This window comes from Macaca fascicularis, chromosome 4, assembly GCF_037993035.2.
Source record: "Macaca fascicularis isolate 582-1 chromosome 4, T2T-MFA8v1.1".
In the NCBI taxonomy this organism is placed as follows: domain Eukaryota; kingdom Metazoa; phylum Chordata; class Mammalia; order Primates; family Cercopithecidae; genus Macaca; species Macaca fascicularis.
In genome coordinates, this window is record NC_088378.1 from 164,871,769 (window position 1) to 165,015,947 (window position 144,179).

Here is a 144,179-nt window from a genome sequence, read left to right on the forward strand (position 1 = left end):
TAAAAAAATAAAATGAAGCTTTTAAAACCTCAAATTTCTGTGAGTAAGAAACAGAGAGAGAAAATTACTCAAGTGTGCACAGGGGCCACATTTTATGAAAAAAAAAAAAAGAGGATTTCAGAAGATGGAGCCAAGAGCCACATTGAATCCTAAGGCCTAGTGTTCGACCTAGACATTAGGATTGAGCCCTAATCACAGAGCTGGCAGCACATGCTGGATTTCAGAATTGTGTGCCTATAACTGCTGTGTGCCCTTACCCTTTTTTTCTTTTTCTTTTCTTTTTTTTTTTTTACATTTTATAAAACAGTTCTGTTGATGTAACTGACATAGAAAAACTACAGTACTTAAATTGGACAATTTGGTAAGTGGCAACTGTGAAATCATCACCACAATCAAGATAATGAACATGTCTCCCTCATCGTGTGCTGTCAACACGTCTTTGTCACAAAGACATCCTTTCACATGGCAGCCATCATTTTTGTCTTGCTAGTAAGCCCAAGGAAGCCTCATCATCCTTTCCAAGTGATCCAGATCCACTATCTGTCCGACTGGATGAAGTCTCCTCACCATACCGCAGAACCTCACACCTGCCCACTCCCCTGCCAGAGAAGTACTTTCCTTGAGTCTAACACCGAGATAAGGTAACACCTCCCTCACATCTCTGCATCCAGGTGAAAGGTGAGTTTCAGCCCACAGATATTACAGTGTCTTCAAATCAGACAGCTGCTTTGGAAAGAATGTGGTTAGGACCTTACCTCCCTGGTGAGGAAGCTTAAAGCCACATAATGACTGACGTTCACTTTAGTTCTCTCTCTCTCTCTCTCTCTTTTTTTTTTTTTTTCTTGAGATGGAGTCTCGCTCTGTTGCCCAGGCTGGTGTGCAATGGTGTGATCTTGGCTCACTGCAACTGCCACCTCCCAGGTTCTAGCGATTCTCCTATCTGAGTCTCCCGAGTAGTTGGGACCATAGGCATGTGCCACCACACCCGGCTAATTTTTGTATTTTCAGTAGAAACCATGTTGGCCATGTTGGCTACGCTGGTTTTGAACTCCTGACCTCAGGTGATCCGCCCGCCTCAACCTCCCAAAGTGCTGGGATTACAGCCATGAACCACTGTGCCCAGCCAGTTCTCTCTTTCACCAGCGCATTACAAGGACATTTCCTGCCCTCAAAGAAATCTAATTCAAAAATTATCTACCCTCCACTCCCTTGGTTTTCATCCAACCTGACCCAGCCTTTAGTCTTTGGGGAGGTGGGATGGGGCAACGGGAGGAGCCCAATTTTAGTTACTTTCTGCTGTTGCTCTAGACAAGAGTTTCCCTGGAAATGGAGATTTTAGGATTCCAACTGAGGGCTAGAAAAAAAAGCAAGTTAGAAACGTTTCCTGAAGAAAACAAGATAAGATGGCTAAGGTTGGATTAAACATAAACCCTCTAAACTCAGACACTTCTTTTAAAGGGAGTCCCTTCACTCTTTTTGAACAGGAGTATCTCTAGTGGCCATTGCAAACCTATCCCACCACTGCATGTTGAGAAAGTGAGACCCAGATAATGTGTCCCTCTAGTTACAGGTCTTCAGATCAAAAGGAACAGTTCTCAAGGAGCTGCTTGAGAGGAACAATATTTGAAGAACCTCATCCTCACTTGGACCTGATTTAAGTGTTGGGAGTCTAGACCTTGAGACACAGCCTGAAGTCCAAATGGGATGAAGCTTTAGGGCAAATGTATTTTGAATGTGTGAGGGATATGCATTACTGTGGCCAGAAGATAGATGGTAGCGGACTGTATTTTTCAAAACTGGCTGCAACAATAGTTTTAGCCCCTTTGTGCCCTTCCAGAATCTTGCCACCACTCTTTCTTTTTTCTTTCTTTCTTTTTTTTTCTTTTCTTTTTTTGAGATGGAGTTTCACTCTTGTCGCCCAGGCTGGAGTGCAATGGTACGATCTCAGCTCAGTGCAACCTCTGCCTTCTGGGTTCAAGCAACTCTCCTGGTTGAGAGTAGCTGGGATTACAGGTGCCGGCCACCATGCCCAGCTAATTTTGTATTTTTAGTAGAGACAGGGTTTCACCATGTTAGTCAGGCTGGTCTCGAACTCCTCACCTCAAGTGATTCACCCACCTCGGCCTCCCAAAATGTTGGGATTACAGGCGTGAGTCACCGCACCTGGCTGCCACCACTCTTTCAAGAGGTAGAATCTATTTCCTTTCTTTTTATATTTGAACAGCCCCGGTGAACAGTGTGTGACAGAAATGACACTGTAAGACTTCCACTTCTGGGTAATTTTACAAATAAATTTTGCAAAATGTCATCAATCTGTATAAAACGGCAACTTTTTTTCTCATGCATAAAGCTTTCAGATTCCCCCAGTAATCCCCACCAGAAGAAAGAAAAAATCAAAACCCTACAACCATGATTGAAACGTGAAAAAGACAAAAATCAAACATTAGAAGTTCAGGCCTAGCACAGTGGCTCACACCTATAATCCCAGCACTTCGGCAGGCCAAGGCAGGAGGATCACTTGAGCCCAGGGGTTCAAGACCACCCTGGGCAACATAGCGAGAGCTCATATCCACACATAAAAATTAGTCAGACACGGTGGCATGCACCTGTAGTCCAAGCTACTTGGGAGGCCAGGTGGGAGGATTACTTGAGGCCAGAAGGTCAAGGCTGCAGGGAGCCATCATGGTGCCATTGCACTGTAGCGTGAGGAGCAGAGCAAGACCCTGTCTCAAAAAAAAAAAAAAAAAAAAAAAAGTAAACGTTCAAGTTAGCTTTGTATATCTACTATTTATCTGGCACTGTTGTAAGACCAGATATACACAGATAAATAACAGTCTCTATCCTCATGTAGTTCACTGACAGGCAAAGGTGACATGATATAAGCCATTAATATAACATAATATAAGATGTGCTGGAGGCTGGGCATGGTGGCTCATGCCTGTAATCCCATCACTTTGGGAGGCTGTGGCAGGTGGATCACCTGAGTTCAGGAGTTCAAGACCAGCCTGGCCAACATGGTGAAACCCCGTCTCTACTTAAAAGACACAAAAAATAACCGGGCATGGTAGTGCACACCTGTAATCCCAGCTATTCAGGAGGCTGAGGCAGGAGAATCACTTGAACCCAGGAGGCAGAGGTTGCAGTGAGCCAAGATCGTGCCATTGCACTCCAGCCTAGACAACAGAGTAAGACTCCATCCTAAAATAAAATATATAGATATATATGTGCTGGAAAAGATGGCTGCAAACAATACTTTAAACAAGAAATAGGAGAGTGAATAGTTCTATTGTGGAGAAGACAAAAAAGTAGTTAGAGAGTTTATACTGAGTTGAGTGTTGAAGAATAAATAAGATATTGCCAGGTAGACAAAAGACATTCAAATAAAACCTTTGACATAATTAGGACTAGGTTTAGCTATATATGTGGCAGGAAAAAAAAAAAAAAAAAAACCCACAAAACTAAATGGCATAAGCAAAACAAATTTTATTTCTTGATTACATAGAAAAAGCTTGTCCAACCGATGGCCCTCAGGATGCATTGGGACAGCATTAAATGTGGCTCAACACAAATTCATAAACTTTCTTAAAACTTATGAGATTTTTTTGGAATTCCTTTTTTTAGCGCATCAGCTATTGTTAGTGTTAGTGTACTTTACGTGTGGCCCAGGACAATCCTTGTTCCAATGTGACCCAGGGGAGCCAGAAGATTGACATGGAGGCATCTGGCACGTGATCAAGATTGGCATATTTCATCATATCACCCAGGCCCATCCAACCTTTAGTCTCTGGGGAACAGGGATGGGGTGAGGAGGGGAGCTAGGTTTCAGTTGCTTTCTGCCCTTCTTCTAGATGGGGCTTTTCCTAACAATAGAGATTTTCGGATTCTCACTGAAGACTAAAAAGAAAGCCATTTAGACACTTCTTGAAGAAAGCCAGATGTGGCAACACCATAGTCATGAGCGAGCCAGGCTTCTTCTCTTGTTTTTCTGCCACATTCATGTACGGCTTCCTCCTCATCATCCAAGATGGCTGTTGTGGCTCAAGCCATCACATCTGCTTTCCAGTCAGCAAAAGGAAGAAGGTCAGACAAGGGAGGGCTCATTCACATGACACTTTGGCCTAAATCCCACTAACCAGAACCGAGCCATATGCCTCACCTAGATGCATGGAGTTGGGAAATGTAGTCTTTCTTGTGCACAGTCATGAGTCCATGTATGAATCAGGGTTTCCATTACTAGGGAAGAAGAAGAGAATAGGGGAGGTAGCTGTGCTGGGAACTCAGTCTGATCTGGATCTTCCAGGAGCAGTGGTGATGAAGCTTTAGCATCTGGTCTTGAACATTACAGGGGCCAAGTAGGATTGCAGTAGTATTGCTAGAGTAAATTCAGTTTTCTGCAGATAACCATAGCCAGTACAATATTTTCCTGATAAAAGGGAAGTGCCTTTTCCCTTTTGGCCTCCTGGCCTAAAAAGGCACATGCAATGGAGGTACAGCAGCCATCTGTCAACCATGAGAACAAGAGCAACATGTTGGAATGGCAGAGGCTGAAAACAGAAAGAGCCTGGACTCTAAAGGCAAAAAAAAGCAACCATGGACTGCCATGGACTGCCATCAAGAGACTTATTATGTGAGAAACCCCTTTGATGAAGCCAATGTAGTTGAGTTTATGACATAATCAGCCATTAGTATCACAATCCTAATCCTAAGTGATAGACCAAGCTGTGTAATCCCACACCTGAACCCCGTAGATGGCTTGCAAGTTCATTTCCCTGCAGCCATTCATTCTGCCCCACCATCCTTTCTTCACATGACTACCAGTATGAAATTTAAAAGTGTACAGCAAATTACATCATGCCCCTGCTTAAAGCTTCTGAAGGCTCCCCAGTGTATTTGAAATAAAACCTAAAGACCCCATCATGGCCCCCGATGTCCTGGTCCTTATGCATCACTCTGACCTCATCCCCTATCTCTCCTCCTCTCTATTCACCAAGTTCTCTTCAACCCCTTTTCAATCAACACCTGTTGTGCTTCAGAATCTTGTACTTGCTATACCACAGAAACCTTCTTTCATGTCATTTAGATCTCACTTCAAGTGCCACCCTTTCCTGAACCCACCTCCTAACATAAATCTCTTTTATTTTCTCAACAGCACTTATCACTACTGAATCTTTTAAATTATTTACTGTTTGCTTATTTACTGCCTGTATCCAGAAGACAAAGTCATGCTGCGTGTGGAGAAACTCACCCTTTCAAGAATAAAACTAAATGGAAATATTAATTCATTCTATTTCAGAGACCCCAGAAGCAAGCCATGCATGGGTAGGGGTGATATCATGAATAGTAGAGGTTTTGAGTCATGTATTACTAAAAAATAAAGTCACTCCTTTCCCCTTAGTTTCTTCTCCCCAGATTGTACAGTTGATAGTTTACTTTAGCTGAGAACCTCATGAAGTCATTTCAAAGTTCGTTATTCATTTAGGGATTTACAGAGGTGGGTTGTAAAGAGATGTCTGCTCAGTAATGAGCCTTTCAAAAAAAAAAAAAAAAAATAGCTGCAGAACTGGGGAAGACAAATTTGAATGCATGGGGAGGATGTTTTTTAAAAAGGACCTACACTTCTTAGCATAAGAAGCAGACAATAACATTGGGGTGCTAACAGAGCAGTCAGGAAAATATTGCTCTTCTTTACGGCTTTAAATCAAGGCTCACAAATTCAAATGCCTAAGGGGCCAGGTAAGAAAGAGAAATGGGCCTGTGCAAGATGATAAAAAGTAACTAATTCACTGCCTTATTTCTGGGGAATACTAAGGAGAAAATGAGGTCTGAGTCGAACCAAAGAGAGATCACCCTTCTTCCAGAAGAAGCAGAACCCGCTCACCTCCAGACGCTTGGTTCTAAAGCAGGAATGAACGCTCAGTTACCAGGTTTTCCTATTCCTCAAGCAAAGCCAGAAATCTGGATTTTTATGTAAAATCTCTCGACTTTAATGGTTGCCAGCTATTCCAATTTCTTTTAACTATATAAGCCACCATCATACTGGATAAACAAAACATATCCACGTACTAGGTCCAATTTGCCGGCTACAGAGTTTGTGACCTTCAGTTTCAAGTGTACAGCTTAAACGCTCCTTAGGAAATGGGTAATTACATTTGTTTATCCTTAGGAAATGAGTAATTACATTTGTTTTAACAGTTATTCATTGAATAAAATGGGGAATAAAGGGAGATAGTGGCCCCGCTGGTGAGGGTGGGCTTGGAACATTCGTATCTCCTTGAACTACTCCATGTCATTGGCAAGACAAGGCCAAAATCGACTGCCATCCTGGAGACCTTCTTCCGGAGTGGTATCCTAAACTGAATAAGTCAGACCAGCCTTGGGGAAATGAACTGACTGGAAGAGAGAGATCAGTCTTAGGGTGCTTAAGAGGTGGTTTTCTGAAAGACCAATGGACAGCCACATCACGGAAGTTTAGCAAAAACAAGCACCTTTATGAAATTGTGCCAATCTGTGGACAGAAGAAATGAAATTGGGGTCTGTGAATGTCCATGTGGGGACCCCTAGGGACAGGTATAACTTCTGGATGGGGCCAGTTCTTGAGTGAAAGGGACAGTCAAATCTGGAAGGAAATTTTAGGCTTTTTCCTTTTGCTGTCATTTCCTGCAGTTGCCTCAACCCTTCAGTAAAGCTTGGTGGGTTTTTTTTTTTAATTGTATGGACATACTATGTTTATTCATTATCAGATGATAGACATTGAGTGGTGTTCACTTTTTGGCTACTGTGAATAATACTACTATTAACATTCATGGACATGTTTTTGTGTGGACATACGTCTTCTGTTTTTCTTGGGTATACGTGCAGGAGTAGAACTGCTGGGGCTTATGGTCTTATGTTTTACTTTTTGAAGAGATGCCAAGCAGTTTTCCACTGAAGCTGCCCCATTTCACATTCCCATCAACAGTACGTATGTGTTCCAATCTCTCCATATCCTCAACAATACTTATTCTGCCTTTCTAAAACAATCAAAGCCATCCTAGTTACTGTGAAGTACACCTGTGATTTTCATATTTCCCAAGCAACTAGTGATGTGGAGCATATTTTCACGTGCTTCTTGGCCATTATATATCTTTTTTTTTTTTTTTTGTGAGACAGAGTCTCACTCTGTCACCCAGACTGGAGTGCAGTGGTGCGATGTGGGCTCAGTGCAACCCCTGCCTCCTGGGTTGAAGCATTGTCGTGCCTCAGCCTCCTGAGTAGCTGGAATTACAGGTGTGTCACCAAGCCCAGTTAATTTTTTTTTTTTTTTCGTATGTGTAGTAGTGATGGGGTTTGACCATGGTGGCCAGGCTGGTCTCGAACTCCTGGCCTCAAGTGATCTGCCCACCTCAACCTCCCAAAGTGCTGAGATTACAGGTGTGAGCCACCGTGTCCAGCTTTGTATATCTTCTTTGGAGTGATGTCTGTTCAAATCCTTTGCCCACTTTTATGTTGGGTTATTGTCTTATTATTATTGAGTTGTAAGAGTTCTGGATTCTGTATTCTAGACCCTTTGCAGATAAATGATTTGCAAATAGAAAAAAAAGTAAAGCCTGGTGGTGTGGAAGGAAACAAAGGAAAAGAGCAGAAAAGGGGCGTGAAGCCTGCTCCATCTTCACCCTCCATGGTCACCATAGAGAAGGAGCAATATTTATCCAGGAGTTATATCTAGAACTTTTAGACATGAGCCAGCAGAGAAACAAGTAGTTGTCCCCGGCAAAGCTAGGAGTGGAGACTAAGAAGACCAGTGACCGAGAGGACAGCTCTGGGGGACAGGAGGAACAATCAAAATATCTTTCAATTTACACTAAGAAAATGGCCTGCAAGACGGAAAAGCTGACCCTTACATTGCCTCTAAAATAGAATTTGGGGGACTTCAGGCATCATCCAATCCAGAAGCTTCTAAATTTGTTTTTAGCAGTGGCACTGTTCTTTAAAAGAAATATTCTCATTGCTGAAATTGGGTGATCAGTAATAAGGGTTCATTATATTATTATCCCTACTTGTGTGTATATTAATTTTCCATAGTATTTTTAAAAGATTATGTTTATATTTAATATGTAAAACAGATTAATATATGTAGTTTAAAAACTGCAAAGTATTCTTCCAATATTCTGCATACTTGCAACGAATCATTTCCAAAGAATCTTGGCAGATGATCTCCAATTGCTTGAATACTTTCAATGACAAACAGTACACTAACTTTGAGGCAGTCATAGTTGGATGGCTCTGCCTGTGAGAAAATAATGTTTATATTGATCCAAAATATGCCCCTTATAACTTCGAGTGAGAATCAGACAATTCCTCCACCATGCAAGTATTTTTATCTTATTTTTATTTTATCTAGTGCCTTTTCAAAGAATGCCAAATAACTGGCAGAGTTTGGTATTCTGTATCACACTAACATATGCTACACAGTCTGCTTGAGAGATGCTAAGGGCTATGTTCCCATCCTCTGGGTTAAAAAGATATGAGCAAAATATTTAAGTAAAATTAAGATACCTACAGGCAAAATCTGACAAAGTGTTGCACATTGTGCTACATAATAGATTGAGATTTTTTTTTTAATATCACGGTTCTCTCCAGTTTCACCTGCCTGTCAGCTCTACATCATTTGTTATTAATTTAACACCAGAGAGCCTGGAAAAAGCTGCAAGCTAGTGAGCACACACAAATCAGGCACAGGGATGGCAAGTGCTCCTTGGAGATTCTTGTTCACAAACTTTAAGGGAATTTGAAAAATGCCCGCCAATTTGCAGGATGCGTGATATGAAATCAAACAAAGTAGAGAAACACAAGTTACAATTGCCTGATTTAACTACAGAAACTGACAGCAAGACACGAGCAGCTGGGTCATCTGTGGAATTCCACGCAGCACTGTGGGAACACATACCTCTCCTGACTCCCTTGGCATCTTCCTCCTTAATGACAAGGAATCTATTCCCAGCAACAGCTGATTCTGAGACACACACATCTATGTGCATCTCAGCAGGACGAATTGGAGAGGGAAATGCATCTGCTTTGCAGACTTATTTTTACAGCAGTACTCTTTCGCTAAGAATTACTTTGGGCTGGCTGAGAGCTGTGGCTCACGCCTGTAATCCCACACTTTGGGAGGCTGAGGTTAGGAGTGGCGGGGTGGATCACCTGAAGTCAGGAGTTTGAGACCAGCCTGGCCAACATGGTGAAACCTCGTCTCTACTAAAAATGAAAAAATTAGCCTGGTGTGGTGGCATGGCCCTGTAATTCCACCTACTCAGGAGGCTGAGGTGGAAGAATTGATTGAACCCAGGAGGCGGAGGCTGCAGTGAGCCAAGATTGCGACACTGCATTCCAGCCTGGGCAACAGAGCAAGACCCTGTCTCAGAAAAAAAAAGAAAAGAATTACTTTGGACCCTACAGTGAAAATTTATACAAAGCATATTTGTCCCCAGTTAGCCAAAGCCCAATTTCAGATGAGTAGTCTTCATCCCAATGTTCAAATGCCATTTTAATGTCAAAAAGCATCTGAAAGTAAAATTTTTCAATATGAAAAAGACCCTCATCTACTAAATTTCCTCATAAAAGTCCATCTACTTTCATCAGTACATGTATTTTATATATATATAAGTACATTTATATTAGACAAATGATGTTGACCATATATATCCACATTCACTGCAAACCAAGGATAAAACTTAAAAATTGGCACTGACCATAATGTGGCAGCAACTGACTAAATGCTCACCAAACCAGTTCCCTCTTCTTCCCATACCATCAGGTTTCCTGCAGGAAACAGAATCTGACTCTGATGCTCCAAGACACTCTAAAGAAAGTACTAGATACAGAAGCATGGAAAGCATTAAGAAAATCATTCTGGGAAGCTGAGGTGCCCATGGACTAGCAAGAATAGAAAGCCATGACCACTTCTAGGTTACCAACTGCTCTCAGATAACACAGCCTGTTTTCTGGTCATTCCACCAACAGAGAACGGACTTCTTCCCAATCAATAGATCAGATGTGGAGACTAATGACCCTCCTTCATGCACCAAGAGAGTAACAAAGAAAGTCTATTACTAACATACAGAGGACTTCTGGGGAAGGGCAGGTGCAAGCTGGATGAAGCTGAGGGGTTCAAACACACCACTGCATCAAGAGCTCAGGAGCTTGGGGATGGGGAGTTCCTTACATGAAGTCCCAGATGCATGATGGTGGGCAGGGCAAGGGTGGGTGGAGGCCTAAATGCTGTGAACAGTCAAACATTACAAACACAGTCAGACTCTACTGCACAGCCAAATGCAGTATGGGAGAAAGTCATAAATACTCCAAACTCGTGCTCTCCAATCTCTTAACTGTGCCTCCCACACTGAACCTATCTGGAAGCCAAAAGGTAGGAGACTCTGGGTAATTTCATCCACAGTGTCAGTCTTCTGTGTCAAAGAGCAGGGCAAAGGAGAATGGAGAATAAAACTGTGTGGCAGGTGCAGAATAACCAGCAGACACACAGATCAGATCACTTCACTCAGCCTCCCTTTAGCCAGGTGTGTCTTCCTGACTGAGTTTCAGCCAACGAGACGTGGACAGAAGTGATGTGCAACATTTTCAGACCTAGCCCATAATACTTAGTTAGTCCTCAATGGTCTCCCTCTTGCCTCATCTATAGTTCAAATGACAAGAGCTTAGGGCCCAGAAAGGGACTTTGAGGCCTTAGAGGATGATGGGATCACTAGACTGTAAGTTTGAGTTCCTAAATGACTGGCAATCAGAGACCCACATTGAACTGTGGCATGAGTGTTCTATGTGCTAAGCCCGTGAGACAGTGGAAGTACTTGTTATCAAGACAACTATAACTAATACACACATGAATGTTATGGAGAAAGAAAAAGTCTAAAATGAACTGAAGTTTACAAAAGATTCTAAGGTAACCCTTTAAAAGCCATTTGAAAAATTATTAGCGGAGAAATGCCATGAAAGAATAAGTTACCGACTTGGGACCAAAGTTATCAACCTTTGTTTTATAAGCTTTGCCCCTGTACTTCCTGGCAGTATTATGCAAGCTGTGCTCCATTATATGGTAAAAAGGAGAGGAAAATAGCTTTGGGGTAGGAAACCAACAGTCCCTGTCACAGATGGGAACACGTGGAGCCCTTCAACATCAGCGTGTGGATGGCTAGTCCTTGAGCCTGTATATTGCTTTGTTTCTTTTTCTTTTTTTTTTCTTCCTTTCTATTCTTTTTGTGTTTCTTTGGTTTTTTGTTGTTGTTTTTGTTTTTTAGGACAAAGTCTTGCTCTGTTGGCCAGGCTAGAGTGTAGTGGCTATTCACAATACAACCATAGCTCACTGCAGCCTTAATCTCCTGGGCTCCTGCCTGAGCCTCCCAAGTAGCTGGGACCACAGGTGCATGATACCATGCCCAGCTGCCTTTGCACCACTCTAAAGTCCATCTTCTTTTTTTTCTTTTTTCTTTTTTTTTTTTTTTTGAGACAGGGTATCACTCTGTCATCCAGGCTGGAGTGCAGTGGCATGATCTCAGCTCACTGCAACCTCTGCCTCACGGGTTCAAGTGATTCTCGTGCCTCAGTCTCCCAAGTAGCTGGGATTACAGGTGTGCGCCACCACACCCAGCTAATTTTTGTATTTTTAGTGGAGACAAGGTTTCACTATGTTGGCCAGGCTGACCTCAAACTCCTGACCTCAAGTGATCCACTTGCCTCAGGCTCCCAAAGTGCTAGGATTACAGGCGTGAGCCACCACACCCAGCCCCATTCTCTTTCAACACTCCTCTGCCCCTCTAATATTTCACCCCAATGATTACTATTCATTTAACCTTCATTTACTCATTCTAGAAATATTATTGAATGCCTACTCTGTCAGTTTCATCTCAAGTGACTTAGAGTCTATTTGGAAGAGTCCAAATGTGAATAAATAGGTGCGATGAAGTATGGCAAATTTCTTTGGAGGGAGCAAATGCAGGGTTTCAGCAGAACCGCAACACAGATGACCAGTGCTGCCTGGGTTGGGGGTGAGGGTAGGAAGGGATTAGGAAAGTCTTCAGAGAGAAGGTGACCCTGGGCACAGTCTGAAAGGAAGTAGTTCTCAGGACACATGTCCCTCCAATGGCCTGTGCTGCTCTTGATCAGAAAGAATTGGCCTGTCACCAGCATGCTGGCCCTAGGCTGACTCTTCACCTGAAGGGTGGCACCAAGGACATGCTCCACCCTTGAGCCTTCCTCCAGAGAGTGTGGGAAAGATGTTCTGCTGCTAGAAATCCTGTGACTCTCTGCCGTCATTGTCCCCAGGGCTGTGGTTGGAGCTGTGCTGACAGCTCCCCTCTCACACCTCCTCTGCAACAATCTCAGTGACACTGTGCAGCAGGTCCCCAGCATGGCTCTCAAGCCAAGATCCACCCAAGCTTTGATGAACTGGCATCCCCTGAGTAGAGCCTGGAGTTCTAAATTGAGTCGGCGCTGAGTTGGAGAATTAGGAGGCGACAGAGAGGATGTCAGGGCAGGCCTCATGATCTGGGGGATACTTTGCTCTTTTCTAAGATACTTTTCTATCTGTAATGCTCTGAAAATTCATTTTCTTACCTTTCTTGGAGCCTCAATTACCTCATCTATAAAATAGGGATAACAATGGTATCTGCTTCAAAGGCTGGTGTGATAATTCATGAGTTAATTCAAGTGCTTAGAACACAGACCAGCACACAGCAATGATCAATAAATGCTTGATAGCCAGATACCGAGAGGGAGGAGAATGAGGACGATGGTGATGATGATGGTGATAATGTGATAAATGGCCACTTCCTGAGCCCAAAGAAGGTGGTTTGGGGGATCAATGAATGAGTGTTTGGGAGACTAGTGAAAGAAAACGATTTTTCTTTCAGTACATTGGTTGCCCATTCCTGACTTGTAGTTTTGAGTCATTTTCATTTGCACTGGTCAACCCATCACATAAGGGTTTTTAAATTTTTGGTTTTTAATGTTTGCTTAAAGATGAGACTGTATAAGATCCTCACAGTTCGCATGTTAGTTGTTTTGACCCACTGACCTAGCTTTCAACATCATTTCATATGTTTGCATGATTCTTTATTTATTCAGCAAATGAATGTACCCAGTGCTCACCCTGTTCCAAGGCTGGTGCCCAGTGCGATGACTCAGTAACAGACACGACGCGGTCTGTGTTCTCAGTCAGCGTGCCAGCCGGGGCAGGCAGACACCAAGAAGGCAGCCTCAGCACACTGGGGTCTGTCTTGTGTCGGGAGCATTCCCAAGGCTGTTATGAGTGCTCAGATTCAGCCCTAAGAGAGGAAGAGGGGCATTCCTGCTGGAGTGAACCAGAGACAGAAAGGCCCAGAGACAAGAGAATAGTTTGGGCTCCCAGGAACTGTGAGGAGATGGCCAGGGCTGGCGGCAAAAAATGCCACGCAGGAAGTGTCTAGAAGTGAGCGTGAAAAAGGCAACAGAGATCAGGTTACAAAGGACCTTAGCTCCCAGATGAAGGAGTCTGGACTAAATTCTAAGTGCTGTGAAGAACCACAGGCATGTTTTCTGGAAGGAGTCACCAAATAGATTGGCGGCTAAGAAAGATCACCTGAGGCCAGGCGTGGTGGCTCACACCTGTAATCCCAGCACTTTGGGAGGCTGAGGTGGGTGGATCACGAGGTCAGGAGTTCGAGACCAACCTGGCCAACATGGTGAAACCCTGTCTCTACTAAAAAATACAAAAAATTAGCTGGGTGTGGTGGTGCGCGCCTATAATCCCAGCTACTCAGAAGTCGGAGGTAGGAGAATTGCTTGAACCTGGGAGGTGGAGGTTGCAGTGAGATGAGATCACACCATTGCACTCCAGCCTGGATGACATAACAAGACTCTGTCCCCCCTCCAAAAAAAAAGTTTTTTTAAAAAAAGAAAGAAAGAAAGATCACCTGAGCTGCAGAGTGGAGGACAGATGGGGCAGGGTACTAAATAGATATTGGGACCGCAAGTGGGAGACCACTGACAAATTTCAGATGGCTCGTGATGGTGGGTGTGCTAAGGCATGAGCAGTAGGGATGGGAGATGTGGCTGTAAAGGCAGCCATCAGGGGATCCACAGAAATCAGAGGAAGTCTGGGCCCAAACACAAATCCAGTGTACAGACTTCTAGCCAGTCTTTCCATGCTGGGGTGGCAGGATAAGGAGGATTTCTTTGTCATGGGGCTTGAGTCCATTCACTGTTGCCTGCATATAGGACATGAACGAGGAGAAGAGTCAAGGATGGCATGTAGACTTCTGATGTGAGCAACTGGTTGAACGTCAGTTCAAGAACGTCAGCAAGATCAAGACTAGTGCAGAAGGAGCAGCTTGGGGGAAAATAATAGTTCAGGTCAGACATGAGTCTGAGATGCCTAGGAGGCTTTAGAGTCCTCCAAAGAAACAGAACTAATAGGAGATACAAACAGCGAATGCAATACCTAAAGATATAGATACATAGAGATAGGTGTATATAAATAATATGACTGTAGACAAGAATTGGCTCACACAACTATGGAGGCTGAGAAGTCCAGTTATCTGCTACCTGGAAGTTAGAGACCCAGGAAAGATGGTGTGATATGGTTTGGCTGTGTCGCCACCCAGATCTCATCTTGAATTGTAACTCTCACAGTTCCCACGTGTTGTGGGAGGAACCTGGTTGGAGGTTATTGAATCATAGGGGTGTGTCTTTCCCATGCTGGTCTCGTGACAGTGAATAAGTCTCATGAGATCTGATGGTTTTAAAAATAGGAGTTTCCCTGCACAAGCTCTCTTCTTTTGTCTGCCACCACGTGAGATATGCCTTTCACTTTCCGCCATGATTGTGAGGGCTCCCCAGCCACGTAGAATTGTAAGTCCCATAAACCTCTTCCTCTTGTAAATTGCCCAGTCTCACGTATGTCTTTATCAGCAGCGTGAAAACAGACTAATCCATGGGGGTACCATTCAAAAGCCTGAGAGCTGGAGAGCGATGGTGCAGATTCCCATCTGAGTTTGAAGACCTGAGAACCAGGAGCACTATGGGCAAGAGAAGATCAGTGTTCCAGCTCAGCAGTCAGGTCAGGAGCAAATTCCACCTTCCTTCATTCTTTTGTTTCATCCAGGTCCTCACAGACCAGATGATGGCCACCCACACTGGTGAGGGTGGTCCTCTTCATTCAGTCCACCAACTCAAATGCTCATCATTTCTGGAAACACCCTCACAGACACACCCAGAAATGATGTATAACCAGATAGCCAGGCATCCTGAAGCCCAGTCAAGGTGACACACAAAATTAACCACCAAAAACAAAGGATGCCCAGATGCCTCTAAAAATTTTTAGAGGCATTGTTCAAGGATCCTTCTGATCCAGCATCTGCTTATCTGTCTAGCCTGAACAGTTACTCCAAAGAATCATGCTCTCTTCCACTTTGCAGCCTTTGCACATGCAATTCCCATTGCTCAGAACTCTCCCTCAGTTTTCCAACCCACCTCTCACCTGACCAACTCTTATTCATCCTTCAAGTCTCAACTTGAACACCACGACCTCCTGGAAGCAATCTTTTTTTTTTTTTTTTTTTTGAGACATTGTCTCACTCTGTCACTTGGGCTGGAGTGCAGTGGCACCACCTTGGCTCACTGCAACCTCCCAGTGAGGTTGAACCACCTCCCAGATTCAAGTAATTCTCTGCCTCAGCCTCCCAAGGAGCTGGGATTACAGGTGCCCACCACCACACCTGGCTAATTTTTGTATTTTTAGTAGAGACGGGGTTTCACCATCTTGGCCAGGCTGGTCTTGGACTCCTGACCTCATGATCCACCCACCTTGGCCTCCCAAAGTACTGGGATTACAGGCATGAGCCACCGCATCTGGCCGGGTGCCTTCTCTGCATTCTTTACCATGCCTTCCACTTCCTGATCGTTGCCTTATCACAAAATTTTTCTAGTGTCTTTCCTCTCAAGATACTCTAAGCTTGATAGGGATTGTTCATCAATGTGTCCCCAGTGCATTGTACAGTGCCTGGTGCATAGTAAGGGCTCAATAAACAAGTGTGACAAATGCAAGACATACATAGATATGAGAGGTATCTATAGAGAGAACAAAATGCATGTATGGCACCTGCATCACTTCACTTAGCACATATTTAATCTCATTCACACCTAAGTTTAAAACCCTACCATATTCTGAAACAGAAAGTTAAACTCTTCTAAAACTGAAAATTTGCAGATGATGGCATTGCTAAGAGCAATCTGATACAGTAACAGTTTCTGGCATATGCAGCTCATTTTAACAGATGCCTGTATGACATACAGAAAGCTGTCAGGCATGCTCCAAAAAGAAAAGCCATCCAGTTCATGTTCCACTTGCCAAATTAATTTCATTTGACATTTAATTTATATCCTGAGGTACTGTGGATTTAAAACTTGACTATGATAATAGCAGATTAGAGAATTGTTCTATTTGACAAAATCAATTCATCAAGTTACTTTTATTATGAGGAAGGCTGTCTTGATATAGATATCTCCAGATCAAATATGCAGACCATCTAAAAATACATTTATTGATTATTTCTAATAAAATATAAGCTTTCTCCTCTTTCTTATGTCTAATGTTAAGTGAAGTAAAGCTTGCACCTGCTCACCATAATAACAGAGAAAGGAGACATTAGAAAGTCAGAATGGTGTGGGTTTAAAAGCTAGAAAGCAGAGTTGAAATTCTCCATCAGCCATAGAGGGTTTCAACTCCAACCACATATTAGACTCAGCTGGGGATTAAAAAAATAATAATAATAGCACCCAGTCCCACCCCAGATAAAGTGACTCAGAATCTCCAGTATGACATGGAATTTTTTTTTAAATCCCCAGATGATTCTATTAGTTATGTGAATTTGGGCATGTAATTCAATATCCATAGTATATAAAATGGAATGTAGTAGACATTGGCCACAATCATGACGTGACAATCCACTTTAAAAGAAAACTAACAGTTTATTAGTTGGAATCAGACTTGAAAAAAAGATTTATACATTGCAATCGGTTGACAGTTCCTTTATAACGCTTTCAACTTATAGGTTCACCTCTCTCTGCCTTTTCTTTTTGCTTTGCAATTTACTTGTTGAAACAACTGGATCATTTGTCCCATAGTTCTCATGATCTAGAATTTGCTCATTGCATCTCCATGACATCATTTAACATGATCCTCTTTCCCACTATTATTTCTTGTAAACTGACTGACAGATCAAAAGGCTTGGTCAAATTCACATTCGATTGGCAAGACTGGGCAATGATCTACCCCTCTCTCAGAAGCACTTTATGTCTGTTTGTCTCTGTTTTTATTAGGTGAACAGTTATTGATAATTGTCACCTAGATTCATTATTATATCAGTAGCTGCAAAACAATGATGTTCTATTGTTCTGTTTTTATTAGTTAGAATTCTATAAAGACATTTTTCTCATCAGAGTTTAGTTTCCCTGAGAATAATCATGAAAAAAAATGTTGGTTTCTTTATGTGTTTTCTTTATAATTTTTCAAAATAATGAATTGGATCTCTAGTATCCTCCAAAGATGACCAATGAGGGTTTTTATTTTGTTCTTGTTTTTTTAGTATCATTATGAACTCATAGATTTAAACATATTCAACATGTTTCAATTCATTGCAATTATTCTTATTGACCCTCAAATTGTAATGACTATTATTGACCCTCAAGTGATCTGACCCTACCCTTTGACTCCCCTCATTACTCTTAGATACTTTCCTTTCTACCACAACAAGGTGGTCCAGACTGATCTCCTGCCCAGGTCTGGATTCAGCCAATCTCCAAAGAGCCCTCATTTATTTTTGTGGGAAATAGTATTTGAAACCAGAATCTGGGTGCTGGGGTGCTCATTGCCGTTCAATTGTCCTTGTTTCTAGGCCTTTTAAGTAAACAGAACTAGGTAGGAGATACTTTTCATTTTCCTTAAGATAAAAGCATCATAAGTTCATATTGATATTAGAATTCAAATTCAGGACCAGAAAGTTTTGATTTAATGTCACATACCTTACAACTGCTTCTGTTTTTGGCAACAACAAAAACCCAAGTTCCCAGCAACACCACATGATTGCGTCTTTGCTTTATTCCACAGTACATATGCAGCACCATACCAACACTGACACTGCCAAGATGCTAACCAAACCAACAAACAAAAAGAACCAAAAACAATTTGTCATGAATTTTGTCCTTAAAGCATATCTTACTAAGAGTATACAATTAAATGACTGTGCTATAAAGTCACTTAAAAGAGGTCCACACTGGGTGATGATGTCATCAATTTGATGTGCAATATGCTTTGTTCTGCTTTCAGTTTTTTACAGATTTCTTTTTTAATTTGATATTCTATAATTATGTAAAGGTCAAACCTTATTTTAATTATACCACCCATTGGCATTGGATAAATGTTAAATTTTTTTAAAAAAATGTTTTATTACAAGCAAGAAGTGTACCTAAACACTGAAAATAGATACGTGAATTATCTTAGAGGGCTGGTCTCTTAAAAAGTAGTAGAATAGTCATTCAATTATCTGAATATGGAAAGTAATACAGATAATTAGTGCATTAACAATCCACTTATACTGAAATTTATTTTGTATTTTGTTATGTTGATTTGGCAAAAGTTTCTTTTCCTTATGTTTACTTCTGCTGCCAGAGTAAACTTATTAAGTATTCTGGGATAGGGAAGGTGTAACACAGTAACAACATTCCCCACTACACTTTGATATTTCTGACTCAATGATGAATTACCTTGTAGGATTTTTCTATTTCTCTCAGACTAATACACACTTTGTTTATTCATTCTTCAATGTGGAAAATATTTAGTATTTTCACAAATCTTTTAGAAATATTCAATATATACTACTAATATACTACTAATTTTCTTTTTTCTTTTTCTTTTTTTTTTTTTTGAAGGTACAAGAATGTAGCAAGTTAGTGGCGCAAAGTTATGCACCTTGTTTATATACCAAAACTTCATAAATTACGTAACTAGCTTTCTGGTACTGCAAATAAAGATCATTAATTCCATTAACGGCTGATTTCCCTGAGCTGTAATTATTTGACCCCTATCTAACATAGGGGTCTGTGAATAATCTTTAAATGTATAATTCTACTGCTAGTGTTGAGCTGTAGATTAACAGTAGAAAAACCAGTTTTTCGAATTCACCACTACAACAAAATTAAAATCCTCATGAATTATGCTACACGTTAGAAACTCCTAATGGATTGTGAACTCTTTGCTATTCAATTTGATTGTTCAAATGTATAGATTTCTGAGCCAAACTAAGGTAAATTTCAGTTCCCATCATATATAAATTCTCTTAGACTAGCAAATGAGTTAACGAGTTACCGCTGGCAGCCATGTCAATAGATTGCTATTTAGAGATCCAGTCTACTGCAGCCACCGAGGGCCACTCTACCAGTAGCTCCCCAAACACTTCGAGTGGAAATTTGCCATCACTTCTCCACCTGTCTCACACCCCGCCCTCAGCCCCGCCCTCAGCCCCGCCCCCAGCCCCGCCCCTTCCACTGGCCCCACCTCCTGCGCTTTGGCCCGCGCTCGCCACGCCCCTTCCGTTCAGCCAATCGCCGCTGAAGTTTGCAGCAGTGGGACTTCCGTTTCCACCAATGCGGGAGGTTCTTGTTCTGCAGGTCTCGCCTCTTCCAGGAGCTAGGGCCGGAAGATGGCGGCGGCCGCAGAGTTGTCGCTGCTGGAGAAGTCCCTGGGACTGAGTAAGGGGAATAAATACAGTGCTCAGGGCGAGCGACAGGTGAGAAGGAGAGGCGGCGCAGAGGGGAAGAGGTGGACGGGAGCGGGGTCTGCCGAGCCCTGGCAGTACCCGGGCCGGCCACCCAATACCGGCGGAGTGAGGATGCTGCTACCCAGCTCCCCACGTGTCTGCGCCGCGAGCAGGCTGGCACCTCTGGGCCTCGGCCCCTGCCGCCCTACCTCCCGGAGGGAGGGGATAACTAGCTCAGGTCGGGCTCGGCCTGAACTTCACCTCCTGGGAAATCATCCCATTATGAGGAAACGAAACCAGTTGCAGGAGGGTCCTCACAGGGCTCTTAGACCAACCTGGAAGCCCCGCGTTTGTATTCAGTATTAACTGGCTTTTTTTTTTTTTTAACCGTAATCGCACCTTTCATTCAGTTATTACGCAGCGATTTCGTGATAGCTAACAGGGTGTCAGGTAGCACTGTGCTGGGCCGGGGGAATACAGTGCTGATTTAGGGGAACATGCTTCCTCCCCTCAGGAAGCTTGCTTTTTGGCCGGTGGGACAAACACTGCAACCATTTAAATTGAAAGAGTGCCACGTTGCACCATAAATGGCAAAGAGAACACCTAAGGAGTCTTGGCCCAATCTAGGCGATTCGGGGAAGGCGTTTCTAAAGCCTTGGGGTATCAATTTAAGTGTGCGACCCACAGAGAATGAGGTATGAGATTGCCTGGTGAGGCACTGTTAAAACGTTTGTGTTTTACAGTTGTTTGTCGTAGAGGGAATGTATTAGAGGAGGAGATTACATCACAAGGTATGAGATTGACTAGTGAGGTACTGTTAAAACGTTTGTGTTTTACAGTTGTTTGTCGTAGAGGGAATGTATTAGAGAAGGAAATTGGTTGTAGGAAGACTACTTCGGATATGTTTTTTTCGCTCCTTTGAGATCTTTTTCCAAATTATGTTTGTTTTTTGTCTTTAATTTTTTCTCTTCTTCATTTGGTCCATGTTGATCTTGTTTAGAAAGTAGTAGTATAGTTTTTATTTAAGTTAACCTGAAACCTAGAGAGTTAAGTGTTCAGCCCTGTGATTGGTGGCAGAGTAGGCATCGGAGCCAAAGTGACCTTCTTTTGGTGTTTCCTCTGCCCCAGTGATGATTCTGTCCCTTCAAGCCCCTACTCGCTAGTTTAGTGTATATATTACATAATACATATATAATATAAATACAATATATATGGCCGAGTGGACAAACATTGCAACCATTTAAATTGAAAGAGTGCCATATATACATACATACATATATATATATATATATATTTTTTTTTTTTTTTTTTTTTTTTGAGACAAAGTCTCGCCTGTTGCCCAGGCTGGAGTGCCATGGCATGATCTCCAATCACTGCAACTTCTGCCTCCCGGGTTCAAGCGATTCTTCTGCTTCAGCCTCCCAAGTGGCTGGGATTACAGGTGTGCGCCACCACGCTTGGCTAATTTTTGTATTTTTAGTAGAGATGGGGTTGCACCATGTTGTCCAGGCTGATCTTGAACTCCTGACCTCAGGTGATCCACCTGCCCTGGCCTCCTAAAGTGCTGGGATTACAGGCGTGAGCCACCGCGCCTAGTGTAGTTTATATTTTTTAGGGACCGTTGCCAAGATATGAGTATTATCTAGTATGAGAAACAATCATCAGCAAATAATTTAAAGCACAACATAATAAGCACTTTATGGACTGTCGCGGGTGAGCAGCAACTCTCTGGGGCGGGTGGTGCCAGGGTAAGAATTCACCAGGACAGCTGTAGGTAAAGAAAAGCAGATTTATTAGAGAAAGTATGAAAATATGTTGCGAGAGTGCAATGGGCAAGTTAGTAAGAGAGGAGCTAACTGCAAGGAAACAAAGGCTGGCTGGGGATTTTACGGAATAGTACTTCTGCTGTGTGCTGAAGAGGGGTTTGTGCAGTACTGATAACACTAAGGTTGCAGTGAGCTAACTTGAGTTTTCTATCAGTCAGAGGTCCGGTGATAGCTGGACACGGAAAGATTATTGAGTTATTTGTGCAGAAGGGCTGTGTCCTGGACCATGAAGAAAGGCAGACTTGTAGCTTATTGGCCTTCTCTTTTTGCTTTCCCTTGGTCCCCTCAACCTGATGACTTTTCAATAATTAGGACTCCACATGGAGGAAAACACTGTTGAGGAGTGTGAACAAGGAAGTTAATTCTGACTATAAAAATGGATTTATAAACTCATGGAAGAGCTGGCGTTTAAGGGATTACGCTTTGAAAGATGTGTAAAACCAATAAATTATGAAGGATTGGGAAGTTTAGGGCAATAAGTAAACCAGTATGTGGAATGATGCAACGCAAAGTAAACCCCAAATCAACAGTTTGAGGCTCAACTGTGAAGACTTTGGAGTTCAGAGTGTGGTTTTAAATTTTATTTTAATTAAAGCATTTTAGCAGTGAGCAGCTAGTGAAAATTTCTGTTTGCTTGTATGGGGAAAGTGCTGGCCATATGTGATAAGATTCAGCCATTTTTTGGGAAGACAGCTGACAGCAGTGAGCCAGCGATAAGGCATTCTCTGCAGCATTACCAATCATAGTTAAAAACTGAAAGCAGTTCAGAGATCCTTATCCAGGAGAATGATTCTCTAAATTATGGTACATCAGCACGTTGACATACAGTCACGTGTTATTTAAAGACAGGGATATGTTTCAAGAAATGCATTGTTAGGCAATTTCATCATTGTGTGAACATTATAGAGTGTTCTGGGTTTTGTTTTGTTTTGTTTTGTTTTGTTTTTTGAGGCAGAGTTTCACTCTTGTTGCCTGGGCTGTAGTGCAATGGCGCGATCTTGACTCACTGCAACCTCCGCCTCCCAGGTTCAAGCGATTCTCCTGCCTCAGCCTCCCGTGTAGCTGGGATTACAGGCATGCGCCACCACGCCCGGCTAATTTTTGTATTTTTAGTAGAGACGAGGTTTCTCCGTGTTGGTCAGGCTGGTCTCGTACTCCTGACCTCAGGTGATCTGCCCGCCTCAGCCTCCCAAAGTGGTGGGATTATAGGCGTGAGCCACCGCGCCGGGCTAGAGTATTCTTAAACCTAGATAGTATGTCGTACTTCACAAACAGTAGGTATGTGAAAAAGCCTATTGCTCCTTCAGGCTACAAACGCGTACTGCATGTGTTACTATGCTGAATAATGTAGGCAGTTGTAACACAATGGTAAGTATTTGTGCATCTCAATATATTGAAACATGGAAAAGGTACAGTAAAAATACTTGACTGTAATCTTAGGGGACTGCCATTGGATATGCCATGCAGAACATCATTATGCAGTACACGGCTATTGCATAATGCAGCCATTAAAAGTAATTACTTTGAGGACTATGGAACCTTAAAATGAATGTGAAAATAGTATATGTCTCATAATTGCAACTGCATAAGAATTGTGTACTTTAGGCTATGTAAAGGAAAGAAAATGGACGTTTGAGCCAATAGGACTTTATTCAAACACTGGCTCTGCTATTGCAAACCTAGCGACCTTGGTTTTTATTATCTGTAAAATGAGGATGAGATTACTTACCTTATCTTACAAGATGTAATGATTAGATGAGAAGGTAACTGGGAATTTTCTTAGAGCATGGTTGGGTTGTGGATAATTTATTTTTACAAATAATTGTCTTTAGAGTTAGTTCTGTCCCCTCCCGCCCAGCAATTGTGAGTCATTTGATTTCTCTTTTATCCCCTAATATACCATACATTCAGTACACACATCTTGGTGTTACCACAAAGTTAACACACTCAGGTAACCACCCAGTCAAGGAATAGAACATTACTGGCACCCCTCAGAGGGTTCCATATTGTTTTCTTTCAGTACATTTAATTTATTGGTGATCCTAGAGATTGTGGTTTCATTTGAGTTGAAGGCAGAAGTGAGAAGTCAAGGAGCTATGAATAGTGAATGGAAAGTGGAAAGAACTTTTACCACCTTTACTTTGAAGTTACGTCCTGACTTTGAATCTGTATCCTGTAGAGTACTAATCTCCTTGTAGACTTCATCAAGTCCTGTTGATGTAGGTGTATGAAAATGCCTTGCAAAGTGTAAATCATTACAGAGAACAAGATATAATTCGGCTGGATGCGGTGGCCCACGCCTGTAATCCCAGCACTTTGGGAGGCGGAGGTGGGTGGATCACGAGGTCGGGAGTTCGAGACCAGCCTGGCCAACATAGTGAAACCACGTCTCTACTAAAATTACAAAAAATTGCTGGGTGTGTTGGCACGTGCCTGTAGTCTCAGCTACTCGGGAGGCTGAGGTGGGAGAATCGCTTGAACCCAGGAGGCAGAGGTTGCAGTGAGCTGAGACCATGCCATTGCACTCCAGCCTGGGTGACAGAGTGAGATTCCGTCTCAAAAAAAAAAAAAAGATGCTATTTCACTGCAGAAAAAAGCAGCAGTCTTGCCAAAAAAAAAAACATTTCTTTTTTCATTTGCTTAAGTCATTGAGATTGTATAGTTATTATTTGTGTTTGGTCAGTCTTCCCATTAGGTAATACTTTCCATTTTCTTTTACATTTCTCATAATGCATTATGCTTATTTGTGTATCAAGAAAATTTAAATTAATTGTCAATTTCTTATACACAAGCAAACTTGTGTTGCTATTGTAATAGGGGAAACATGAAGTCAGGTTTATTTAAATATGATCACTTTGCTATATAGTAGGGTGCAGGTTAACTTGATTGAAATTAATACTGTATAATTAGAGTTTCCATTTTCTCTGTACATAGCTTAAAATTACTGTAGTAACATTATACTGATTTTTGCAATGTTAATAGCAGTTTCATCATCTAGCATCTGTTACCACATTGTAAATTATTTAACAGCTATTTTCCAGACTTCCATTTGTATGTAATTTAGTATCTTAGAGTAAAATCTGGGATTATTTCAGAAAACTGTTGAGGGATTTTGTGGTTACTTAGAAGTTGTAATCATGATGTGGTCTTTGTTTTTTAAATTCTGTGAACTTTTTTTTTCTTTTTAAGATTCCAGTTCTTCAGACAAACAATGGTCCAAGTCTAACAGGATTGACTACTATAGCAGCTCATCTCGTCAAGCAAGCCAACAAAGAATATTTGCTGGGGAGTACTGCAGAAGAAAAAGCAATCGTTCAGCAATGGTTAGAGTACAGGGTCACTCAGATAGATGGACACTCCAGTAAAAATGATATCCACACACTGCTGAAGGTATCATGACTTCTCTTATAGGCTGAAATGCATGAACTGTTAATCGGAAATCTCTTTCCCCTCAGATTAAAAAGCTGCAGCTGTTGGCTTTCTTCACCTCTTTCCTTCTGCCTCAGTAGTTTGCATCTGTTATTCCCTCTGCCTGGAACAGACTCTGTCCTCCCCCGGCCCCCCCCTCAGATCTCAGCTGAGGTAGCTGCCTTGGAAACTTTCTTGACTACTTCTCTCTCAGCTGGATGAGGTTCTTTGTTGTATATGCAGTCACAGCACCCTGTGCTTTTCCTTCAGAACCCTTGTCATGGTAATTACAGTATTATAATATGACTTTTCTTGTTTTTTTAATGTGATGCTCCACTCGACAATCCCGATTCTCTAAGAGGTAAAGTACTTTCTTAGAGGCAAGAGAGAATCAGAATCTTTTAGGGTTGTAGTTTGAAAAAACTCTCATCTGAGAAAGCTCACCTTTCCCTGTTTTGAGAATCACTGCTTTAAATTTTTATTTTCAAAGGCATCAAATAATAATCTACTGGATATAGCTTCAGAGTTACCAAGAATAAAAAAAATTCCAAAGTTATTTTTGTTAATTTATTTATATAAAAAGAAAGCAGATTTTAAAAGATTTTGTTGAAGCTTTAAATTTGAGAGAAACTTGAGAGATTATCCAGACAACAGCATATCGATGTAGAAATTCCTTCTGTTTCTTAATTTTATTGTGATTGTTTTATCATGGCAATAAAAGTTGTGAAAGAAAGGTCTTCCTTTATCACGTTGGGCAGAATGGCTCAAACTGTATTCTTGATAGATGCCATCAAGAGAACTGGTAGAAATTCAGTTTCAGAACTTGGCCCTCTGTATGTCTGTCGTGATCAACCATTTATTCTTAATACCATAGTGGTCATTCACAGGGACCCTTCTCTTGTGCCCCTACTATTGACAGTATTTCCAGGGGGAAGCAGTCATAGCCTCCCTCCAAGTGAATTTGAGATTTCAGGCAAATAAAAAGTGAACACAACCTTCTTTTATAGTTTCCCAAAGGAAAGGATAGTAATGAACTTGATTCTGAAAGATAGGAACAGAATTTCAATGAATTGGGTTTATAAGGTTCAAAAGTTACATTAATAGATGTGGTATTAGAAGCATAGAAGTAACTTCCAAAGTGTTATCTCTGAGACATGTAAATATTTAATTGGGAGCCTCTAATGTATGTGGAGCTGGGCAATTTGCATTGTTTTTGAAATGTATGTGGAGCTGGGCAATTTGCATTGTCTTCCTTGTTTGACCGCAGTCTGCTCATCTGCACCTACAACATAAGCACTTGCAATGCACCAGGATGCAGTTCTAAGGGCTGGTGGTGCATTAGACACAGTTTCTGCCCTTACAGAACTCAGACTGGCAGGTGAGACTGATTATGTATAGAGTGGATTGCAATGTGATTTTGGCCACATGCACAGATGAGGAAAGAGTTGTTTTGTTTTATTTGCTATTTTAAAACAGTGTTGTTTTTATTTTAAAAGCAGTAAATGTTACAGAATTTAAGAAGTAAAAATAAGCAAATGGAAGACATTTGAAACATCCATAGTCCCACCAGCAAGACAGAACTATTAATAATGCTTATGTTCGGCCATCAGATATTTATTAAACCCCTTTTGTGTTTTTTCTATGCTTTTTTTTCCTTGTATATGTACTTGTGTATGTATTTAAAAAAAAAAAAAAAACGGACACCTACTGGGCGTGGTAACCTGTTGGGTTTTTTTTGTTTTGTTTTGTTTTGTTTTGTTTTTGAGACAGGATCTCACTCTGTCACCCAGGCTGGAGTGCAGTGGTGCAATCTTGGCCCACTGCAGCCTCCTCCTCCTGGGTTCAAGTGATTCATGTGCCTCAGCCTCCCAAGTAAATGGGATTACAGGTACACTGGGATTACAGGCGCACACCACCATGCATGCCTTATTTTTTGTGTGTGTTTAGTAGAGAGAGGGTTTCTCTGTGTTGGCCAGGCTGGTCTTAACTCCTGAACTCAAATGATCCTCCCACCTCAGCCTCCCAAAGTGCTGGAATTACTGGTGTGAGCCACCTCACCTGGCCAGTATGTTTTTTTGTTCACTGACAATGTGTTGTCAACACCTTTTTACGTCAACAAGTATTTACTTATACTCTCCTTTTAATAACATGTTAGTGTTGCATCATATACAATGCAGGGCACTGACTCCCTGAGCAGTTGAAAATCCATGTATAATTTTGATTCCCCAAAAACTCAATTGCTAATATCCTACCATTAACTGCAAGCCTTACCTGTAACATAAAGCAAATTAATACATAGTTTGTATTTTATGTGTGTTATATACTGTATTCTTAAAGTAAGCTAGAGAAAAGAATATTATTAAGAAAATCATAAGGAGGAGAGAATACGTTTACTATTCATTAAGTGGAAGTGGATTGTCATATAGGTCTTTATCCTCATAGTCTTCACTTCACATCGAGTAGGCTGAGGAGGAGGAGGAAGAGCAAGAGTTTGTCTTATTCTCTTGGGTGGCAGAGGCAGAAGAAAATTTGTGTTTAAGTGGACCTGTGCAATTCCAACCTGCGTTGTTCAAGGGTTAACTGTAATTATACCACAATTTAAATTATGTATCCCTCGGTAGTTACTAGATTTGTAGCTAAATATTTGAGCACATTCCCATTGTTTCCTTAGCCTTTTTGTTTTTTTTTTTTTTTGAAACAGAGTCTTACTCTGTCACACAGGCTGCAACCTCTGCCTTCCGGGTTCAAGTGATTCTTCTGCCTCAGCCTCCCAAGTAGCTGGGATTACAGGTGTATGCTACCACACCCAGCTAATTTTTTTGTATTTTTAGTAGAGATGGGGTTTCACCATGTTGACCAGGCTGGTCTTGAATTCCTAACCTCAAGAGGTTTGCCCGCCTTGGCCTCCCGAAGTGTTGGGATTACAGGAGTGAGCCACCGCGCCTGGCCTCCTTAGGCTAAATTCCTACAAGATAAACTGCTAGGCTAAAAGCTATATATGTTTAAGCTATGTTGCTCATTTGTCCTCTGGAAAAGTACATCATTATAGTATCGTAGCGTAATAGAGTGGCCTCTTCCCCAAAACTAACATGGTATTACCTCTTTCTCCTTCACTACCCCAATTTAATTACCAAAACAAGAAAATGTAAAATTTATTTGTTTGAGGCCGTGCGCGTTGGCTCACGTCTGAAATCCCAGCACTTTGGGAGGCCGAGGCGGGCAGATCACTTGAGGTTAGGAGTTCGAGACCAGCCTGGCCAACATGGTGGAACCCTTTCTCTACTAAAAACAGAAAGATTAGCTGGGCGTGGTGGTGCACACCTGTAGTCCCAGCTACTCAGGAGACTGAGGCAGGAGAATCACTTGAACCTGGGAGGTGGAGGTTGCAGTGAGCCAAGGTCACCCCACTGTACTCCAGCCTGGGCAACAGAGCAAGGCTCTGTCTCAAACAAACAAACAAAAAATTATTTGCTTATTTTTTTTGAATACAATTAATAATGTGTCATTTTCATCTGCTTATTAGCTATTTTATTATTTTTAAAAATTTACATGTATCCTTTGCCTGTGTTTATACTGGGCTGTATAGGTTTTTATTATTTATTTTTAAAACTCTTACTTTTAGGATATTATGAAAGGGTTTAATTCTTATTTGTCAAAGTTCCATTTCAGTGCTAAAACCACAATGCTAAGTTTAAATGCCTCATAAATAAGGTAGTATATAATTTCAAAAAGCAGGCAGTGCAAAACACTAACGTGTTGAGTCTAGATGGAGGGTATATAGTTGTTTATTTTACTGCTTTTTCAACTTTTTTGCATTATTAGAAAGTTTGATAGACGGAAGGAAAAATAAAAATCAGGTGGAATTGTAGGGGAAGTATTTAAAAAGTTTGACAATAGCATCAGAAAGAATTGTAAAAAAAAAAAAAAAAAAAAGACACAAACGTCAGACATAATTAGTTCTCACCTGTGAATATTTTGAATGTGTGAAACTCTGTCTTTTGGTAGGAAAAATTTTAGTTATATCATGAACCCAGAAAATATTACCTAGTCATCGTTTATAAAAACTACATTTTTAAGAGTCTTGGCCGGGCGCGGTGGCTCACGCCTGTAATCCCAGCACTTTGGGAGGCTGAGGCGTGCTGATCACGAGGTCAGTTCAAGACCAGCCTGGCCAACATAGTGAAACCCCATCTCTACTAAAAATACAGAAAATTAGCTGGGCATGTTGTGTGCCTGTGGTCCCAGCTACTTAGGAGGCTGAGGCAGGAGAATTGCTTGAACCCTGGAGGCGGAGGTTGTGGTGAGCCAAGATCGTGCCACTGCACTCTAGTCTGGGCAACAGAGTGAGACTCTGTCTCAAAAAAAAAAAAAAAAGGTCTTTATCTCTAAAACATGGATATAGATTCTGTTTTTGGAGAAAATATACAAAACTGTTATTGTTTCAGGTCTTTCTTCTTGAAATTAAATGAAGATGTATTTATTTTATTTGAAATTTAATAAAGATATTTAATTTCTTATACTTTCTCAAAGTTGATTTCTCTGAAGATATTTGGAGAGAAATCATATCCATTCAACAGATTACCGTAAAATTTAAGTGGTAGTCCCTAATATACCAATACATTCTACCCTTTCCACCGGAATTTTATTTTGATTCTTCTATGCCTGTCTCATTTGTGTCTATATTCCTTTATGTTCTCATCTGTACCACCTTTAGGGTCCCATATTCATATACTGTTTTGAAAATGACTGTCTTTAAATGAAAATCATAAGAGAAATGTGTTTACTCTTCGTTAAGTGGAAGTGGATTATCATAAAGGTCTTCATCCGCATTCTCTTCATGTTGAGCGTGTATCATGTTCACTTTGTTTGCAAATTCAAAGAGATTAAATTAAATTCTGCAAACATTTTTTATTGACTGCTGAACCACTATATTCCAGACACTTTGGGATGTTGCTATGGTCTGAATGTTTGACTCCCCCTCCCCAAATTTATATGTTAAAATTCTAACCCCCAAAGTGATGGAGTTAGGAGGTGGGGTCTTTGGGGGTGATTAGGTCCTGGAGGCAGAGCGTTCATGAATGGAATTATTGCCCTAAAAAAAGGCCTGGGAGAGACCTCACCCCTTCCACCAAGTGAAAAGACGGCTACTGTGAACCAGGAAGCAAGCCCTTACCAGATACTGCATCTGCCATCACCACCTTCATCTTAGACTTCCAGCCTCCAGAACTGTGAGGAATAAATCTCTCTTGTTTACAAGCCACCCAGTCTATATATTCTATTACAGTTGCCCAAGTGGACTAAGACAGATGTGATTTGAGAATCGGAACAAAATGCCCTCTCTATAGTTTAAGGAATTCTTCTAGAATAAATGCTGTTGATCACTGGACAGTGTTTTATATCTAGTCTTTAGAGGAGCCTCAAAGAATATCTAACAATAGTTCATATAACTTATTTACAAAATCTTCCTCTGAAGGTTTTATGAATCTGTTGTTTCACTTAATTGACTGTAATTCAATGTAAATTCCTGTTCTGCTAAATTTAAGTGTTAATTTTAAGAGAAGCCAACAGTTTCCATCTCAGGAAATTGACGTATTCATGCTGGTCTGCCAGACAATACTTCTAACAAAAGTAAAAATAGATAAATTGGACTATGTCAAAATTAAACATTTCTGGACATAATCAAAGGAGACAACAGAGTGAAAAGGCAACCCACAGAGTAGGAGAAAGTATTTGTAAATCATATGTGTGATAAGGGGTTAATACTCAGAATATGTAAAGAACTCCTACAGCTCAGCAACAAAGAAACCCAATATCCTGATTTCAAAAGTGGCAAAGGACTTTAGTATACATTTAGCCAAAGAAAATATATCAATGGCCAGCAAGCATATGAAAAGATGCTAGAATCACTAATCGTTAGGGAAATGTAGATCACGTTTACAATGGGATATCATCTCACACCCATTAGGATGGCTACTACCAAAAAAAATCCCTCAGAGTAACATGTGTTGGTGAGAATATGAAGAAATGGTAACCCTTGTGCATTGTTGGTGGGAATGTAAAATGTACAAGTGCTATGAAAAGCAGAATAGCACTTCCTCAAGACATTAATAGAATTACCATATGGTCCAGCAATTGTACTTGTAGGTATATACCCAAAATAATTAAAAGCATGGTTTTGAAAATATGTTTGTACACTCCTGTTCACAGCAGCATTACAATAGCCAACGTGGAAACAACCATGTCTATTGACACAGGAATCGATAAAATGTGGTCTATACACACAGTGGACTATTATACAGCCCTAAAAAGTAAGGAAATTCTGACATGTGCTGCACGCTACATGGAGGAACTTTATATTCAGTGAAACAAGCCAGTTACAAAAGTACATATATTTTGTGATTGCTGTTATATGAGGTATCTAAAGTAGTCACATTCATAGAAACAAGGTAGAATGGTGGTTGCCAGTACCTAGAGGCAAGGGGAAATGGGTGAATTATTGTTTCATGGATATAGAGTTTCTTAGAATTCTCTAAAGAGATTGAAATTGTTGGGGAATTTTTTATATTGTAATGGAAAAAATAAGTGTAACTAATGAGCATGAGTAACAAAATGTTTCTAAAAACAAAAAGCTAGACTTTAAAATGATCATAGATGGCATTTTGAATATCATTTTCTAATGTTTTCTTGTTTCTTTAAGACTAGTAATGTTTAGCCTATTTTTTTAAAATAAGGTGACTGGCGTGTGATTTGTGATTTTGAATGAATATTAATGTCAAAGAGTAAATTTATTAAATGGCGATATTTTGTTTTCTAGTAGCCTAAATCTTTTAAGTTGTTATATGGTAATTAACTTTATTATTACTGTTTTTTACATTAATATTTATTTGTTTTTTTTTTTTCTAGGATCTTAATTCATATCTTGAAGATAAAGTCTACCTTACAGGGTATAACTTTACCTTAGCAGATATCCTATTGTACTATGGACTTCATCGCTTTATAGTGAGTATTTGAATAGTTACTAGCTTTTTTTCTGTAGTGTTCAGAATGATTTTTAAAACTTTGTCTTGAATTTAAATCAGATTTGCATTTTCAGCTTATCAAATAAAAATGAAAGGAATTACCGTATACAAAGTGCCTATGTAAAAACTCCTTTCACATATCCAGTTAACACAGTTGCTTCCTTTTCTTTGACCTTGATTTTCTTCCTATGCTTCTGCTCTTCTTCAGCAGTGACTTCTCCAGCCATGCTTTAGGTTTTGTTGTCATCCCCTGGACCCCATATTCCTACCATTCTACCTCTAGATCTTAACTTCAGTACCCCCATCTTCTGTGTAACCACTTGTGATGGTTAATACTGAGTGTCAACTTGATTGTATTGAAGATGCAAAGTATTAATCCTGGGTGTGTCTGTGAGGGTGTTGCCAAAGGAGATTAACACTTGAGTCAGTGGGCTGGGGAAGGCAGACCCAACCTTAATCTGGATGGGCACCATCTAATCAGCTGCCAGCGGACATAAAGCAGGCAGAAAAACATGAAAAGGTTAGACTGCTTTAGCCTTCCAGCTTACACCTTTCTCCCATGCTGGACGCTTTCTGCCCTCAAACATCAGACTCCCAAGTTCTTCAGTTTTGGAACTCAGACTGGCTCTCCTTGCTCCTCAGCCTGAAGATGGCCTGTTGTAGGACCTTGTGATTGTGTGAGTTAATACTTAATAAGCTCCTTTATTTATGTATTTATATATTCCATTAATTCTGTCCCTCTAGAGAACCCTGACTAATACACGGCTTATCTTAGCTCTTTTAATCTCTTAGTGTCTAATTTCTATCTGATGTAATTTGACTCCTGTTTTCCAAATCTGTATACTTTCTTCCCCACCCAACCTAGACCCCCTTTTGTGTAACTTCAGCTACATCCTCTTAATATCTTCAGCTCCTTTGCTTTACCTTACAGTCACCACCTTTTCCCTGTAAGTTCCCGGCTCTTGGCCAGTCCAAATAAATGTCTTCATTCTTACATCCAAGATCCAAGCTGAGCTCTACTGGAGAAATTACAACACTGTAGATTACTGCCACTAAAAATGTTTACTATCCAATTGCAGCTGGGCTCTCATACTGGATCAGCTTCTTTTTTTTTTTTTTTTTCTCCCAGGGATACTTCCAAACCTTTACTTCTTTCCTTAAGCCCCTTCCTTCTTCCTCCTTTATCTTTAGTCCTTATCACCAAGCCTTCCTCCATCATTTGACTAGAAAAATGGAGGCTGTTCATCTGAATCCCTTCATTTTCCAGCCTGCCTGATTGTGCATCCTTGTCTATCTTGTCTCCTTTTCCTGGTCTCAGCCTTGCCTTTTTCCTAGACCAATCCATTTGTATCAGTCCATTTTCATGCTGCTGATAAAGACATACCTGAGACTGGGTAATATAAACAGAAAAAAGGGTTTAATGGACTTACAGTTCCACGTGGCTGGGGAAGCCTCACAATCATGACAGAAGACAAGGAAGAGCAAGTCATGTCTTAAATGGATGGCAGCAGGCAGAGAGGGCTGGTGCAGGGGAACTCCCACTTATAAAACCATCAGATCTCATGAGATTTACTATCACAAGAACAGCACAGGGAAGACCTGCCCCATGACACAGTTACCTCCCACCAGGTTCCTCCTGTGACATGTGGAAGTTACATTTCAAAATGAGATTTGGGTGGGTACAGCCAAACCATATCACCATTCATGTGACTCTTACCTCAATCTCCTCTCCACCTCCTGCCCCCTTTCTGGATCTTTGCTCCAGATTGTATTTCCTTTCTTTTTATTTCAGTCTTGCCCACTACCTACATGGTCAGTCTCTTTATTTTAAATTTGTTCGTGAACAATGACATAATATTCGGTATGTTCTTGGCACTGTTCTTCATGCTGTATAAATGTTGACTCATTTAGTCCTAATAACAGCCATATAGGGTAGGCACTAATATTATCAGCCCCATTTTACAGATGAGATAACTGAGGCATAGAGAGGTCAAATGTTTTGAGATTGCCTAAGTAAGTGGTGAAACAAGGTCCAGAAACCAGACACTTTGGCCCCAGAGTGTGTGCTTTCTTATACCCATCTCTCTGCCTAAAAGCTTGGCTCTACTCCCCATCACCCTAACACCCATCTTCCCCTGTGGAAAAAAACAAACTCATGCATTTTTGTGCATTGTGCGCCTCATGCATCCAGTCAGTCAGATCCTGATGTCTAGCTCCTGAATGCCTCTCACATGTGTCTTTTCCTCTGATCCCGATGACATTGCCCAAGTTCCAGTATTTAGAATCTTTTGTTCATCTAAAGAGGATGGACTGTAAGACATGAGATTGGTGACCCCTGGAGCAGTCTTTCTCATGACTGTGTCTTTTTCTTTCTCAAAATAATTAACTCGGCTGGGCGCAGTAGCTCACCCCAGCTACTTTGGGAAGCCAAGGCGGGTGGATCACCTGAGGTCAGGAGTTTGAAACCAGCCTGGCCAACATGGCGAAACCCCATCTCTACTGAAAATACAAAAATTAGCCGGGCGTGGTGGCTCACGTCTGTCATCCCAGCACTTTGGGAGGCCAAGGCAAGTGGATCACCTGAGGTCAGGAGTTCGAGACCACCCAGGTCAACATGGTGAAACCCCGTCTCTACTAAAACTACAAAAATCAGCCAGGCATGGTGGCATGTGCCTGAAATCCCAGCTACTCCAGAGGCTGAGGCAGGAGAATCACTTGAATCCAGGAGGCAGAGGTTGCAGTGAGCAGAGATCGCACCACTGCACTCCAGCTTGGGCGACAAGAGTGAAATTCTGTCTCAATTCGTCTGACTCCTACCTCCCTTGCTATCCTCCTTCCTGTCATTCTCTCAGCCACAACATGTGCCCCAGAGCCTGCTGGATGCTGGGCTCTTTCTACCCAGCGTCCTTGCATTGCTCTTCTCTTTTGCTCCCTGGTCCCAGCCCTTCCTTTCCTCCCTACTTCATTTGCATTTTCCAAGTATCTCTCTGTTCCCGCTCATTCCTCGGCTGAATCCCTCTCAGGCCCCTAAACCATATTGAGGTGCTCCTTCCTGTGTGTGTGTTTGTACCTCATATACACCTTAGGTCTAGCTTGTTTCACTCTTACTGTAATTCTTTGAAAATCTCTCTCTCTAAATTATAAGCTGCTTGACTCAATGATTGTAGCGGCACATATTTGTAACACCATTGTCTGAGGTAATTCCTGGCACGTGTATGTAGTCGCCCCTGCATAAACACTGAATAAAATTTTAAACGTATTTCTCTATGCTTTTCAAGGAGTTTCCTATATACTTTCTCATTGTGCCTCATCACTAAGAAGGAAATAGGACCAGTGTTATTAGCCTCCTTTTACAGAGAAGGAAACTAATGCTTAGGAAACTTGAGGTTTAAAGGCGCAGCACTCAGTTTTTGGAAGGGCCAAACTAGGTCTTCTGACTGAAGTGTCTTAATGTGTGGGGAAGCTCTTTGTGTTATAAACTATGAAATACCGTAATAATTGAGGCCTGCGCAGGCCCCAACCTGTCCATGGTTTGGGGCTGCTATCTGCCTCATAAAGCAAAGTGGAGGGTTTGTCTTTTGGAAAAACAAAGTCGTTTTCTCCTCTGAAAAAGCCTCCTACATAGTTGGCTTTGCCATTTGCCAAGAATAAGAGGGCACAGATTGAGGCCTCATGAGTCTGGGTTTTCAGTTGAGGTTGAAGAGAGAAGACAGGGATTGTAACCAGAAAATTCAGAATGGAATGTAGTTCCCTCCAGAACTCCTGGGCTTCATGACAGTCGTAGAAGTGGATTCCTTTTGGTTTCCCCTCACCCCACAAACATACTGTAATAATGCATAATACAGTTATTAGTCCCCTACTCAAGCTATAATCCCTAGGTTTGAATTTACTTGACTTTCTTGTGAATTGTTCCTCAAAGATCCCTCAGTGATTATGTTAAATTCTACAACATTATTGTAATGGCTTAGAATGATCCTTCATTTAGTGTAAGACTATTATGAGTTTTAAATGATTTATTGAAAGCCCACTGTGCATGCCCACTGTTTTATACTTGGGAGGGAGACAACAGAAGTATAAAACTATTTTCAGGGGCATATTAATCTTATTGAAGAAATTAGACTGTTTTACATGAAAGCAATTAATGAAGTAGAGAAAATGGAATCCAGTGCTAATCTCTCTGGTCAGAATATTATGTTATTAATGAACGAGGCAGATGAGTAGAATATAGAATCATAAAATTGTCAGAAAAATATCTGAAGATTTGGATGGCCTTGGCTATCTAAGGGAATTTTCATTGTTTTGGAAAGCTTATGATAAGTTTGATTACACATGTTCTTTGTAAATAGGGTGACCACATGATTTCTCATCCAAAACACTTGACTGTGAAAGAAGGCCTGTTAATAATTACATTGGGACAACAGGAGTGAAGTAGAATGAATGTTCCCCATACTTACAAAGAATATGATTCAATTTACACAAAATAAGGGACGGGAGAGGTTATGTCTGATTTCTGTTCATCCCCTCTTGGCTTTTAGCACAGTGCCTTGCACAGCTAAATACGTATTGAGATTAGCAATATTAAGTCTGGGCATGATGGCTCATGCTTGTAATCCCAGTACTTTGGGAGGCTGAGGCAGGTAGATTGCTTGAGCCCAGGAGTTCATGACCAGCCTGGGCAACAGGGCAAAACCCATCTCTATTAAAAAAAAAAAAAAGAAAAAAATGAACCAGGCATGGTAGCTCTGCGCCTGTAGTCCCAGCTACTTGGGGGAATGAGGTAGGAGGATCATCTGAGCCCAGGGAGGTCGAGGCCACAGTGAGTCATGACTGCACCACTGCATTCCAGCCTGGGCAACAGAGAGACCCTGTCTTAAAAAAATAAATAAAACAATATTTAACAACTGGTACCCATTTATAGTTCCTATTTCAGATTTTTTATCTTTGTAGTGAAAGTGTAATATAATTTAAGTGATGTTAGTTAAATGTAGAGAAAGTTTATTGGAGTTGAAATACATTGATTACCAGCTTCTTTTTATTCCATTCTAGGTTCAATATATTTTAGTAGCTTTTGGAATTTAAAATGATGATGAGGCACAACTTACCTCATTTCAAAATGAAAAAGCCTCCAAGGTAAAGAGGATTTGCTGCTAAGGTATCTAAGCATCTCTCTCCTGGTGGCAGCCTACATACAGTCTTTGAACTTGGGGGAGTCTGTACTTGATTTTAGTAAGACTGTGCTGCTGTGAGCATGGCTACCCAACAGGGCTCCAAGAACAATTTCTATCTGAAAACCACAATAACAAACTTGTTGACTTTTTAAAAATATATATATTTAAATGTGACATATGTTTTGACATTTAACTTTTTAAGCTTTATATTAGGAAAAATGTCATCAGTCATCCTGTGTGATGACAGCCAGCAGGCTAGTGAATGTCTCTTCAGACCCACAAGATCTGGCTTGCTGTGGCATCGGGCTGTCATTAAGAAGGAGAGTATTTTTGTAATCCCAGCGCTTTGGGAGACCGAGGCGGGTGGATCATGAGGTCAGGAGATCGAGACCATCCTGTCTAACACGGTGAAACCCCGTCTCTACTAAAAAATACAAAAAATTAGCTGGGCACAGTGGCAGGCGCCTGTAGTCCCAGCTACTCAGGAGGCTGAGGCAGAAGAATGGCGTGAACCCGGGAGTCGGAGCTTGCAGTGAGCTGAGAATGTGCCACTGCCCTCCAGCCTGGGCAACAGAGCAGGACTCCGTCTCAAAAAAAAAAAAAAAAAGATGATACTGAAGTGCAACTCATAATCCAAGTGTGTAATTAAGTTTTCCTTTCCTCTAGTTTATGCAGGTTTTGCAGTAAGGAAAGGAAATACTCTGAAAAGGAGGGAACTTGTTTGGAATTCCTTTGCCAGCAGAATGAACAAGGTCATAATCCTATAGTGCAAAATATTCATAGCACTATCTGCAAAGTTATTTAATTACGAGTCTAAGTGCACTGGAGGGCACTTGGTTTTTAGGCAGGTTAGAAGTGTTTCATTCAGTACTGCATGTTAAAGTTGGGGTTACTTTAACAATATTTAGCACTCTCTATGTGTTAACATTTTCTATTTTGGAATGTATGTCCTCTTCATATATAGTGACTAGGATGTTATGATTAAAGATATCCTTATCTTTTTCAAAGTGAAATTGAATAGATTAATATGTAAATCACTGTTGACCATCCTTTTGGGTTCCTGTCATGAGTCAAAGTATCTCTCCCACTCTAGTCCAAGTGCAGGCAAAGTAATCAGAGAAATAAACACCTTCTCAAGGAACAGGCCTCACAGACTAAAACCTACACAATGGCAGAATCGCACTGTGGTGTTAAATGGCATTCCTGTTAAGTTGGGTACAAATACTTACAGATGTGGAATAAGTGATTTCTAGGTGTTAAGGTAGGGTAGGTGTGAGGTGCAGATTGGCCACCTGCTGATATTTACCAGGTCTTTGTGCTTTGTTTGCTTTGGCAGTATTACTTATTTTTGGCCTCATGCATTCCTTCATTTGTTTGTTCATGTTATTCAGTACGGAATATGTAATCAGCACAGTGTACAAAACAGCAGTCAAGGAACCTTCGAGTCATCAGATAATCCCACTGTATTTTGTTTCATTGTGAGCCCAATTTTAGTCATGGCTGAGTTATTCTGAGATCTGGTCTATCTTAACTCCATTTGAGGAATATTATGTTGCCTTTCCTTTGTTATACTGCCTGTTAGTGTGGCTGTTTATTATAACACCAGTGACTCACTGCTTTCTTAAAGTGATTTCACTAGTAGATAGTCATCCCTGTGAACAGACTGTTACTCAAGATTATTAAAATCTTTTGTAATATTATGTGCTTCTTGACTGTAAGATTGTTATCAACTGAAATACTTTTGTTCTGAAGTTTGGAGCACCATTGGAGGCATGTGGTTCTTTTATAAGGAAAGGAAAAATAAAAGAAATAACTGCAAAATAGTCCAGGAGGCCTGGCCCTAAAGAATGTCCCAAAGGCGGCAGCGTGGTGCCAGTTGGAAAGGTAACAAAGCAGCGTGTCACCCTGATCTGGAATGGGTCACTTAAAGTGTTTCTCACATGACTTCATGGAAAATTAGTGATTCAGAATATTATCTGCTTGGCTTTAAAGTTCAAAGTCATGATAGAGTGCCAATATAAATTAAAAGGAATTATTAGGCAGAAAGAGCCAAGCACCACTATAGACACACTGGCATGCAGACCGACATGAAGCAGGAAATGGTAACTAGAACAATTGCATTATTTCCTGTTGTAAGAAAGGAAAAAGAACTTTAGCTAGAAAGGGATGGTGGAAAACCAGTGTTGTAAGTAAAGTAGCCCAGGGGATCCCATCAGAAATGTTTTTAAAATCTGTAAATTTGGTGAGGGGAGAAATCTGTTCATTTCTTTGTTTACAGGAAGTTTATATAGGGAATATCTTCCAAAAAAGTAACAGAGTTAAGAAGTCAAGGTCATTCATAATTATCTCAGACTCAAAGGGACACGTTCCAAAGTTTAAACTGTAAAAAGAGGTGAAAGTGGTAACCATAACCTCATCCTTTTTGAAAAACTCTGAGTTTCCGGCAAATGTCTCCTGAGGGAAAATGAATAAATGTAGTCTCTAAAATAGATCATCTAAAATTATTGTAAAATGGATCATCTAGCTAAAAATTATTGGAATGGGGGCTGGGCACGGTGGCTCACGCCTGTAACCCAGGCACTTTGGGAGACCGAGGCTGGTGGATCACTTGAGGCCAGGAGTTCAAGACCAGCCTGGCCAACATGGCGAAACCACGTCTCTACTAAAAATACAAAAAATTAGCCGGGCATGGTGGTATGTGCCTGTAGTCCCAGCTACTCGGGAGGCTGAGGCAGGAGAATCACTTGAACCCAGGAAGTAGAGGTTGCAGTGAGCCCAGATCGCGCCATTGCACTCCAGCCTGGGCAACAGAGTAAGACTCCGTCTCAAAAAAAAAAAAAAAAAAAAACATTGGAATAAATTAGGAATCGTTAGAAGCTTTAGGAGCTCTTGGAATAAAAACTATTTTGTACTGTGGGTCTGTTGATAATCCTGACACTGGAGACTCCAAATGTAAAATGTTTAAGTTGGAGAATATTTGTTTTGCTGTGTTCTGTGTGTTATTATTGTTTTAAATAATAGGCCTGTGAGCAACATATACTAGTCCTCTGTGACAGCAAATGCTGTTCTGAAATACAAATATCACAGATAACATTGCCCTTTTTACCTAGTTTAAAATCTGTGTGAACAACTTGAATATAAACAAGCATTAGTACTCTGTTGTTTGGAAGTGCTTTACCAAATAGCTGAGTGGAGAATTACCTGAAATGAAAGAGCTATGAAAGGACTAGAATGATAAGAAAGAGGTCAGATTTGAATCATCATATATTTCAGCAGCTAACATGAAATCAAGTTGGAGTAAAACTTATTATTACATCTGTTTGCTTTAACTATCAGCAAAGAAATTTGTCGAAGTTGATTTTGAATTTTATTCATTCATTCATTCATTTTTCGTAAGAAAGCTCCCATTTCTTGTTAGATTTGCAGCTGTGTTTATTACTGGTTGAGCTTTTAATAAATCGTACATTTTCTTTTGAGGTCCTTGGTGAAGTTTACGTATAGTAAAGATTTAGAAAGAGAACAAAATGCTCTTTTACAAAATATTTTTCAAAATATTTTTGAAATATAGACTGATGCTCAGTTTAGTCCACAAATGATGAAGTGCTGCCTATGAAAACACACGTGACACGGAGATGCTCCTTTCAGTTTGAATCTACCAGTTCGCCTAATGTGATTCTTTACATGTGAAACCATGAATTTTCTTAATAAACATTAAACTTTTACATTAAAAAAGACATTCTTGGCCAGTTTTCTTGACTGATGTGTTCTTTATCTCTGTGCCATGGACTGACTGTTATAGATGAGACAGTTATAGTAACATCTTTCTAAGTAGACACAACCTACACACCTTAAACAGATGAATATGTTTTTATGATGTGCTAGAGCAGCTTGTGTGTGGGATTTCAGTATCACTAAAACCCGGAACTTACATTTTTATGAAACAGAAGCAGTGAAGATTCTCCCTGCTAACAACTTAAGTAAACTGAGCCAACAAATATGATTCCAAATGAACATTTAATGAGAAAATACTGCCTACTTTTTAATTGTATTGTTAATATCCTTTTGTATTTTGTAATAATGATTGCATGTAGAGTGATTTGTCCTTCACCTTTGGTGATCTGGTAACTTAGCAGAATGCTTGCCTGTAGAACAAGTATGTGCTAAATTCTGAAAAGCAAAGGACATCCATCTCACTAAAAATGTCTCCCAACAAGCAGGCAGCTGGTGGGTTTGTACCGCTTGCGGGGTGACTGAGTTCGTTCTTTCTGCAAACACTCCTGTCAGTGTTACGGAGACCTGCACTGTCTGTTTAGTAAATGTGACTTAGGAGAAGGAACTACACTACCCATTCATGGGGCATGGCTGCAAGTTACTGCCCTGCTGGTTTTCTCTTTACCTGATAACTCTCAATAATTCCAAATTTTACCTTAGAGAAAAGTCTCTGAGTCACCTACTTCGGAATTTGAGCCCAGTGAAATGATAAGCACCTGCAGTTTGTGTCACGTCTCCCTCTAACCAAATCTCTGAGCACTCTGGTAGCTTGATAGCAAGTTGGGTGAACTGCTACATTCACTAAAAGACTGAGTTCAGCTTTATTGCAAACAGAATTACGAAAGTCTGTTCTCATGCATTTACTCAGCCTCCTTCATCTGAGTCACACGCCACTAGCAATAGCCCCCCCTTATATTAAGCAATATTCACTTGAAATGGATCATTTCGGTTTTTTAGGTTTACTAAAAAATAGTAGAGAAGGAACTGTATCTTAATCTATCTTCCTTTCCAATGAAGTAAAAAACAAATTCTTTGACCTCCAAATCCTCAGTTAATGTAAATTTTGCATTTGTTGAAAACTTGATATTTCCCAGGAAGCACATCTGGTTTTGAACTGAACATAGCATTGAACATGAAGAACTTTTACAAGTCAGTGTTCATTGGGCTGAAACTTTTACTCCTATGTGAATATGTTGGCTTTTGAGAACTCTTGGGGGATTGATGTTGTTGTTTTTCAACTTCTATCTCCTACTTAAGTGGTATTAATAGTTGTGCTTATGTAACATCTGTGTTGTGTGTGTATGTTTTTAATCTCTACTTAGGTTGACCTGACAGTTCAAGAAAAGGAGAAATACCTTAATGTGTCTCGCTGGTTTTGTCACATTCAGCATTATCCAGGCATCAGGCAACATCTGTCTAGTGTTGTCTTCATCAAGAACAGACTCTATACTAATTCCCACTAGAAGCTGTCCATGCCATACAGAAGATGTATTAAAAATGTTTTAAATGGAAAATGTACTCTGGGCCACAGGACTAATGTAAATTAATATACAGTCAGTCATTATTTGTTGAAGTTGATAGAATTTTTGAAGTGTAAACTTGTGTCTGAATGTTTTATTTGTTCTTTAGTTGAAGTTTTGCAATTTTTATGTCAAAATTCAATTGCTCTTAAACAAGTTGAGATCAAGTTATCAATTAACCTTGTTTTTAATAGATGACATTTGTTTCAATAAAAGTTGCAAATCAGGGGCTTAATCTTTAAAAAAATTGGTGGTCCTTTTAATGGTTGACATATTTGGCTATTTATTAATCTCTCTTTCATATTCTAAAATTCGTTTTCCCCTTATGGATATTTATGGTAGTTTGTTAAGAACTGTGATAAATTGTGCCAAGGAAACAGGGAAGACAGATGGATTTGTTTTAAATATTTATGTGAGCTAGTAAATGTGGTTGAAAAAATATTTCTTGGTTGTTTCTTTCTTTCTGTAGTCAGTGTTCATTGGGGTGAAACTAACTACCGAACTGCCCTACGGGAAACTGGAGGAAGATACATTCTTCCAGGTCCTCTTGAGTTAATGATTCTTTTTTGTTGTTAGGCTTATTGTAATATGCAGTGGTCCAAAAGAGATGGGAAATTCTTCCTCCTGTAAGGAGGAAAATAAATATAAAAACAGAGATGGGAAAGTCTTACTGTCCCACTAATTTTGGATTTTTAATTACTAGATTTTTTCTAAACTGAAAGCCAACTCTCATGGAAAGAACTGCTGTTAAAGTGCTGTGTGAAGAACGGAGGCACTTCATTAAAAGATCTGTATATTTTATAACTCTTGCTGGTTGAATAAATAATAGTTATTGTAGAGCTAAAGACCTTATCTTTACAAATAATGAGAAAAATGGGGTCTTCGGGGGCTTTCCCGTTTAATGCTACTTAATGTTTTCATGTTGATGCTGAGTCTGACCAGTGGACCCATCAAAGTTCTAGCAGAAAGAGCAGATACTTGGGAAATATACAGCACTCAGGTTGAGTCCTGTTTTTATCACTTAGTAGCTGTATGACTGTAAACAAAGCAGTTAATCATGTTTTCTTAATCTCCAAAAATAAAAAGATAATGCTAAATTAGGAGGATTAATGTAGACAACATGAAGAAAAAAGCCTAATACGTAGCTCTTGGCCATCAGTAAGGTTAGTTTCCTTTCTCTTCTCCAGGCAAATCATGATTTTGTTGTTTATAACAAAACGAGGATTGTAACAGGCCCCCATTTTTGCCTCTCAAGTTACTGAGTCAGGAGGCTTAACAGGCCAGGTGTGTGAACACGGCACACCTCATTTTACTGCATCTTCAACACATTGAAGGTTTGTGGCAACCCTGCTTCGAGCGAGTCTGTTGGCACCATTTTTCCATCAGCTTGTGCTTGCTTCATGTCTCTGTGTCACATTTTGGTAATTCTCACATTATTTTGAATTTTTTTCATTACTGTATCTGTTACAGTGATCTGTGTCCCGTGACCTTTTTTACTATTGTTATTATTTTTGGGGTGCCACAAACCATGCCCATATAAGACTTCAGACTTAATAAATGTTGTGTGTGTTCTGACTGCTCCACTGACCAGCTGTTCCCCATTTCTTTCCTTTTCCTCGGGCTTCCCTCTTCCTCGAGACACAAGAGTATTCAAATTAGGCCACTTAGTAAACTTATAGTAGCCCCTAAGTGCTCAGGTGAAAGAAAGAGTTGCACGTCTCTCTCTCTAGAAATGATTAAGCTTCTTGAGGAATGCATGTCAAAACCAAAACAGGCTGAAAGCTAGGCCTCTTGGACCAAACAGCCAACTTGGGAGTGCAAAGGAAAAGTTTTAAGGAAATTGAAAGTGCTAGCTGGATGAGGTGGCTCATGCCTATAATCCCAGCACTTTGAGATGCAGAGGTGAACGGAATAAATAAAAATTTATTTCTTAATAAGAAATACATTTTGTAGGCCAGGCGTGGTGGCTCACACCTGTAATCCCAGCACTTTGGGAGGCCGAGGTGGGCAGATCACAACGTCAGGAGATCGAGACCATCCTGGCTAACACGGTGAAACCCTGTCTCTACTAAAAGTACAAAAAATTAGCCGGGCGTGGTGGGCTACTCGGGAGACTGAGGCAGGAGAATGGCATGAACCCAGGAGGCGGTGCTTGCAGTGAGCTGAGATTGAGCCACTGCCCTCCAGCCTGGGCGACAGCAAGACTCGTCTCAAAAAAAAAATGCATTTCTGTAAGGCTATATCTGCCATAGATAGTGATTCCTCTGATGGAGAGGGCAAAGTAAATTGAAAACCTTCTGGAAAGGATTCAGCATTCTAGATGCCATTAGGAACATTTGTGAGATTCACGGGAAGAAGTCAAAATATAACAACAGTTTGGAAGAAGTTGGTTTCAACTCTAAATGATGACTTAGGGGGTTCAAGACTTCGGTGGAGGAAGCAACTACAGATGTGGTGGAAATAACAAGACAACTAGCATTAGAAGTAGAGCCTGAAGATGGTACTGAATTGCCACAGTCTCTTGGTAAAACTTGAACACATGAGTTACTTTTTTTTTTTTTTTTTTTGAGACTGAGACTTGCTCTGTCACCCAGGCTGGAGTGCAGTGGTGCAATCTCGGCTCACTGCAAGCTCTGCCTCCCGGGTTCACGCCATTCTCCTGCCTCAGCCTCCCCAGTAGCTGGGACTATAGGCCCCCCCCACCACGCCCAGCTAATTATTTTTGTATTTTTAGTAGAGAGGGGGTTTCACTGCGTTAGCCAGGATGGTCTCAATCTGACCTTGTGATCTGCCGGCCTCGGCCTCCCAAAGTGCTGGGATTACAGGCGTGAGCCACCGCACCTAGTGAGGAGTTGCTTTTTACGGGTGAATACAGAAAGTGGTTTCTTGAGGTGGACTTTATTCCTAGTGATGATGCTGTGAACACTAGAGATGAGAACAAATGATTTATTCTATTACATAGGCTTAGTTGACAAAGCAGCTGCAGGGTTTGAGAGAACTGACTTCAATTTTGAAAGAAGTTCTACTTTGGTTGAAATGCCATCAAATAGCATTGCATGCTACAGAGAAATGTTTTTTGAAAGGAAGAGTCGATTAATGTGGTAAACTTTATTGTTGTCTTAAGAGATTGACACAGCCACCCCAACCTCCAGCAACCACCACCCTGATCAATGAGGAGCCATTTACATGGAGGCAAAACCCTCCACCAGCAAGAAGATTGACTTCCTAAAGGCCCAGGTGATCATTAATGCTGTTTTTAGCAACAAAATATTTTTTAGTTAAGGTGTATACATCGTGGTTTAGACATGATACTGTGGCACACTGAATACACTCCAGTATAGTATATACGTAACTTTTCTATGGACTAGGGAGCTGAAAAAGTTGTGCAACTCACTTTGTTGTCATACTCACTTTATTGTGGTGCTCTAGAAAGGAACCCACACTGTCTTTCACATCTTCCTGTATAACAGATCAAGACAGTTTTTACATGATGTATTTCACAATTCGTTGCCCTCAGGAGTATTTTTAGTTTTATGACATGATCTTTAAATTAAAAACTGTAAATTTGTATTCGTGTATGTTCGGAGACTACAGGGTTCACATTAATTGCGGGAGTTGTTATGTGTCTTACAGGAGCAGGCCCGGTCTGTGTACCTTTCGCGCTAACCACTGGGTCTGCTATAAGCACGCCACGTTATGGTTCACTGCTGCAAATTACACCTAGCCCCAACACTTCTGTCTTCTCCTCCCAGTCAGCAGGAGGATTGAAGCAGGACAGATAGAGGCAACAGGAAATAGGTCACCAAGCATTCTCATCCCAAGTATTTCACTCTTTTCCTTCATTTTAGGTCAGCACTGAGGAAAGGGCGGGAGGACAGAGAGGGAGACCACCTCTTTGTCAAGCGACCCCTCTTCCCACTTCTTCCTGTGTCTTAAATTCCTCTGAATCCCTCAGTCGGCTAGGCAATTCTTTATTGTGCAAAACATTGATGGAACAGGTATTACTTGGTACCACCAAGTCCCAGGACTTCTCGCAACTAACTTAGATCTTGGAGGATGAAGGGATGGTCGAAAGATGAAGACCTGGCTTCTGCAGCCAAGGGTTAGATCATCTTCTCAGCATCCAGATCAAAACAATTCATTTCCTTGTAGAATTTCTACTGTGCTTCTTGGGTCATTTCTGTCGGGCACTTGCCTGAAATGCCCTTGTCTTCTCACCTGATGACCTCTTCAGTATTCTACTTTGTCAATGTCCTCATGGAAGGCAAGTCTGTCCCGCCCTTAGCCCCTGATTCTGGCACTGGCATCATTGTACTGTTTTTGATTATCTGTTTCTTCTGCCAGGCTTGGTAATTTCTTGAGAGCAGAGACTATATTTTCCCTTGCTTATCCAGCCCTCAGAACAATCACTGGCACACCACAGTCGGTGCTCAATCTGTTAAAAGAATGTACTGTTCTTTTAAGTTCCTTTTGAGCTGACTGAGAAAAGTATAAGTGTAAATTACATGTATATGTTACCGGTACAGCTGTATATTGCAGAAAGCCCCAATAACATCAAGGTGGGTTGTTTTTCTCTCATGTAAAAGAAGTTAGGAAATAGTCCACCTTTGGTGTGAGCATCCAGCTCCAGTCTCTGCTGCTCCATGCTGAACGAGTGGTTTCCATTCTAAAGTTCAACGTATGGTCCAATATTAATGTCAGAGCTCCAGACATCAAATCTGATTAACACCCAAAGAAAGAGCAAGACGGGGACAGCAAAAGGCTTCTCTCCCAGCCTTCTCAATTCCCCTGGACGGCCTTTCCTGGAAGCCCTATTCAGCTGTATTGATTTACAATTTTGGCCACTCCAGCTGGGAGGAAGCCAGATGTGTAGTCGAAGGGCACCCAGAATAAAGCTCTGCTCTGTCAATGAGAAAAGAAGGAAAAGGGATACTACGTGGGCAACCAGCTACCTCTGTCACAGTGAGTAACGCTTAAATGGGAAAATGCCTTCTGAGTGCCAAATGATCAATTGTGTAAGATCTTTTGTTAATAAATTGCTGACATCACATGGATCATCAGTTTGCAAAGAATTGAGATATAATACAATTTCCACTGACCACATTGCACTGACAGTTTAATTTTCATGATTCAGAGCTAATTTTAGGATTCTGTAGTATGCAGAGTTATGAAGATCTGTTAATGCTTTTTAAAATATCTGTTAAAACTTTTAATAACGACAATAATAGCTAACATTTATTGAGCATTCAGTGAATATCAGGCACTATTCTAAGTGCTTTAAGTGAATTCACTCCTTTTTTGTCCCCTTTTGCCGATAAGGAAGCTGAGGCACACAGAGGTGGGGAACTAACCCAACATCATCCAACCAATAGTCAAGGGACTGAGATTCAGACACAAATGTCTGCTCAAACTTCACCGTAAACTGCTTTACAGGGGGTGCCATAAAATGCCGATTAACTTGTGGAATCAGTTTCTGCCGACCTAGAAAAAGCTGCCCTAAGTATTAGATAAAATAAACGGGTGCATAATTTTAAGAATAAATGAAATGGTTGCACCACTCTGGGAATATATGGAAAACCTCTAACTTGTACACTTTAAATGGTGAATGTTGTCATATGTGAATTACAGCATGAAAGAATTTGGGGGTGGGGAAGCAGTGGAGTCGAGCACACCAGCCTCACCATGTGTTAACTATGAGACCTCACTCGAGTTACTGCACATGGAATTTCTCATACGAAATGGGGGTAAAGATAACTGATCGCATTTAATTTGCAGTGAGAATGTATAAAAATTACCCAGCACTGTGCCTAATATGTAGAAAGTTATGAGTAAAGGACAAACTGCTATGGAAGATTGTAAAATCATAAAGCCAAATTATTAAGACTTTTCCCACCTGCCAATCATCCCTGAAGTACCAACCTGCTCAACATGTGAGCCTATCTGAGATAAAAATGGTGGCAGAGCATCTTGAGATTTTGATAAAACACGAACTGACATTACTTACCAGTCTAAAAAGTCTCTCACGCCTGTAATCCCAGCACTTTGGGAGGACGACGCAGGCAAATCGCGAGATCAGGTGTTCAAGACCAGCCTGGCCAACATGGTGAAACCCCATCTCTACTAAAAATACAAAAAATTAGCTGGGTGTAGTGGCAGGCACCTGTAATCCCAGCTACTTGGGAGGCTGAGGCAGGAGAATTACTTGAACGCAGGAGGCGGACGTTGCAGTGAGCCAAGATTGTGCCACTGCACTCCAGCCCTGGTGAAAGAGTGAGACTCCGTCTCAAAAAATAAAAGAATAAAAAAGTCTGATTCTTACATTTTTCAAGCTGTTGAAAAAAAAGGACCATGCTGTCTTTCTCATTTTGTTTCTAATAGACCAGTGAGCCAGGTGTGGTGGCTCACACCTGTAATCCCAGTGCTTTGGGAGGCTGAAGCAAGAGGATCACTTGAGCCCAGGATTTGAGATTACGGTGAGCTATGATTGTGCCACTGGATCCCAGCCTGGGCAACAGAGTGAGACCCTGTCTCTTAAAAACAAAGATTGATGAGACCTGTCTAAGATACAGTGCAGTTATCTTTGTGAATGATCTTCCTTCAGAAAAGTGAAAGCCCCTTTCCAAGGATTTTCTTTCTGTAATTCCGAGAAGCCTACAGCACTGACCAATGATAACCCAAATATTATTTAGGCCATACTGTGTAACAGACACTCTGCTAGGCCCTGCAGATAACACAGTCACATCCCTGCTCTCATAAAGTTTACAGTCCAATGGTCTGTGAATATATTCCTGAAACAGGGTGTATAGAGCACTCTTTGGGAGGCTGCCAGCCACTCAGCATTGTTTGAAAGTAAATAATTAGATATCATTTACTGAGTATTTAATATGTTCTGAGCTCTGTGTGGGAATTTTACAACAGTAATATGATCTCATGTTAATTTAGGAGCTAGAGAGGAGGCAGAGACTAACCCACATGCTAACCACCACCTTGGTTAGACCATGGCTGAAATGGGAACTGTATGATTTCGGGGTTGGAAGACCATCTGTTGCCAGGTTCACTGGATTTGATTCAACTGCCCTGATTAGATATATGTCCCTATTCCATGTGTAACTTTCAAGAACAGACCAAAAATTCCAAGTAGGGAAGAATCACTCTTCAGCCAAACATCCGTTAACTTTTTCATTAATTAGAATAAAAACGAGTTTTAAAACAAATAGAAATTCTAGAATGGGAACAATGTCAAACAACCACAGCCACGGTTATACCCAAGTATCCAAGAGATCTTGAAGTGTTTTGTGTAGTTTTGTGGTTGCGAGTCTCTTCCCAAGCGATGACTATCACAATATGGTAGAAAAGGTGACATAGCTCCAAGAATGACATAATCATCCATCCATGACCTGACTTCCCAGTTAAACACCCCATCTCCCACCCCCAGTTCAGCAATAAGATTATTCACTAAGGTTTTTAGCAGATATATAGGAATTCTCATGTTTACTCCCAGTTACACGTTGATCTTCCATTGACCCTACCCAATTATACCTGAACCCATGGTTAACCACAGTCAGTAATAAGCACATTAGATCTCCCACAGGGATGAAGAAGGCAGGAAAGGAGGAGTGGAATGAATGTGAACCATCACCCACTGCCAGTGCGTCATACCGTCAGTGCCCCCTTAACAATGTAATTCATGGCCAGACGCGGTGGTTCACACCAGTAATCCCAGCACTTTAGGAGGCCGAAGTGGGCGGATCACCTGAGGTCGGGAGTTCGCAACCAGCCTGATCAACATGAAGAAAGCTTGTCTCTACTAAACATACAAAATTAGCCGGATGTGGTGGTACATGTGTGTAATCCCAGCTATTCGGGAGGCTGAGGCAGGAGAATCGCTTGAACCAGGGAGGCAGAGGTTGCAGTGAGCGGAGATCAGATCGTGCCATTACACTCCTGCCTGGGCAACAAGAGCAAAACTCCGTCTCAAAAAAAAAAAAAGTCATTCATGAGAGACTCGCTGAAAGTCCGTCCAGAATAGCTTCAAGACATGTTGATAAAAATTTAAGCAGATATATTGTTAGGATGGAATAGAACTCCATTATAATCAGGTACATGCACATCACACCCAAAGATAAAATACACTATTTGACAAGTGGTCAAATTAGAATTATTGTGAACTATAGCTTTTTCATTTACATTTTTTTCTAACATTTGACTTAATTCCTTTTAAAAAAAAGTCAGATGTTACATGAACTTAAATATTAATCTAGCTTTGGCAGGGAGGTGGTAGTTTAATGGATTAGAGCATTTAGCTTTTTACCCCAGAGAGCAATATTTCTTCTTTCTCTCTATAATTAGATAATCTGCTACTACCCATTACCAGGGTAGTTTCAAATTCTCCATACACCTGAGCAGGCTGCTACATATCTGGCCATCTTAATTTTAGTCTTGATTTATTGAAGCTGAATTACATTCCTAACTCTTCCTGGAGCACTGGGCGAATTTTATTGCAAAAGCAATGGGGAGAAAGTTACCGTCATATATCTCTCTTGCTGGGCAGAGCTTTTAGATACACAAGGGGCTCCACATCCCACTGCTCTGTGGCTTGTATGCTGGATTTATAACACTGTGAAGCCCAGCTCTAGGGTTACATACAGGCATATCAGAGATGAGATGGAGAATTTGATTTTGCAATAATGATTACTTGTTGCTGGCGCCCACATTCCTGCAGGCTTTGCCTTTATTCCCAATACTGCTAGCCAATAAAACTAATTCCAACTGCTACCTAATCTAGCAAAACTCATCTTTCACTTAAGGAAGGGAGGCCAAAAGAAGGTAGGCAGGAAGGCAGGAGAATTTGAGATGCTGGCCATTTTTGCTGTTATCTCAAGGATTTCTGCTTCCATTATCATGATTCCTTTAGGAATGTTTTAATGTTTTAAACTTTTGTTTCTTTGGGGGTAATGAAAGCATTGCATCTTTTTCAGCCCAGTGAGTTAATTTGATGGCTCATTCGTACTGTCTCTTCCACTTCAAAGAGGCCAGGTCCCTAGGGCTAGCCAATAGTATTATGGCTCCTGCAGATTTGGCTTGCCATTCCTGCTGGGTGTCATCTGTCCTCGGAGTCTTGCAGTGGATAATTTTTGTTCTCCCCAATATCATCAGCTTGAGAAATTTGTGCCTGGCAGGCCTGTCTATCCAAGTTAAGCTTGAAATACAGTAGCCATATGACCAATTTGACAAGGCATACGTAGCTCTAAACAATAAGGCCGCAGGCTTGCTTTGAGCAAGATGAGAAACTTCCAGCCACCTGATTACAAATTCCAAAGCTGCTTTGGTGCAGTCTATGAACTAGTCTGTTCATGTAATGTAAGTTCTCCTTCTCCCCATCCCCATTTTTCCTGACCTTCTGCAACACACATACCTTGTCTTAAAAACCCTTAGAAGTTTTCAACTCTCAGACTGACCTCATGAGGTTTCCAGTTCCTGACCGCTTTCACCATTTGACTTGAGCACTGTCACTTCGATAAAAGAACTCTATCATTGACTCTCATTATCAGATGCTGAGGGAACAGGAAATAGACACTGCAATAAAGCACTGGTTCTCAGACCTTAGCATGCATGGGAATCACCTGGGGCTTCTCAAAGCACAGATTTCTGGGATCCAATTTGAGTTGCTGATTCAGGAGGATTCTAATACTGCTGCTGTGATGACCATACCATGCAAACCACTGCACTACACCTGTCCAAAGCTTAGGTGACAGGCATACACAGAGCTAGCTGCATGTACACAACAACTCATGCTTTTGTCTTTTTGCACAGCTGAGTCCAGTTTAATGAAGGTGTGCCCAGGGTAGTGGAGGGAATGCATTCTGTGTTCCAGTGGGTTGGCTCTGTCACCGGAGCAGTTACTTTCTAGTAGCTCTTGCAGTAAGCCCTGAACGTTCTCCGAATGGTGGAGCTACACCAGAAGCTTCTCTGGGGGAACTACTAGCAGCAGTTGGTACAGGAAGATTCAGTACTGGATTATAAAGTTGCTTCAGCCTAAAAGACCGCTAATGCTAATACAAAGCATGTTACCTCACAGTAAACTGGCTTTCATGCCCAGTGTGCCCTAAGCATTTCCAAAACTTTTTTTTTTTTTTTGAGACAGAGTCTTGCTCTGTTGCCCAGGCTGCGCTGCAGTGGTGCAATCTCAGCTCACTGCAACCTCTGCCTCCCAGGTTTGAGCGATTCTCCTGCCTCAGCCTCCCGAAGAGCTGGGATTACAGGTGTTTGCCACCACACACGGTGCTAATACTAAAGTTTTTTTGCATTTTTAGTAGAGAGGGGTTTCACCATGTTGGTCAGGCTGGTCTTGAACTCCTGACCTCAGGTGATCCACCCGCCGCAGCCTCCCAAACTGCTGGGATTACAGGTGTGAGCCACCGCACCCGGCCGCATTTCCAAAACTTTATGAGATTGCTACACAGTAATATTTAGTACCTCACCCAAAAAGACCACCTGCTCTTTTTTGTTGTTGTTGTTGTTGTTTTGAGACAGAGTTTTGCTCCTGTTGCCCAGGCTGGAGATTAATGGTGCAATCTCATCTCACCGCAACCTCCACCTCCTAGGTTCAAAAGATTCTCCTGCCTCAGCCTCCCGAGTAGTTGGGATTACAGGCATGTGCCACCATGCCCAGCTAATTTTGTATTTTTAGTAGAGACAGGGTTTCTCCATGTTGGTCAGACTGGTCTTGAACTCCCTACTTCAGGTGATCCGCCTGCCTCAGCCTCCCAAAGTGCTGGGATTACAGGCATGAGCCACCGCGAACAGCAAGACCACCTACTCTTTTCTCCTCCTTTGCCTTAATCAGTTTTTGCATTATTTTTTATTTTTTAACCCATTTCTAAATTAGGTTAGACAAATGAAGATAAGAAATAATGTCAATAGATGTTGCAGAGGAAATCTCGTGGAGTGGATTTGATAGAACACAAAATAAACTTAGGAGTCCCTCCATCTCCCACCCTGTGCCGATTATGGTTCCCCTGATGGGCTTATACTAAGGAATAAATTATAATTTTATTCATTGTATACATGTAATTACTCATTTATTTTTTAATTTTCACAAGATTCAATATGGGATTACAGCAAATAATTATCCCCAAAGTCAGAACTTTACTTCTACTAAATTGACAATATCTCCATGATTTAGATGTCTTGACTCTCAAAAAGTAGAGTAATTGGAAAAATCCCTTTATAATCGCATGGTTATATTTGTATATGATATCGATTCTCCAATCTTGTATAGAGGTTATGATGTGAGTACAGCTATTCTTAAAAATATAAAGGTACTTAATGTATGATTTCATTTCTATAATATTTTTGAGGTGAAAAAATTTTTAGAAATAGAGGACAGATGATAGGTTACCAGAAGTCAGGGTGGGGACAGGGAGACAGGTAACTGTGGTTATAAACAGGAACCTTAACGGGATCTTTACGGCACTGGAACTGGTCAGTATGTTGACTGTAATGATAGATGCATCAACCTACACATAATAAAATTGCATAAACTTAAACATATACACGCACAATGAAATCAAGGAAAATTGGTGAAATCTGAATCACATTGGTGGATTGTATCAATGTCAATATCCTGGTTGTAATATTAGCATTTGCAAAATGTTACCACTGGGGGAAACTAGGCAAAGTGTAAAAGGAAACTCTATTATTTCTTACAACTGCATGAGAATCTACAAATATTTCAACACAAATTTCATTAAAAAATCCAAGAAAAGTCTCGTCAATCCAGAGACAATAAGAGATAATACAAGACCTTCAGGGAGAGGATAAGAGTCCCAAAACTTGAGATTTCATGGTTTAAAGCCCAAGGACACACTCATAGCAGCTGAATGTGCCAGGTGAAATGGCACTGCCAGTGTTGCTTCTCAGTCTCCTAGCTGTCTGAGCTGCAGTGTAAAGATTTCTGTAAAAGCAGAGAGAGAACAGAGGCATATGCTGGACCTCACCATCGCAGAGAACAATACAACTCAATAGTGTATAATCAAATGGCTAGAACACATATTCACAGGCTACAAGCAACAGACTTGCAGAAAAGTAATTGTGTACTTATTCAGTGTTGGCGCCCCTGTAGGCTCCATGAGGAAGGGAAAAGGCTGCATCAGTCTTGTTCACCACTATATCTTAGTTCCTAGCACTGTGCTGGGCACATAGCAGCTGCTCAATAAAGTATTTGTTAAATGTTTTGAATGATAAAATGAAAAGCCCATGTGGCCTGTTAAAGTTAATATGGCTTCTCTCTTCCTTCTCTCCAAATCTCCCTTCCCCATTCTGTCTTCACCCACCACCTATACTTAAACACATACACAGAGTCAGTTGTTTCTGCCACATACAAGTCAGGCAGTCATTTAACCTCTCTGTGCCTCAGCCTCCTCATCTGTAAAATGAGGACAATAATAATAATGACTTCAAAGGCCAGCCATGAGGATTAAACGAATGCAAATTTGTAGACCACTTACAGTATTACCTGGCATGTAGCAAGTGCCATGTAAGTGTTTGTTAAACCGCAGTGCTATCCAAAGTTAGCACAGACTTCAGAGATCAAAGCATGTTCCTCCTCAAGACTCCCCTTCAGACACCTGCCACAAGCTCTGGGGTTCCCAGGCCACCTGCATTTCTGACCAGCTGTCTCTGTCATATGCCCAGGGCCCGAGCACTGTCTGCTAGGGTGCCTCAGTTCTCACCCATGCAGCTTCTCTCTACACATGATGTTTCATTGCTACTCACTTTACTCCCTCAGGTTTCACAGAATGACTCATAGAACTCAAGAAAGTGCTCTCCTTACTATTACAGTTTTATTATAAATGACACATATCAGGACCAGTCAAATGAAGAGATGCATAGGGCGAGATATGGGAGATTTCCCAAATAGAAGCTTACGTGTCCTCAGGAATGCTTCACCCTCCTGGCACTTTGATGAATGATTACCAACCAGTAAGCTCACCTGAGCTTCCATGTCCAGAGTACTCATTGGGGTTCCATCATGTAGGCATAGTTGATTAAATCATTGGCCACATGGCTGAACTCAGTCTCCAGCCCCCATCGGCTCCCCAGAGGTGGGCCTGTTTATGTGGCTCAAAGCCTAAGCCCTCATGGTTGGCCGGCCCTTCTGGCGTGGCCAACCTCCATTCTGAAATCATCTTGGGCCCTCCATGAGTCACCTCATTAGCATAAACTCAGGTGCATTCCCAGAGGCTCGGCATGAATAACAAAGACAATTCTATCACCTGGGAAATTCCAAGGATTGAGGGTACCTCCCAGGAACCAGAGTCAAAGTCCAGTCAAATTCTTTATTATACAGCATAAGTTTACTGACTTGAATAGGCAGAGGGAGCAAGAAAAGCATTCTAGGAAACAGTTTTCTGTCTAAAAAGAAAGGCAGGAATAGTCTGCCACACTCATGGCATAGTAGAGAAACAGCCCCCAACTGATTGACTTTGCTATACAGTAGTCCCTCCTTATCTGAGGTTTCACTTTCTGCGGTTTCATTACCTGCAGGACAGTACAATAAGATATTTTGAGAGAGAGAGACTACATTCACATAACTTTCATTAAATTGTTCTAATTGTTCATCTCTTACTGTGCCTAATTTATAAATTAAACTTTATCATATGTATATACAGGAAAAAACATAGTATATACATGGTTCAGTACTATATGAAGTTTCAGGAATCTACTGGGGGTCTTGGAATGTATTCTCAGCAGATATAGGTGGCAACTGCATTGGAATGCATCAGCCTTGAGCCAAATAACCAGGGCTCTGAGTTTAGCTCCAACGTTCAAGCACCTTCCTATTCCAGCAGCATCCGCCCTGATCCAGCATGGCGGCAAGAGCTTCTGCCAGTTAACACCCTGACTACACAGCAGACGCCTTTCCGGCACCGTCCGCTGAATAGATTAAATTTCTCCGGCGCCCTGTGATGACGCAAAAAAAACCCCGAGCGCGCCTTGAAAGAGGGCGGCCAGGTTTGCGCAAGCGCAGCGCGGCCGCGGGTGGGCGGAACTGGTCGGGATGAGTGGCGGAGGGACAGAGACCCCTGTGGGTTGTGAGGCCGCCCCGGGCGGTGGCAGCAAGAAGAGGGACTCCCTGGGGACTGCAGGCTCAGCGCACCTCATTATCAAGGGTACGGAGTGTCAGGGCTATAGTCCCTGGTGGTTCCTAGCACAGCCTCACCTCCCAGGCGGCGCCCTCTGACCCGGGCCGACCCCCGGCTCCCGGGCTGGCGCGCGTGCGTTTGTGCGGGTGGGGGCGTCGTGGTTGGTTCCCTTCTTTTTCCCCGCTCCAAATGCGTCCCACTGCAACCAACCAGCCCAACTCCTCGTGTTTCCCCGCTTTCCTCTGCCGCAGCCTGAACCATCAGGCCCGCCCCTGTCCATTCCGCAAGCTCAGGACCCCGGGGCGCAGAGCCTTTGGGCAGCCTCGTGACCGACGTATAGTGAAAAGGGCGTTGGACTTGGGAGGCGGGGGCAGTCGCTTAGGAGTTGAGTGACTTCGGGTCATTGGCTTTACCCACTCTCCTCCCCGATCTGTTCCTGGTCGTGCGAGGAGTAAGTGAGATACACTTGTGAAAGCGCCCTGTAGCACCGTAAAGAACCATTCACGTTCAGAAATGTCCGTGTGTCCTGTGTGCTTTGAGCTGGGAGAAGGTTACAACCTAGATTCTCACAGAACCTGCATTAGGTTAGACTCCTAAAGCTCACAACGCTGTTTCCTGCGGGAAAGTCTTTGACAGTTGAGTTGTAGTTCTTTATATGTACCAGATATATACGGTGCTTATATACAGTGCTTGTATTTGTATTTTTTCTGCTTGACCTGCTTAAGAAGATATGTCCTAATAAAATTCATTAAAATAGAGAATTGAAGTCTGCCCATCGTATGTCTGCAAAAATGAAAAATTTGGGGAACATTGCCAGTGAATGAACATGAATACCACATTTTCTTACTTTAATTTCTCAAGGAATTTTGAGATTTGCATTTTAAACTGCATAGCTGTAACTAAGAAGAATAATAAATTGAGTCACCAAAAGACTTAAATTCAGACCTTCTTAATGACTTTTTCAGACTTATGAAAAAGAGACTTACAGTGAACATTCACCATCCACCGTGATAAATAAATTACTAAAAGCCCCACTGTGTCTTGCTCTAATTGCACTCATTTCCCTCCCCCCTCTCAAGGTAGCCACCATTCAGAATTTGGTGTTTATTATTCTTGCGCATTTCTTTATAGTTTTGTGGCTTCTATCTCTATCCCAAAAGGAAATATTTTGAATATTTTTAAAGGTTTATGTAAGTGGCTTTAATCCTCCTGAAACTTGCTTTTTATTATTTTTATTATAAAATACGTATTATCTTTTTTAATATATTTATGTTGATAAGTGTAACTGATGTATTTATTTTTATTTGGTGATTCGTAGAATTCCATTATATGAGTATGGTTAAGGTGTTTCCCGTTTTTTCTTTTGATATTACACCTATGCTGTAATAAATATGTATAAATGGCCTTATTAATTTGTGCAAGAGTTTTCTAGGCTACATACCTAGGCATGAAAATGCTAGGTATACATGTCTTCAACTTTATTAGATACTGAAAGATTGTTCTCAAAAGCAGTTGCATCAGTGCACGCATCCACTGGCAGTGGATGAGATTTCCTCTTAGTCCGTAGTCTAAACTGGATTTTAACCTTCATCTCTTGGTGGGGAAGACAGAGAGTAAAACAAGCTAGAGATGATGCCATTTAGCATGGATTAGCCCTGAATTTCATTTTATCTTTACAGATCTTGGAGAAATTCATTCAAGGCTTTTGGATCACAGACCAGTTATTCAAGGTGAAACTCGTTATTTTGTAAAAGAATTTGAAGTGAGTATTTAAACTTATTTTATAAAAGTACTTCCCTAATTGTTAGTGTGTTATTATACAGAAGAGAAATTCCCCAGTTTTAAAATCTGATTTTAGTTCTTGTGTTCATAAAATATACGAAGTAAAAATGATGAAGAGGTAAAAATTGTTGTTTTTAATGGGATAAATTCCATACTAAACAGCAGGAGACATAAGTTCTGGTGCCTACTCTGGGGCATTTAATATCTGTCGATCTCAGGATTTTTAAATCTATAAAATGAGATACAGTGAAAAAAAAAGGGATTTTAGAGATTGATGGGTCTGAGTTTTCCAGACTCATTTTCTGTATTTTTTTTCCTCAATTGAGACATCACCAATCATTCAAGCAGTCAAATTAAAACTTGAGAATTATCCTTGGCTATTTCCTTTCTTATAGGTTCCACATTCAGTGACCACATCTTTTAGACATTACCTAGATGTTTACCTCATAAATGTCCATTCTTTCTGACAGGTTTGCCTGCTTTATCAACCAAGTCAAATTAGTTTTCACCCTGCTGCCAGGGGAATCTAACATTATTTCACTTTTTAAAACCTTTGATAATATTTCTGTCTTCAGGATAAAGTCCAAGCATTGTTCTGTGACCTGGCTCCTGCTTTTCTAGCTTAACCACCTGCCACTCTACCTTACATACTATGTTTCAGTGACAGTGATGCACGAACATGCCATCTTGTTTCATATTACTGTAGCTTTGTACATGTATAATTGGTTTATTGTGCTTTAAGTGGTAACTTCTCAAACTACCGTTGGGATGGTAAATGGTGTTACACAAACAATTTTGTAATTCTGTGTAAGTTTCAGTTTTTTTGAGACTGACCAATCAGGATGTGCAAACATGCCAAAAGGAGAGAACCTTTTAATAAACCCAGTTGGTACAGAGCACTCTACCTAGAGGGCCAGAGCTGTTGCATTAGATAACCATTTCTGGGTGCAAAAGATGCTGTGACTCAAAAACTGTGTAATACTTTACAGGATATGTGCATTTTAGAATATTGTCTGGTACCTAGGAATTAACTAGGTACATAACCAAGTTAATTATACACGTTAAGTAACATGTATGTTAACGTGTATAATTGGTTTAGTTAATATGTTAATTAATGTACATAATTGGTTCATTGTTCATTAAGCAGTAAGTTCCCACAATCTGATTATACCATATCGTCATCATTAAAAAAAATTAAGTCTTTTTTATCTTTTTGATATTTATTTATTTGTCATCATTATTTATTATTATTATGAATAAGAATAATGTGGGAGACACAGAAAATTATCCAGAGACTATTCCTTTACCGTGCTGCCTACAAATCTTGGCTGTTCTTAAAAATCCTAGATGATCTCTGACCTCTCCTTGTCTTTCCGACTTTATTGTATACAACTCTTCACTCCTTGTGTTTCAGCCACAATTCTTCCCTTCTTTTTCATTAACACATCACTATTGTTAAGCATCAGCAATTCCATCTTCCTAAGATGCTGCTACTTCTCATTTTTCGCAGGACTCATTATTTTTGGTTTAGATTGCAGGTTAAATATCACCTCCAGCCCTTTAGTCCAAGGCCATCATCAGTACACTCTATCATGTCACCCTAATTTACTTCTCTATATAGCACTGTATTCATTTTCTAAGTCTGTGTAATAAATTACTACAAATTTAACAGGTCAAAACAACTTATAGTAACAGCTGATTATATAAAGTCAAACAAAATGTGTCGAGCACTTATTTTATGTGAGGCATAATATCAGGAAGTAATGATTTACCAGTGAATAAGACAGACATAGTCCCACCCTTCGTTCTTACAGTGCTTTGAAGAATGGTCTTTATTTTTGAAGAATGATCTCTGAAGGGCTCAAGAACATTTTATCAGCTAAGTTTGAGTTGCTTTTTTTGAAAAGTGCTTGATCCAGTCTTTTCACACAGTGACCAACACAAGAGCAATTGGTCTTCCCTCCCTCATTGGTCTTCCTGAGGGTTTAGTGTAGCGTAGAACCTCAGGCTCAAATGCCTTTTCTGTCTGTTATGCTCTCCTCTCAGATTAGAGGGAAAAAGCTCAACGTGTTTCAGAGGCTTTAGGTTTGAATACACATCTGCATTATTTGTACTTCTTTTCTATCTTGGCCGAAACAATGATATCAGATAATGAGTAAATGTGGTCTTTGCCCAAAGCGGCATGGTTAGATAGAGAAGAGCGGCGAAGCAGAGCTGCTGGTACCTCCTGGAAGTTTCGTCTTTTCTGTGCCGTTTGAATATTGTTTACTTTAAGAAAAACTGGCTAGCACTTAAAGCTGAAGTTGTTTATATGTTTAAAAACCTTAAGGTATATGGCAACAATTAGCTTTTTCTTTATAAAATTTTATTTGTAAAAGAAGGGAGTAAGTGCCACATGGTGGCAGCATTACTTAAATTACTGAAGTACCGTTAGGCTATTTTAAGCTCTCTTTTTGTTTTCATTAGTATTTAAGGACAGTTGACTGTCTTTCTCCTAACTTTATAGAAACTCTTTTCCCCTTGATTCCAATGGACATTATGGACAGAGATTCATAAGGATCTCACCTTTCAGGTGAAATCCTTCCAGTGAGTATTCATGTCATAGTATCAGTGGGTAAAGGCATTGTCCTCTGTGCTACTGTCTTTCTAGCCTTGGAGGAACTGTTATGGCCTTTCTCATGTAGAAAAGAGCAGAGACTCATGGTAGTCAATAAGTATTTAGACATGCTTAGAGAGTATGTAATCCTGTATAAGTTCCTTGTTTAGTTTTTAGCAAACTTTATTCATGCAAGGCTTTATGGAATAGTTACTGAATACCTATGTATATTAGTACGGAATATGTTTAGTTGATAGTGACAGATATATGAAAAATAGTGGATTTAACAAGTGCTTAATTTTCTATCACAATATGCAGAGTTTAGAGTTAGCATAGGGCTGGAATGGTGGTCCTATGATGTCAGCTTTTTCTTCCAGTTTTACCTTCTATCCCCCTGGGATGTTGCCTTTGTCCTTATGCTTACAAGTTGGCTTTTTGTTTTGTTTTGTTTTAAGACAAGGTCACACTCTGTAACCCAGCCTGGAGTGCAGTGGCAGTATCATGGCCTACTGCAGCCTCAACCTCCTGGGTTCAAGCAGTCTTCTTACTTCAGCCTCCCAAGTAGCTGGGACCACAGTAACCTATCCTCTGAATGGAGCTGCATAGCTCACCTCTCTGTTCTCAGTTGTGTTTGTCTTTGAACTGAGAGACCATTTTCTTGTACATGTAAATTAGTCTGCCATAAGGAATGAAATAGTTTACCCTGCTCTCTCATGATTCTTCCAGATTACAACGCCATGGCCGGCCTTTTTTGTTTTGTTTTGTTTAATTTTCATAGAGACAGGGTCTCACTATGTTGCCCATGCTGGACTTGGACTCCTGGGCTCAATTGATCCTCCTACCCCAGTCTCCAAAAGTACTGGGATTATAAGCATGAGCCACCATGCTCAACCTACAAGGTGGCTTTTGGACCTCCACCCATTACATGTGCATTTCATGTAGCAAAAAGGAAGGCAGGTAGGAAATAGCTAGCAGTCTCTGTTATAGGCATGTTGCCACTCCAAATGAAATTTAGGTGTTGATAATGAGAGAGAAGAGAATGGAGGCAGAGATACCTGTCATACCAGACATGTAAAAAATAAATAGGAAACAATTCCTACCTCCATGAAGTTTACCATCTAGGAAGAAGAAAGGCATGTAAACAAAGAATTGTCGTGGTGTAATTATTATAATAAAATAAGCACAAAAGACTTGAGAGCTCAGAAGAGGAAACAAGTGGAGAAACAACTTCTAAGAGAGCTCAGGGAAATTTTCATAGAGCAGGTGCTGTTTGGACTGAAAGAAAAATAGGGGTTAGGAAAAGTAAAGGAAATGTTGGTTAAAATTAGAGGCAAAAAGAAAAGTATTTAACAGTGCAATAAGTACAGGAGTTGAGAGGGATTGTTTTAATTAATTCCAATGTGGGTTAAATTGATCAAGAGAAAATTCCTCCAAAGGCAGCACAAGAATTTCACTTGACCTCCTGATTTCTTGTTTTTAGTTAGATTACTAGAGACACTGTCAGGTTAAAACATCATTTTATCAGAGTGTCTGTTCCATATAACATGTGATAAGTATATGTATACACTGTATGGTTTAAAATCTTGTGACTGAAAGAAAAATTTAAATTATATCAGTCTCTCATTTTCTCTCTGATGCTGTCAGATTACATCAGAAACCAAGCTTTATGAGTGCTGAGCTTTGCTCTGAGAATTTTCATGCCAGAAACAATATACATATATAGATAAACAAATGTTAGTTTATATTCTTCCTTGTGTGATAAGTGTGAACAGTACCCCTCAGTTAAAAATATCAGCATAAAAACAAACGCATACCAGATGGTGAGTTTAAGGGAAGAGACTTTCTAATGTCTTTTTTGTGTAATAGTGTCATGAGTTTTTTTTTTTTTTTTTTTGAGATGGAGTTTCATTCATGTTGCCCGGGCTGGAGTACGATGGTGTGATTTCAACTCACTGTAACCTGTGCCTCCCGGATTCAAGCAATTCTCCTGCCTTAGCCTCCCAAGTAGCTGGAATTACAGGCATATGCCACCACATCCAGCTAATTTTGTATATTTTTTAGTAGAGAACAGGGTTTCACCATGTTGGCCAGGCTGGTCTTGAACTCTTGACCTCAGGTGATCCAACTGCCTTGGCCTCCCAAAGTACTGGGACTACAGGTGTGAGCCACCATGCCAGGCCTTTTTTTGTCTTTTAAATTAATTATTAATAGGCTGTTAGAGAGGTATGGCTACTAATTCACTTACTGTAAGTACCAGTTTGCCTGCTACAATAAATAACCCTTTATATAAGTGGTTCTCTTAGTAGGTCACGGACTCCTTTAAGAATTTTTTTCCCCAGAAAAATGTATAGAGAACATATGTCTTCAATTTGACTACAATTTCAGGAGCACCCTGGAACCCCAAAGCCCATTTATAGGCCCCGGAGTAATCTGTCCTGTGAATGGAACTGCATAGCTCCCCTCTCTGTTCTTGGTTTTGTTTGTCTTTGAATTGAGAGATCATTTTCTTGTACATGTAAATTAGTCTGCCATAAGCAATGAAGTCGTTTCCCCTACTCTCTTGATTTTTCCGTATTACAGTGCCATCTGGAGAAGGTGGCAGTGGTGGTGGCATAGTTTTATGTTTTTTTTTTTTCTCCTTGAATATATCTAAAAACAGAGCAATTAGCATAGCAAAACCAATCTACATCTGTAATAAAACCAGGCGACAGGGTACCCATGATATCAGTGGCCAAGTCACCAACAGCTAAAAGGCTTCTGTGGTATGAGAACTGCCAGAGGGAGTGGAAAGAATGCAGAGGGACTTGTGAGAGCGTTGAGTGCTAGACAACCTCAAAATTCCCACCAGATAGATTTGGGAAGCCTGATGGGTGTTTTAGTCTGTCATGTGATGCTAGAACAGAATACCTGAAACTGAGTAATTTATAATGAGGAGAAATGTATTTTCCTCACAGTTCTGGAGGCTGGGAAGTTATCAAAGGGGCTTCATCTGGTGAGTGCCTTCTGACTATGTCATCCTATGGTGGGAGGCAGAAGGTAAGAAAAGTTGAGAGAGAAAGAGAAGGGGTCTGAACTTTGTCTACTTATAAAGGAACCCATTCTTTTGATAATGACCTTAACCCATTCATGAGGGCACAGCCCTCATGAACTAATCACCCCTCATTAGGCCCAAACCCCACCTCCCAACACTGTGGCATTGGGTGTTATATTTCCAGCACATAGTTGTGGGGGATACGTTCAAACTGTAGCAGTGGGCCATTTGGAGAACAGCAGCAGAAACTGGGAGGGGACTTCACAGGCTCCAGCTTAGGAGTAGGTGCTAGCGGGCTGTTGGAAAGCCTGACGGTGCTGAAGCAGTCAGGGGCTTTGGAACTTCCAAACCAAAACACCGTTTCCCAATCATGTTTTACACTGTAGAAAAGCTGTAGGAAACTGAATACTTTGTGAAACAAAAAAAGGAGTTCTACAACTCTGAAGTTAAAAAGGCTGTTGTGACCACCCCTCCCTTCTAAAAATAGTGGAAAACTAATTTCACTTACAGTTGAGCAAGAGTCAAATCCCACACAATTTATTAGAGGCTAAAGAACAGAATAATATTCCTCAAGGAAATAAGAAAGATTTGACCACACAAAAAATAAAACTATAACCTAGTATTTTATTTTATATACTTTTTGAGACAGTCTTACTCGTCTCCCAGGCTGGAATGCAGTGGTGCGATCTCAGCTCACTACAATCTTCACCTTCCGGGTTCCAGTGATTCTCCTGCTTCAGTCTCCCGAGTAGCTGGGATTACAGGCACCCGCCACCACACCTGGCTAATTTTTGTATTTTTTAATAGAGACACGGTTTTACCATGTTGGCCAGGCTGGTCTCAAACTCGTGACCTCAGGTGATCCACCCGCCTCGGCTTCCCAAAGTGCTGGGATTACAAGCGTGAGCCACCCAGCCAAACCTAGTATTTTAAGATGAGCTCTGGGAGCATAAGAAAATTGTAGAAGCAAGGAAAGAACAATATACCTCATAAAAGGAAAAACTCAGAAATGGTCAGGTAAAATAATTAGCAAACATAAAAGGTAAGGTGAAAGAATTCAGGAAAAAGAAATTTAAAAACATGTCATAAATGAAAACTAAACTAAAAGGAACACGAGTGAATAAACAACTGAAGAGTCCTTAAGTGAAGTTGAAAATTGAAATGAAAAATTGAAATATGTGTGGTAATGAGCCACTAGAAAAGAAGACCAAAGCAATATAATAGAGCAAATATAAAATATAAATATAAAAACTAGGAGTCAAAAAAACTTTCTTGAAGTACAATACTACTAAAATTATATTGAAGGGCACACTACATTCAGGGAAAATTAACCCAGAACAGACAACACTAAGATAGTTAAGAATAAATCTATTAGACTTTATAGAAAAAAGTCCTTTGGGCATCCAGACAAAATGGCTAAGTCCTTTATAAGGGCAAGAAAACGCAGTTGTTAACAGATGTATCTGTCTCATGCCAGAAGACAACGGAATAACAGCCAGGGGTTTTATATCCAGCCAAACTGACCCCCAGGTACAGGAACCACACACTATTAGGTCACGCAAGGACTCTGGGATGATTGTTCCAATGAGCCTTTCCTAAGGAATCTGTTATACAACAGAATGAATTTCAGCTAACCAAAATGATTAGAGAGACTTCTACCTAACAACAGTGGGTAAGCGTTCAATATATATTTACTTTCAGAATTAAGACTAAACCATAGTTAAAGGCAGACAGTGTAATATCCAGTGGCTCTGTGTTCTGACAGTGAAGATGTAGTGTAACTATCAGAAAATAGAAGGAAATGGTGAGCGTCTATGAAAAGTAGGATTTCCTTACCGATTGCCTTGTAAATATTAACTGGAAGTAAAAGGATGCTGTTTCAAATTGGATCCCAAAAAGGAGGGAAAAACTGGGAAAAGAGAAGATTAACACCTAATATTAATATTGCTAATAAGTACGGAACCAATAAACAGTCACCAAAAAAGTGAAGGTGTTATATACAAAGTTATATAAAGTATAGGTTGGGTGTCCCTAACCAAAAATTCCAAAATCCAAAATGTTCCAATAAGCATTTTCTTTGAGCATCATGTTAGCATTCAAAAAGTTTTGAATTTTGGAGGATTTCAGATTTTGGATTTTCGAGTTAGGGATCTTTGATCTGTGTTAATATAAACATAACCATGAGAACAAGAACACCAACTTTTCTAAATAACAAAAAGATGCACCAAAAAGAGAAAACAAAGATCACATAGAGAAAGATATTATATGTATATTATGTATGTGTGTATGAATTTGACTCATGAAATAAGAAAAGTCTGTATCACGTTTCTGTTTAAGAAAGGTAATTTAAAAGTATGTACAATATTATTGGTATATTTCAGAAATATTGTGGGTTTGGTTACAAGCCTCTGCAATGAAGTGAATATTGTAATAAAGCAAGTTAAACAAATTACTTGGGTAACCAATTAATAGAAAAGTATGTTTATACTGTAGTCTTTTAAGTTTACAGTAGCATTATGTCTAAAAAACAATGTACATACCTTAATTTAAAAATACTTTCTTGTTAAGGCTGCTAATAATCTGAGCTTTCAGCAAGTCATAATCTTTTTGCTAATGGAGAATCTTGTTTCGACGTTAATGGCTGCTGACTGATCAGGGTGGTGGTTGCTGAAGGTTGGGGTGACTGTGGCAATTTCTTAAAAGAACAATCAAGTTCCCACATGAACTGACTCTTCCTTCTACAAAGATTTCTCTGTAGCATAAAATGCTGCTTGGTAGTGTTTTACCCACAGTCGAAGTTTTTTCCAAATTTCAGTCTTCTCAAACCCTGCTGCTGCTGTATTAACTAAGTCTATATAATATTCTAAAACTTTTGTTGTCATCTCAATAGTGTTCACAGCATTTTCAACATGTCTTTCTAAGTGTCATCATTTCTAGCTTTTGATTAAAGTGAGAGTTGTGTGACTCTTCTTTACTTGAACTTGTAGAGGCCATTGTAGGGTTATTAATTGGCCTGATGTCACCAGGAGTAGATTCCATCTCAAGAAACTGCATTCTTTGCTTATCCATAAGAAGCATCTCCTCATCTGTTCAAGTTTTATTATGAGATGCAGCAATTCAGTCACATCTTCAGGCTCCACTTCTTTTTTTTTTTTTTGAGATGGAGTCTCGCTGTGTTGCCCAGGCTGGAGTGCAGTGGCGCAATCTCGGCTTACTGCAAGCTCCGCCTCCTGGGCTCACACCATTGTCCTGCCTCAGCCTCCTGAGTAGCTGGGACTACAGGCGCCTGCCACCACGCCCGGCTAATTTTTTTGTAGTTTTTTAGTAGAGACGGGGTTTTACCGTGTTAGCCAGGGTGATCTCGATCTCCTGACCTCGTGATCTGCCAGCCTCAGCCTCCCAAAGGGCTGGGATTACAGGCGTGATCCACCGCGCCCGGCCTTCAGGCTCCACTTCTTATTCTGGTTGTTTTGCTTTTTCCACCCCATCTGTGACAGCTTCCTCAGCTGAAGCCTAGAACTCCTCAAAATCACCCATGATGGTTGGAATCAACTTCTTCCAAACTCCTGTTAATGTTGATACTTTGACCTCTTCCCATGAATCATTAATGTTCTTAATGGCATCTAGAATGGTGACTCCTTTCCAGAAGATCTTCAATTTACTTTGCCCAGATCCATCAGTGAAATCACTGTCTCTGGCAGCTATTAAGAAATTTATTTCTTAAGTAATAAGTCTTGAAAGGCAAGGTGATTTCTTAATCCACGGGCTGTAGAATGGATGTTGTATCAGCAGACATGAAAACAACACTCATCTTCTTGTGTATCTGCATCCGACCTCCAGGGTAACCAGGTGTATTGTCATTGAGCAGTACTATTTTGAGAGGAGTCTTTTTTTCTGAGCAGTAGGTTTCAATAGTGGGCTTCAGTAAACCATACTGTAAACAGATGTGCTGTCATCCAGGCTTTGTTCTTCCTTTTATAAAGCACAGGCAGAGTAGATTTAGCATAATTCTTTAGGACCCTAGGATTTTTGGAATGGTACATGAGCACTGGCTTCAACTTTAAGTCACCAGCTGCATTAACCCCTAACAAGAGAGTTAGCTTGTCCTTTGAAGCTCTGAAGCCAGGCATTGACTTCTCTCTAGCTATGAAAGTCCTAGATGGCGTTTTCTGCTAGTAGCAGGCTGTTTCATATACATTGAAAGTCTGTTGTTTAGTGCAGCCACCTTCACCAATGATCGTAGCTAGATCCTGCAGTCTACATTAGCACTTGCTGCTTCACATTGCACTTGTATGTTATGGAGATGGTGTCTTTCCTCAAATCTCATGAACCAACCTCTGCTGGCTTGGTTTCAAACCTTCCTTCTGCAGCTTCCTCATCTCTCTCAACCTTCATAGAATTGAACAGAGTTAGGGCCTTCCTCTGGATTAGGCTTTGGCTTAAGAGAATGTTGTGGCTGGTTTCGTCTTCTATCCAGACCACTCAAACTTTCTCCCTATTAGCAATAAGGCTGTTTCACTTTCTTTCTTGTGTGTTCACTGGAATAACCTTTTTTTTTTTTTTTTTGAGATGGAGTCTCACTCTGTCACCAGGCTGGAGTTCAGTGGTGCAGTCTCGGCTCACTGCAACCTCCACCTCCCGGGTTCAAGCGATTCCCTTGCCTCAGCCTCCTGAGTAGCTGGGACTACAGGAGTGCGCTACCACACTCAGGTGATTTTTGTATTTTTAGTAGAGATGGGTCTCACCATGTTGGCCAAGACGGTCTCGATCTCTTGACCTCGTAATCTGCCCATCTTGGCCTCCCAATGGAGTAATATTTTAAATTTCCTTCAATAGTCTTTCTTTTCCACTGGGCACAGTTGCTCATGCCTGTAATCCCAGCACTTTGGGAAGCCGAGGCAGGCGGATCACCTGAAGTCAGGAGTTCAAGACCAGCCTGGCCAACATGGCGAAACCCCGTCTCTACTAAAAATACAAAAAAATTAGCCAGGCATGGTGGTGCTTGCCTGTAGTCTCAGCTACTTGGGAGGCTGAGGTGGGAGAATCGCTTGAACCTTGGCGGCAGAGGTTGCAGTGAGCCGAGATCATGCCATTACACTCCAGCCTGGGTGACAGAGAGAGACTCTGTCTCTAAAAAAAAAAAATTGTTTCTTTTCCCTTCTCATCTTGGCTAAATATGTGGTGCGAAAGGCCTCGCGTTCATCCTGCCTTGGCTTTCAACATGCCTTCTTCACTAAGTGTAATCATTTCTAGCTTTGGATTAAAGTCAGAGATGTATGACTCTTTATTTATTTGAACACTTAGAGGCCATTGTGGAGTTATTAATTGGCCTAATTTCAATGTGTCATGGGGAATACGGAGGCCCAAGGAGAGGGAAAGAGATGGGGGAATGGCTGGTCAGTGGAGCAGTGAGAACAGACCCAACATTTATAGATTAAGTTCGTGGTCTTATATGATTGTGGTTTGTGGCACCCCAAAACTATGACAACAGTAACATCAAAGATCACTGATCACAGATCTCCCTAACAGGTGTAATAGTAATGAAAACTTGTGAATTTTATGAGAATTACCCAAATGTGACTCAGGGACACAAAGTGAGCTCGTGCTGATGGAAATATGGCACCAATAGGCTTGCTTGAAACAGGATTGTCACAAACCTTCAATTTTTAAAAAACATAGTATCTGCAAAGCGTAGTAAAGTGAGGTATGCTTGTGTACACTTAGAAGTATATACATTGGCCGGACACAGTGGCTCACACCTGTAATCCCAGCACTTTGGGAGGCTGAGGTGGATGGATTGCTTGAGCTCAGGGGTTTGAGACCGGCCCTGGGCAACATGATGAAACCCCGTCTCTACAGAAAATACAAGAATTGGCCAGGCATAGTCGCTTGTACCTGTTCTTTCAGCTACTTGGGTTCTGAGGCGGGAGGATCGTTTGAGCCCAGGAAACGGAGGTTGCAGTGAGCCAGGATCACACCACTTTACTCCAGCCTGGGCAACAGAGTGAAACCCTATCTCCAAAAAAAAAAAAAAAAAAAAAAAAAAAAAAAGGTATATACGTAATTATATACACATTGACACGTATGCATTTGTATATGCATGTATATACTTAAAACAGTGGTTGAATAAGTTAATAATTACCTAAAGGGAAAGCTGTGGAGGAGATAGGGTGCAAAGGATAGGAGGATAGTAGAAGCTAGACTTCTTTGAATGTATTTTGTTTTACAGATGTAGTTTTGGAGCCATATAAATATTTTACATAATTTAAGGTAAACTTTAAATTTAAAGAGCAATTCCTAAAAAGTCAAGTAAAATTTAAAGAAACAAGTCTGTGTTTTTGGATGGCGACATTGCTACTTAGAGAGAAATTGTTCCACATTCTTTCTTTCCTTTCTTTCTTGCTTTTTTTCAAGACGAAGCCTTGCTCGTCCCTCAGGCTGGAGTTCAGTGTCGCGATCTCAGCTCACTGCAACCTCCGCCTCCCGAGTTCAAGAGATTCTCCTGCCTCAGCCTCCCAGTTAGCTGGGATTACAGGCGCCTGCCATGCCCGGCTAATTTTTGTATTTTCAGTAGAGATGGGGTTTCACCATGTTGGCCAGGCTGGTCTCGAACTCCTGACCTCAGGTGATCCGCCCACCTCGGCCTCCCAAAGTGCTGGAATTACAGGCATGAGCCACTGCGCCCGGCCTCTTTCCTTTCTTTCTTAATTTCCTTTCTTTTATTTCTTTTGAGGTGGAGTCTCGTTCGCCCAGGCTGGAGTGAAGTGGTGTGGTCTCGGCTCACTGCAACTTCTGCCACCCTGGGTTCAAGCGATTCTCCTGTCTTAGCCTCCCGAGTAGCTGGTATTACAGGTGCGCACCACCATGCCCAGCTAATTTTTGTATTTTTAGCAGAGATGGGGTTTCACCATATTAGCCAGGCTGGTCTTGAACTCCTGACCTCAGGTGATCTGCCCACCTCGGCCTCCCAAAGTGCTGGGATTGCAGGCGTGAGCCACTGTGCCCAGCCAACTCTTCCATGTAATTTCAAGGCACAATGATTTGACTTTACATCCTAGTGAAATACATCTTCAAAACAAAAAATTTAAAAAAAAATCTTAAATTTCTTTTTTTAGTAATCATTTTGTTGATGCTAGTATTGGTATTACGACTTGATTGAATCAGTGATAAAACAAATAATTATGTTGGTGTTTTGATAACTGGAAAGAGATAAGACAGAAGAGGGTAATTAGAAATTCTATGGTCTTGAATTTGAGTTTGACTATCAATATAAACTCAAGATATATCTATTCTTTTTAAAAATACATATTTCCTAGCCTTGTCCACTGAAAAGTTAGAAATAGTGACCAACCCAATAGCAGTGAGCAGCCTTAGTTTTCAGTCTCCGAATTCCTTTTCTCCATCCCAGTGGGAGTTAGACACCTGCTCATTCCAAGTCCAGAGCAGGAGATGGAGAGGATGAACCTGGAGCATCAGATCATGCCAGAAAGCAAATGACCTACTACAAAATACTAGAGTTTTGTCTGAAGCATTCCAGAGCCAGCTTGAATAGGCTCCCACTGGACAAAGCTAGGATAATCTGAGTACCAATTATCTGGTGCAAAAGGCCTTGCGTTCATCCTATGAGAAATACTGCAATGGATTGAAAAACTTCAAATATCTTTAAATCTATGAGTCATAGGGATATGTACAAACAAACAAAAAACCTTTCTAATCACCTTTAGTGAATACTAGGGAGCAAACTCATTATTTTTGAAACTGGTAAATAAGGGAGAAAGAATCAAGTGTTCTGTTTTGCCTTTTGTATGTGAACATTCCTCGGAGTAACCAAGTTGTTGATAGGGGCAGTTTCTCTTCATAGAGTATTTCTGCTAGTAAACAAAGACAGAATGCTACCAAGATGCTGTTGAGAGTATACAACTCATGTCTGAAAAATTCTTGCAAACAAAAAATAGAACCCTGAATTTGATCAGGGCTTTAGTTCTAACGACTAATTTACAGGAAAGAGAACAGACAAAGGAGTATGTTAAATTGCACCATGGGGATTCATTCAGCAAACAACAGACTGTGGGAAACTGTGCAGAACAGATGACTCACTTTTTTCGAACAAATTGCAAAGGAAAAAAGTGAAAGGGGAAATCTATTGGTTAAAACGGACTTAAGAAACATATTAATCAATTACAGTACATAAAACTTGTTTAGGTTGTGGTTCAAACAAACTGGGGGATAAAAAACATAGGACATGTGAGGGAATGTGAACATTACTTTGATATTTCATGATACTAAAAAATCGTTGGCCAGATGTGGTCAACAAATGTCTTTTATAGAGAGATGGGTACAACCCTGTCTCTATAAAAAATACAAAAATTAGCCAAGTGTCATAATGTGTGCCTGTAGTCCCAGTTACTTGGAAGGCTGAGGTAGGAGGATCGCTTGAGCCAGGGAGGCAGAGGTTGCAGTGAGCCAAGATTGTGCCACTGCACTCCAGCCTGGAAAACAGAGCCAGACCTTGTCTCAAAAAAAAAAAAAAAAAAAATTACTGTTAACTCTGTGTGTGTGTGTGTGTGTGTGTGTGTGTGTGTGTGTGTGAGAGAGAGAGAGAGAGAGAGCTGGTCTTATTGTTTGTTTAAGGCAAGTCTTGTGTTTTAAAGATACTAATATATGTTGAGACTGAGCATGGTGTATGTAACTGAGCATGGTGTATGTATGAGCTCATGTATGTAATTCCAGTACTTCGGGAGTCCAGGGTGGAAGGATTGCTTGAGCCCACGAGTTTGAGGCCAGCCTGGACAACAAAGTGAGACTCCATCTCTACACAAAATTTTTTAAAAAAGAAAAATGAGCCAGGTGTGGTGGTGTGCACCTGTAATCCCAGCTACTGGGAGGCTGAGACAGGAGGATTGCTTGAGCCCAGGAGTTCAAGGCTGCAGTGAGCCATGATCACATCACTGCACTCCAGCAGTAGTGTGATCTCAGTGACAGAACAAGACCCTGTCTCTACAACAACAAACAAACAAAAAGATACAGGTTGAAATATTTAACAGTTGAAATGATATACTTTCTTGGATTTGCTTCAAAATAATCTAGAGGGGATGAGGTGTATGGAGCATTATGGAGGGGAAAAAATCAGTCATAAGAACTGTTGAAGATTGGTGATGAGTATATGAGAGTTCATTATATTATTCTCTTGCAACATTTGTATAAGTTGTTAATATCTTATTATGAGAAAATTAGAAAAAGTAAGAAGCTGGCCATATAAGAATGGCTCAAAAAAAAAAAAATTTCAGTAACATAACTAACCTATTATTTTTTCATAGTCAAGGTTACCACTCTATTTTTAGTAACTTCTTGTTTTGTATTAATTTTAGATTTGTAGAAAAATTGCAAAGATAGTACAGATAATTCCCATGTACCCCTGTATTAGTTCATTTTCATGCTGCTGATAAAGACATACCCAAGATTGGGAAGAAAAAGAGGTTTAATTGGACTTACAGTTCCACATGGCTGGGGAGGCCTCAGAATCATGGTGGCAGGCAAAAGGCACTTCTTACATGGCAGCGGCAAGCAAAAATGAGAAAGAAGCAAAAGCAGAAACCCCTGATAAGCCCATCAGATCTCGTGAGACTTACTCACTGTCAAGAGAATAGTACAGGAAAGACCGGCCCTCAGGATTCAATTACCTCCCCCTGGATTCTTCCCACAATAGAATTCCTGGGATTCTATTCCCGGGAATTCCGGGAGATACAATTCAAGTTGAGATTTGGGTGGGGACAGAGCCAAACCGTGTCATTCCACCTTTGGCCCCTCCGAATCTCACGTCCTCACATTTCAAAACCAATCATGCCTTCCCAACAGTCCCCCAGGGTTTCATTTCAGCATTAATCCCAAAAGTCCACAGTCCAAAGTCTCCACTGAGACAAGGCAAGTCTCTTTCACCTACAAGCTTGTAAAATAAAAAGCGAAGTAGTTACTTCCCATATACAATGGGGGTACAGGTATTGGGTAAATACAGCCATTCCAAATGAAAGAAATTTGCCAAAACAAAGGGATTACAGTGCCCATGCAAGTCCGAAATCCAGTGGGGCAGTCAAATTTTAAAACTCCAAAATGATCTCCTTTGACTCTGCGTCTCACATTCAGGTCACACTGATGTAAGAGGTGGGTGGTCTTGGGAAGCTCCGGCCCTGTGGCCGGGAGGCAGGGTACAGCCTTCTTCCTGGCTTCTTTCACAGGCTGGCGTTGAATGTCTGCGGCTTTTCCAGGTGCATGGTTCAAGCTGTCGGTGGATCTACCATTCCGGGGTCTGGAGGACGGTGGTCCTCTTCTCACAGCTCCACTAGGCAGTGTCCCAGTAGGGACTCTGTGTGGGGGCTCCGACCCCACATTTCCCTTCTGCACTACCCTAGCGGAGGTTCTCCATGAGGGCCTCGCCCCTGCAGCAAACTTTTGCCTGGGCATCCAGGCATTTCCTTACATCTTCCGAAATCTAGGCAGAGGTTCCCAAACCTCCATTCTTGACTTCTGTGCACCCACAGGCTCAACACCACTTGGAAGCTGCCAAAGCCTGGGGCTTCCACCCTCTGAAGCCACAGCCCAAGCTGTATGTTGGCCCCTTTCAGCCACTGCTGGAGCAGCTGGGACACAGGGCACCAAGTGCCTAGGCTGCACACAGTACGGGGGCCATGGACCTGGCCCGTGAAATCACTTTTTCCCCCTAGGCCTGTAGGCCTGTGATGGGAGGGACAGCCATGAAGACCACTGACATTACCTGGAGACATTTTCCCCATTGTCTTGGGGATTAACATTGGACTCCTTGTTACTTATGCAAATTTCTACAGCCGGCTTGGATTTCTCCTCAGAAAATGAAATTTTCTTTTCTTTCGCATTGTCAGGCTGCAGATTTTCCGAACTTTGATACTCTGCTTACCTTATAAAACTGAATGCCTTTCACAGCACCCAAGTCACCTCTTGAATGCTTTGCTGCTTAGAAATTTCTTCCACCAGATACTCTCAATCATCTCTCTCAAGTTCAAAGTTCCACAAATCTCTAGGGCGAGTACAAAATGCTACCAGTCTCTTTGCTAAAGCATAACAAGAGTCACCTTTGCTCCAGTTCCCAGCAAGTTCCTCATCTCCATCTGAGACCACCTCAGCCTGGACCTTATTGTTCATATCACCATCAGCATTTTTATCAAAGCCATTCAGCTTTGATAAACTTTCTCACATTTCCTGTCTTCTTCTGAGCCCTCCAAACTGTTCCAACCTTTGCCTGTTACTCATTTCCAAAGTCGCTTCCACATTTTCTGCTATCTTCAGCAACCTCCCACTCTACTGGTACCAATTTACTGTACTAGTCTGTTTTCACTCTGCTGATAAAGACACACCCAAGACTGGGAAGAAAAAGAGGTTTAATTGGACTTACAGTTCCACATGGCTGGGGAGGCCTCAGAATCATGGCAGGAGGTGAAAGACACTTCCTTTTTTTTTTTTTTTGGGGGGGGGGGGTGGAGTCTCGTTCTGTCGCCCAGGCTGGAGTGCAATGGCACAATCTTGGCTCACTGCAGCCTCCACAATCTTGGCTCACTGCAGCCTCCACCATCTTGGCTCGCTGCAGCCTCCACCTCCCAGGTTCAAAGGAATCTCCTGCCTCAGCCTCCTGAGTAGCTAGGACTACAGGCACGTGCCACCACGCCTGGCTAATTGTTTTTGTATCTTTAGTAGAGACCTGTCTCTATCTTTAGTAGAGACCATGTCTTTCACCATGTTGGCCAGGCTTCCAGGCTTGTCTCAAACTCCTAACCTCGTGATCCACTCGCCTCGGCCTCCCAAAGTGCTGGAATTACAGGCGTGAGCCATCGTGCCTGGCCTGAAAGATACGTCTTACATGGTGGTGGCAAGAGAAAATGAGGAAGAAGCAAAAGTGGAAACCCATGATAAGTCCCTCAGAGACTTATGCACTATCACGAGAATAGTATGGGAAAGACTGACCCCATGATTCAATTACCTCCCCCTAGGTTCCTCCCACAACATGTGGGAATTCTGGGAGATACAATTCAAGTTGAGACTTGGGTGGGGACACAGCCAAACCATATCAACACCTCACCCACTTTCTTTCGTTATTTAATTTCTTATATTACCATGCTGCATTTGTAAAAGCTAAGAAACCAACATTGATATGTTACTGTTAATGAAACACCAGACTTTATTTGAATTTTACCAGTTTTTCTATTACAGTCCCCTTTCTGTTCCAGAATCTAATCTGGGGTACCACATTGCATTGAATCATCATGCCACCTTAGTCTTTGGTCTGTGACAGTTCCTCAGCCTTTCCTTATTTTTTATGACCTTTACGTAAGTCTTGAGTACTGGCTAGGTATCCAATCTGGATTTGTCTGTTGTTTTTCTCATGACTAGACTGGGGTTTTGGGTATTGGGAAAGAATACCACAAAGGTAAAGTACCCTTATCACATTATATCAAGGAGTGCGTGCTATCAACACGACACCACTGATAATATGAACCTTCTTGGCTTGGTTGAGGTATTACTGCATTTGCTGGTTTTCTCAACTATCATGTTGCTAGTTTTCTCTACTATGATGTTAATATTTTTCCCTTTCCCTGTTCTATTATTTGGAAGCAAGTTACTAAGTATAGCCCACCCTCATTTTGGGCAGGGAGGGTGGTTTTGCTCTACTTTCTGTAATGGAGATGTTTTCGGAGTTCCTAAAACCACCTGCAGGTTCAGTGATTCACTAGAAGAACTCACAGAAGTCAGCGTATGGCCATACTTGTGGCAAGCTTTGTTATGGCAAAAGAGTACAAAGCAGTGTCAGCAAAGGGAAAAGGTGCTTGGGAAGCAGTCTGGAGGAACCCGGGTAGAAGCAGTCTAGAGGAACCCAGGTAGAAGTGTCCAAGAGTCCTCCCCCCGTGGAGTCACACAGGATGCGTGACAAGTTGTGACAACACATGTTAAGTGTAATCTTACAGGGAAGCTTGCTTGAGCCTAGGTGTCCAGGGGTTTTACTGGGGACTGGTCAAGGAGGCATCCTCTGCCTGGCATGTACATTTTCAGACTTCCAGAAGGAAAGAGGTATTCAACATTAATCACATTGTTTGTGTAAACCAGGGGTGTCCAATCTTTTTGCTTCCCTGGTCTACGCTGGAAGAAGAAGAATTGTCTTGGGCCACACGTAAAACACACTAACAGTAACAATAGCTGATGAGCTAAAAAAGAAAAAGTCACACAAAAAATCCATAATGTTTTAAGGAAGTTTTATAATTTGTGTTGGGCTGCATTCAAAACCGTCTTGGGCCGCTTGTAGCCCATCTGCCGCGGGTTGGACAAGCTTGGTGTAAACCATTCAGGCACAGTGAACCACTTTTGTAATTTATGGAAGGGTTTTATACCAACATAGGGAACTGTTTACTAGTCAAGTTTCCAGCCCCAAGCCAGGGCCAACCGTATGAGGAGGTCTTTCTAATGATAATAGCCTCAGGCCTTCAGTGTTCTTTTCTATATAGGGAAGTATCTACATATTACTTTTACTACCCATTTTTATTTTGAGAAAAAAAAAGGAATCAGATAAAAAATATAGCACATAATAATAGAAGCTATATGATAGTAAGAATGACAAAATGAAATTTAAGATCAGATCAGGGGTGTTTAATTTCCTTCTAATAAAATATGTGGCAATCTGGGCCATTTTTCTGGTTCTTTTAGTATTTCTCTTGCCAATTTTTTAACATTGCTATAAAAATATTACTCATATTGCAACTTTTGGAGCATTTCATAATTTTAAAAATGCCTCTGGGTTATGAGGCATAAATTTTATGCATAAATTTTCAGTAATAAGTCATAACCTAACAACCAAAACCTGGGTGGATATCTTAGAAAGTAATTACTAAGATTTAAGACACAATATGCTGGGCATGGTGGCTCCAAACTGTAATCCCGGCGCTTTGGGAGGCCAAGGTGGGCAGATCACAAGGTCAGGAGTTTGAGACCAGCCTGGCCAATATGGTGGAACCCCATCTCTACTAAAAGAAAAAAATTACAAAAATTAGCCAGGCATAGTGGCTGTAGCCTGTAGTCCCAGCTACTTGGGAGGCTGAGGCAGGAGAATCACTTGAACCCGGGAGGTGGAGGTTGCAGTGAGCTGAGATCACACCACTGTACTCCACTCTGGGTGAGAGAGTGAGACTGCATCTCAAAAACAAAAAAAAAGAAAAAGACACCATATTTATTAGTCATTTACTTTCTTTTAATAGGAAAAGCGTGGTCTTCGAGAAATGCGAGTTCTTGAAAATTTGAAGAATATGATCCATGAAACAAATGAACATACTCTTCCCAAATGTAGAGACACAATGCGGGACAACCTCAGCCAAGTTCTCCAGAGATGTGAGTTAGCGATTTTTTTTTTAATTGCTTTTCATTTCAAATGAATGCTACACCACAATGTATTTTCTTGGGTATTACGGTGAGAAGTGGAGAGGGAAAGTTCTTAACCTGGATATATGAGAGGGAAGCTCAGTTACAGAGAAAGTGGTTTTCTAGTGATTAATGTGTGTTGCCATTAATTAATCTCCAAACAGCATTAATCTCCAAAGTGAGTTGTGTGCATCTGTGGTACACGAGACAGTCTGTTTAGTATGTGAGAAAGTCAAAATATTTTTCACCTATTTTTACAAATTTTTCTTTTTTTTTTTGGAGGCACAGTCTCACTCTGCTTCCCAGGCTGGAAGGCAGTGGTGGGATCTCAGCTCACTACGACCTCCATCTCCCAGATTCAAGTGGTTCTCGTGCCTCAGTCTACTGAGTAGCTGGGACTACAGGTGTGTATCACCACGCCTGGCTAATTTTTTTGTTTTTAGTAGAGATGGGGTTTCACCAAGTTGGCCAGGCTGGTCTCGAACTCCTGGCCTCAAGTGATCCACCTGCCTTAACCTCCCAAAGTGCTGGAATTTTTTACAGGCATGAGCCACCATGGCCATCCTATTTTTACAAAAAAAATTTATATATATATATAATATATTATATATATATATAAAATTTGAGGCTGGGCATGGTGGCTCATGCTTGTAATCCTAGCACTTTGGGAGGCCAAGGCAGGCAGACCACGAGGTCAGGAGTTTGAGACCGACCTGGCCAATATGGTAAAACCCCGTCTCTACTAAAAATACAAAAATTAGCCAGGCGTGATGGCACGCGCCTGTAGTCCCAGCTACTTGGGAGGTTGAGGCAGAAGAATCCCTTGAACCTAGGAGGCGGAGGTTGCAGTGAGCAGAGCGAGATGCCATCTCGGAAAAAAAAAAAAAAAATTGATGACCAGGAACTGGGAAGATCTGAGATGAAACTTCTTTTTCACACAGGGGACTAGAGGTAGCTTTATTTAGAAAATAATGTTTTCATAAATGTTTATACTTTATCACTTTTTTTCATTAAGTAAAATATTTTAATGTGGAGAGATAGTTGATCAAAATGAATATTTTTAATATCAAACCATAACAAAATAAATAAAAGTTTTATTAGTAACTGATTTAGAAATTTGAAGTATTTAAGAAAATCCAGATTTATATTGCCAATATTCAGCTTGTCCAAGTGTTGTGCAGGAAGGAATTCAAGAGCAACAAGTGGGGATAACGCTGGTAAATAATGATGGGTTACTGAAGTATAAAATGGAAACAGATCTTTCTGAAGGGGAAGGAAAGCCAAAAAAAACCCCATGAAAAACAAAAAAACTGACCTGCAGTAGAATGGCTGGTGAAGAAAGGCAGCAGAGAGATCTTGGTTAATAACTGAATTAAATAAGTCTTTGTGTCCAGGTCCAAATTAATGCTCTTGTGTACTCTAATGCTAAAAGGAGGTTGGAAAACATAGATCTCCCAGGTCACATTTGGTTTCTCGGAGTGGAACAGCAGAAGTATAAGATTGGCCTTAGGCTTTTGCATTTTACAACAAACATGCCCTCATTTGTTCATAACCACATCCTTAACCCTGTCAAACATTCTAGTTAGCATGCTAAAAGGAAAACTGCAACAGTTATCAATAAGATGTTTACGTATGCCTTGCAGACATGCATGCACCTTTCCTTTTCCACATTGTAAGTATATAAAACTAAATTTTGTAAAACTGAGTGAAAACTATTTTGACTTACTTCATTCTGGGGCTAAAGTTATTGAAGATGTGAGGACGAGCCTCTTAAAATTACGGTCTTCTCAGTGAAGTACAAAAGTATTACTGATAATTTACAATCCAGATTAAGTGCGTTTTCTTGAAAGGCAGAATTAAAACATAAAAATGTGAAGTTAGTAATTGAGGTTCCATTGTGTGTGGAATACATTGGGTCTTGCCAGCTGTAGAAACCAGGCAATGGCTTTCCAAACAGTTTTCTGCTGGAAGCAGGAAAAGTTTCTGTAGTAAGCTCTGACAGAAGTATTTTCTTGTACCTTTTATCACTGAGTGTCACTGCCTTTAAAACTGATGTAATTTTGAAAATTAGTCTGGGCCAAGCTGTCTTTCATGGCAAATTTCATGTTTAAAAGTGACATTTTAAATTATGTATTGACTTGTTTATTTTCACTACTAATCGATCTGGGAGTTGTGCAAAATCATTTAAGCAAGTTTATGTATAGAATATATTGATCTCAGTATTTAATAGTACAAGACTATTGATAAGTTGGGTTTCATTTTGTGCTTTTTAGTAGAACCATCACATTTATCTCTTCATACACGTGTTTGACACTATGTGTGTGGTCAGCTGTGCCTCTCAGAACACTACAAATGTGGGTCTTACACATTGTTCTGACATTGTGCACAAAACTAACAGATGAAGGGCCAAGAAGGTGGGACCATCTAGAATTCTCTGAATGGAGACCTAGTACAGAACTCAGCTTGGAACCATTTCTGCTTTTGGCTGCATTGCCACCTACTTTGCAGAGTGTCCTGAGATTAGGTGAGCAGAGGCTTTAGAACCAAAACTCTTCTGTAGTTCCTTAAGAACCACAAAAAAGTAAATAGGAGCTCCATCAAGGTATGTAAGAGCAATCCATAAAGTAACTTGTTATGAAGATATAGCCATTACCTTTTTTTCATCCTTGAGACAAGGTGTCTGTGTTCTATTTATTAATTATTTAATAGACTTGTAAATTTCACCATGTTTGGTGTCAGGAGATCTTGTCTTAGTATCAAGGATTCAGCCTTTGATTTTTAGAGAGTAAGGAGGATGGACAGCTTCTAGGTTATTCCTCATTCGAATAAACTAACATGACCATAATAAAAGAATATCCCCTCCCTCCTTGTCTCCCTCTCTCTTTTTAAGAACAGTGACTTTATTTTTGCATTATTTAAAAGTAAAACCTAATGTATTTTAGTAATAAGCAAAAAATAAAGAAGAAAATAAATCGTAAAAAGAAAGAAACAGGCCAGGCATGGTGGCTCACACCTGTAATCCCAGCACTTTGGGAGGCCTAGGCTGGAGGATTGCTTGAAGCCAAGAGTTCAAGATCAGCCTGGGCAACAAAGCAAGACACCCTCTCTCTACCAAAAAAATTGAAAAAAATTAACTAGGTGTGGTGAGGTGCACCTCTAGTCCCAGCTACCTGGGAGGCTGAGGTGGTAGGATTGCTTGAGCCCAGGAGTTCAAGGCTGCAACAAGTTATTATGATGCCACTGCACTCCAGCCTGAGCAACAGAGTGAGATCCTGTCTCTAACCAACAGCAACAACAACCTACTTTAAAAAGCTGTTGCTTTTTAACTTTGGTGAACACCATTCCAGGCATCTTTATGTGTATTCAAGAACGATGTATGGAGAATGATAGCTGGATAAATGAGCAGGGGAGAGGAGAAGTTGGGGGGAAGGTATGAGAGGGAGAGAAAACATTTGATAAGAATGGGATCATATAACTTTTAAGTTAAAGTATTAACTTTAATTTCATTTGAATTAGAACAAAAATTAAAGTAAAATGGAAGACAGTACATTGAAACAAGTACTTCGTACCATCAAATATAGTAGTTACTAAAAGATCATTATGAGGAAAATAATTATAGAAAACAATTCAAAGTTGTAGTCATGTTGTTTCTGTTCATTTGTATTATGTTCAAATTGTTAGTAGCATTAATTAATGCCTTGCCATGAGAGATGGAGGATTTTCTTTTTTTTTTTTTTTTTTTTTTTTTTTTTTGAGACGGAGTCTCGCTCTGCCGCCCAGGCTGGAGTGCAGTGGCCGGATCTCAGCTCACTGCAAGCTCCGCCTCCCGGGTTCACGCCATTCTCCTGCCTCAGCCTCCCGAGTAGCTGGGACTACAGGCGCCCGCCACCGCGCCCAGCTAGTTTTTTGTATTTTTTAGTAGAGACGGGGTTTCACCGTGTTAGCCAGGATGGTCTCGATCTCCTGACCTCGTGATCCGCCCATCTCGGCCTCCCAAAGTGCTGGGATTACAGGCTTGAGCCACCGCGCCCGGCCTGAGATGGAGGATTTTCAACCCTCCCTTCCTGCCACTCTTCCACTACTCTCTCACTTGTGAATTTAACTTTGTCAGGGTTTATAATACTTGCTTTCTGTTCTACAGTTAAAATTCTGCCAATGTTTAGTTGTAGACAATTCAATTCCTTTTTTTAAGGCTGAATTGCAGGGGTGTGGTCACGGCTCACGCAGCCTCGACCCCCTGGACTCAGGTGATCCTCCCACCTCAGCCTTCCAAATAGCAGAGACTACAGGTATGCGCCACCATGATGGCTAATTTTTTCGTAGAGACAGGGTTTGCCATGTTGCCCGGACTGGTCACAAACTCCTGGGCTCAAGCAATCCGCCTGCCTCTGCCTTGCAAAGTGCTGGGGATTACAGGCATGAACCACCACAACCAACCTGATTCAATTCCTTTGTTTCTGATTTTATTTATTGTATCTGTAATGATGTTGTTACAGTTCTCTGTTTCCTTAGCTTTGTAGTTTCATTTTTCATTTCATTCTGTATTTTTATCATCAGGTTTGATCACATTTATTGAACTTATAATGCTACTTTCTATTGCAAAGGACTTATAGAGACTTTTATTAGGTTTTCTTCCAGGATGGATACTTTGTCTTATCTGTCTTTCATATGTTCTTTTCCTTTCTTTCCTCTCCCCTCCCCTGTCTGTTTTTCTACAAATTAAAGCGTAGTAGAGTTCTAACAATTTTGTAATAGAGACGGGGTTTCACCATGTTGGCCAAGATGGTCTCAATCTCTTGACCTCGTGATCCACCTGCCTCAGCCTCCCAAGGTGCTGGGATTACAGGCATGAGCCACCAGGAATCTCAGTTCTTGACTACAATCTGTGTTCCTATTCTTGGTTACTACTTTTCAAAGTTTATTGTATGCAATTATAATTCTTTACTGTTTAGTAAATGGTGAAGTATTTTACCTTTTAAAAAACTTTGTTTTGAGAGTCATCTAAGGGACTGTTTGTGTGATTTTGCTTCACTCTGCCATCTTTACCTAGAAATGTTTAAGAACACACTGTAATTTAAAATACAAACTAATTTATATAGCACTTTACTAGTTAGACTTTTCGCCTGTATTTTTTCATTTTTTTCTCATAACCCAGTGAAATAAGTGTTTATCATCTTCCCTGCCTTATAGTTGAGAAAACTGAAATTTATAGTGGTTGAACACTCCAGATTCTCCAATAATAATTGGAGGAACTATTATGCAAGCCTAGCTCTTCTGCCTCCAGAGCTCAAGTTCCACTTCAGGATGTTACTTCTATGTATCTTTGAAAAGGTAGTAAGAAAAGTCTGCCTTTATTCCTGGATTATCACTTTTTCTTGGATTTCCTCCTACAACGCAGGCTCCTCCTTTTCAGTCTACTTTGTTAGTTCCCACTTACCTTCATGACTTTTAACCTTGGGGCGCTTGCAGGCTTGGTTCCGTGACTTCTTTCCTGTTTAAACTCACTTGCTTGGTGAGCTCATACAGAATCACGCCTTTCAATATCATCTGTATACCAATCAATAATTAAATTCCACATTTGTGGTTTTAGCCTGGTCCCAAATCCCTGTCTTCCCTGTAAGCTCAGGACTCTTGTTGTTCACTGTGGTATCTCAGGCACCTAGAACAGTGCCTGCTACTTTATAGCCACTCAGTAGTTATTTGTTCATTGAAGTGAATGAGTGAGCATTCGGCCAAAATCTGTTCCTAATACCAAGCTGAAATTATTATTTTTTTTTAAAGTTAATACTACATTTACTTAGCTTTTTAAAAATAACTTTACTTTTGTATTTGTATAATGTACATATTTTGAGGGCACTTATGGTAATTTAATGCTTTCATATAATTTGTAAAGACCAAATTAGTGTAATTCACATATTCATCACCTTAAATATTTGTCTTTTCTTTTCACTAAAAACATTCAAATTATTCTCTTCTACCTATTTTGAATTACGTAATAGGTTATTGTAAGCTATAGTCAGCCTACTGATGTATCAAATACTAGGTCTTATTTCTTCCATCAGACCGTATATTTATATCTATTAATGAACCTGTCTTCATGCCCTTCTCCTCACTATACTTCCTGGCCTCTGGTAGCTACCAGTCTACTCTCTATATTCGTGAGATCCATTTCTTTAGCTCTCACGTATGAGTGAGAGCATGCAGTATTTGTCTTTCCGTGCTTGGCTTATTTCACTTAACATAGTAACATCTAGTTCCATCCATGTTGCTGCAGAAGATGGGATTTTGTTCATTTTTATGGCTGAATAATATTCCATTGTGTATACCACATTTTCTTACCCATTCATGGAAATTGAGGTTGGTTCCATATTTTGGCTAGTGCTGCAATACACACGTGAGTGCAGCTGTCTCTCTCCTTTTCTTCTAGATATATACCCAGTATTGTGGAATTGCTGGATCATATGGTAGTTCTACTTTTAGTTTTTTGAGGACCCTCCAAACTGTTCTCCATAGTGGTTGTGCTAATTTATATTCTGACCAACAGTGTACGAGAGTTCCCTTTTCTCCACATCCTTGCCAGCATCCATTATTCTTTGTCTTTTTAATAAAAGCCATTTTAACTAGAGATGCTATCTCGTGGGTCTGATTTGCATTTCTCTGACAATTAGTCATCTTGGGCATTTTTTTCATATTCCTGTTGGCCATTTTATGTCTTTTGAGAAATATCTCTTTCTTTTGAAATAGATCTTTGCCTATTTTTAAAATTGGATTCTTTGGGTTTTTTGCTATATTGTTGTTTGAACTCCTTATATATTCTGGTTATTAATCCCTTGTCAAATGAATAGTTTGCTAATACTTTCTTCTCCTGTGGGTTGTCTCTTCAACTTGTTGATTATTCTCTTTGCTTCACGGAAGCGTTTTAGCTTGATGTAATCCCGTTTGTCTGGTTTTGCTTTGGTTGCCTGCTTTTGAGGTCTTACGGAAAAAAGTCTTTGCCCAGACCAGTGTCCTGGAGTGTTTCCCCCTAGAGTTTCTTCTAGTAATTTCATAGTTTCACGTCTTAGATTTAAGTCTTTAATCCATTTTTGTTTGATTTTTGTGTATGGTGAGAGATAGAGGTTTAGTTTCATTCTTCTTCATATGGATATCCAGTTTTCCCAGTCATATTGATATCCAGTTTTCTCAGCACCATTTATTGAAAAGCCTGTCCTTTACCCATTGTATGTTCTTGGTGCCTTTGTTGAAAATGAGCTGGCTATAAGTTTGCGAGTTTATATCTGGGTTATTGATTCTGTGCCATGCATGGTCTGTGTGTTTTTATGCCGGTATCGTGCTGATTTGGTTACTGTAGCTTTGTATTAATAATACGCTTTGTAATCAGGTAGTGTGATGCCTCCAGCTTTGTTCTTTTTGCTCAAAATTGCTTTGATTATTCAGGGTCTTTCGTGGTTCTGTATAAATTTTAGGGTTTATTTTTCCTATTTCTATGAAAAATGTCATTGGTATTTTGATAGGGATTGCATTGAGTCTGTAAATTGCTTTGGGTATAATTGTCATTTTAATGGCATTCTTCCAGTTATGGAGCATGGATATCTTTCCATTTTTGTGTGCCCTCTTCAATGTTTTTCATCAGTGTTTTATAGTTTTCCTTGTATAGATCTTTTACTTCTTTGGTTCAATTGATTCCTAGCTATTTTATGTTCTTTGTAGCTATTGTAAACAGGATTGCTTTCTTGATTTCTTTTTCAGATTGCTTGCTGTTGGCGTATATAAATGCTATGGATTTTTGTATGTTGATTTTGTATCCTGCAACTTTACTGAGTACATTTATTAGTTCTAAGAGCTTTTTGGTGAGTCAGTAGGTTTTTCTAAATATAAGATCATGTGATCTGCAAACAAAGATAATTTGACTTAATACCTTTCCAATTCGTGTGCCCTTATTTCTTGCCTAATTGCTTTGGCAGGACTTTCAGTATTATGTTGAATAAAAGTGGTGAATGTGAGCATCCTTTTCTTGTTCCAGATCTTATAGGAAAGCCTCTCAGTTTTTCCTCGTTCAATATGTTAGCTGTGGGTTTGCCATATATGGCCTTTATTGTTTTGAGCTATGTTCTTTTTATACCCAGTTTGTTGAGAGCTTTTATCATAAAAATGTTGGATTTTATCAAATGCTTTTTTAGCATCTATTGAAATTACCATATGGTTTATTTATAGATTTGCATATGTTGAACCATCCTGGCATTCCTGGGATAAATCCCACTTGACCATGGTGAATGATCTTTTTAATGTGTTGTTGAATTTGGTTTGCTACTACTTTGTTGAGGATTTTTGCCTTTACATTCATTAGTGATACTGTGTGTAGTTTTCTTTTTTTTTCTTGTTTTGTCTTTGTCTGATTTTGATATCGAGGTAATGCTGGCCTTGTAGAATGAGTTTGGGAATATTCTCTCCTCTTCAAGTTTTTTGAAGAACTTGAGTAGAATTGGTGTTAAATTGTCTTTAAATGTTTGTTGGAATTCAGCAATGCAGCCATCAAGTCCTGGGCTTTTCTTTGACAGGAGACTTTATCATGGCTTCAGCCTTGTTATTCATTATTAGCTTGTTGAGGCTTTCTGTTTCCTCATTTTATTTGTGCTTGGTAGCTTGTATGTGTCTAGGAAATTATCTATTTCTTCTAGCTTTTCCAATTTGTTGGTGTATAGTTGTTGATAATCGTTTAATGATTCTTTGATTTTTTTAGCCTCAATTTTATTTATTTCTGCTCTGGTCTCTATTATTTCTTTCCTTCTACTAATTTTGGGTTCCTTGAAGTTCAATGTTAGGTTGTTTATTTGAAGTCTTTCTATTTTTTCGATACAAGCTTTTGTTGCTATAAATTTCCCTCTTAGTACTGTTTTTGCTGTATCTCATAGATTTAGGTATGTTGTGTTTTCATTTTATTTGTTTCAAGAGATTTTTAAATTTCCTTCTTAATTTCTTACCTGACCCATTGGTTGTTCAGAAGCCTGTTGTTTGCTTTCCACGTGTGTGTGTATTTTCCAAGTTTCCTCTTGTTGTTGATTTTTAATTTTATTCCATTATGATCAGAAAATATACCTGATAGTGTCGTCTATCTTTTTGAATTTGTTAAGACTTGTTTTGTGGCCTAAGATGTGATCTGTTCCAGAGAATGTTCTGTGTTCTGATGAAAAGAACATGTAACCTGCTGCAGTTGGGTGAAGGTTCTGTAAGTGTCACTAAGGCCTGGTCGAGTTTGTAGTTGAACTCTCCAATGTTTCTCTGTTGATTTTGTCTGGATGATCTGTCCATTACTAAGTATGGGAAGTTGAAGTCTCCTGCGGCTATTCTGTTGCTTTCTGTCTCTCCCTTTAGATCTATTAATGTTTGCTTTATGTACTTGGGAGTTCCAGTGTTGAGTACATAGATATTTATAATTGTTACACCCTCTTGCTGAACTGACCCCTGTATGATTATATAGTGACCTTGTCTCTTTTTACAGTCTTTGATTTGTAGTCTGCTTTATTTGATTTAAGTGTAGTTACTCCTGCTCTTTTTGGTCTCCAGTTGCATGGAATATCTTTTTCTGGTTGCATGGAAATGTAAAGCCTAACTGACATTTACTGAACATTTCACCCAACTGCTGAAGAATATGTGTTCTTTTCATCAGCACATAGAACTTGCATGTCTTTATAGGTGAAGTGCCTTTCTCATAGGCAGCATAGAGATGGGTCTTGTTTATTCAGCCACTCTATGCCTTTAAAAAAAATGGATTCTTATTCCTTTTTAAAAATAGACTTTTGGGGAACAGTGGTATTTGGGTATATGGATAAGTTCTTAAGTGGTGATTTCTGAGATTTTGGTGCACCCATCACTTGAGCAGTGTACACTGTACCCAATGTGTAGTTTTTTATCCCTTGCCTCTCTCCTATCCTTCCCCGAGTCCCCAAAGTTCAGTGTATTATTCTTATGCCTTTGTGTCCTCATAGCTTAGCTCCCACTTATAAGTGAGAACACAACGACATTTGGTTTTCTCTTCCTGAGTTATTTTACTTAGAATGATGGTCTCTAATTCCATCCAGGTTGATGCGAATGTCATTATTTCATTCCTTTTTATGGCTGAATAGTATTCCACAGTGTGTGTGTATATCTGTGTGCATGTGTGTATGTATATATATATACACCACATTTTCTTTATCCACTTGTTGATTGGTGGGCATTTGGGCTGGCTCCATATTTCTGCAATTGCGATTTCTGCTGTTATAAACATGCGTGTGCAAGTGTCTTTTTCGTATGATGACTTCTTTTCCTCTGGGTAGATACCCGGTAGTAGGATTGCTGGATCAAATGGTAGATCTACTCTTAGTTCTTTAAGGAATCTCCACACTGTCTTGCATAGTGGTTGTACTAGTTTACATTCCCACCAGCAGTGTAAAAGTGTTCCCCTTTCACCACATCCACGCCAACATCAATTTTTTTTATTATTATACTTCAAGTTCTAGGGTACATGTGCACAACGTACAGGTTTGATACATAGGTATCATGTGCCATGTTGGTTTGCTGTACCCATGAACTTGTCATTTACATTAGGTATCTCTCCTAATGCTATCCCTCCCCCAGCCCCCCACCCCATGACAGGTCCCGGTGTGTGATGTTCCCTGCCCTGTGTCCAAGTGACCTCATTGTCAATTCCCACCTATGAATGAGAACATGCGGTGTTTGGTTTTCTGTCCTTGTGATAGTTTGCTGAGAATGATGGTTTCCAGCTGCATCCATGTCCCTACAAAGGACATGAACTCATCCATTTTTATGGCTGTGTAGTATTTCATGGTGTATATGTGCAACATTTTCTTAATCCAGTCTATCATTGATGGACATTTGGGTTGATTCCAAGTATTTGCTATTATGAATAGTGCTGCAATAAACATACGGGTGCATGCGTCTTTATAGTAGCATGATTTATAATCCTTTGGGTATGTATCTAGTAATGGGATGCCTGGGTCAAATGGTAATTCTAGTTCTAGATCCTTGAGGAATTGCTATACTGTCTTCTACAGTGGTTGAACTAGTTTACACTCCCACCAACAGTGTAAAAGCATTCCTATTTCTCCACATCCTCTCCAGCACCTGTTGTTTCCTGACTTTTTAATGATCGCCATTCTAACTGGTGTTAGATGGTATCTCATTGTGGTTTTGATTTGCATTTCTTTGATGACCAGTGATGATGAGCATATTTTCATGTGTCTGTTGGCTACATAGATGTCTTCTTTTGAGAAGTGTCTGTTCATATCCTTTGCCCACTTTTTGATAGGGTTGTTTGTTTTTCTCTTGTAAATTTGTTTGAGTTCTTTGTAGATTCTGGATATTAGCCCTTTGTCAGATGGGTAGATTGCAAAAATTTTCTCCCATTCTGTAGGTTTCCTGTTCACTCTGGTGGTAGTTTCTTTTGCTGTGCAGAAGCACTTTAGTTTAATTAGATCGCATTTGTCAATTTTGGCTTTTGTTGCCATTGCTTTTGGTGTTTTAGCCATGAAGTCCTTGCCCATGCCTATGTCCTGAATGGTATTGCCTACATTTTCTTCCAGGGTTTTTATGGTTTTAGGTCTAAAATTTAAGTCTTCAATCCATCTTTAATTAATTTTCGTATAGGGTGTAAGGAAGGGATCCAGTTTCAGCTTTCTAAATATGGCTAGCTGATTTTCCCAGCACCATTTATTAAATAGGGAATCCTTTCCCCATTGCTTGTTTTTGTCAGGTTTGTCAAAGATCAGATGGTTGTAGATGTGTGGCATTATTTCTGAGGCCTCTGTCCTGTTCCATTGGTCTATATATCTGTTTTGGTACCAGTACCATGCTGTTTTGGTTACTGTAGCCTTGTAGTATAGTTTGAATGCCTCCAGCTTTGTTCTTTTGATTTAGGATTGTCTTGGCAATGTGGGCTCTTTTTTGGTTCCATATGCACTTTAAAGTAGTTTTTTCCAATTCTGTGAAGAAAGTCACTGGTAGCTTGAAGGGGATAGATTGAATCTGTAAATTACTTCGGGCAGTATGGCCATTTTCATGGATATTGATTCTTCATGAGCATGGAATGTTCTTCCATTTGTTTGTGTCCTCTTTTATCTCATTGAGCAGTGGTTTGTAGTTCTCCTTGAAGGTCCTTCACATCCCTTGTAAATTGGATTCCTAGGTATTTTATTCTCTGTGTAGCAATTTTGAATGGGAGTTCACTCATGATTTGGCTCTCTGTTTTTCTGTTAATGGTGTATAGGAATGCTTGTGATTTTTGCACGTTGATTTTGTATCCTGAGACTTTGCTGAAGTTGCTTATCAGCTTAAGGAGATTTTGGGCTGAGACAATGGGGTTTTCTCAATATACAATCATGTTATCTGCAAACAGGGACAATTTGACTTCCTCTTTTCCTGATTGAATACCCTTTGTTTCTTTCTCATACCTGATTGCCCTGGCCAGAACTTCCAACACTATGTTGAATAGGAGTGGTAAGAGAGGGCATCCTCGTCTTTTGCCGGTTTTCAAAGGGAATGCTTCCAGGTTTTGCCCATTGAGTATGATATTGGCTATGGGTTTGTCATAAAATAGCTCTTATTATTTTGAGATACGTTCCATCAATTTTAAAAATTTTTTTAAAATGATGGCCATTCTTGCAGCAGTAAGGTGGTATCAAATTCTGGTTTTGATTTGCATATCCCCAAAAATTATTGATGTTGAACATTTTTCATATGTTTGTTGGCCATTTGTATATCTTCTTTTGAGAATTGTCTATTCACGTCCTTAGCCCATTTTTGATGGCATCGTTTTTCTCTTGCTGATTTGTTTGAGTTCTTTGTAGATTCTGCATATTAGTCTTTTGTGGGGTGCATAGTTTGCAAAGATTTTTTTCCTACTCTGTGGGTTGTCTGTTTGCTGATTATTTCTTTTGCTGTGCAGAAGCTTTTTAGTTTAATTGAGTCCCATCTATTTATCCTTGTTTTTGTTGCATTTGCTTTTGGGTTCTTGGACATGAAGTCTTTGCCCAAGCCAGTGTCTAGAAGGGTTTTTCCACTGTCATCTTCTAGAATTTTTTTTTTTTTTTTTTTGAGACAGAGTCTCACTCTGTCGCCCAGGCTGGAGTGCATTGGCCAGATCTCAGCTCACTGCAAACTCCGCCTCCCAGGTTTACGCCATTCTCCTGCCTCAGCCTCCGAGTAGCTGGGACTACAGGCGCCCGCCACCTCGCCTGGCTAGTTTTTTGTATTTTTTAGTAGAGACAGGGTTTCACCGTGTTAGCCAGGATGGTCTCGATCTCCTGACCTCGTGATCCGCCTGTCTCGGCCTCCCAAAGTGCTGGGATTACAGGCTTGAGCCACCGCGCCCGGCCATCTTCTAGAATTTTTATGGTTTTAGGTCTTAGATTTAAGTCTTTGATCCATCTTGAGTTGATTTTTGCATAAGGTGAGAGACGAGGATCCAGTTTCATTCTTCTACATGTGACATGCCAATTATCCCAGCAACATTTGTTGAATAGGGTGTCCTTTCCCTAGTTTATGTTTTTGTTGTCTTTGTCAAAGATCATTTGGCTGTAAGTATTTGGCTTTCTTTTTGGATTCTCTATTCTGTTCCATTTGTCTATGTGCCTGTTTTCATGCCAGTTCCATGCTGTTTTGGTGACTATAACCTTGTAGTGTAATTTGAAGTCAGGTAATGTGATGACCTCAGGTTAGTTATTTTTGCTTAATCTTGCTTTGGCTATGTGGGCTCTTTCTTGGTTCCATCTGAATTTTAGGATTTTTTTTTTCTAGTTCTGTGAATATTGATAATGATATTTTGATGGGAATTGCATTGAATTTGTAGATTGCTTTTGGCATTATGGAGATTTCACAATATTTATTCTACCCATTCCTGAGCATGGGATATGTTTCCATATGTGTTGTCTGATTTCTTTCAGCAGTGTTTTGTAGTTTTCCTTGTGGAGGTCTTTCACATCCTTGATTAAGTATATTCCTAAGTATTTTGCTTTTTTGGCAGCTATTCTAAAAGGGGTTGAGCTCTGAATTTGATTCTCAGCTTCGTTGCTATTGGTGTATAGCAGTGCTCCTAATTTGTGTACATTGATTTTGTATCCTGAAACCTTCTGAATTCATTTATCAGTTATAGGGGCTTTTTGGATGAGTCTTAAGGGGTTTTTAGGTATACAATAATATCATCAGTGACCACTGACAATTTTACTTCCTCTACCGATTTGGATGCCCTTTCTTTCTCTTGTCTGACTGCTCTGGCTAGAACTTCTAGTACTATGTTGAATAGAAATGGTGAAAGTAGGCATTCTTGTCTTGTTCCAGTTCTCGGGGAGAATGCTTTCAAGTTTTCCCATTCAGTATAATGTTGACTGTGGATTTGTCATAGATGGCTTTTTTACCTTAGGGTATGTCCCTTCTATACCAGTTATGCTGAGGATTTTAATCATAAAGAGATGCTGGATTTTGTCAATTGCTTTTTCTGAGTCTGTTGAGATGTGATTTTCTTTTTCTCTTTTTTAGACTGTCGCTCTGTCACTCAGGCTGGAGTGCAGTGGCGTGATCTTGGCTTACTGCAACCTGTGTCTTCTGGGTTCAAGCGATTCTCCTGCCTTAGCCTCCCAAGTAGCTGGGATTACAGGCGTCTGCCACAATACCCAGCTAATTTTTCTATTTTTAGTAGAGACAGGGTTTCACCATGTTGGTCAGGCTGGTCTCAAACTTCTGACATCAAGTGATCTGCCTGCCTTGGCATCCCAAAGTGTTGGGATTACAGGAGTGAGCCACTGTGTCTGGCCGTTCTTGAGCTCACTGACTCTCCTCTGCTTGATTCATTCTACTGCTGAGAATCTCTAGTGAATTTTTCAGTTCAGCAAATATATTTCCCAGTTTCAAGATTTCTGTTTGATTTTTTAAAATTATTTTAATCTGACTGGGTGTGGTGGCTGACACCTGTAATCCCAGCACTTTGGGAGGCCAGGGCGGGTGGATCATGAGGTCAGGAGTTTGAGACCAGCCTGACCAACATGGTAAAACCTCATCTCTATTAAGAATACAAAAATTAGCTGGGCGTGGTGGTGCACGCCTGTAGTCCCATCTACTCAGAAGGCTGAGGCAGGAGAATCACTTGAACCCAGGAGGCGGAGGTTGTGGTATGCTGAGATTGTGCCACTGCACTCCAGCTTGGGCAACAGCTGTCTCAAAAGAAAAAAATCTATTTTAATCTCTTTGTTAAATTTCTGAATTATTTTTTCTGTGTTATCCTGGAGATCACTGAGTTTCCTTAAAACTGCTATTTTGCGTTGTTGGTCAGAGAGTTCATTTATTGCCATCTCACTGAGGTCATTCACTGACTGGTTCTTTGCTTTGTCTGTTTAGGGAGGTCTTCAGACGTTCCTTGTTTGCTGTTGTTTCTTGTGGATGTACATCTGTGTCTTTGCATTGAAGCATTAGTTATTTATTCCCATTTCCTCTGTCTTGTTTCTGTTTTTATTGGATCCATTTGCTTAGAGATTCTTTGTATTTTACCTGCAGATTTCTTTTTTCTTTCACTAGGTCACTGCTTCTTTTCAGCACTAGATGGCATATTAAACCCGTCTGCCTTAGTTCTAGTAAACAATCAAAATGCCACTCATCTTGAATAGGGGAGGTCCCCAAAGGGATATCTTGTTAGTGTGGGAAGGCTGGCTAGGCAGCCTCTGTGCCCAGGGCACCTGCGGAACGAATCTCCTGCAGTGTGGTGCTGCTGAGTAGCCACTTTGATTTGATGTCTTCTTTGGCTGAGTTACAGAACAGAGTTTCTAAAAGGCTGGGGGTGGAAGTGGCACCTCTCTCCTTTATCTCTGGCTGTCCTCGAGGATATGTCTGCCTCTAAGGTATCACCAATTCTTTCCGTGGGTTAAGGCAGGGACAGTTCTCCTGCCAGGGAGCCCAAGATGGTGGGGAAGCTGATCGTCCACCGTGATCCCTCTTTTAGCATAGAAACCATGAGTCAGGGAAATTTCCCATGTGCTTGGTGCCAAGGCAGGTTGGGGAAGGAATGGTACAGAGATGGAAGTGCGATTCTGTTCCTGTCTCCTCAGAGTGTTTTCATGTCTCTGTGGCCCTGAGAACTGTCTCATCCTCATGTTTGAGTTCTGGGGTATTGCTGGCACTGTGTACCTGATTTTCGTTTTCTGTTGTGGAGAGTGAAGCTAGCTCGCTTCTATACCCGCATTTTGGAACTGCAAGTGCTGAAATTATTTTCTTATGTGTGTGTTTGAGGTTTACTTATAGACACCATGATAGAATGAATTTGTTTCTCTTTTATGTGAGGAAAATAGGACATTGTTAACTGTTGTGCGTGGCACAGATCTACTTGAATAATCTTTTGGTTAAGAGAAAAGCACTTGATAAATTCTTGACTTTTTTTTAAGTCTCTCCTAAAACACTGAGACAACAGGGCAGATGGCTTCGTACTGAGTTATACAACCAGTAAGTGATGCAGATGTGATGGGAAGGTTCAGAGAAATGGGCCTTCTTGGTGTCACTAATTGATCAAAAAGGGAATGTTTGGTGCAGTATGGTGATTGTCTTCAACTTTAGAAAAGCAAGTTTCATAAATTCAGAAAGTAAACCTTTTCCATTGTGTGCCTGAAGAGTTAAAAGGCAAATTGCTTCAAAGGGACTGTGATTTCTGAAAGTGGATATTCTGTCTAAACGTAGCAATCCTGATGCGGAACAGAAGTGCACTTTTGTCAGATGTGTTCTGATTACAATTTTAAAGGACGTTACAAATCACAAAGTAGGTGGCAGAAGCCTGTAACTCTTCTTTTAGGTTAGGCTCAGAATCTTCTGAAAGTGATGAAGCTCCTAACAGCTGCCAAATGGATTTTAAGTTATGTTCGCAGAGCCAGTGGGGGAAAAAACCAGCCCAGGAAATGATAGAAGCACTGCTTGGGAAAGATGATGTCATATTAATATGCCACAGAAAGAAGGCAGATCCGATCAACTTTTTTTTAAAAAAATATTTTCTTTTATTAAAAAAAATGATTGGGAACCTAATTTTCAGTACTTAAATATTACTTTTGATATAGCTAAAATTAATGGTTACTGATAAAAACACAACTTTTTGAAAACAAAATTCTTCTCTTTTACCATATTCCCAGAGGGAAAGGCCTAACATTTCTCTGAAAGAGAAATCACAGTCCCTGCCCTATTGTGGAACTTGTGACCTAGTTGGGGCCCGATTGGGGTGGGTTGGGAAGACATAATTTTAAAACAATTAGACAAACCTCCAATTTCAGCAAATGCAAGATATTAATAAATGGTAGGATACACACACACATCTGATAAAGGAATTTCAAATAGGGCAAATCCTCAGAGGGAAGAGACTAATCAGGAGGGCTTTATGAAGACAGTAAACCTTGAACTGGGCTTTTGAAACAAAACAGTTTAATTAGTGAAAAGAAATAAGGAAAGGATTTTCTTTACGGATAGTACAATAAATAGAATATTGGTAACAGTGAACAGTTCTTGATTGCTTATTTTATATATATATATACACATACACACACACACACACACACACACACACACACACATATATATATTTATTTATTTATTTTGAGATGGAGTCTCGCTCTGTCACCCAGGCTGGAGTGCAGTGGCACGATCTTGGCTCACTGCAACCTCCGCCTCCCAGGTTCAAGCGATTCTCTTGCCTCAGCCTCCCAAGTAGCTGGGACTACAGGCGTGTGCCACCGTTCTCAGCTAATTTTTGTATTTTTAGTAGAGACAGAGTTTCACCATGTTGGTCAGGCTAGTCTCGAACTCCTGACGTCAGGTGATCCGCCCGCCACAGCCTCCCAAAGTGCTGGGATTACAGGCGTGCGTGAGCCACCGCGCCCGGCCTGACTGCTTATTTTATATAAAGAACTACCCTAAGTGGTTATCATTATTAATATTGAAATTATTTACTTTTAAGCATAGTACGTACTGTGTTCTCATTTAAATTTTATGTCACTTCTGAAGCCCTGTCATTAGTAATTATGTTCATATTACAGATGAGGAACTAAGGTGCTGAGAGATAGGAGCGCCAACAAGAACAGTGCCTGGCACAAAGCAAATGCTCAGTAAACATTTGACAAATGAATAATTGAGCGAGCAAACATGCCCAAGATCATTCACACAACTGAGTGCCAAATTTGACTGACTAAGGCTCACTCTTAGCCTGCACACTACATGTCTTTATTTGGATGAAGTAAGTGAGAACATTTATGGACAGAAAAAAATGCGTCTGGCAGATGAAAAGGTTTAAATAAGGGAAGAATTACAACTGGTTTCACTGATGAAATAATTAAAGAGGCAGTAGAGTGTTGATAGTAAGAGCCAAGTCTTTAGAGCCAGAAAGATCTGATTTGAAATCCTGTTTCCTGTACTTATTAGTTATATAACCTCCTTGATTGACAGCTTCACCTCTCTTTACCTCAGTTTTGTCATCTGTAAAATGGAATAGTGATCATTTTCTAATACGAATGTGGGATTAAGAGGGATAATACATAGATCTTGGCACTTAGTAAATACTCAATAAATAATTAGAATAATTATTACTAGCAGTTAGTTCTTGAGAAAGAGAAATGACTTAATGGAGATGGTCTAGAGGAAGCTGAATCTTGCAGTGGCAGCTGAGATAAATTAGAAATCAAGAGAGCACAGGCAAGAAGAGTAGAAAGGTGTTGAAGTCATGTAGTTACCAGGTACTGCAGTGAGAGAGCAGTAGTATGAATGAGACAAAGGGGGAACGGTGGGGACAGACAGACAATGTAACGTCATAATCAGAATGTTGTGATAAATTTATCGGCATTTTATATCTTTTTGGAGAATTCTGAGGTGGTCGTAGACAGTCTGTCATTGGAGTTAGTATTTAAATGTCCTTCAGCTTATAGCTCAAAGCTCAAGAATTATTGTTCTAATTATGACATCCTGAATATATTGGCAAAACTTACTTTCCCTTTCTGGCCATCTCACCACCACCAAAATAATGTCAGTTTTCTCATAGTTTTTTGAGATCTAAAACAATACACATGCTCTCCACACATACTCCTCCCCCAGGTATGTGTTTCCTTGAACACGGTCTGCTGACTGAAAACCCATGTCTTTTTTATTTCAGTGCAAGCAGCTAATGATTCAGTCTGTAGACTCCAACAGAGGGAACAGGAACGAAAAAAGGTAAAAGATCATTTAGATAACGGGGCATATAAGTCTTGGGTGTTTGTTACATTATTAGCAATTGCTTTTGATCAGAAAATTCTCTGAATGCAGTGATTTTTACATATTTTAAAATGGCTGATTCATTGAAGATGTGTTGAGAAGGTATGGTCACGTGGTCATACCATCAATATTTTTATAAATTGAAATTGCAGAACTCTCTTTTTTCCTTTTCAACATTTCCATCTTTTCCCTGAAAGTGGTATTTGTCTCCTGGAGGAGAGAGAAAATAGGACTTTTACATGTAACAACAAATATCCACCAGATTGGAGATATAAATCTTTCCTCTGAGCCTGAAGTATTGAGTATATTATGTATATTTCTTCTAGAAAAGGAAGCATTCATGCCTGTGGATAGGTTATTTAATGAATAGCCATAGGAGTATTTGAATCATTTGCTGGGCAGTGCTTTGCTTATTTGAATTATATGTTAACTAAATTCAGATGTGGAAAAATAGCACAAGAATTTAAGTTCCTGTGATAATTTGGTGTTTTTCACTTGCAATTATCATCAAGTGTTTTTGTAACTTACTCATTGCTCTAAACTAATGAAGATACATCTTACACTTATTAAAAAACATTGAAAAGACTAAGTCACTCTGAAAATAATACCTTTTTGCTTGTGTGTGTGTATCGACAAATGTTACTGTCTCCATTTATCTGGAATGTGTTGTGGTTAATCCACAATAATAGTTCAGATCTGTCCCTGTATAAAAATATAATGGAATGAGCCTTCTCAGAGTTTCAGTTTCTGTACCCTCTGCTTAAATCTAAACGTTGATATAAAGTTTGAAAAGTCAACAGTTTGCTAATTTACACTTTATTGAAAGGACTTGACATTTAAGACAGATGGGAATGCTGCCCAAGGATAGTGGGACCCCGCAGGCCATTCGGGAAGCAGGGCCATGGCTGAGCTCCTGGATGAAGTGGCAAGGCAGATCTGTGGTCAGGGAAGTTTGTGTCAGGATGGGGTGCTTGCACAGCGTGCAGAGAGTGCTGGAAAGGCAGGCAGGGCTGGGGGACTTAAGTGGACCATGACAGACTGGACAGCAGATACATTTTTAATTCCTCTGCTGTGCTAGGTGCCACTGGGGATGATGGATTTTGCTAATTTTAGGGCAGTTCCTACACTTAAGGAGCTAAAAGTCTTGGAGTCCCAAAGCACTAACCCTGTAATAATAGAGGATAAAGTGAGAACTGTGATCATTACTAATAACTTTTTAGGATCTTGGCAAAAGTATAATTTATTAGGAAGATGATGGCATTCAAGCCTGACCTTGATTGGTAGGAATTCAGTTACTGGAAGATGAGAAGAGAGATATTGTAGGGCAAGGAATACATTGTAAGTAAAGGCGAAAGATGTGAGAAGTCATATTGTCTCGTGGACCTGGTATGGAGACTGTCTAAATGGACATTTCTAGAGATTATTGTGGATGATCTTAAATGCTGTATTAAACAATTTGTTGTGGGGACATCAGAAACTTTCCGTTTTTTGAGAAGCCGAATAACTATCTGATAGAACACTGGCTGTACATTTCAACACATGCGGTTCTCTTGGCTCTCAAAATAAAAATGAAGACGTATCGCATGCTACATGTTACCTCTCTGACATGTTGCTGTATGATTTAAGTAGATTCAGGTGAGTGTACACCAGCACATTAATTGGTCTGTTTTTCTAAGACATTGTCAAAGCAGTTATAGTTCTGAAAAATGGCAATTTTTGTCATTCTTGAGCAGAAGGAACTGAAAATTAAATTTTAATTTGAACAGTTTCTCTTGTCGCTTTGAACTATTTCTACATGTGGTGTATTGGCCCTGTGTATAGTAGGAAGATGACCAGATTGGGTAAGAATACCTGGCTTGTTTTATTTCTGGTATTGGTTCCCTTTACTAGCTAGCTATAAGCCCTTGGACAAATCCTTGAGCTTCCAGCTCCTCGTCTGCAAAATAATGATCTATTCTACTTATCTTATAGATCGAAGGGTAAATTGCATTATAAAAATTATTTGAAATGACTTTGAAAATTGTATCTCACTGTCAAAATGTAGAGTAGCATTTTTTTCCTGCCAACTCACTATTTGTTTAAGATGCGAGCAGTCACTATGTGGATAAGAGCCCTGCCATAGTCTGTTAGAGTCTGTGAAGAAGCACTTGAGAAACCTTCCCATTGATGATTTTGCAAATTAAAAAGTGCTGTCTATCCCATGGTTTAAAAAGCACTGGCCACAAGAAATAAGAATATTTTAAGCCGAGCGTGGTGGCTCACACTTGTAATCCCAGCACTTTGGGAGGCTGAGGCGAGCGGATCACTTGAGGTCGGGAGTTTGAGACCAGCCTGACCAACATGGAAAAACCTCGTGTCTCCTAAAAAATATATAATTAGCTGGACGTGGTGGTGCATGCCTCGTTTAATCCCAGCTACTGGGGAGGCTGAGGCAGGAGAATCACTTGAACCCGGGAGGCGGAGGTTGCCGTGAGCCAAGTTTGCACCATTGCATTCCAGTCTGGGCAACAAGAGTGAAACTCCATCTCAAAAAAAAAAAAAGAATATTTTAATATTTAATATGAAGTACACTTCTTTTTTTCTTTTTCTTTTTTTTTTTCTCTTTTCTTTGAGACGAAGTCTCACTCCGTCGCCGCCCAGGCTGGAGGGCAGTGGTGCAATGGCTCACTGCAATCTCCGCCTCCCAGGTTTAAACTGTTCTCTTGCCTCAGCTTCCCAAGTAGCTGGGATTACACCTGTAATCCTAGCTAATTTTTGTATTTTTAGTAGAGACAGGGTTTTGCCATGTTGGCCAGGCTGGTCTTGAACTCCTGACCTCGGATGATCTACCCGCCTCAGTCTCCCAAAGTGCTGGAATTACAGACATGAGCCACTGTGCCCAGCCTGAAGGACATTTCTTATAGATGTTATGTCTAGGGGTATTTTAAAACTAATTTTTATAGATATTAAAAATTAGTATTTTAAAATATACTGAAACTTTGTTTCACCAGAAGTTGGTAAGTCTGTGAGACTTAGTTTGTAAGCAGACTTAGATTTGTTACCCTGATTTTCTTTCCTGAAGATAATTTAATAAATTAACCAGCTTAAAGTCATAAACAGATGTACTTCTTTGCTCAGAGAAAAGTAAAAATTCTTTACATTTTTATTAGAGCAATAAACTTTCAGTCATGTCTTTATTTCTTTTTTCTTTTACTTTTTTGTTTTACTGCCATATGTAGCTTCTTCTGAAACTGTGACATGGTAGAGGTTTCAAACCCCACACATACACATGTGTGTGCACACACACATATGTCATAAAGGTAAAGTTTAATTTCTCATCTAGCCAATGTAAACAAAGCAAAAGACCTGACCTCTAGCTGCATTTTCAACCTAATGTTAATTGTTGCCCTTGGTTATACTATTGCATACATTTTATATATTTGAAAGGTTCTCAGAACAAAGATGGGAGTAGTAATGAAATCAAATAGACTCCTGCCATTACTCATTAAATCTTTTTTTTTTTTTTTTTTTTTTTGAGATGGAGTCTCACTCTGTTACCCAGGCTGGAGTACAGTGGTGCCATCTCAGCTCACTGCAACCTCTGCCTCCTGGGTTCAAGCGATTCTCCTGCCTCAGCCTCCCAAGTAGCTGGGATTACGGGCGCACACCACCACTCGTGGCTAATTTTTGTATTTTTAGTAGAGACGAGGTTTCACCATCTTGGTCAGGCTGATCTTGAATTCATTAATTCTTTTATGTCAAGACAATTTGTGGATTTCTGTAGGAAGTAAACTGATAAACGTCATTCATACAAATCATATTTCCCACAATTGATATCTAAAAGTACATTCAGAAGAACAATAAATGCACATTCCCTAGTTATTTGACATGTCTTCAAAACTACCACTAGTACAAAGTTGCATTTTGGGCACTAGCAATAAGAATAGTGAAAGGAAAATATTATTGGCTTATAAAATTCACTGGCTCTTAAAAATATGCCACCGGTGGAGATGAGATGGTTAATAATATCTGTCAATAATTTAAATTTAGGTTCATGCACAGGTGTCAATTTTTGAAGCCCTGTTCAACCAGACTGGAAGTAATTATGAAGTAAATGTGAATGCTTTTGATTCACCTTGTCCACAAATATTTATTAGATGCAGTTATCCTTCCTTATGATTACTTTCATGAGAGCAGCAAGTTCAAATGGCTTATACATTGTTTTTAATAGAGTTTGAAAGTAGAGTAACGTATCAGTACATACTGTTCTATATAAAATCGTTTTTGGCAGTTGTTATACTGACACTCCTTACCAAAGGAAATGGTTTTTCCTGTGTCTCTGTAAGGCATATATAAAATTAATGGCATGTATATTACTGGCAGATGCTCTAAAAGACCTTTTAGACCTTAGTTGGATTATTCAGAGTTTTCCCGTAGACCAGGGTTTCTCAACCTCAGCACTATTTGGACCTGGTAATTCCTTATTGTGGGTGCTGTCCTGTGCATTGCAGGATGTTTAGCAGCATCCTTGACCTCTATCGACTAGATGCCAGTAGCACCTTCCCACAACCTGTGTTATGATAACCAACAATCTCCTGGGGGAGAGGGGTGTAAAATGCCCTCCCCTGCCCCCCATTGAAAATCACTGACTTAGACGAATCTCTGCAGAAGTGTGTTTCTATTTCGTAATCCAGACTTCTTTTATATACCTGGTTCTAGACACCTGTCTTCAGGATTGGTTTCTATTTCAAATTATCTTTAATTGGTGGAGGGCGGTGAGTGCCTGCATGCATGCCAGTTTATTATTATTTCTTTCTCTGTTGTAACTTATGTATATATTTTACTAAGTAGAAAGAGATAACACCATTATAGTTAATTACTTTTGGTGTGTAGTTATAGGTTATTAATAAATTCTCTTCATTTTCTTTTAAAGTTGGCATTTTCTAAGTTTATCTTGAAGAGTGCAGTTGATTCCATTTAAGAAGAGCCCACTGAAACTTGATGTACTTTTTTTTTTTATTGTGGCAGAATTCATATAACATAACATTTACCTTCATAACCATTTTAAAATGTACATTTCAGTGGCATTATCTATATTCACATTGTTGTTCAACCATCACCACCATCCATCCACAGAACCTTTTTTTTCTAAATTTATTTATTGCTATTTTTTTGAGATGGAGTTTTGCTTTTGTCACCCAGGGTAGAGTGCAGGGGCGTGATCTCGGCTCACTGCAACTTCCACCTCCCATGTTCAAGCGATTCTCCCACCTCAGCCTACCAAGTAACTGCGACAACAGGCGCCTGCCATCATGCCCAGCATGCCCAGCTAATTTTTGTATTTTCAGTAGAGACGGGGCTTTGCCATGTTGGCCAGGCTGGTCTTGAACTCCTAACCTCAGGTGATCCACCCACCTCAGCTTCCCAAAGTGCTGGGATTATAGGCGTGAGCCACCGCACCCAGCCCACAGGACTCTTTCATATTCAAAACTGAAACTCTGTACCCAGTAAGCAGTAACTCCTCATTCCCCTTTCTCTCCACCCCTGGAAACCATCATTCTACTTTCTAGCTCTATGAATTTGACTGCTCTAGGTTCATCGTGTAAGTAGACTCATATAACGTTTGTCTCTTTTGTGACTGGCCTATTTCTTTAGTGTAATGTCGTCGAGATTCGTCCATGCTGTAGCATGTGTCAGAATTTCCTTCTTTTTTAAGGCTGAATAATATTCCATTGTATGTGTAGACTACATTCTGTTTATCTGTTCATTTGTCTATGGACATTTAGGTTCTCCCACCTTTAGCTATTATGCATAACATTGCTGTAAATGTGGGTATACAAATAGCTGTTCAAGTTCCTACTTTTAATTTTTTTGGATATATGCCCAATAGTGGAATTGCTGCTTTGTATGGTAATTCTATGTAAAAACCAAGGTTTTTATATTCTTTAAGCACAATGTTCTTATAACTTTAACTACTTTTTTTGTTGTTTTTCTGATTTCTTTATTTTATTTTTAAGGAGCAGTTTCCAAGTCATTTTATTCAGAATTTTATGTTTCTTGAATCAATAAACACTATACAAAACAATGTCAATGTAAAAATGGCTACCATTTTCTCTCCTCTGCTTCCCCTACATGGGGACAATCCCCTGGGCAGCCTCACTCAGGAGTTTTATGAGCTCTCCCTCCAGATTTGTTCCAGCAAATGAAGTTCAGTGACATAGTCCCTTGAATGATATCCAGAGAAACTCAGCTGGGGTGGGGAGAGCCTCTGGAATCTGGAGGTAACTAGCTTAGGGAAATGAATTAGTGTTTTTGGGGAGAAGAAATGGCCCCTAGGGCAAGAGCCTACCCCAAAGAAAAGGGTGTCTGACGTGTTCACAGTTAACTTCTTTTGCCTCAGGAAGTGGTATTTGTACAGAGAAAAAAGTGACAAGATGTCCATGCCATCCTCACACGCCTGCTGCTCCTCTGCCCCTAACTGGGGCCAGGTAGCAGGACAGCCTCTCAGACAAGGTCAGCAACATTGAGGGGCATCTCCTTAATGGAGATGTTGTAGGTCTCCATGTCTCGATGGGTCTTCTTGTCATCTGTCACCATGAACTTTGATGACTTTGGATGGAAATCTTAAAAAAGATATTCTATACTTTTATGTTTTTTTAAAAATTTATTAAATGTTACAGAATAATTTTGTAGGAATCAGGCATTATTGAGAATATCCGACTTTATATAATGGTGAATATGGTGATGTCATTAGGGAAGAAGAAAGAGAGATACTGTGCTGTGTTTCTGTAGCAGCTGCCCTCAGATACTGTGTGTTTTAAGTTTTTTATCTGCCTCCTCTTTTGCTATAAGGCTGATGCCTGTTATTCTTCCCTCGTTTATCAGCCTTTTCATTTTCTAACTTGTGATTTTTTAATAGGGTGTTGTCTTAGAAACCAGTTAACTAAGCTGGTTAGAATTGTATATAATGTAGGTCAAATAGGCACAGAATCAGAAGAGCTTTTCATGAGCCCTGCAATATTTGTAAATGGACTTTGTAGTATCTTTTTCTTTTGGATGACTTAAAGGTCTTACCACGTTCTCAACTAAGTTTCAGATAAATGTTATTTCCAGGTAGCTGGGTTTTATTTGTATGTAAAGATCGCAGTATTGTCAATACATGAATGTATAGATGACCCTCCCCCTTTTTTCTTTACTAATTGTTGTAAAAAATGTAAGAATGGGCCGGACGCGGTGGCTCGTGCCTGTAATCCCAGCACTTTGGGAGGCAGAGGTGGGCGGATCACCTGAGGTCAGGAGTTCCAGACCAGCCTGGCCAACGTGGTGAAACCTTGTCTCTACTAAAAATACAAGAATTAGCCTGGTGTGGTGGTGGGCGCCTGTAATCCCAGCTATTTGGGAGGCTGAGGCAGGAGAATCGCTCGAACCCGGGAGGCAGAGGTTGCAGTGAGCTAAGATTGTGCCACTGCACTCCAGCCTGGGCAACGAGGAAACGATAGCATGGAGTGACTGTAAGAACTTCTTGATGAGGAAGCAAAACTAGATTTTTATTTGGATTTGGCGATTGTCATCTTTTAGCTTATTTTCACTCGGCCTACAAGGCCAATAAGCGATATGCCTGATATGAACAGGCTACTTGAATATGTTTATCTTTATTCATAATATTCTGAAACTACACAATAGAAATACTGATCTTTGGCAGTATCTTATTCACTAATATATCGCAGTATCTTAAAGACTGTTCTTGTAGCCAAATGGTTAATAATGGCCACATCGAGGATTAAATTGAATATAGGAATGGAGGGGAAAGTCTGTTGCTCTTGAGTTGTCTATATTGTTTGAATTATTACAATAATCTGTTGCTAAAATTATTAAAATTAAAGAACAAAAACTGAAATGGCAGGGGGATAAAAGTAGAGTGATCTGCCTTCTAGATGCTTTGCTTGTGATTTGTATAATATTTACCTTTTATTAAGTTCCTCAGGCACTGAACTAGGAACTTGACATGTTCTACCTCTAGTCTTTATAAGTATTATTTATGGATGCGGAGTATTTATTTTCCTCATTTTAAAGTTAAAGAAACTAAGTTGCTCAGCATCATGCAACTAGTGACAGGTAGACCAGAATTTGAAGCGAGGTTTATATGCCTGCCAAAGCTACATTTTTCTTTATTGGGCTGTACTGGATAAAATGCATTCTGGTTGGGAAGGGGAACACGGGCTCTTGCCTTGTGGTTCACATCACAGGGTCAGCTGAGCCAATGATGACTTTTCATTTACAAAGAAATGAACAAATTAAATAACATCTGAGTATGCATGTTTAATATTCTCTGTGTTTATTAAAACACAACTAAAGCTAAATATCATTTTGATGAAGTTTATCTGCATTTTTTCTTTTTCTAGTGTGACTGTGGCTTTTCTCTTAGACTGTAACAGTTTTTTCTAAAGTTCCATCAGAATAGTTCAATAAACTCTTCATGCATCTTTTGGAGAGTTATAATCTATAAGGCTGAAAAGTTAAAATAATTCTTTGCATTTTGTTTAACCTGTTTAACAAATTTTTTGGATGAGTAAACCCCTCCCTAATCCTCTCTCCCTACCACTGTAATATCTGTTCAGATCCCAAGTGTCTGTGGGACATATTTTAGAGCAATGTTTGACTGTAAAGGAACAGTCAAACATTTTAGAGGAATGTTTGACCAAGAATTTTCAATTGGAAAGAAGTTGACGTGAGTCTGAAGTTGAACAGTCTTGGTGCTGAGGAGCTTCAGATCAGCCTAGCAAAAAGGCTGGGACAAGAGCGTTTGTCTTGTGAAAGAGATTTTTAGCTACCTACGTAAAACTTCCTCTAGAAAGATCTGATTTGTACTCTGTGATAGAAAAGGCGTAGGTTTGGGTATCAGAAAGAACTAAATTTGAATCTACAACCGAGCTATTAGGTGAGTGACCATGGAGGATAAAAGTGTCCTTAAGCCTTAATTTCTTTGTCTGTAAAATGAGAATAATGTCATCTTAAAGGAGAGGCTTTTAGAAGTAGCTATGCAAAACAACTAGCAGAAATTTGCATTTTATGGGTACTTAGAGCACATTGGTTTATTCAGCCCTTCATCCTGTTTGTCGTCCTGACCCGAATGAGAGAGAAAATAGAACAGCAAGAACATGATGAACAGCCTGAAGATGGTTTCTTTTTCCTAGTAGCTGTTTTTCTGGTGGCTGACATCTGAGTTAACCAGCATCTGAGTACGCTGCGTGTCCCTTTTTCATTCAAGTGCTGGAATTAATATGCCAGAATTAACAGTGACTTTGGGTGCTTTGTTGGGGTGTGTGTGTGTGTGTGTGTGTGTGTTTTGTTTTTGTTTTTGAGACAGAGTCTCGCTCTGTCACCCAGGCTGGAGTGCAATGGTGCAGTCTTGGCTCACTGCAACCTCCGCCTCCCGGGTTCAAGCAATTCGACCTTGTATGTTTTTATAGTTTGCATATCCCAGTTTTTGTTTGTTTAATAGAACCTAATCTGTATCAAAACTTAACTGCTAATGACATACATGTAGAATAGTTGAAATAGGGATGTAAAGTTATTTTTTCATACTCTCTATTTAGATTTTTGTTGTACGTATTCAAAGTTAATAATTGAAATTATACTTTGGAAGGAGGGAGAAAACTAAATTTATACCTTTTTTGTTTATACAGCATTTTATCTGTATTACTGTGGTGCTAGAAAGAAAAACAAAAAACCTTTCATCCTTATATAGCAGTATTAAGGAACATCTCAAGAACTGAGATATTTGACGCAGATGTTTGAGATGTTGATTTGCTTTAAGGACTAGAACTGACCCAGGGGAGACTTCTTTCTTTCTTTTTTTTTTGAGAGGGAGTCTCACTTTGTCACTGGTTGGGAAGGGGAACTGGAGTGCAGTGGCGTGATCTCATCTCACTGCAACCTCTGTCTCCTGGGTTTAAGCAGTTCTCCTGCCTCAGTTTCCCGAGTAGCTGGGATCACAGGTGCACGCCACCACACCGGCTAATTTTTATATTTTTAGTAGAGACAGGGTTCTGCCATGTTGGCCAGGCTGGTCTTGAACTCCTGACCTCAGGTGATCTGCCCACCTCAGCTTCCCAAAGTGCTGGGATTACAGGCGCGAGCCACTGTGCCCAGCCCAGAAGAGATTTCTCGAGTTCTTCTCTAGTGACTAATAATTTATGATTCTTTTTAATGCACTTAAAAATATTTTATGTAAGACAGACATTTTGACTTCTTATAGCAATGATTCTTTTAGCATGTATTTTTTAAAATTGGTTTTAAAATATCTGCAGTGAAATGGTATTTGAGGAGAAATAGAAATATGAAAAAATACTTGGATTGTGTTTGATTTTATCGTTTTATACTATATGCTTTAAAAAAAATTTTTTTTTTTTTTTTTTTTTTTGAGACGGAGTCTCACTCTGTCACCCAGGCTAGAGTGCAGTGGTGCCATCTCAGCTCACTGCAACCTCTGCCTTCTGGGTTCAAGCGATTCTTACGCCTCAGCCTCCCAGGTAGCTGGGACTACAGCCATGTGCCACCACACCCGGCTAATTTTTGTATTTTTAGTAGAGACGGAGTTTTGCCTTGTTGGCTAGGCTGGTCTCAAACTCCTTACCTCAGGTGATCCACCCGCCTTGGCCTCCTAGAATGCTGGGATTACAGGCGTGAGCCACTGTGCCCAGCCTGCTTTTAAAATTTAGGAAATGAGAATATCCATGTTTTAATTTTAATGAGAGAAGCCTTAGATGTCTCTAATGTGTCATCTTTTTTTGGATATTATAACACTTTTTCCTTGTGACTTCCCAGCTGATTGTTACGGTAACCAAATATCAAGAGATAATGTTATGAAATTATTGTCTGGAAAATGTCATGTGACTTTCTAATTTCTTTTCTCAGATTCATAGTGACCACTTAGTAGCTAGTGAGAAACAGCATACGCTCCAGTGGGACGACTTCATGAAGCAGCAACCCAACAAAAGGGCTGAAGTGGATGAAGAGCACAGAAAAGCCATGGGGAGGCTTAAAGCACAATATGCTGAGATGGAGAAGGACCTAGCGAAATTTTCAACTTTTTAAGAACTTGAACCACAACAATCACAAACTAATGTGAATATATTCACCTATCTCCTGAAAAATATTCCCACCAAACCATTTAGCCTCTGCTTCAAGCTTAGCAATATATTCAGTAGCACTCTTGTATCAGAAGAAGGAAGCTTCTACTGGCATTCTGATTGGACGTTTAAAGAAAGGTGCTACATCTTTCCAGCTTTAAGTGCCTATATGATTATTTGAATGAAGAGAAGTAGGAAGGACAATGGAATAAATGTACTCTTTGTTAGTCAGAATTGATCATCTTTTCCATTGATTAGCTCAGAGAACTGTAGGTATAGACTTCTTAAAAAGATCATTTAATTCATTTCTATATAGGGTTAACAATTGTTTATTGTTGTGGCTTAATGGGCAGGTATAGAAGCTAGCTGTCACAGCCTCCTTGGCTGTTGAAAGAACGTACAAAGTGTTACTGCATGAGTAATGCAGACCAAAAAAAAAAAAAAAAACCCAACTGTCCTTGGAGCAGAGCTCACATTTCAGAGAGGTGGGAGTGACAACATTGTCCCTACTGCGGCAAAGATGGCCATGTTGGTATTGGAACTGCCTCTTGGGAAGCGTTGCTCATTTTACAGTGCAGCGTAATGCCACGGGCTTCCGTGGATGAGAAGACACATGTTAAGTTTTGTGGCCTTCCAACACTTAACTATTTTCAGCTTTTACATCATGCTTAGTAAGAACAGCTTACCAAAAATATATTTTGACATTTAGTTTTTCCAAGAACTATAATCTTGCCCATAGTATTTACCTCATTTTTGTGTCTGTTTTGCTGTGGGTAAGCTTTATAAGATAAATAATATCTATACATGTTTCGACTGTTTAGTGGAGTAATCAACAAAATCTGCCAGGGAGTCCCTCTGGAACCATATAAAGTTCCTGGCTTTGAATGAACCAGAAGTGTTTGCCCACATGGCAAATGGTCCATGTTAAATGTAAATCCTTTTTAGTGCTAATGTCTGTTCTCATAAGCAGGTATATTATGATGAAACATGTACCAGTTCTGTCATCACTGTGATCTTTAAAAACCTGCATTTAACAATCTAATTTGAGGCTGGGTGCAGTGGCTCACACCTGTAATCTCAACACTTTGGGAGGCCGAGGCAGGCGGATCATTTGAGGACCAGGAGTTCAAGCCCAGCCTGGCCAACATGGTGAAACCCTGTCTCTACTAAAAATACAAAAATTAGCCCAGCGTGGTGGTGCACGCTGTAATCCCAGCTGCTCAGGAGGCTGAGGCACGGAAATCACCTGAACTTGGGAGGTGGAGGTTGCAGTGAGCTGAGATGGCACCGCTGCACTCCAGCTTGGGTGACAGAGTGAGACTCTGTCTCAAAAAAAAAAAAAAATCTAACTGAAGAACTAAGTTGATTTTTTATTTGCCATAAACCAAGCAAAAGCAAATGCAATAATTTCAAGAGATTTATGGTAAACGAATTTGAGGTATGGATAAATCTTTCACATATTTTTTATTGCTCTTTAGTAAAGAAAGGCACACGAAAGAAAATATCCAGCTCTCTTGTGTTATCTCAGTGTGGCGACTGCAGAAAATTGACAATGCCTGCCTGTGTAAATGTATGGCTTACTGTCAAAGCTTCATTCTTGGCTGCATGTTGAAAATGTGATTAAACTTAATAGAGGAGATGAAATAAGTATTTGAGATTTTTTTTCAGTAACACTGAACTTCTGCCAACTTTCTCTATCCGCTACTGTAGGCTTGACAGGCTCATCAATCATTTGCTGGTACCTGGACTAAAAAGCACACTTGCTGACACCAAGGCATGTTGGAATTTTCTTAATTCTCTTTCAGTGGATGGAAAAGAAATACTTCTAAAAATATCCCACACATGAAAAGGGAGGGGAGCCTTAAATGAAAATTCCCTTTGTACCGTGGACACTTTTTGGAATGCGATTAATTGCCAACACATCATTGAACGAATGCTGTAACCAAGAAATTAAGATTGTATGTGTGAGGGGAATATATTCTTAACTGTGGCTACCCAGCTTGTATAGCAAAGATTTCTGATAGTTTGTGTTCATCTCATGTGAATAATACTTTACCTTATAAGTTTGTACATATTCCATAAATACCTAAGGGACTTCCTAAACCAAAATGAAATGATGGGCTTTTTGAGCTTTAGACATTAGTAACATTTTTAACTATTCAGCATAGCTTCTATAAGAGTTGGTTTATTTACCTTCCTTTTGATATTTTTAGTGGTGAACACTTCTGCTTCTGTTTCCCAGTTGCCAAATCACTTTTAAGATGTATTTTATTTACATGTAAAAAATAATTTTAATAACTGCATAATTTGTAACATTCCTTTCCTTTTTTTTTTTGAGACAGAGTCCCACTGTGTCACCCAGGCTGGAGTGCAGTGGCGTGATCTCGGCTCACTGCAAACTTTGCCTCCTGGGTTCAAACAATTCTTGTTCCTCGGCCTCCTGAGTAGCTGATATTACAGGCATGTACCACCATGTCCAGCTAATTTTTATATTTTTAGTAGAGAAGGAGTTTCACCATGTTGGCCAGGCTGGTCTTGAACTCTTAATCTCAAGTGATCTGCCTACCTCAGCCTCCCAAAGTGCTGAGATTACAGGCATGAGCCACTGTGCCCAGCCAGTTTGTAACATTTCTGCTGTGTTTATGCTGTTGAGCAGAGATACTATGGGTTCTACGTTGCTCATCGGATTACTGTAAGGATCAAATGAAATAATGTTTTATATTTTTAAAGCACCATAGAAAGATTTAAGTTCTGTGTATTTTTAATTATGATTTCTTTCTGGACTAACATATGTATGAGGCTTTTTTTCCCATTTCCTAGCATGTATATTTTTAAATTTTATGTTTATTGATTTCTGTTTTAATTGAATTTGAATTGTGGACAGAAAATAGGTACAGGTAAGACTGATCTGTTAATATTTGTTGAGATTTGCTTTATGACCTAGATTATAACTTGTTTTTGTAAATGTTTCATGATTGCTTGAAAAGTATGCTTGTTTTTCAGTTGTTGGATGTCTGTTAGACCAAAGTTGTTAATTATGTAGTTCAATTTTTTTCCATTTTACTATTCTTTTGTCTTCTACTTGATCTCTCAGACTCTGAGATGTGTTGAAATTTTCTATTCTAGTGAACTTACCAATTTCTCCCTATAATTTTGTCAATTTTAGTTTTATATATTTTTATATATTTTGAAGTCTTGTTATAATTATAAATATAGACATATAAAAATACATAAAATATATATTATGTTTATATAGATTATGCCAGCTAGCTAGATTTATAGGATATATCTTTTTTTTTATCCTTCTGTTAAACCTTGCTGTTATGTTTTAGATATGCCCCTTAAAAACTGTGTGACTGGGGCCAGGGCGGTAGCTCATGCCCGTAGTCCCAGCACTTTGGGAGGGCGAGGTGGGCAGATCATGAGGTCAGGAGATCGAGACCATCCTGGCCGACATGGTGAAATCCCATCTCTACTAAAAATACAAAAATTAGCTGGGCATGGTGGCGTGCACCTGTAGTCCTAGCTACCCAAGAGGCTGAGGCAGGAGAATCGCTTGAGCCCAGGAGGCAGAGGTTGCAGTGAGCCAAGATTACGCCACTGCACTCCAGCCTGGGTGACAGACAGAGCAAGACTCTTTCTTAAAAAACAAAAAAAAGTGTGACTGGGTGTTTTTCTTTCTTTCTGATCATTTGTCAGCTAAGGAGTTCAATCCATTTACATTTGTCAGAATTACTGATATATTGATACTTATTTATATCATCTTATTTTGTGCTTTTTGTCCTACCTTTTCTGTTTCTTGCTTTCTTTCAGCTTGAGTTTTTGTTTTGTTTTTCCATCTACTTTTCTTCTACTTTCAAAGTTAAATATTTCCCAGTTTCCAAATCACTTTTGATATGTATTTTATTTATATGTAAAAATTAACTTTTAATGAAGTGCTTAGTAGGAAATTTAACTTGCATAGTTAACAGAATCTAAAGTAAACATCTTTACTCTCTTCCTGTACATTAGAAATTTTTGTACGAAGTCTGATTTATCTCTTCAACTTACAAATTGTTGCCTGGAATTCTAGTTCTATCTCCATTTAACTACAAAAGTAGTTATTTTGTACAGTCAGTGTTTATGTAGATTTACCTAGAAGTTTACTATTTTATTATCCTTGAAAGTTAGCTAGGTATACGATTATAGATTGACAGCTGTTTCTCAGTATTTAATAATATTCTACTGTCTTCTTGCTTCCATTGCTGCTTCTGAAATGACAGTTGTCAGTCTGATCAGTATTTGTAGCTAATCTGCCTTCTTTCTCAAGTCATATTTAAGATCTTTATCTTTAGTGTTCTACAGTCAAATGTGGCCATGTTTAGCTGCGTATTTCCTTTCATTGTCCTGTTGGGATTCATTGAGATTCCTGAATCTGAGAATTGGTACTTTTCATAAATTCTGAAAAATTCTCAGCTACTGCCTCTTTGAATATTGTATCTCCCTCATTCTCTCTGTTCTCTCCTTCAGGAAATCAGATTACACTTCCGTTTTATGATCTCACCGTCCTCTCCGTATCTCTTAATCCCTGTTTCATATTTCCCATCTCTCTGTCTCTAGGTGTTGAATTCTGGATAATTTCTTTAAATCTATTTCATTAATTCTGTCTTCACTCTATCTCTAACCTATTTTGCCCATCTATTAAGTTGTTAATTACAGTTATTATATTTTTTGATTTTCAGAAGAGTTGTTTGGTTCTTTCTTAAACTTTCCTGGGTTGCCTGGGATAGTTCCATTATTCCCTCTTTTTCTTTTCTTTAAACATATTAAAAGTACTTATTTTACATTCTGTTTGTGGTAATTTCAATATTTTTTGTGGATCTGAATTTATAGTTTGTTGCTTGTTGTTTTTGCTGAAACAAGTTTATGGTGACTAGTTTCCTAATGTGGTCAGTCATTTTTTATTTAAAGTTTACATTCCTCTGAACTTTCTTTTCGGAGGTTTTTTAAAAATTTCATGTATAGTCCTACAGAGAAGATTTTTTTTTCCCCTGTAGCATCAATTTGTTTCTTGCGACACTACAAACCACAGACCACTTCAAAATCAGTTTTCACCTTGGATTCCCTGCCTCTCCCTTTTCTGCTCCTTAAGCTTTTGCACCCACACTCACACACAATGTGGATGTCAGCCCTACACACCCGTGACTGTCGGCTGTGATGAGGCGTTCCCAGAGGAGGCATTTTTCTTCCTTTGTATCTCTTCTTGAATAATGAAGAAGGGTAAATTTAGGTGTTCTCCTAGTTTACTTCCTGAGGACAGTGCCCTCTGAGGCTTTACAAATCCTCCTGCTCATCCAGCTCAGTCCTTGTCATGGACTGAATTTTGTCTCCCCTGGATTCATCGAGTAAAGCTGTAACCTCAGTGTGACTGTATTTGGAGATACGGCCTTTAAGGAGGTAATTAAGGTTAAATGAGGTCATGAGGTCATAGGGCGTGGAAGTGAGACCCCAGAGCTCTCTGCACATAGAGGAAAAGTCCTGAGATCACAGCAGGAAGGCAGCCATCTGCAAGCCAGGAAGAGGGGCCTCATAGGAACCACATTTTTCAGGACCTTGACCTTAGACTTCTTGCCAGCACGTCTGTAAGAAAATTAATTTTTATTTAAGCCACCAAGCCTGTGGTGTTTTGTTACGGCAGGTGGGAAGTCCCTCACTTTGATTCCTGTCCCTCACGCAGGTATGGCTTCTAACAAGTGGGGCCTTCCTAGGCTGCAGGGATGGGGACGCCTTTAGGGCAGTTATCCAGAGCTCAGTTACCCTATAGAATGTCCCTGTCTCCTGATCTGCCTTCAGTTGTTGTCACTAATTTGCCTTAAATTCAACCAAGAATAATAAATAAAGTTTAAATTGTTTTCTAGCATTACTGGTGTTCAGTGGCTAGACAGATTTCTCTGTACAGAAATGGCATGTTAGACAAGTACATGGTGATTTTATTATACTAAAATTTCTCCAAAAAAGAACATGCCCATATTCTAGTGTAAAAGATAGTTTTTTACTTTTCTTTCAATATTATACTAAATCTTTTATATTAGATTATTTCCTATTATCCATGAACTAATAATGGTTGTCTCTATTGCTTCTATTGGATTGGCCTTTTACTGTTTATGAGCTAATGAAGGCAAAGAAGAGTCCAGTAGTGTTCTAAACCTGCATAACTCTTATCTGAATACTCAATTTTGGAATTTTTAATCTTTAGGACATTACCGTGGTTTGCGACAATGTCTCAGGCTACTATTATGGGCATGTTAGATAGAAGGGGCTTGATCTGTGCTATTAAACCCAAAGTGCCATGAAAATCTGGAGGAGTCACAGATGCCTCCAAGATACATAGTGAATTCTCTTCTTTGCTCTTATAATGCATAAACTTTCTATCTGAACATTTCCATGTGCTGTTTGAACAGTTTTCTACTGTGCATATATCTAGAGGTAGTGGGTTTTCTGTTTGCCATTGCAAATGAAAAGGTAGAGGGTTTTATTGCTTTGGAATTTAGCATAATGTCTGCCTTTCTTGAAATTGTACCCTGGAGGCTTCCCCCCCCCCATTTAGGGCTGTAAGTCTCTGTCAGGATGAAAAATACCCGAAAAATATTTTAAACATTAATTCAGTCAAAATATTTGAAGTTTCCATTACAGACGATATATTTTCTAGTAGCTTGTTCTTAGTCTTTCAGAAAGGTTTTATAATTATTTCATAATTTTCAACCCCAATAAAATGTTAATATTTTATTGACTTGGTGCAAATCAAGGTCATACAATGAATGGAGACTGGAAATCAGTTGTATCATATCACTTACTGCCTGCTCTTCCTCATTCCGCTTTTTTTTTTTTTTTTGAGATGGAGTTTTGCTCTTGTTGCCCAGGCTGGAGTGCAATGGTGCAACTTTGGCTCACTGCAACCTCCGCCTCCTGGGTTCAAGCGATTCTCCTGCCTCAGCCTCCCAAGTAGCTGGGATTACAAGCACCTGCCACCACACCCAGCTGATTTTTGTATTTTTAGTAGAGATGTGGTTTCGCCACGTTGGCGTCTGAAACACCTGACTTCACCTGCCTCAGCCTCTTAAAGTGCTGGGATTATAGGCATGAACCACTGTGCCCAGCTCTCTGCTCATTTTTGAATCTTAACTGCTACAAATAATGCTTTCTTGTGATTAGTCTGGCAACAATAGCAAAACAGCATTTCCTCTGGTATTCTCCTATTTATGTTCCATAAGCAAGAGAAAACAAACTTGGATTTTCAGATGTGATACACATCAAAGAGCAGTAAGTTAGTACGTACATTAACATTTGATCCTCACAAAAACTCAAGGTTCAAATTATCTCTGAAGAAATAGTCAAAATTAAGGTAAGTTAAACACAATACTCATATTTGTATAACACAATGTAGAGCCTACTTTTTAAGTGCCTCATATGTAGTTTAATCTTATTTCATCATTATAACCAAGAAATACCCATTATATTTTTTTAAAGAGAGAGCAAAACAGCGCAGAAATACAAGGAATATAGTGTTTTGCCCACCTGATGTTGAGCTAGCAACAACACATCAGATAGACTAAATACCTTCATGGTATTTAAAAAATTCCGTAAGTGATATGAAAATCCATAGTACAGATGGATCCAAAAATTTTTCTTTATAATTACATTGCTTTCTAAAGTGATAGTCTCATGTACTACAAACAATAAGTCAATATGTGAAATTCTGCTCTGAAATATTTTGAATCATTAGAGATACTTACTATTATTTCTCCATTCGCTGTGTGGTCAGGCTTTGCCATAGGATAGAATATAACATGAGGTGATAGATATGTTAATTAGCCTGATTGGATCATTCTGTAATGTATGCATGTATCAACCCATCACATTGTACCTAATAAATATATACAATTATCTATCAATTTAAAAAAGCCAAGCACAGTGGCTCACACCTGTAATCCCAGCACTTTGGGAGGCTGGGGCAGGAGGATCACGAGGCCAGGAATTCAAGACCAGACTGGCAACATGGTGAGACTTTGTCTCTACACAAAAATGGGAAAAAAGAAAAAGAATGTAACATGAATGTAGGTAAGATTAAGATAGATAAGTGCCACCCTGGGAAGAGGCCAGTGCATGATTCAAGGACATTTAGAGCAGACACCACCAGGCTCAAGTGGTGCAGCATTTACTGATAACAAGAGAGGAGAGAGTGTGTGCGCAAGATCCAGCCCTTTCATCAGTCCCCTGTGGCCAGCAGGTCCACTCTGCAGCCAGTGTGGTCAGTACCGGTTTTTTAAAAAAACTTTAAATGAATGAGGATATGTGCATTCCAGCATTCCTTGGAGCAATTGTTTTCCCCTGTTTAAGCTTTTTTTTTTTTTTTGAGACAAAGTCTTGCTCTGTCGCCCAGGCTGGAGTGCAGTGGCGCGATAGCTCACTGCAAGCTCCGCCTCCAGGGTTCACGCCATTCTCCCACCTCAGCCTCCCGAGTAGCTGGGACTACAGGCACCTGCCACCACGCCTGGCTAATTTTTTTGTATTTTTAGTGGAGAAAGGGTTTCACCGTGTTAGCCAGGATGGTCTTGATCTCCTGACCTCGTGATCCGCCTCCCTCGGCCTCCCAAAGTGCTGGGATTACAGGCGTGAGCTACCGGGCCCAGCCTGTTTTCCCCTTTTAACTTTAAAAAACAAAAGTTTGGTTGAGACCTGGCAGGCATTAAAAGTTAGCCTCCATTGCAAATATTATCACCATTTATGAGTGTGAAGTTTTACCATAATAGAAGTCAATGTACAAGTTTATCTGTGTTGTGCTTAAGATTTTCTCTACATAGACCTGATTTTTGACTTTTGTGAAATTGTTTATATTGCTAACATTACCATTCAGAGAAAATATTCTGTAAATGTTGATTTAATATAATAGTTTCCCTTAAAATAGAATTTGTAGAGAATTTGAAAAGAAAACCACACGTTATTTCACTTTTTAAAAAACTTCATGTCATCTGAATACTTACGCTGCTTTATTGGGAAAGTGTCTTTTTAAAGAAAATGTTAATAAAATTACAGTAAGATAATTGTCACAAAATAAAAATCTTAGGTGGTCAGCTGTGTGTTACATAGATTTGTTTGTAACAATTATACAAGTTATTTCAGTGGAAAACATTAATATTAAGAAAAATTTTGACACCAAAAAATCTGTCCTTCAGTTAGAATATAAAATTTATAACTGAACACCAGCAGGTGTCACTGTAATAACATGTTTCCCCTCTCTGAACAGTTTTATGTGGATGGGTGCATACCATCTACGGACAAAGATATGTAGGAGATAATAAATGTAAGTTATATAGCTGAATAAAAATACCAAAATGTAGGAAAAGCCTATGTGTTCCGTGATAGTTATGAGTGCTATATTTTTTTAGGAGTGCTGTATTTTTAGGAGAATTGTATTTTTTTGTCACTTTCTTCATGTCATAAACGTACAGATTCTTTCATTACGTAAGTGATGTGCGGTTTTATTAGCAATAAAAGTACAGTGAGAAATCCCTTTATATTTGGGCTATGTTGAAGTATACAATGGTACACAAATCAGTAAGCTACACCTTGTATAACCAAAATCAAATTAAGAAATGGAATATTCCTAATAATGTTTTTATATGGGTTTTGGAAAAGTTGGCCGGGCACTGTGGCTCACGCCTGTAGTCCCAGTGGTTTGGGAGGCCGAGGCGGGTGGGTCACTTGAGGTCAGGAGTTCCAGCCTGGCCAACGTGGCGGAACCCTGTCTCTACTAAAAATACAAAAAAAAAAAGTTAGCTGGGCATGGTGGCGTGCACCTGTAGTCCCAGCTACTCGGGAGGCTGAAGCAGGAGAATCGCTTGAACCCAGGAGGTGGAGGTTGCAATGCACTGATCGGGATTGTGCCACTACACTCCAGGCTGGGTGACAGAGCGGGACTCCATCTCCAAAAAAAAAAAAGAGAAAAGAGAAAAAAAACTCTTGGTTCATTCCTCCAAGTTAAGGCAGTTATAATTTTTAAATTAATGTTTACAGGCACAAAAATACAGCAATTGGTTGAAAATAGAAATTTAAGAGCTAGTTGTCAGTATTTTTTTCCCCACCTAGCATGGAAGCCAGAGTAGGATTTAATAAACATATGAGCATTGTTCTCTGTTAGGATTGTATTCCAAAAAGCAGATAAGTCAGAAATAGGACTCTATCATAAAGGAATTTATAATTGAGTTGTGCACATGTAATAATAAAGTAGAAAACTAAGCCCGTAACATTACATAATACCACACCAAAGACTGTGATATGCTAAGCAGGCTGTGTATGACTAAAGAGTCCCAAGTAGGAACTGTCTTTGTGAGTTGTGATCAGGGAATCATTTGTAATAAAGATAAAACTTGAATGCAATAGGATTTGCATTATGAAAAGGATGGCAGAACCTTTCCAACTCAGTTTAGTTCAGCAAGCACCTGTGTTCCAGGAACTAGGGCTAAGAAGCTGACTGAAGCTCGGTTTCTGCCCTTGTTTATCAAAAACACAGGTGGGCATACTTTTGGGAAGTTTAGACAATAATCCATAGACGACTTTGATGTTGAAGCAGTAGTGGATCAGTCTGGAAATTGGAAAGTTCACTGGGTTGAGAGAAGACTTGCATTTTGGTCATGCGTCCATCACTAAATTTGTACAGAGACTTTAAACACATTACATAGATGGTTTTCACATCATTTCCAACTTTAATAATTTGTGCTTATCCTGTAGGTAATGGGACTCTTAGCGTAAGTGACACGATGAAAGTGTTACAGGAAGGTTACTCTGTGGACTCAGATGTATGACTGATAGATCGAGGAAATTATTAGCCTGCATAAGGATTTTTTTAGAATGTAGCTGAAAATAGTAATTCCTAGTCTAGACAGGGCAGGGATAGAGATGAAGATCTTGGTTTGGAATTTAAGATTATGGGAATTTTTAACATCCATATATAGATATGTCTATGGACTGTTTATGTTACTTTATGACAATTACTGGCATGGCTTCAGATTTAGATAATCTCTATTTCTTTTTTATGTAAAATAGTAATTCTTAGCCCAAAGTGACTCAATTTTTGCTTTTGAGAACACCATTACTATAAGTAGGAAATCAAGAAAGTTATTAAATGGTCTTTGTCTTTTAGGCAAGTATTTTGCTTTTTATAATCAGTGTGAAAATACATCAGGCTTTATTAAGCAGCTACCTCTAATTAAGGATTTCCCATTTCCTTTCCCAGAAGACTAAATTATTCAAGGACAAAGAATGTGTTTTATGCTGTTATGGTGTTTTATATCCCTTGCATAGGACATGTGCTGACCACATATTTAAAAAGGAAGTTCGTGGGGGCTAAGCTATGAGGATACAAAGGCATAAGAATGATTTAATGGATTTTGGGGACTCGGGAGGAAGGATGTAAAGGGGTGAGAGATAAAAGACTACACATTGGGTACAGTGTACACTGCTCAGGTGATGGGTGCACCAAAATCTCAGAAACCACCACTAAAGAACTTTTCCATGCAACCAATTCCCCAAAAACTATTGAAATAAAGAGAAAAGAAAAGGGAAGTTCTTGCTGTATTACAAGGCTCACCGTGTGTTAGTTTGGTTAAGGAAGATTTGAGTTATCCTTGCTATTTACATTGCATTTATGTTTTACAATAATTGAATATGACGAATGCATAAAGACTAGATGAATGTGTTTCATTGTTTCTAATCAAAACTTCAGGATCCGCAATAGTCTGTCATCACCTGGTTTATAAACTTTGCTATTTCTCTCTGGAAAGGCTTTGAAGCTTTTAAAGTAAGCTATATACTGCAAAAGTAGAAACTTGAAATTTTACCTTTTTGGAAAAAAAATTACCCCAATTAGCAGTGTTTTCCCCCAAAACCTCACTTAGGTCATTTGTTTGGAACTTGGAATGCATCTCCCAATAGAAACAATGATGCACATGGTGATTAGCTTTTAGCTGGCCCACAAAGATGGTATCATGCCTCAAAATACCATAGTGCCAGTAGTGATATGTAATGCTCTGAGCTAATCATCAGCCACTATATTTGATGTTTTTTTTTTTTTTTTGAAGAACTGTATTGAGTCTTAATTTGTGGGACCTGGGATGTACCCATTTGGCTGCAGCTCTGAAAATCACATTGCCAGGTGGGAAAGCAGAGCAGAATCTCTTAGCTCCCGGTCCCTGAAGGAGGCGTCTGCTGTTTAGGACCATTCACTCTGCAGCCGCAGCCCCAGCCTCCCACCGGCCTGCTTCCCTTTCTGTTTACTTCCTACCTCAAAACAGTTCTTCAACTCACTTCCAGAAAAAGTCTCACAGTTTCCCTTTTATCTGGTGCTGAAGAGATTTTGAAGTTTTTACTAAGATTTTTGACAAAAAGGAGAAGCAGATGAGAAGCACCCCTTTCTACCACCACTAGACACACACACACAACTTAAAGCGCTTGGTGACACTGATGGTTCTCTAAACGCATCACTGGATAAAAGCATCTCCATGTGCACATTAAACGAGGTCTGTAACATTTTCTTCTTGGTTTCCTTCTTGTGGGATGTTCTGTGGGGTAAGTCGGCCCTGAGGTTGCTGCCTACGGGATTCCCCTAGGGCTGAACAAATGACTGGTGAAAGTGCAGAGCAGTCCCCAAGGATTTGTTTTCACCCCTTCCTTCTTGCTCCAACTGGCTCCTCCTGGCTTTCACAGACCTAGGTATCTTATGAAGTGAATTAGGCTCCCACTTGGAGATCCCAGGTCCTGGTGGTATCTGAAACCATGAGAGCATAACAAAATCCCTCTTCTCTTCTGTATCTGGTGTGTGTGTGCATGCCTTGTATGGATGTTGGGTTTATTGTGTTAAAATCTTATGTAGGTATCTAATTAAGGCCACAGAATAATTCTATACTCAAGTCCTGAAATGAATAGACCTTACTAATGTTAATCACCTGAGAAAGGGATGCGTTCTTAAAGAGGACTAGGTGGGTGTGAGAACCTACCTCTCTCTCTCTCTCTCTCACCCTCTCTCTTCCCCTGCCCCTTTTCTTTCTTCTCCTTCTCCCTCCGCAGTGGGCAGGGGTTACAGATAACCTCTGCCTCATGGAAGTGGACTACAAGTCACACGGTCATCTTTGTAGGAGCACCTGAACCAGAGATGAGTGAGTTATGCTTTGTAAACCAGATTTTCTAGTTATATTTTATTGTGCAGCCATTTCCATGTTGTAACCCCCAAATTCTCCATGAAACTTTTTTTAAATGTTCCAACATGATCTCGGCTGTGTAGAGGAAGTTAAGCAAGGGGCTGTCCCTCAAAACCAAATGTATTGGATAGTGGTGATGGCAGGGAGCAATCTCAAAGGAGAAGGTGGATGTTGTCCCATGAGGTCTAGTTACTGTTCTCCATGTGGACATTTCCCCTCCATTGCCTACCTAGGAGCATCTAGACTAAGTTTTCATGAAGAAAAGAGCAAGTTCCCTCTGTAAGTATTAGGGACAGCAAAATTGCAGGCTATAGCAACCGAAAAGTAATCTGGAACACTCATTGCTGAGGCTGACTGACTGGCTGAACCAAGTGTGGACAACCATTTGTAACCTATCCTGCTTCTTGCAAAACAAAACAACGTGGATTAAATGTATGCAGAACAAAAATGCATGTTTTGAACATTATCAAACTAATTTTATTTTTTCAGAAGATGAAGAAAATTTAGATTATGCAAAATCATTAATTCAGCATATTATAAATGCATTATAACTGCCACCTAACCCCAAGAAGCCTTCCCTATGCTCCCCATTTTCCCTTTAGCTACTGCGCCATTTATCTGCTCACGTTTATAGCAAAATACCTGGAAAGAGCTGCCAGTATTTGCTGCTGTGTCCACTTACCTCATTCTGTATTCTCCCTTGAACCCTTTCCAGCCTGGCTTTCAGTACTTCTCCTCCCCTGAAACCACCAGCCATCTCCATTGGGCCAAATCCGATGGTCCTGAGTTTTCACACTATTTTTCCACAGCAGTAGGTACAATTGATTACTCCCTCCTAGAAACACTTTCTTCACTTGGCTTTTTGATGACCAGCTATTCCTGGTTTGCTTTCTGCCTCTCTGGCTGTTCCTCCTCTTTCCAACCTCTAATTATTGATATGTCTCAAGGCCAGACCTCCAACTATCTCTTCCCTGCAGATACTTCCTTGCAGCCAGTCTTAGGATGTTAACTATAAACTCCCCAATTTGTATGTGCAGCCCTGTTTTTTTCCGTCACATATTTGACTGCCTGATTAATATCTGCACTGAGATGCCTAATAGGCATCTCAAACCTCAATATCTGTGCCTTAGTTTCCCCATCTGTAAAACAGGGATGGTAAAAGGACCAATACTTAACCTCATAAGTTTGTTTTGAGAATTAAATGAGTTAATATATGTAAAATAGAACCTCACAGGTGCTGTATTTAATGTTTCCTTTGTAACAGTTATTATCATTATCAATTCTAGATGTCCATTTGGGAATTTGCTCTGTGTAATCCATCCATTAAAAGGTCGACAGGTCATGATCATAAGAAATTTAAGCTTCTTAGGGCGAAGTCCATAACAGTTCCCCCTGGACCACTTAGTTGGATTAGACTTTTTTCTGTGGTCTTAAAATACGTATTAAACCAAAGAAATACTAGTTTAGTAAATCCTTAGATGGCACACCCATACAGCTGGTACCACAAATGATGTCACATTTCAGGAAGATCAGCTAATATATTCCATAGAATCAAAGGTATTTCTCAGGATGAAATGTGTTTTACTTCTAGTTCCCATGCTGGTCTTTGACTCAGACCCAAATTAGAGAAAAATTTAGCCTTTCAAATAGGTCTCTGCTGAACCCATTTTGATAGCACTTAATTTGTCCAAGTTATTTATTACCACATTTAGTAATTTTCGTAAAAATTTCTCACTTCTTAAAACAAATTTTGCTTACACCCTTTCAAAAGAATGTTACTGGTATGTGAGTAGGTTGTCTGGGGCCAGCCTCTTATCTAGAGACCAGATTTTAAAAGTCTGAGTTCAGTGAAGTGACTTAGACTGCATGCCTTTTGTTTTGTTTTGTTTTCATATGCATGTATGGGTCTTGCTGAAACACATTGCTCCCCTCATCTAGGAACAATGCCGCACACATCATTTCCTGAAATAATGGAGTTGGAAGGCAATTATCTACTCACAAAACAGGCTGAAACAACAGTTCCTGATATTCTTCTCAAATACTTTAACTTCCCAAGGAATCCGGAAAAAATAATTCCATGAGACAGTGTTGTGAATGAAGGTATGACATTCCAGTTTCCTTCAGTACAGTCCAGAGACCAAAGGTAATAAATCAGCAAGCACTCGGCACTATTGAGAGGGGCTCTGGCCATGGTGAGCTCTTTGTCTTTGTACTGCCTTCCAGCCTCTTGGGAGATGATGACCCTGGGTTCCTTTTTGTACACTTTTGGGAACCATCCCGGAGATTACTTGCAGTTTATTGAACTATTCTTATTTTACAGCTTTGTTTTCCTTTTACTCCTAAAGAGAATTTGGGACTTCTGTTTCAGACTTTCCGGATAAGAAATGCAAACTTTCTAGAAAGAATGAATATCGGCCGGACACAGTGGCTCATGCCTGTAATCCCAGCACTTTGGGAGGCCGAGGTGGGCAGATCATGAGGTCAAGAGATTGAGACCATCCTGGCTAACTCGGTGAAACCCCGTCTTTACTAAAAATACAAAAATTAGCCGAACGTGGTGGTACATGCCTGTAGTCCCAGCTACTTGGGAGGCTGAGGCAGGAGAATCGCTTGATTCCTGGAGGCAGAGGTTGCCGTGAGCCAAGATCATGCTACTTCACTCCAGCCTGGCAACAGAGCGAGACTCCATCTCAAAAAAAAAAAAAAAAAAAAAAAAAGAAAAGAAAAGAATGAATATCTATTTCAGCAAAACATGTGTTGAGGTAGTGTAAGAGTTTTTTGGTCCCCGCGGCTCCTTTACCTTGAATGTGGATTGGTAGATACTCCTATGAAGAGGTATCTTTATAATCCTTAACAATCTAAACATCACCAAGGTAGCCTGATGGTACCCATGGCAAAGAATAACAAGAAGATTGCTAATGTTTAGGCAATGCTTTCTGGAATTCTCATTTGAAGGGAAGTCAGTACTGTAAATTATTTAATCAGGGATGAGAAAAAAATTGAGAATAGTCATCTGGCTGTTGAGTGTTGAGCCTGTACAAGGCCAACTAGAAAGCTGTTTGGAAACTAGATTGTGTTTTAGATTTCATCGGAATGTTTGAATTTGCCTTTGTGTTGACACATCCTCCCCTGTGAGTGAAAGGTGTAATAAATCGCATGTAAGAGTCACAGGGAGGGACACTGAGCAGACTGAAGAGGGACTTGAGACACTGCAGCATTACTTATGGGGTCTCGTCAGCTGCCTCTGGACACTTTGCCCAGAAAGATAGACCATTCTCTGTCTGGCTTTCTGGGTCTTTGTAAATCCTCTTCCCTGTGTGGAAGCTTAGGTATCGATGTCGTGTCTCTTTATTCCACCTCAAAATCAATTTGCTTGACATTTGCTGTAGTGAAATGTATAACTTTTAAAGGTATAGTGTGAAACTGGCATTTAAAACTACTTATTTCAGGCATCCGGATATGATGGCTCCAGCCTCAGGAGACTGAGGCAGGAGGATTACTTGAGCCCAAGAGTTTGAGACCAGCCTGGGCAATGTAGTGAGACCCCATCTCCACAAAACAATTAAAAAATAAAAATGCTTATTTCTGATTGTATCTGAAATTAACCAATTCCTCATAAATTATGAAAATCGCTAAATTGAGGTCTTCTTTTTTTAAGACATCTTTCCATTTGGCCTGGCTGCAGCCCGGCTGAACAGTGTGGTTGGCCACACATCCATGTTAGAAAATCCCTTACCTTTCTCATTGTTTCTTGACTCCCACTGGCTCTTTTCAAGCCAGGAGACTCAAATTGAGAAGCTATAGGTGGAATGAGGCAATTTGTTTTATTAAAAAGGTAATAGGTCAAATTACCTCTTGAAGAAGAGTCAGTGACAAAAGCTAAAAGCAGAAGTAGGGTTTGTGCCACCTTGCCCCACGGGACAGCGAGTGGGCCTGTGCAGCCTGCCGTGTGGGGAAAGCAGTCCTAGGTGGAGGAGGGCCAGTCATAGGCCTTGGCACATCGTTCATTCCATGGAATATGCTGGAGCCAGATTTCAGTGGTCTAGGCCTAGTTAAGAACTTGAGAATGAACAGTGTCTGGAGTCTTAAATCAGTTGTCTTCATTGTTTGGCTTTAGTTTATAGCAGTGGAATCATTTTTGGCTTTCTTATCTTGGCTCACTCCCAGGATTGGCTTAACACAGTAGTTACCCAATTCTGTAAATTCCAGTTACCTTACTAGTCGTCATAGCTACCTCAGAGGGCAATCGCCAGCCATGAATACTCAACTCTATGAAGCTGTCTATGAAGCACTTAGCCCTAATGGGCTGCTGTTTATATTTAAGGATAAGTGTTATTAATGTTTTCTGGAATGGTCATTTTCTTGGTAATACTGAATTTTGGCAAGATATAGTCTAGCTTCGTAAGCAAATACCAATTGTCTGTTAGTCTTCAATGACTAGGCATAGCACAGGCATACACAGGTAGGAAAGTTAAATTGAAGTCTGTATGAATTGTTAATTCATTGCTACCTATACTGTATAAATGGTGGATTATCAATTTGTATTTGCCGTATACCTTTTTATAAGCATTGTTAAATATAGAATGAAATTTTTCTAAAGCAACATCTGTCTTAGACTGTATGCAGGGACTGTATCACTAGGCCAGTCACATGTATCCTTGGCTAATTATAGGGGATGTAAATGAGGTATATAATATGTGATTACTGCCTTATAAAAAACCTCTGTTGAGGAAGCAAAGGCTAAGTTAAATGAAATCATTGGGAAACAGTTTAAAACTACGTTTTAGAATGCTTGGATTTTACAGGAGGAAGAAATCACTGTAGGCTGAAATAGGTCATTGCATCTTCCAAAGAGGCTTCATGGAAGAGGCAGGATGTAAAAGATGAATGGAATGTAATTGGGCAGAAAAGAGACAAGACAGAAACATTTATGGAGCCTCTTTTGAACGCCAGACTCTTTGATAGCAACTTTATACACATAATCTCATTAATCTTGCTGAGTAGACATTTATATCCCTGTTTATACATGAGAATATTAAGGACTGGAGAGGTTAAGCAGTTTGCTCAAGTTTATACAACTAGTGAGATGCTCTTAAGTCATGGTTAGGATGATTGGCTCTGCATTCCAAGCAGTGTTAGATTTGAATCTCAGCTCCTCACCGACTGGCTACCCTTCATCTCCTTGTGCTTTCCTTGTTTCATCTGTAAACCGGGAACTTAATAATAGTGACCTCATAGGTATACAGTGATGAATAAATTACTTAATGAGACAAAGATCTTCACACGGTTTTTCATATGCTGTAACCGCTCAATATGTGTTTAAAAATACATAGAAAGAGAGACAGAGAGATAATCTGACTGAGAGTCATAGCTATATCTTGTCTGACTCCAAAGTCTACATTCTTCGTAGTATATTAATTACCCTGTAGAGGGAACAGGTAGAAAATTCCAGATGGGAGAGTAAGAATAAGCATTTTGTCTGCTAAAGAAAGGTGACGTCCCCTGCATGCCTTAAGTAGGGTTGGGTTGGTGAAGTCATGAAAAAGTAATTGGCTAAAGTAGATGGAAGCTAATTATGTAGGACTTTGAAGGGAGAACTTCAGACCAGATGCCACAGAGACCAGGAAAGCCAGCTAGTTCCTAGATGGAGAATAGCATGATGCTATTCTGCCACTAGTGTGGCTCCAGGCAGCAAAGAGGGGAAGGGTGGAGGTGCTGGAAGTTTACTTGGGAAACTGCCAAGTAAAGTGTGAGGTAATGTGGTCTTGTGCTGAGGGGAACAAAACCAGAAAGTCCAAAGAAAGGATGCACATGGAGGATGCTGGTGCTGGCCGCATCCCCGCACACAGCTCCTGGACTCTGGATGCTGTCCTCTCTCCTAGCAGACCCTGCCCTGGCACTAATGCCACATGCTAAAGCCAAAAACCAATGTTAACTAAAAATGATTCTGCCTTGAGTGAAAGAAAAAGTAGGTGATGTTTTATTCTAGATAAATCACAAAATCAAATGAATGAGAAAAATATAGTATACCACAGAGTCACTTAAGGTATAAGTTTTCAGCTCAGCAAGCCTCATATCCTGTTTTAATGCACGTGTATTTACTAAAGATTTAGCAAATTGACTACACTTCTCAAAAGTTTTGACATTTCTGATTCTGTATCTCATTTTCCTCCCATTTTTTTATGTCTTTACCCAATGACATGTTTCCAGCTTGAGTGCGATAATGCCCAATCCTTTTACTTAGCAATGTAGACTAGGGCTCTGCCTGCTAGGGCATGTCATTATCTACGAAGGTTAATATCTGAACATAAAAAAGTGGCCTCTATTAGCTGAATGGATCCTGAGCAAATCCTTTGTTTATTAAACTAAAAGCTATCATCTGGAGGTCTTGCTGACTTAGAAGGGCTCGAGTCTGACAAATTGTTAATTAACATTGCATGTTCAGCCAGTAGCTATTCAGCCAGTAGCATACAAGAACTGCAGTGATATAATTATATCACTAATTACAAAAGAGTATATCATAATGATTAAGAATATGGAATTAGTCCGTGTGTGATGGCTCATGCCTGTAATCCCAGCACTTCGGGAGGCCAAGGCAGGTGGATCACCTGAGGTCAGGAGTTCAAGAACAGCCTGGCCAACATGGCAAAACCCCTTCTCTACTAAAAATACAAAAATTAGCTGGGTGCAGTGGCGGGTGCCTGTAGTCTCAGCTACTAGGGAGGCTGAGGCAGGAGAATCGCTTGAACCCGGCAGTCAGAGGTTGCAGTGAGCCAAGATTATACCCCTGCACTCCAGCCTGGGCAACAGAGAGAGACCTTGTCTAAAAAAAAAAAAAAGAAGAAAAAAAAAAAAAGAATATGGAATTGCAGCCAGACAGTCATGGGGTCCAGTCCTGACCTTATTCCTCACTAACTGTATGAACTTGGCATGTTCTTTATCCTCTCTGAGCCTCAGTTTCCTCACTTGGCTGCCAACAGGGCTGGATGGGATACCATTTGGGAAGCATTTAGAACAGCATCTGGCACTTCAAAAATGCTTGGTAAATGTTAGTGCTTAATCATTATATTAAGCATGGTAGCTTACAAAAAAATCTTGCTCACATATTAATTTTCTTTGAACCAGTCGGTCCTGTGAAATGGGCAGAAAGGTGTTATTCTTATCTGATATTAAGTACTGAAGTTCATAGAAGGGTTCAGTAACTGAAGCTAATTAGTGGCAAATCCAGAACTGAAAATCGGGGGCTCTCTCCTCTAGATTTCTTTTTCTTTTCTTTTTTTTTAATGCAGAATCTTGCTCTGTCACCCAACTGGAGTGCAGTGGCACGATCTCGGCTCACTGCAAGCTCCGCCTCCCGGCTTCACGCCATTCTCCTGCTCGGGCTCCCAAGTAGCTGGCACTACAGGCGCCCACCACCATGCCCGGCTAATTTTTTGTATTTTTAGTAGAGACGGAGTTTCACCGTGTTAGCCAGGATGGTCTTGATCTCCTGACCTAGTGATCCGCCCACCTCGGCCTCCCAAAGTGCTGGGATTACAGGCGTGAGCCACTGCGCCCAGCCTTGCTCTCCTCTAGATTTCTAAACTACACATATAAAATATAAGACAGAGGAAAGAATCCCTGGCTTTTATGAATTTAAGAGAAGGTTCCTGATAGCAGTAGTTTTCAGATGCCAGTCCATGGACAGTGATCCTACAGGACGGAGTTTTCCTGTGTGTGTCATTTGGATTCTCAGACTGGATGGTGAAATGAGAACATGAGGGTTAGAGCAGTGAACTTGAGATAGAGTTAAATTTACCCACCTTAAGGAACTGCCTTTTACTGTCATGTTATAGCTTTTCTACTTTTTGGTGTTGAAATTACCTTATGAAATGATGACAGATCATGGTAGCTATTTTTTGGCTAATGTCTCTATCTGAAGTAAGAGAACTTTGACAGAGACCACTTTGGGTTGCATGTTTTGTTTTAGAAATGTTTCTAGTCCTAAAATAGGAGAATCACTGTTTAGAGTGATTTCATTATTTTACATATTAGTAGTTAAGTATACCGTGATACTTAGTTTATCTACATTAAGCCATAAAATCAGGCATTTGGATTTTTATCCAATTTTTTTCCCTCTTTTTTGTTTTTAGAGACAAGGTCTTGCTCTGTTGCCTGGGCTAGAGTGCAGTGGTGTGATCATAGCTCATTGCAGCCTTGAATTCCTGGCCTTAAGCAGTCCTCCTGCTTCAGCCTTCCAAGTAGCTGGGACTGCAGGCACATGCCATGGCACCCAGCTAATTTATTTTTGTGTAGAGACAGGGATCTTGCTGTGTTGCCCAGACTGCTCTTGAACTCTTGGCCTCAAGCAATCCTCCCACCTCGGCTTCCCAAAGTGCTGTGATTATAAGCATGAGCCACTGCATCCAGTCCTCCAGGTTTAATTTTCTTTCCCTTTCTCTCTTTTTAATTACGTAGATCACTGATGCTTATCTTTTTTAAGTACCAATTGCAGACCATTTTAGGAATCTTTTGGTAACTCCATCCCCCAAAACACATACAGAAACAATTACAGGTGCATATTGGCTAGTTCACAAATTTGGTGGTACAGAAGCCCAGGGACGTGTAGGTGGCGCTGGTTGGTTGGTTTATGTAACCCGTTTGCTTTGTTGTTGTTTTTTGTTTTGTTTTGTTTTTTTCATCTTGCTGCTTTTGCCTGTTGGATGTTAGGGCTTATACAGGTGAGAGTGGTGTTACAGGAGACTGGGCAAAAGGCTTAATGTCAGGACCTGATGGTTACACAGAGGTCACTGCACCTTGTGTAGTTTTTCAGGCAGAACAGGAATATGATGGATTGTAAAATATTATTAGAATATACATGTTAGCAAAGAAGTGAGAAAGAGGACTCCTACATACTCTCAAAGGAGAGTATAAATTAATATAACCTCTTTGGAGGGCGATCTGAAAATATCTATCAACATTTAAAACGCACATACTGGCTGGGCACGATGGCCCACACCTGTAATCCCAACACTTTGGGAGGCCGAGGCAGGTGGATCACCTGAGGTCGGGAGTTGGAGACCAGCCTGGCCAACGTAGTGAAACCCAATCTTTACTAAAAATACAAAAATTAGCTGGCCGTGGTGGCACGTGCCTGTAATCCCAGTGACTCTGGAAGCTGAGGCGGGAGAATCACTTGAACGCGGGAGGTGGAGGTTGCAGTGAACCGAGATCGGGCCACTGCACTCCAGCCTGGATGATAGAGTGAGACTCCGTCTCAAAAAAATAAATACAATAAAAAATAAAATAAAATACACATTCTTAGGCCGGGTACAGTAGCTCACGCCTGTAATTCCAGCAGTTTGGGAGGCTGAGGTGGGCAGATTGCTTGAGGCCAGGAGTTCGATACTAGCCAGGGCAACATGACAAAACCCCGTCTCTACTAAAATACAAAAATTAGCTGGCTACAGTGGCACATGCCTTTGGTCCTAGCTATTTGGGAGGCTGGGGTGGGAGAATCACTTGAGCTCAGGAAGCAGAGGTTGGAGTGAGCCAAGATTGTGCCACTGCACCCCAGCCTGGGCGACAGAGCAAGAGCCTGTCCCATAATAAATAAATAAATAATGAAAATAAATGCATATGCTTGCATTTGTATGTTAAGATGTGTACAGAGGTCTTTGTTGTAGCTTTTCATATGAGAAAAATACTAGAAACAACATAAATATCCATTAATATGGAACTGGTTAATCAATTGTGTGGTATATTCAAATGGGAATACCATGCAGCCATGAAAAAGGATGAGTTAGCACTAAACGTGATAATATGAAATGATCTCTAAGATGTTATTATGTGAAAAAGAAAGATACATTTTAAAAGGAGAAAATGCATACATGCTTGGGTTTGGATATTTCTAGAGTGTACACCAGCAGCTGGTACTGATGACTGCCTCAGGGTAGGGTCTGGGGAATCAAGGGTCTGCAGGTCTGCAATGGAGGGGATACTTACTTTTCCTTTTTCTATTTATTGTAGTGCCTAAATCTTTTAATCAGGTCCTTGTATTACTTATTCAATTAAAAAAAGAGCTAGTTAAAAGGAGTTAATTTTAAAAATTGCTGTGCAATATGAGCAAAAGAGGTCAGTGGATATTTAAATTGCCTAACTGCAAGGAGATAAGGCAAAATGAACAGACTTCTTTTTTCCTTTTCTTTTCTTTTGCCTCATTCTCTAATGTGAGATCAAGGGGGCACCTGATGGAGTTAAGAACTGGGAAATGAATAAATCAAAGGAAATAGCTTTTTGCACAGCATGTAGCTAGTCTAAGGAATTTACCGCCACAGGCAGTCATAGAGTCAAATATTGTGGCTGGATTTTTTTTTGGAAGTCTGGTCACTATGACCAGTCATAACATTTGTAGTTATGCAAGAAAAGATAAGGATAATCAAATCTGATGGTGCAGGATGTAAGCTGATCATTGCAAAGGAAGGAATTTCTCCCCAGCCTCCCTTCTTTTTTGGCTTCTCCCAGTGCCTCAGAATAACATTACACAATTAGCTAGGTCTGCTTTAAAGAGTTGACAGTACTTCCTCTGAATCATTAGGTATTATCCACAGCCAAGGGAAGGATTCCAGACCTGACAGAGCAGCAAAGCTCGTAACTCTTTTTTTACACCCAGAGCGACGGCCCCTTCAGTTCCAAGTTCAGCGTTTTGGCAGGACAGCCCTCCTGCTGCTTTGCTCCTCCTGCCATTCCCAGTGAAGAACATGTTCAAAGGGAAATAATGGGTTTCAGCTCTTCTCCCGTTGAGCTGGCACTCTCGTATAAACAACAAACCCAAGATTATTGAGGAACTGAATAGATATTCAGGAAATAATTCATGCTTTTTTCTCTTTCTCTTTCCTTCTTTGGCTCTGACTAGTAATGAATCCCTCCACCAGGGGGTAGACAGAAGACATAAAAGAAAGCAGCACTGGCCAATCTCATTTAGGCCCCAGTAACAGATTTCACATTGTTCTAGGTCTCATTCATCCATATAACCCAAGAAATGCTGCACCCATGTACTGTCTTATATTTCAAGATCAAGAGTAGGATGCATCAAATTGACTTCGATTTGAGCAAGTAAGTAGAGTGTAGAATAGTGTAGTATGTCAACATGAGCCAGGTAAATGGCATTAACCAAAATCTACTGCAGATGAGTCCATTCTGTTACTTCCATGTGACTAGTTCAAAGGCAAAACTTTTAGTGTCCAGTCACATAAATAAGAAGACCTTCTTTTTAAAAAGTTTCTCCCCCATGTTATGGAAGCTGGCAACAGGCAGACAGGGTATGGCTGTGTGCCTGTATATGCATGCAGGGTGAATGTCCTTCCCTTTTCTGTCAGCCAGCAGCTGGATGACTCTGAGACAACACAGTCAGTGATCTCAGGCCCATCTGGTGGCCACACACAGGGACATGGCCTCTTGCTTGTCCCCCAGACAAGATTCAAAACAGTGACCCAAACACCCAAAGTTCCAGGAGAAAATTTGTATCATTTTTGTTTGGCTAAATTATGTGTTTAGAAGTTCCAACAGAATTTTTAAAAACATCTCTTATTACATTTAATTATAATTTTAAGGTAATTTCTTTGCTACTCAAACTCATGGACACCATGTACAACCTTACCTTTGAAGCTTTTTAGGAGACCCATGTTACTTCCAGCATTGTCCAGTAGACATTTCTGCAGTGGTGGAAGTGTTCTAGATCTGTGTTGTCCAATATGGTAGCCACTAGCCATATGTAAGCATTGAGTACTCGGAATGTGGCTAATGTGTCTAAGGAACTGAATGTTTAATGTGACTTAATTTTCACTGACTTATAAGCAACAGTGCCACCTGAAGTTTAGCTTTCATATATCCTCAGCCCATTTTTACCTTAGCGTCCTAGCAAACATTCAGAAGTGACATGGCCATTTTCTTCCTTCTGGGATAGAGCATTGGCTCTCTTTATTGTCATGAAGATCTTTGAAAGCAATAAAAAGATATAATTGGCCGGGCATAGTGGCTCACACCTGTAATCTCAGCACTTTGGGAGGCCAAAGAGGGTGGATCACCTGAGGTCAGGAGTTCGAGACCAGCCTGGCCAACATGGTGAAACCCCATCTCTACTAAAAATGCAAAAAATTAGCTGGGTGTGGTGGTGCACACCTGTAATCTCAGCTACTTTGGGGGCTGGGGCAGGAGAATCTCTTGAACCTGGGAGGTGGAGGTTGCAGTGAGCTGAGACAGAGCCATTGCACTCCAGCCTGGGCAACAAGACCGAGACTCGTCTCAAAAAAAAAAAAAAAAAAAAAAAAAGAAGAGGATATAATTTTGCTGTTTTCACACAGCTTTAGGAAAAGTGACACAGACTTTTCCTTATGCAAAGGCTACAGTTTTTACACAGATTCTGTCATAGGGCCTGTGTTGATACCTAATATCCCAATGGTAACCTCAACCTGCAACAGTAGTGAGGCTTTGTTCTCTAAATGGTATAACCCATAATTTTAGACAATAATAAAAGTTTAAAAATCTAATTTTTGCGCAGCCAAGAATAACATGGGGTACTAGGAAATTCCATCAGCAAGCCAGGCAACTTCTTGGCATCAGGGATTGTGTCTTTTATCTGTTTCCTTAGTTCTAGCGTAAATTTTAGTAAGTGCTTCTCAGATGAGTGGTTTAGTATGTGAGTGGATGAATTAATGTGTCTCAGAAGTGATGCTAGTAACATAACATTAAAGAAGCCTCTCATTAAGGCTCCTGGTACTCTAGCAGGTATCTTTATTAGCAGATAAGTTATGGAAAGACACACTGTAAGAAATAGTATTTTGGGCTCATGAAAGAACTCATATAAAAACATTGAAAATTCATCTATGACTAGTTTGGGTAGTTTGAAGAATAAGTGGTACCCTATGCTTATAAAGTATATGGGTCCAGAAAAAAGTTCTTTTTCACACACAAAAAATGTATTTCTCTCTGCATTTATTTATGACAATGAATATCATCTTTCCTGGTCATGCCTTTTCACCTTGCTCTGCCTTTGCCTTATGCTGACACACACATGGCATAGTCAGCTGCCTTCCTTCCTTGACTCCTGCTTTAAAATTATTACAGTCAGGTGTATTAAATTACAAACTAAGAGCCTTCCTTTCTGCTTTAAGATGCTTTACAGGATAACCTCAACTTTTCCTTATCCCTGTCTCCTTTCTTCATTGTTATCAAAATGATCCATCAGTGTCTTTTTTTCCCTAAATAACTGATTGAAGTTTATTACATTAAAACCATATATCACTTTTATATTGCATTTGCCTTTTCTGAATGATACAAAGTAGAGGTAAATAGAGATACTTCATAAAAATGTGGATTTCCCATTCCTTTCCCTAAGACCCAGCCCTCCCTCAAATATTCCCTCCCACCCCTTACAGAACTCTGCCCTTAATAAAACACATAAATATATCATAAATAGTAAATTATGAAAAAAATAGCAAGAATTGTTTCTTTCCTTCTTGTAAGAAAGAACATGGCAGCAAAGACAGGCCACCAGAAACTGACTGGGGGTATCTAATATAAAAAGTTATTTGGGGTATGGGCTAACCTACTATCAAGGCACGGTGGGATAGAGAAGGGGTAGAATAGGAATTCAACAATCTGCCTGAGATACCAGGCCCCCTTCTTCTCCTGACAACAGTGGAAGGATCAGATGGAAAACCACAACTCTTGTAGATGGGGAGGAGAGGACATATGTAGCCCCCATTTCCAACTTCTCTGCATGAAGACAGGGGGGTAGGACATATGGCATAGCAATGACCTCACCGAGGCAAGAATCCACTGTCTCCCCTTGAGTTTAAGAAAATATTTGCTGGCCTCATAGATACGGACTGCCTGTTAAACAGACCGAGGTGTCCCCTCTTCACCTTAGCACCACAAACAGGAGAACACTGTTGGAAAAGCTGGAAAGAGCAAAAAAGTCTCCTTTGGAGAATGATCTAAAATTCATTTGGTAAGTCTTCATATTTTAGAAAAGCAACCAGAATATATTTCAAATTGCAAAATAGTAATAATCATTATAGCCGGGCAGTGAATAGGATTCTGCCTAGGAAGGGCTATGATCTCCCAACCCATGGCTGCCTCATGTTTTAACAAAAGGGGTAAAGATTACCCCACGTCCCACTCTCTCCATTCCTTCAGCCTCAAGAAATTCATCAAGAGAGGAGGAGTTTAAAGAGGTGCTGCTTCTGGCAGAGCAATCACTACTTTTCTCTTCACAGACGCTGTGGCTCTTCTGAGAGAACCCTACGAATAGGCATCTCATCAACACTTCTGGAGTTTGTATCTGAAACTGGCTTGAAATTTTGTGCTGTGCGCTTTTTCCTTTTTTCAGGGAAAAAAAAAAGTTGGGAGGTGGTTAAACACCCCTATCCCCCAAAAACCTTTACAGAGATTACAGGGGTCTTCTTCCAGGGATCAGAGAGAAAGAGGTGGGGATAATGTGCCAGCTAGTCTGTCCTGAGGAAATTAAGAGTCCAGTTCCTGGTGAAAGATGAGGGGAAAGAAAACTGCCAAGTCTAGTAATCTCATTTCCAGCATGAAGAATGGGGATCTGAAAAAAATTCAGTTGTGGAAGCCAAGGTTAGCCAGTTGAAAATCCGTGCCACCTAACTCTGGAGTGGAGGGGATGCTGTGGTCCTCAACTGTCCGAGGCACTAATGCCCATTCATGAGGACAGAGAAGAGGAGGAGGCTCTTCTTCAGGAAGAAGATGGAGAGCCCACCTCGCTTCTTTTACACTCCTTTTTTGATGACCAAGTAGAAGAAAATTCCACATTGCTGGGGCAAGGGCTGACATCTTGGGATCACAGAGAGGCAGAATCTCGTACCAGGTCTTCTGAGGCTTTGCGCTTAATGGGTGAACTCTGACTCTGCACGTTCAAGTTTTCCAAGGTTGTACTTGTAGTTAGCATACGCAAAGTCTCTCCAACTACAGGTGAGAAACTGGACTCAGTAATAGGTGAGCCCTCACTGATTTCCTCCAAAGGAGGATTCTACGGTAAAACATCAGGACGACCAAGGTGAACACCTGGCTCCACTTCTGCCTTTGTTGTCACCTGTGCCTTGTGTTCCCCAGAGACCAGTGGCTGGTAAGTAATGCAGGAGTTGCCACTGGAGCCCGTACGCCGGGAGAAAGATGAGCCAGTCCCAAACTTTTTGGAAGGAGAAGGCTTCAAGGGGATCTTCTTAAATACTGCGTTGCACGTGAAGCGCTGGAACCGTTCAGCATAGAAGCCTGGGTTGTGCACTGAGACAGTGTCCCCGTCATGTACCAGGGCTTTCCAAGAGTGCTCCAACTTCTTAAGACATGTGTAAGACTGTAGAATGTCAATGATGCCAATATAAAGCAGAAGCCTTTCGCCTTTACTAGTCTGAGCAGGGATGCCACCCATATGGTCATCGGTCTCCATGGTGTCGCCCAGGCGAGCCTCTCCCTGGATGGATTCCATGGCTGTGGAGTACAGAACCTTTTGGGGGGTCAGTCTTTGAGTGTCAACGGACACTTGAAGGGTGTCGCTGCTTAAGGGCTCTCGTTGTGCATGATCTATATTGTGGATTGACAGCAAGAGGCTATAGTCCATTATCTTGAAGCTCTGCAGCACCAAACAGTCACGCTGCAGGGTCTTACAGAGAGCATTGTACATGTCAGCATCCAAAAAAAGACCATCAGGGATGTCTTGTAAGAAGTCTAGGTCTTTAAATGTGGGAAGAGGCTTCTCTCGCTCTTTCTGGGAAGCCCGGCGTTTGTAGGTTGAGCCTTTGAGGTCATATTTGGTATGCATTTTGACTGATCTTGGTAAAAGATTGTTCATCACCACAATCCGAATGTTCTTGCCACCTGCCTGCACACAGTACAGTCCATAGAATTTAGGCAACAAAGTCCGAGGGTTCTGGTTGAGGTTCAAGTAGTATCCTGGAAGCAGCTTCTGCAGAAACTCCGCCTCTTTATGTTGGACTGTCTTAATAATGAAGTCATCGTCGCTGGACACATAGAACAGGGAACCACTAGCTCCAGAGCTACAGAGTTCAATCAGCGGCTCACTGCAGAGGGAGCACAAGTAATCATCCGGCGGAATACCAAATAGCTCCCGAAAGTAGCGGAAGGCAACAGGTGCATAGGTCTTGAAACGAAAGTCGTTGTAGTGATGAGCAGGGGTCAGCTTGCTCCCTTCACTGGGGAAGAAGATACTCTCCACCACGTAGAAATCTTGCATGAGGACATCACGCTCCGGTTTGGTACTCAGGCTCCCCACTGTGTGAGTGATGCCTAACTGGATGGCACCTTTCAAGGCTGATGAGGGTGTCTTTTTATATGTTGTCTCTCCTGAGGAATCGACACCTCGATGGCCTGTTTTCTTGATGGGCATGCCAGAGGCATAAAGCACCTCGGATGCCATGGGGCTCTTGATTCCAGACGCTGAGGACACGGTACAGGAAGGGACTCCGGGATCCAAGGATGGAAAACCGACCGCCAACGACGGCTGGGAGGAGGCGGACGCCATCTTGGCAGCGCCCTGCCCCCCTCAGCCGCCTGGTTCTCTTTCCACCCGGCGCTTCCTCTTCTCGGAATCGAATCTTCTCCACGTCTCTTTACAGAACCCGTGTTCTGCGGGCCACCTCCCCGCCCCCTCTGGGGCCTCCCTCAGACCCCTGGAGCCGGGCTACCTCCCCCGTCCCCTCTGGGGCCTCCCTCAGACCCGTCGAGCCGGGCCGCCTCCCCGCCGCCTCTGGGGCCTCCCTCAGACCCGTGGAGCCGGGCCACCTCCCCGCCGCCTCTGGGGCCTCCCTCAGACCCCTGGAGCCGGGCCGCCTCCCCGCCGCCTCTGGGGCCTCCCTCAGACCCGTCGAGCCGGGCCGCCTCCCCGCCGCCTCTGGGGCCTCCCTCAGACCCCTGGAGCCGGGCCACCTCCCCGCCGCCTCTGGGGCCTCCCTCAGACCCCTGGAGCCGGGCCACCTCCCCGCCGCCTCTGGGGCCTCCCTCAGACCCCTGGAGCCGGGCCACCTCCCCCGTCCCCTCTGGGGCCTCCCTCAGACCCCTGGAGCCGGGCCGCCTCCCCGCCGCCTCTGGGGCCTCCCTCAGACCCGTGGAGCCGGCTACAGGACCAGGTCAAGGCCGCACCGTTCGCCTGGCATGGGGAAGAACTCCCGCCGCGCACCCCCTCCACAAGTTTAACCGCTTTCCGCAGGGGAGACCTTCCCCTTCACAAAGGATTAAGCTCAAGCTGGCTGCTTGGACGCTGCGTCAGGACCAAGCCATATCTGAAAAAAACAAACAAACGAGGCATGAAAAGTCCCCGAGAAGTGAGCGCCGCCTCTGTCCTCCCTAGCCACGGCCTGTTTATCGCCCAACCCAGCCGCTTCCATCCATCAGTTTTCCTTTTTTTTTCCTTTTTTTTTTTTTTTTGAGACGGAGTTTCGCTCTTGTTGCACAGGCTAGAGTGCTGTGGCGTGATCTCAGCTCACCGCAACCTCCATCTCCCGGGTTCAAGCGATTCTCCTGCCTCAGCCTCCCAAGTAGCTGGGATCACAGACATGCGCCACTACGTCCAGGTAATTTTGTATTTTTAGTAGAGATGGGGTTTCACCATGTTGGTCAGGCTGGTCTCGAACTCCCCACCTCAGGTGATCCACCCTCCTCGGCCTCCCAAAGTGCTGGGATTACAGGCGTGAGCCACCGTGCCCAGCCGATCCATCAGTTTCTTTACCTCATCAACCCATTCCTACCTAAGCCTTTTTTTTTTTTTCAAGTTGCACCTAATGACTTGAATGCCCTATCATCTCGGTCCTCTAGCCTCACTTCTCTCTTAGTCTCAGAAACACACTTGAAATTCCAATTCATGTGTAGAAGCTTTCTCAAACAACACTTCAGTGTGTCATGGAAGAAAGAACTCAGAGCTCTAGGAAGTGTGATAACTGATTTAAGAATCTGCTTGTGCCACTAGCTGATTGTATGATCTTGGATAAATTACTCCACATCCCTGGGGCTCTGTTACTGCCTCTATGAAATGGGGAGGGAGGAGTTTAGGTGAATTTACATGATCCTTCCATACTCTAAAACCTATGGAATTAAGGAATAATATCTATTCCCTACCATCCTGTCAAAACCTGTGATAATGACATGCTAACAAATAATGCCACAAATATATTCTCTTATGAGACAGAAAAATTGTACACTTAATTTATATGAAATTTATCATGTGTGCTGCTATGCCCCCAGCATACTACCATGAATGGACAAGTAGTTGTGATAATAAAATATTTATAATGGGGATTTGCTTTTGATTATGGCAGACTACTCAATTTAAACCAACCTTCCTCAGAGAATAATTTTTTTAAAAAACTTGGTTGGATACATTGGAGTCCTAAGAAGTTAGTGAATAATTAGTACTGAGATCTGGGAAAAGAAAGAAGTACAGAGAGGTGAGCATCTGGGCCCACTGTTTCCTTAGGGACCTCTGCATGTTCCATTAGAGGTAGCTGAGAGTCTGATAAGCTTAGCAGAGTTTTTGACAAACTCAGTGGACTAGGGAACAAAAAAACGGAGTTTGGGGTCTGATACAACAATAGTCTGGCAAACCTCCTAAAACTTTGGATTGGGACCCTGAAAGGCTATATAGCATGGGAGTAAATGTGTATAGAAATAGACCATCCCTCACAGACACTGCAATTCAGCTGTGAATCACCTCAATCCCTGGTGGGATCAAGATTGGTAATATCCCTAGATGTCTATAAAGAGCAAATTTATATTCCTCTTTGGAGAAATATATCATTGTCCTAGCCCTTAAATTCTCTCTCATTTTTTATGTGTACTGTCCAGAATTCAGGCAGTCATTATTGTATACATAAGGAGTCAAGACAATGTGACTGAACACCAAGAGAAACAATAGACAATATAAATGGACTCACAGGGGATCCTGCCATATCTCAGTAATGTCATTCTCCTATACAGATTTTAAAGTAACACTGACTAATATATTTAAAGAAATAAAAGATGAGATTGGCAACTTAAGCAGGAACTAGAAATGCTATAAAAAAACAAAGTTCTACAACTAAAAATTATGATAACAAAAGAAAAACTCAATGGAAGATTTATGGCAGATTAGAGACAGCTAAAGAGAGAAGGAGTGGAGTAGGAAAATCTGAAGAAAATATGTAGAATGAAGCACAGAAAAATAAAAGTTTAGAAGATACATAAAAGAGGCTGGGTGCAGTGACTCATGCCTGTAATCCCAGCACTTTGGGAGGCTGAGGTGAGTGGATCACTGAAGGTTGGAATTTGAGACCAGCCTAGCCAACATGGTGAAAACCTGTCTCTACTGAAAGTACAAAAATTAGCTAGACGTAGTGGCAGGCACCTGTAAGCTACTTCGGAAGCTGAGGCAGGAGAATCGCTAGAACCTGGGAGGCAGAGGTTTTAGTGAGCCAAGATTGCACCATGGCACTCTAGCCTAGGTGACAGAACAAGGCTCCATCTCAAAAAAAAAAAAAGAAAAGAAAAAAAAATAAAGGGAGGGAGAAAATGAAATACATAAAAAAGAAAAGATAGGGAATACAGTGAAAGAACATAACGTGTAGTCCTGGAAGGAAAGGAGAGAGAAAATGAGACAGAAGCAACATTTCAAGGGATAATGGCTAAGAATTTTTCAAAATTGATGAAAGACTTACAGTTTTAAGAATCATTGTAAACCTCACATAAGATAAATAAAAACTGATAGTAAAATTCTGCTGAAAGGCAAAGAGAAGATTTAAAGCAAACCAAGTGACAGAGTAGGTGAGGAGAGATTATCCTCGAAGAATGAATCATAAGACTGACAGCTAACTTCTTGAAAGAAATAATAGAAGACAGAAGAATAAAGTCTTTGAATTTTGGAATTCTATCCCTAGCAAAAACAACTATCAAGAATGACAAGGAAACAAAGACATTTTCAGGTAAACAACAGCTGAGAGAATTTACCAGAAGCATCCCTGTAATGAAGGGAACACCAAAGAACATTCTCGGGCAAGAGAAAAATGACTCAGATTTTTAGAGATGGGGCAGGAAATGGAGAGCAAGAGAAATGGGGTAAATAAATGAGTAAATCCAAATGAATGTTGTTCTTCAAAAACTGATATTAATGCTATGCTTTGGGATTTGAAAACATAATTGTTTAAAGTCTCAACAAAAATGAGGAGGGATCTAAACAAAATTAAAGTATTATAAAGTCGTTTGCATTTTGAAGTAAAAGTGTTAATGATGTTAGCTTCTTTTTATAAAATTAATTTTTTTTTTTTTTTCCAGTAAGAGTCTTGCTCTGTTACCCAGGCTGGAGTGCAGTGGTCTGACCTCGGCTCACTGCGACCTCTGCCTCCCAGATTCAAGCGATTCTCCTGCCTCAGCCTCCCAAGTAGCGGATTACAGGCACCCATCACCATGCCAGGCTAGTTTTTGTGTTTTCAGTAGAGATGGGTTTCACCATGTTGGCCAGGCTGGTCTCAAACTCCTGGACTCAAGTGATCCACCCACCTTGACCTCCCAAAGTGCTGGGATTACAGGCGTGAACCACCGTGCCTGGCCTGCATGGTGTAATTTCTATAACTAAAAAGTAGTGGAAGATAATAAAATGCCAACCTAATGGGAGAAAATTATTTTAAAATACCAACTTAATTCAAAAGAAAGCATAATGGAAGGGGGAAGGAGGTACAGGAGAAGGAACTAGAATAGGCAAGAGAAGCATGAAGCCTAGGAGGATGTAAACCCTAATATATCAAGACATACGTTAACTACATAGCAACTAAATGCTTTTATATATATATATATATATATATATATATATATATATATATATATATATTTTATTATACTTTAAGTTCTAGGGTACATGTGCACAACGTTCAGGTTTGTTACATATGTATACATGTGCCATGTTGGTGTGCTGCACCCATTAACTCGTCATTTACATTAGGTATATCTCCTAATGCTATCCCTCCCCCCACCCCCACAATAGGACCCGGTATGTGATGTTCCCCTTCCTGTGTTCAAGTGTTCTCATTGTTCAATTCCCACCTATGAATGAGAACATGCGGCATTTGGTTTTCTGTTCTTGCAATGGTTTGCTGAGAATGATGGTTTCTAGCTGCAACCATGTCCCTACAAAGGACACGAACTCATCCTTTTTGATGGCTGCATGGTATTCCATGGTGTATATGTGCCACATTTTCTTCATCCAGTCTATCACTGATGGACATTTGGGTTGATTCCAAGTCTTTGCTATTGTGAATAGTGCTGCAGTAAACATATGTGTGCATGTGTCTTTATAACAGCATGACTTATAATCTTTGGGTATATCCCCAGTAATGGGATGGCTGAGTCAAATGGTATTTCTAGTTCTAGATCCTTGAGGAGTCGCCACACTGTTTTCCACAATGGTTGAACTAGTTTACAGTCCCATCAACAGTGTAAAAGTGTTCCTATTTCTCCACATCCTCTCCAGCACCTGTTGTTTCCTGACTTTTTAATGATTGCCATTCTAACTGGTGTGAGATGGTATCTCATTGTGGTTTTGGTTTGCATTTCTCTGATGGCAAGTGATGATGAACATTTTTTCATGTGTCTGTTGGCTGTATGAATGTCTTCTTTTGAGAAGTATCTGTTCATATCCTTTGCCCACTTTTTGATGGGGTTGTTTTTTCTTGTAAATTGGATTGAGTTCTTTATAGGTTCTAGATATTAGCCCTTTGTCAGATGAGTAGATTGCAAAAATTTTCTCCCATTCTGTAGGTTGCCTGTTCACTCTGATGGTAGTTTCTTTTGCTGTGCAGAAGCTCTTTAGTGTAATTAGATCCCATTTGTCAATTTTGGCTTCTGTTGCCATTGCTTTTGGTGTTTTAGACATGAAGTCCTTGCCCATGCCTATGTCCTGAATGGTATTACCAAAGTTTTCTTCTAGGATTTTTATGGTTTTAGGTCTAACATTTAAGTCTCTAATCCATCTTGAATTAATTTTCGTATAAGGAGTAAGGAAAGGATCCAGTTTCAGCTTTCTACATATGGCTAGCCAGTTTTCCCAGCACCATTTATTAAAT

General features: G+C 40.5%; 2 protein-coding genes, 1 long non-coding RNA gene and 1 pseudogene across 7 annotated transcripts; 3 read left to right on the top strand and 1 right to left on the bottom strand.

Annotated features, from left to right (window-relative positions):
- The first annotated feature begins 19,706 nt into the window (after positions 1–19,706).
- On the top strand, positions 19,707–42,455 carry EEF1E1 (eukaryotic translation elongation factor 1 epsilon 1). Of its 3 annotated transcripts, none has more exons than XM_005554085.5 (4): positions 19,707–19,811; positions 24,797–24,997; positions 31,919–32,014; positions 42,296–42,455. In XM_005554085.5, the coding sequence occupies exons 1-4, from the start codon at positions 19,725–19,727 to the stop codon at positions 42,434–42,436; spliced, it is 525 nt and encodes a 174-aa protein (XP_005554142.1). In that variant the 5' UTR covers positions 19,707–19,724; the 3' UTR covers positions 42,437–42,455. The 3 variants fall into 3 exon arrangements, with proteins under 3 accessions (XP_005554142.1, XP_005554144.1, XP_005554143.1); XM_005554087.5 differs by lacking the exon at positions 42,296–42,455 and adding an exon at positions 37,869–40,948; XM_005554086.4 differs by lacking the exon at positions 42,296–42,455 and adding an exon at positions 37,081–37,421.
- Positions 42,456–56,521: 14,066 nt separating this feature from the next.
- Positions 56,522–110,491, top strand: BLOC1S5 (biogenesis of lysosomal organelles complex 1 subunit 5). Of its 3 annotated transcripts, XM_005554083.4 has the most exons (5): positions 56,522–56,667; positions 58,320–58,402; positions 78,317–78,446; positions 97,636–97,694; positions 108,633–110,491. In XM_005554083.4, the coding sequence occupies exons 1-5, from the start codon at positions 56,556–56,558 to the stop codon at positions 108,810–108,812; spliced, it is 564 nt and encodes a 187-aa protein (XP_005554140.2). In that variant the 5' UTR covers positions 56,522–56,555; the 3' UTR covers positions 108,813–110,491. The 3 variants fall into 3 exon arrangements, with proteins under 3 accessions (XP_005554140.2, XP_073894992.1, XP_005554141.2); XM_074038891.1 differs by lacking the exon at positions 97,636–97,694; XM_005554084.5 differs by lacking the exon at positions 78,317–78,446.
- An 11,406-nt stretch (positions 110,492–121,897) lies between these two features.
- On the top strand, positions 121,898–124,152 carry LOC141410171 (uncharacterized). The gene is made up of 2 exons (XR_012434255.1): positions 121,898–122,037; positions 124,018–124,152. It is a non-coding gene; the product is annotated as an uncharacterized lncRNA (long non-coding RNA).
- A 12,958-nt stretch (positions 124,153–137,110) lies between these two features.
- LOC102143136 (phosphatidylinositol 4-phosphate 5-kinase type-1 alpha pseudogene) lies at positions 137,111–138,808 on the bottom strand (annotated as a pseudogene).
- Positions 138,809–144,179: the final 5,371 nt, after the last annotated feature.

Coding starts and splice junctions, on each gene's coding strand:
- EEF1E1 (XM_005554085.5), top strand. CDS start 19,725: ATGGCGGCGGCCGCAGAGTTGTCGCTGCTGGAGAAGTCCCTGGGACTG. Junction 19,812..24,796: donor GTGCTCAGGGCGAGCGACAG/GTGAGAAGGAGA, acceptor TTTCTTTTTAAG/ATTCCAGTTCTTCAGACAAA. Junction 24,998..31,918: donor ATATCCACACACTGCTGAAG/GTATCATGACTT, acceptor TTTTTTTTCTAG/GATCTTAATTCATATCTTGA.
- BLOC1S5 (XM_005554083.4), top strand. CDS start 56,556: ATGAGTGGCGGAGGGACAGAGACCCCTGTGGGTTGTGAGGCCGCCCCG. Junction 56,668..58,319: donor AGCGCACCTCATTATCAAGG/GTACGGAGTGTC, acceptor TTATCTTTACAG/ATCTTGGAGAAATTCATTCA. Junction 58,403..78,316: donor ATTTTGTAAAAGAATTTGAA/GTGAGTATTTAA, acceptor TTCTTTTAATAG/GAAAAGCGTGGTCTTCGAGA.